At 43.4% G+C, this 144,179-nt stretch overlaps 8 protein-coding genes across 10 annotated transcripts in view; 3 read left to right on the forward strand and 5 right to left on the reverse strand.

Moving 5' to 3' along the window:
* Positions 1-9,480: 9,480 nt before the first annotated feature.
* On the forward strand, positions 9,481-11,794 carry LOC131266459 (uncharacterized). Its single transcript, XM_058268999.1, has 4 exons — positions 9,481-10,776; positions 10,867-11,065; positions 11,206-11,633; positions 11,696-11,794. Exons 1-4 carry the CDS (start codon positions 9,481-9,483, stop codon positions 11,792-11,794), a joined length of 2,022 nt encoding a protein of 673 aa, XP_058124982.1.
* An 815-nt stretch (positions 11,795-12,609) lies between these two features.
* LOC131272393 (putative tRNA pseudouridine synthase Pus10) lies at positions 12,610-14,251 on the reverse strand. The gene is made up of 2 exons (XM_058274112.1): positions 14,085-14,251; positions 12,610-14,020 (listed from the first exon to the last, which is right to left on the reverse strand). Exons 1-2 carry the CDS (start codon positions 14,205-14,207, stop codon positions 12,644-12,646), a joined length of 1,500 nt encoding a protein of 499 aa, XP_058130095.1. The 5' UTR covers positions 14,208-14,251; the 3' UTR covers positions 12,610-12,643.
* Positions 14,252-15,149: 898 nt separating this feature from the next.
* Positions 15,150-17,597, forward strand: LOC131270702 (mRNA export factor Gle1). Its single transcript, XM_058272460.1, has 3 exons — positions 15,150-15,259; positions 15,330-16,754; positions 16,892-17,597. Exons 1-3 carry the CDS (start codon positions 15,242-15,244, stop codon positions 17,516-17,518), a joined length of 2,070 nt encoding a protein of 689 aa, XP_058128443.1. The 5' UTR covers positions 15,150-15,241; the 3' UTR covers positions 17,519-17,597.
* A 112-nt stretch (positions 17,598-17,709) lies between these two features.
* LOC131270690 (ATP-binding cassette sub-family F member 3) lies at positions 17,710-20,535 on the reverse strand. Its single transcript, XM_058272454.1, has 4 exons — positions 18,945-20,535; positions 18,699-18,873; positions 18,223-18,624; positions 17,710-18,131 (listed from the first exon to the last, which is right to left on the reverse strand). Exons 1-4 carry the CDS (start codon positions 20,378-20,380, stop codon positions 17,976-17,978), a joined length of 2,169 nt encoding a protein of 722 aa, XP_058128437.1. The 5' UTR covers positions 20,381-20,535; the 3' UTR covers positions 17,710-17,975.
* Positions 20,536-22,468: 1,933 nt separating this feature from the next.
* LOC131258545 (protein phosphatase 1 regulatory subunit 12B-like) lies at positions 22,469-112,096 on the forward strand. 3 transcript variants are annotated; one of them, XM_058259881.1, is made up of 10 exons: positions 22,469-22,530; positions 71,157-72,080; positions 84,923-85,091; positions 91,535-91,981; positions 92,054-92,179; positions 92,263-92,338; positions 92,424-92,544; positions 94,081-94,177; positions 106,257-107,106; positions 109,707-112,096. In XM_058259881.1, the coding sequence occupies exons 2-10, from the start codon at positions 72,001-72,003 to the stop codon at positions 110,174-110,176; spliced, it is 2,436 nt and encodes an 811-aa protein (XP_058115864.1). In that variant the 5' UTR covers positions 22,469-22,530; positions 71,157-72,000; the 3' UTR covers positions 110,177-112,096. The 3 variants fall into 3 exon arrangements, with proteins under 3 accessions (XP_058115864.1, XP_058115866.1, XP_058115865.1); XM_058259883.1 differs by having other exon boundaries at positions 109,722-112,096; XM_058259882.1 differs by having other exon boundaries at positions 22,492-22,732.
* On the reverse strand, positions 32,755-33,564 carry LOC131258547 (RING finger protein nenya). Its single transcript, XM_058259885.1, has one exon. The coding sequence runs from the start codon at positions 33,429-33,431 to the stop codon at positions 32,865-32,867; it is 567 nt and encodes a 188-aa protein (XP_058115868.1). The 5' UTR covers positions 33,432-33,564; the 3' UTR covers positions 32,755-32,864.
* A 948-nt stretch (positions 112,097-113,044) lies between the features above and the next one.
* On the reverse strand, positions 113,045-131,920 carry LOC131258548 (zinc finger protein Eos-like). Its single transcript, XM_058259886.1, has 2 exons — positions 131,591-131,920; positions 113,045-116,021 (listed from the first exon to the last, which is right to left on the reverse strand). The coding sequence occupies exons 1-2, from the start codon at positions 131,744-131,746 to the stop codon at positions 113,982-113,984; spliced, it is 2,196 nt and encodes a 731-aa protein (XP_058115869.1). The 5' UTR covers positions 131,747-131,920; the 3' UTR covers positions 113,045-113,981.
* A 9,706-nt stretch (positions 131,921-141,626) lies between these two features.
* LOC131258546 (Na(+)/H(+) exchange regulatory cofactor NHE-RF2) overlaps positions 141,627-144,179 on the reverse strand; it is an 18,599-nt gene continuing 16,046 nt past the window's right edge. Inside the window, exon 3 of the mRNA XM_058259884.1 lies at positions 141,627-143,123. Within this exon, the coding sequence (XP_058115867.1) occupies positions 141,838-142,779 (942 nt within the window). The 5' untranslated portion in view covers positions 142,780-143,123 and the 3' untranslated portion in view covers positions 141,627-141,837. The remainder of the gene's footprint in view (positions 143,124-144,179) is intronic.

Genomic DNA, 144,179 nt, shown 5'->3' on the forward strand with positions numbered 1-144,179 from the left:
AACCGGACACATCGCGTTCGCATGGGTTAAAGTACCATCGTCACGTGAAAGTTTTCCGCAAATAGCCAAGCAGAACTGGCAAGCTGGGCAAATAGTAGCAAAGGAGGAAGACTTTAGACAAGCAAGACTACGGACTCCCTATTCGGAGAATGACATCTGACGTAACGACCGCAACATCACATCGAAGACCGAAGGTGTGCATCAAGGTAAAACACAAAAGGTGATCGGAGATTTGAATAGAAAACGACCTCTGCTTTCAGAGGATCCTTTTATTGTACGGGCAATTACGGCACCCGAACAACGCTAGAAACAACAGTCGAGCCTAGCCTCTACTACAGAATGGAGAGGGAAAAAGGAAAACGCCTTTTTTCCGTAGCGATGTCTGAATGGTTTTGTAGCTTTTGTAGCGCGTTCGGATGTTGTGTTTTGTCAGCAAAAATTAGGCATGTAATAAGGTATGGTGATCGCTATAAATCATTTAAACATCATTGGTAGCACGCCTATTATGATCTAATGATTAACTTTCAAAATCAGCTTATGTTTTACAATTTAGGGATGATATCAAATGCACATTTCAACATAGTTTCGAGAATACAATTAAAGAAACAAATTTAAGAATCACAATTAACATGGAAACTTATAAATCGAAAGCTTCGAAACTGGTTACTAGACACTCTCCTTAGTCCTACTATTCCCCTGAACATGCTCAGTGATTGTTGTAGCTAATTAAATAATTTATTGAGTGCAATATAAGTTTCACACCATCCAACAATACATTGAACCAGATCCATTACCCTTGCAAAACGTGGCATCAACACCCCTTACTCGGATGGCTAAACGGTGTGAAATCCTTTAACGATCTCAAGATAAACATAGCCCACACATAGGCCCGGCGCCATGACAACCGGGAGTTCTGGTTTATTAGTCTTTGCCGCCGAGAATTACAAATCCGTCTCCCTTTATCTTTCCACTGTTTATCGCACTATCTTGGTATCGGCTTTTCCGACTCCCACGGAGCGTGTCGAACATTAACTCCACAAGTGCCGAAGGAAAATTCGTGGATCGTTCTAGCTTGGGTGAGGGCACTTCTGGGCACGATCCGAGAGTTCCAGTACCAGCCTGCAGGACTAACTCACCAACCACTCCCGTCACTATTCCAACACAATAGCAGATTACCGACCAGCGACACCAAATATTAACCCGATCGTTTGTCCCCGACCCCCGCTCACAACGTTGCTCCTGGTTCTATCAGAATGTCAGGGGCCTGCGCACGAAGAGCTCCGATTTTCGACTGGCGATGTCGGAGTGTGACTTCGATATCGTGCTCCTCACTGAAACCTGGCTTGACCCCTCATTGCCCTCCAGCCTATTCTTCGATCTTGATCGTTACGCGGTGTACCGATGTGATCGTAATAACGTAAACTCAACACGCACACGAGGTGGAGGAGTGCTGATCGCGTGCTCTCATCGGCTTCCCTCGCACGAGCTTCGGTCTAATTACCCCTCTCTGGAAGCTGTCTGGATCGACGTGTATATCAGCGGACAACACATCGTTATCGGGACCGTCTACATCCCGCCCTACCTCAACAATGATCGCAGGACGCTTAGCAACCTATCGGAGTGTATTGGCGCTGTTTCGAGTAGACCATCCCGAGACGTACCGCTCATCATCATCGGTGATTTTAACCAGCCGCTCGTTTCCTGGACACCCGCCTACACCAACCTCCCGTTGATCGACAATTCACCGGTACTGTACTTCACTCCGTGCGCCGCCTCACCTGCCGCTCCCAGCCTCATCGATCTTCTGCACTTGCACGATCTTCACCAGCTGAGTGGGATTCGCAACGTGAATGATCGCCAACTGGACCTTGTGCTGGCGAACTCTGCTGCCATCGCCGCCTGCCGCGTTTTTCCAGCCGTCGAACCTCTTCTGCCCGTTGACCCGCACCACCCGCCGTTTGATTTAGCAGTTAATTTTACTAACACCTCGCAACCTAGTGTTTCTAGTCGACCCAGGAGTATTACTCCCAGGCTCCTTAATTTTGCAAAAACTAACTTTCACAAGTTGAACGATATCCTCTCCCGCGTCGATTGGTCTTTTGTTTTTTCCTGTACGACGATCGACGCAGGGGTGCAGGGTTTCAATGCCGTACTTGTTCAGGCAATTTCGTCTTGCACTCCTTTCCTTAAACCCCGTCCTTCCCCTCCCTGGTCTGACCACACTCTGCGCTCTCTGGGCTCGGACAAGCGCCACTATCTACGTATTTATCAGCTACACCGCTCGCCGTATTCCAAGCGCTTGTTTAAATACGCTTCCTCGGCGCACCGTGGCTATAATCGTGCTCGGTATAAGGGCTATATAATTCATCTCCAATCCCGTTTCCGTTCCAATCCGCGTTCCTTTTGGCGTTTTGTCAACTCTCGCCGAAACTCGAACTCACTCCCGTCTCGCATGTTCCGCGATGACATATCTGCGGACGATCCTGTTGGTATCGCGTCCCTTTTCTCGGACCACTTTAAGGAGGTGTTCGCCACACCGGTCACTGACCAGGCTGACTTGGCGCCGGGCTTATCAACCACCCATAGCAGCGCTCTATATGTCACATCGTTCCCGGTGGGAGTTGATCGGGTTGAAAGAGCCATCCGTAGACTCAAGATGTCATATTCGCCGGGCCCGGATGGTATCCCGGCCTGTGTTCTCAAACATTGCCACTCGATTTTGGCGCCCGTTCTTAGCTCTCTTTTTGAGTGCTCGATATCCAGCGGGGTTTTCCCCCATGCCTGGAAAACTTCTTGGATTTGCCCCATCCACAAAAAAGGGGACAAATCTTCAGTAAAAAATTACCGCGGTGTCTCTCTGCTCTGCGCCTGTAGCAAGGTTTTCGAATCTGTGATTAATCCGTCGTTACTGTTTTATGTACGCTCTGCTTTAAGCGAACAACAACACGGTTTCACTCCTGGTAGATCCACCACGACTAACCTCGTTGATTTTGTTTCTACTGTCAATGCCAACCTCGACAAGGGCTGCCAAGTGGACGCGGTCTTCACTGACTTTAAGGCTGCTTTTGACAGAGTATGCCACAGTCTACTTCTGGCTAAGCTCCTCAAACTGGGCTTCTCCGTGATGATCACGGCTTGGTTCTCCTCTTTTCTTTCTCCTCGCTCCTGTCGGGTTAAAGTGAAACATTGCTTTTCCGATCCTTTTTCTTGTCCTTCCGGTGTCCCGCAGGGGAGTGTTCTTAGCCCCCTCCTCTTCCTCATTTATGTTAATGATATCAGTTTTGTACTCCCTCAATCGTCTTACCTCCTGTTCGCTGATGATCTTAAAATCTTCCTTCCCATTCACAATCCCTCTGATTGCTTACTGTTACAATCCCTCCTGAACCTCCTCGTGGATTGGTGCTCTGCTAATTTTCTTACCCTTTGCCTCCCCAAGTGTTCCACTATCTCCTTTACACGCTCCCGTAATCCTATCCAATTTTCCTACTCTCTCGCAGGCACACCTGTAGCTCGCGTTGATACCATTTGTGACCTTGGAGTGATCCTCGACTCAGGTCTTCTTTTTAAGAATCACCTCGAGTCAATCATAGCCAAGGCCTATAGAACCCTCGGTCTTCTTCGCAAATACGCAGCCGATTTCTCAGACCCCATGTGTTTGAAGGCCCTATATTTTAGCCTGGTCCGCTCCATCCTAGAGTATGGCAGTGTGGTCTGGTGTCCCTCCGGTTCAGGCTGGATAGCGAGGCTTGAGGGTGTCCAGCGTTCCTTTACTAGGTTTGCTCTGTACCGCTGTCTTGACCACTCGGCCCCTAGAGCAGACTACCAGACTCGGTGTCAGCTTCTGGGTATTGAGACCCTCGAGTCCAGGCGCAATAACGCGCAGACCTTGTTCGTTGCGGGTTTATTGTTAGGCGAGATTGACTGCGCCTCCTTACTGTCCCAGATTCACATCTACGCCCCTTCCCGCATCCTCCGTCCCCGCCCTCTTCTTGCTGTGCCTACTCGTCGTACGCGTCATGGCCAGGAGGACCCACTTGTGGCCTCCATCCGTCGCTTCAATGAGCGTTTTGAGTGGTTTGACTTTTCCTCCCTTTCATCTCTCAGATCCCATTTGCGTTCCTCCCCGTCCTAACCACTCTCTCCCCTTCATTTTCCCTTCTCTTCCTTGATACCTCTATTTTTAAGATGTTAGTTAGTAAGATAAACCATTGTTAAACCTTCATGGTGGACAATCTTAATTGAATAAATAACAAATAACAAATAACAAAATGTATGCGACCAAATATTTCCCCCTAAGGATGTCGGCTTTCCCAAACAAACATGTAAGGTTCTCCCTACACGCTGGAATACAATCTAACGAACCCGTGTTCGAGAAAAGCTAAGCTCCGAGTTGTAATCCTATGAAAATTGTTTTCCGCCACGCTTTTCCGTGCACACTTTCACCCACTTTTACTTCCGCATAAAATATACATTCTTTCCGGGGCACTGATCTGGTTTCTTCGCTGACAGTTGATGGGTCAATCTGTTGTTATTGCACATCATCATCGTTGTCTTTCCGGAGTGACGTGCTAAATGTGCTTTTAATGCATGTTTTACTCTCGTTCGGGGACATTAAAGTGACGCTATAAAAAAGGTAAAGATAGGTTATCTTTTCACAATTCGGAGGTAGTTTTTATTAGATAGTGGTAATAAAGTGTCTAGGGGTTTGTCCACCTTGACGTGTTTGGGGTTGGAAAACTGAGATTAAAATAATTCTAGTATTACCCTCGTTTGTCACCATATTCCATCTCCCATGTGTTATCGAAAATCAAATCAAGTTTGAGCCTCGTACAATCACTCACCACGTGGTTGACGTTTGAAATCTGATGTTTAAGTCCCAATCCCTCCATCGGCGGGGGAAGCACAAACCCTTTACCGAGAGAATCGGCATTCTTCGGAGTTATTTCTGGGTGGTGACTTTCGGTTTTATGGCTTCACTACCACCGGAGTGGCCACCATCACTGCCAGCGACTCCGTGTTCCGGTTCCGGCTGGCGGATGATTGTTGACGCTGGCAGGACCTCGGCCCGCGGAGACATAATGAAGATTAATTGCGTTCAAAATTAAACCGCCTGCTCTAGCACCCTCGAAGGTTGGCGGGGGAAAGTGGTTGGAAGGACGCTTACCGGAAGCCGCGAAAAAAGGATCCTCCCGGGGGGTGTTGCCAATGGGAAAGCCCGGTCCCCGGTTGTTTTAGGGGTTGAAAGTTGAAAGTGGCGATGGTGAAAGTGAAGCAAATGAAGTTGTTGTTACGCTTTCCCTCCGACCGGCGGGGCGTGCTCGTTATAGCGGGAAATAATACAGTAAAGCCTTACAACGATCCTACCATTTTCCAGCACCTCCTTTTGTCTCTTTCCATTTTTATGGGCAATTTTAAAAAAGAAATGCGTCCCATCGTTTCCGGTGGGCCATTTATCGGCAGGGTTAGCCGTGATTTAGCACCGCCGAGCACAATTCAATTGGATTAGCCTTTTTTGATTGATTTTACAGTGTCACGATGGTTGGTTACTCTCCATCTCTTTTGTCGATCGCGAGCACCCTAGGTGTTTAAGTTATCAAAGAAATTCTGGTCACGATTCATCATCCTTTATTTGCTGCTACCCTTTGGCGTAGTGCTTTCGAAACTGTCCCATTCTTTGCTGGGTGATGAACTGAATGTTGAATGATGAGAATTGTCTTCCACATTGGATCATTTTACAATCAATTAATTTGTATTCTAACAGCGGGTTTATATAATAGACGTAAAATACAATCCAACATTCCGTATTTTCGTAAATATTATATCATTCTCTTCTTGAAAAATACTTTTATCATCCTTAGCCTTGCTTGTTGTACAATCAATCTTTACGCTTTTGCAACTCATGTTTGTTAAACTAGAATTGATAAAATAAAATATAATTTTTCAGTTTGACTGCATCCAGTTCTATATCTACTTGTCATCTAATTAAGCATCTTTAAATTAAATTCGTAAAGATGAGACTCTGTGTGAATAGGTTTCTACTGAAATGATCGATGATATGGAAAATAAAAGTAAATTATTTTGTATTATGTAATTTAAATAAATAATCATTTTTTTGACTTCGATTGACTTCCACAAATGCGGACCTCCTACTAAACCAAAATCAGCTTGCAAAACATCGTTGCTGTAGTTATTCGATTTGTTTTAAAATACTTCTACAACATTCGTGTAGAATACACTGCGTCCCAAAATGATAGCCTCACCTAGTTTTTTCTGTGCAGGGCAAATACCGAGCATACAATTTTTTTCAAAAAATACACAAATATTTGTAAGTATACAATGACTACTTTGGATAAATATTGTTGAAGAAAACGAATGAACAATCCCTTTCGTACCAAAAAACTAAAATCAGTGGTGTCCCAAAATGATAGCCTCACTTAGGATTTTGATCGAATTATCAACAAAAATAGCATAAATGGATTAAAAAGTCATGATTTAGTTATCAGTTGGTTCTCCATTACTATTTATTGCTTGGAAAATGCTTGATGGTATGCTCTCCGATAATTTTTCTAACGTATTTACTGATAAGGAACGCCAAGCAGTTCGGATAGCAAGTTTAAGCTCCTATATGGTCTCGTAATGTCTCCCATCTTTATAAATCTCTTGAACTAGCCTTCCACAAACATTTTTTATTGGATTAAGGTCTGGGGAAACGGATGGCTAAGATATTGTTTTGATACCCGACCTTGCAAGGTGAGTTCTTGTTGTCTTGCGTGCGTGCCCGGCAGCATTTTCTTGCTTAAAAATGAGCTGTTGGGTGTTGTGATTTTCCAGATAAGGCTTCAAATGATTTGCCAGGATGTCGATAAACATATCGCTGTTCATACGTGTTGGTACAAGAGCCAATTCACTTCTACTAAGACCGCAGAACGCAGCCCAAATCATGACTGAATCACCTTTAAAATTGCGACGATAGAAAAATCGTACTATCGTCTCAAATCTCGCCAGTAATGGATGTAACTATCCGATCCATCAATACTTAACTTTTTTTCATCATTATAATCCACCTAACATAAATTAATAATTTAAAATCTGAACAAGACTGCAAACGGACAACTTACGTTTCTCCACTCATTCTTGCATGTCATATGTTCTGTAGCAAACTCCAATCTAGCGACTTTTTGGTGAAGTTTGAGGGCAGAAACTTACTTCATGGACTCTCTTACAATATCAGAACATGAATTCAAAGCTCGCAACACAGTATTTTTGTGCACATTCAACCAGAAATCGTTTTTTGTCCTACGGCAACCTTTGGTTGCATTGAAAGCAACTTAAAAAATCCTCCGATTATCACGCGAGGAAAGATTTTGAAGACGACCAGGAGACTTCTGAAGCCCATATCAACTGGAATTGTTTACATAATCGTTAATGACGTTTGTGAAACTATTTATTAGCACACCAATCTCATGATTTGACTTGCCATTAAAGCGATAAGCATCAATTTGACTTTTTTTCTCGTTCCTAGAGTTGTTTTCTGCTTCCAATGTTCAAATTAATTTACAAATTAAAGTAAGAGAACTTAAAAATTACTTTTGGCAACTGATAACGTGGCTAGGAACTGGGTTGCTTTGTTAATTTGAATGATTTTTGAAGTGAGGCTATCATTATGGGACACTCCATTTTTTAAATTTTTTACTAAAATGTTATAATTAATTTTTTTTTTCTGATAAATTAGAAGTGAAACACATTTCGGTAAAAGAGTAAATGAGGCCCCGGGCTAGATTCTCCTCTTCCTACTGGTTCACATTTAGCGCCTGAAGCTATGCAAAGCGCCACACATGCATTCGTTTCGAATTTTTGAACGCTAACGGTTCGCTTTAAAGACCATAACGGTTTAAACTAATCACGCAGTGGGGGTTGAATGCGGGTTAATATACTTTTTCATGTTAAGTTACTAGTAAGTAAACTATACCAGTCATGATGGACAGCATGAAACAATGAGTTTAGCCGAAGAAATGATTTGGAAACGGCGGCGCGCCCGCAGCGAGCGAAGCGAGCGGACTGCGCTAGGTCTACCGAAAAAGAGAGTTTGTTATAGTTTTGAGAAATAAGGGGGGCCCGTGGGCCCCCCTCATACCGCACCCTTAGGTTGATTGCGTAGCCGAAATTAACGGTACACACTACGGTTCAAATACTCGTAGGTTGAGTTTAACGAATTAATGTATCGCCAATTGCATACATTCAGTTTAAACGTCCACAAGAGGTGTAGCCACGATCGAAAACATGGCGGCCGGGGCCTCATTTACTCTTTTACCCACATTTCTTTTAGATTAAGAAATATGCTTCGGTCGTTTATTTTACCTTGCGATCATTTAAAATAGCGGTAAAAGAGTAAATGAGGCCCCGGGCTAGATTCTCCTCTTCCTACTGGTTCACATTAAGCGCCTGAAGCTATGCAAAGCGCGACGCATGCATACTTTTCAAATATTTGATCGCTAACGGTTCGCTTAAAAGAACATAACGGTTTAAACTAATCACGTAGTGGAGGTTGAATGCGGGTTAATATACTTTTACATGTTAAGTTACTATAAGTTACTAGTAACTAAACTATACCACACATGATGGACAGCATGAAACAATGAGTTTAGACGAAGAAATGATTTGGAAACGGCGGCGCGCCCGCAGCGAGCGAAGCGAGCGGACTGCGCTAGGTCTACTGAAAAAGAGAGTTTGTTATAGTTTTGAGAAATAAGGGGGGCCCGTGGGCCCCCCTCATACCGCACCCTTAGGTTGATTGTGTAGCCGAAATTAACGGTACACACTACGATTCAAATACTCGTAGGTTGAATTTAACGAACTAATGTATCACCAATTGCATACATTCAGTTTAAACGTCCACAAGAGGTGTAGCCACGATCGAAAACATGGCGGCCGGGGCCTCATTTACTCTTTTACCAAAATAGCATATGAATGAAAAAACAAGGTGAGGCTATCATTTTGGGACGCAGTGTATCTCCGCTAAAATGAACATTTCCCAATACTCCAGTCCGGCTATTGAATCCAGCTTCCTGGGCCTTCGCAAGATAATCTTGTGATGTAGACTGCTTGGGGTTTTAAGGACCAGCCAATAAGGCCATATACTAGAATTACATTTTAACGTACCAAACATTTTTCCACAACAAAAGAAAGTTAATTCAGAGGAGTGTAACGAACTTTGTTGTCGTAAACTCGGGAACTCCGGAGAGAACGATACTGTTTGACAACAATCAACAAAATCCTCTGCCAACGGACACATGTTGGTTCCTTGGTCAATAGCAACCGTTGCTGGTAGCCAATGGCGACCGGAGGGTGAAGTGACGATGTGTAAACAATATTGGGAGCAAACACAAGTTAGCGTTCGACCGTCATAGGAGGTGGTTGAGTTTTAATGGTCGCTTGTAGTGCGTCGATTCCGTTTTCAGATTTTGATCCAGCCCAAAGGAGATGAACATCACCACTAAGACGGGCCTGATCGCGTCCCCGCGGAAGCGCATTGTGCGCCCGCGGAAGGAGTTCGATCCGGCCATCCTGGCACCGTGCGCCATCACGCGCCAGGTGCCGCTAGCGCTGCGCCCCTTCGGCGGGCTGTACAATCCCTACTCGAAGGGCTGCTCGGTGCTGTGCAACCATCCGGCGGCGCAGGAGGTGAAGAACGTCGTCCGGCTGGCAAAGGACGCGTGGATCACGGAGGCGAAGGTGGCCAATCTGCACGGGCACGCGGCCGGTGGGCTGACGACGACGGCGGCGATGGCGACGGCGGGGGCCGGTGCGGAGCGCAAGGGCGCGGCGATGGCGGTCGACGCGGACGGGAAGGTGCTGCTGGCCGGCGACGGCGAACTGCCGGATCACGTCCCGGAGGAGTTCTTTCGGCGCTACACGGACACGGATTCGCGACCGCTGACGCCGACGCCGACGGTGGCCAGCGGGCGAACGCGTGCCAGTGTCGGCGGGTCGCATCTGACGCGCCGGTGCGTCACGCCCGAGCCGCAGACGGCCAACGGCCAGGAGCGCAAGCAGCTGATACTGGACCTGCGCCGCAGCCACAGCCAGGAGACGCTCTACTGGAACGCGTCTTCCGAGCTGAGCCCGAGCCAGCTGCAGGACGGTGGCGGCTGGGGTGGTCTCGGGCATCGCGCTGGTGCTGGCGGTGGAGGTGGAGGTGGAGGTGGAGCTGGTGGTGGTGGTGTTAGCGGTGCTGGTGACACTGGTGGCAGTGGTGCTGGTGGCGCTGGTCCCGCTGCCCAGTCGGCCGTCGCGGACGATACCGGAAGAGCCGCGGCCGCTGCTGGAGGCGCAGGCGGAGACGAGATGAAGCTGCGAGGCGAGTCCGATACCGAGTACGGTGGCCGCCCGCCCGGGCAACCGATGACGTGTATCAACGCGATGGACGATGGGGAAGAGGACCCACCGAGGCGGCGCGGCAAGCGGCGCAAGAAGTCCAAGCAGCTCACGCAAACGATCAGCTTCGTGCCGAACCAGGACCCGGAAACGCAGATCGCCAAGATCGACCCGGACTCGCCGAACTACTCCGCCCGGCCGTCGCTCGTGCCGACCGGGAAAAGCTTGCTCAGCCACGCGCAGGACCTTACGCCCCCGGCCGGCTTCGGTGTGCTGCCGGGGGACCAGGGAGCTGGGGATGGACAGCCGGCGGAAGAGGACTGCTTTTTGGACGAAGAGTCCCTTGGGTTGCTTCGCCGCGGGCTCAACATAGACATCGTGGAAGTGATTTTCGAGCGCTACGTAAGTGTACACTTCTACTTAGTTTGTTATTTTGTGTTGTCAAAAGTTAAGTAAACTTACCTTCACTGGGGTACTTGGTTTATTCCACAGAAAGGACGTGCCATACGGGAAGCCTTCCGGACGGCGACGATGGATAAGCTCAACTTCCAAACCGAAGCCGTGCGGACTCTGCAACGATCGATGAAGGAGATGAGCGACGTCGACTACGAGAAGTGGATCGACCTGCCGCGGAAGTACTCGCGCTCGTCGGCCCGATTCGAGCTGCCTATCGATACCCGCAAACTAACTCGTATCGTATCCCAATTGTGGAGCATTCTTTAATTGCTTTCTTAGCCCCTCGTATTGCAAACTAAAATGAAAAGGCCGTATTTCGACAAACAATGTAAATCATAGCGTGCTAAGATTCCAGTTTATTCTCTGTCTTTGTAGGTATGACGCCTATCGAGTACTTGCACGATTACGTCGTGTTGAGCGGTGATCGGAAACAGCTTTATCATCGAATCTTTGTGCGCAACCTGCCCCGGGAAGAACCGAAATCGTCCGGCGGTACGCTGGAGAGCATCGACAGTGACTCGCTGCCAGAGACGGAAACGGGCCCCATCGAAGTGGACAGCATGCGGAACCTGCTCGCAGATGTAACCCGGTACATCCCGATGGAGTACTTCGATCGGGCGCTGCACGAGGCTCTCGGGTTCCACGGCACGCCTGAGCGAATCGCCGCCATCCGGGAACTGCTCGAGCTGAACTACGACCCATTCCACGAGCTGCAGATTGACTTCAGGACGTGGTGCGGCATAGTGGCGTTTGCGGAGCGGTACATCAACACACTCGACCGGGAACAGGATCCGTGTGATGAGGTACATTCAAAAGACACCGATAGCACTGGAATACTATCTACGCTTTTCCTTTGCCTTTCCAGCTGGAAATGGTTGACTTCGAGTCGCTGGAGCGGCGTGTCCGCTGGGCGCACCCTAGCGAGAGCCTCTGCCAAGTGTTACACATTATCAAATACCAATAAGGGGCTGCCGTTTTGTTCGGGGTTTCTCGCTTTACTTAACCTTCCCCGTAGGAGATTAGGAATTCCCCGACTGCATTTGCTGACCTCTGGTGGTGGCTGGTGTTTGCACAATGGATTAAGCAGCGGAACAAGTGGGTGCACGTGCCCAGCAGCGAAAGGATTAGCTTACCTCTCCTGCGGGCGTTAGGGGTTTTTCCGTCCCGACCGTGTTACCGCGATGAAGTTTGCCTGGCGGCGTTGCCCGCCGGCTCGTGGGTGAACGAATCGGATCAATGTGTGGTCGTTCAATAGTCCTCTAATTAGGCACGATAAGGTGTCATTCGGTTTCAATCCGGAAAGGGTATTTGTGCAGATGGAGAAGTCAAACACTGTGTTGTGTGAAAGGAGCGTGCCTGGAATATGATTAAGCGCAGGCTTCGTAGTTTACAAAAAAACTAGTCGTGGTATCATGTACTGTAAATGAAATAATGTAAATTTTCAAAAAAATACCGTAACCTCTTATCATAGTATAAAATCTCATCAGATTCAATATAGATGCAGTAAACCAAGAATTATTGTTATTCAATCTACTTTTTCATTTTTTTTTTTAATTTATTATGAAAACTTTTTGAAAAAGTTTTTTTATGTTTTTAATTTTTTTTTTAATTTTTTCGTTTACAAAACTTTAATTCCGTAGCCGTAGTTAAGTGATTATAAGTCTAATGTACAGCCTATAAAACTTCCCAGCTGGTTCTTATTCCTTGGACATCCTACAATATTTTCGGATCTCGGATTATCTCTTTTTTTTTTTTAATTATTTCTTAGGGAGAGAAGAATTCATTGTTGGTCACATTTAATTTATTTCTTACTTCAATTCTTGTCTCTATTGAGCGACTTTGGCCAATCGAGGTCAATAGCCATCACATCGAGCGCTTGGATATCGATCGCAGAGCCAATGATGCTACGAAAGCTCGGTGTCGTCCTCCCAAAGTCGCCGTGCACCAATTCCTTGATGTACGTACCGGCCTGAGACTCTATATCGACAATCATTGCATGAGGATTGTCACGGCATGGTTGAGCTCGCACTTTGTACACCGTGCGCGGTCGGGCCAGCAATGGACGCCGATGCAGTACCCGCAATGGTGTCACTTGTTGCACCACCAGCGGTTCGTCGATACACAGTTGGCTAATGGTGTCCGGCGTTACGGGTTCCTCCGTAACGCACAGGGCGCGATAGAACTTGCGTTTGTCCGCTTCTCCGCCCCGGATGTGCACTAGCTCTTCCCGCTTTACCAGCTGAAGATCTCTAATGACGACGGTTTTTGAGCTGTTTACGCTCTGCTCCATCTCGATTGCAACCTGCTCCGGCAACCGGTCACACATGGCACCGGGGATTTCCAGCACAAAGGGACGCCCTCTTCCTAGGCACCGTACGTCTACATCCTCTCGTCCGCTGGAGGAAAAAATCATTCGGTCGTCGGGCACTCCAAAGTGTGGTGCTATGGCCGCCACAATAGTCTCCTGTACGCTTTCTTCCATCAACCGTTTCCCGTCGATGATCCACGGCGTTTGGCTGAGTTTGCGAGACAGCTTGTTGTAACGCCCAGCGACGAAAAGTGTCGGCCCGGTGAATGTGATCTCTTCACGCACCAAACATTTATCGTCGCCGTCTGCAGGTGGAAAGGAGTAATGTTTGCGAAACTTTTCTCCATTGATCGCGCTCGGTGTAAAGTGTTTTTCAAATGCATTTCTGGTGATAAAATCCTTCCGAGTGTGCTTGTGTTCTACACGCTCTACAAACACACCCGGACTGACATCTTCGAGCTTGAGAAGTTCCGTTTGTTCGTTAACGTAGCTAAAGGGTATGTTGATCATAACACCATCGACGGAAAACGATTGCCCCAGGGCCTGCTCGAGCCGGTGAATGATGATTATCTTCACCGCATCCTTCACGGGAAAGTCCGGTGGGGTTTCGGGACGAAATGTTTCGGGGAAGCGGTCAATCAGATCAAACCACAGTGCCAGTTGCCGTAGGTGTAGCACGATCGGCAAAGAGATGGATGTGAGAAATCCTGCCTCACACTTGTACTGCTGGAAAGTTGCACTTTGCTTTACATCGCTGACTAGCGCGTCGAGCTGGGACTCATCGAAAAGCCCCAAGCATGCAATACACACGTTCTCTTTCACCTTTTTCAACTTTGGTTGGTCGTCCGTTTCATCCGTGTCCTGGACCGTTTCAAACCCACGCTGAAAGAAACATCCGAAATAAGATTGGTAAGGGCCGTTTCCAACAGTGTTGCAATTGGCTTACCTTCACGAGGGCCGAATTGGGGTCTATAAATTCCTCCTTGGCGCCTTTGTAAAACCGCAAACAACAAACCCGACAGCAGCCGGTCGATCGAAGATATTCGTAAACTTGCTTATTTTGCCCCATTATTTTTTCTGGTTTACGGAGAAACTGCAGTTTGTTTTGTTTGTTGATTGTACCGGTGTTTATCTGTCATTTTGAAGCACCATGTGTTGCCAAGGAAAATGGGAAGAAGGTGAGTGCATTTTGCTACTTTGTTGTAAAGATCCAAAAGAAGGTAAATATTATGAACATTATTTTTTATGGTAAAAGAGTAAATGAGGCCCCGGCCGCCATGTTTTCGATCGTGGCTACACCTCTTGTGGACGTTTAAACTGAATGTATGCAATTGGTGATACATTAATTCGTTAAATTCAACCTACGAGTATTTGAACCTTAGTGTGTACCGTTAACTTCGGCTACGCAATCAATCTAGGGGTGCGGTATGAGGGGGGCCCACGGGCCCCCCTTATTTCTCAAAACTATAACAAACTCTCTTTTTCGGTAGACCTAGCGCAGTCCGCTCGCTTCGCTCGCTGCGGGCGCGCCGCCGTTTCCAAATCATTTCTTCGGCTAAACTCATTGTTTCATGCTGTCCATCATGTGTGGTATAGTTTAGTTACTAGTAACTTACAGTAACTTAACATGTAAAAGTATATTAACCCGCATTCACCCTCCACTGCGTGATTAGTTTAAATCGTTATGTTCTTTTAAGCGAACCGTTAGCGATCAAATATTTGAAAAGTATGCATGCGTCGCGCTTTGCATAGCTTCAGGCGCTTAATGTGAACCAGTAGGAAGAGGAGAATCTAGCCCGGGGCCTCATTTACTCTTTTACCTTTTTTATAATGCTTATAAAAATGTGGCGATTTTATTTATTATTCTCAGATGATCATTATTGAATATGAATAAAACTAATTCTAAGAAATTGTACAAAAAAGCATTCCCAAAAACAGCGGAACCTGCAATTTGAAAGTCTTTGATTACAATGACAATTGCCATCAAAATAAAAACGTAAACAAACGCGCAGTTACTTCCGATTCTTGAACAGCTCTACAACTTACAAATTAATTATTGTGTAAAATCATATAAACCGAAGATAATTCCGACCTAAAAATAAGATGGATTCCAAAAAGGAAGTAGGTGTAAAGTGTGAATGCATTCAAAAGAGGATTTATATTTACTATCTAACTATACAAACATTTTTAGTTCAACATCGAGGATTTGCTGACGGGTTTCGAGACGATGAAAATATCTGCTTTACGAAATGCTGCCAAACTTTCTCCTCTCATCAAAGAATGTACCTTGGGACCGAGTTGTGTAGATTTGTCTCAGAAAAGACCCGCCCAAGTGGCAGACGCCGAGGCGACTAAAGAAAATGATGTGAATGGTTCCAACGAAAGCACGCCACCACGCAACGGTAGGTCGGTCAAGGAGGTGGAGAAGAAAAGTCCCACCAGTTCACCCTTCGCCGGGTGCATACAATCCGAATCGACTAGTTGTGCCGCTGTTACGACCAAACTGCACCAGGAAGATCTCGAACGGCAACGCCAGGCCTGCGTGCAGAAAGTGCTCGCTGAACGTCAAAGCAAAATTCAGCTCGCCGATAAGCAACGCGAGGCACAGCTCCGTCAAAGTCTCCAGGAGGCTAAACTTGCCGTCGCACGACGGATGCAAGAGTCCGAACAGCGGATACTCAATGCCGTCCGGGAGCAGGAGCAAATAGCGCAGGAAGCGGGCACACGACGGCTAGCGGAAATAGAACAGGAAAACCGACGCCAGAGTGACATTCAAGCGCAGCTGAAGCGACGCCAAGAAGATTTGAAGCGTAAGGCCCAGTTAATCGATGCAATACGCCAACACAATGCACAGTTCCGGTCCGGGACGGAAACGTTCACCAAAGCGCTCACCGCCATCGGGGTACAGCATGCGTCAAAGTTTAATAACCAGAAGAAATCCATACGCTCTCTGCAGAAAGACTTCGAACAATTGTTGCAGACGATTAACGCCAATCATGAGGTGACGCAAGCGGAAATCGATCAGGCCGGAGAATACTGCAAGCAGCTCGATCAGGTGAACGTGGAAGTATCTGAAATAATTCTCCAAATTGAAGCCAGTCAAAAGCAGCAGCAAGAACAGCTGCAGCAACAGCAGCTCGAGCAACAGCAAGAGCAACAGCAAAAGCAGGAACAAGCAGCACAAGAAGCCGCCACGCAACGTGATGCGGCCTCCAAAGTACCCGATAGTACCGATGGTGTCGTGTCTGCACCGGTCTCGCTACCTTCAACGTTACCGGCAGCGGACGATAGTGAACCGATCTTTTGGCCGGTCTCTCCGGAGTGCCTTCAGTTCTACAACGAAATAAAAAGTTTCTACGAACAGCACCAGGCGGCCGTGAAGCAGCTGATGGACGATCCGTCCATGAAAACCTACCGTTTCAACTGCCAGAAAGCGATCAACGTGCCGGTGAACGCCATATCGGCCGTCAGTCGCGAGCACCTGATCGATAAGTATGAGCGGCTGGCGGCACTGCTTAGCGGTCAGAACGTGAAGGTTGGTGATGCAACGGTTTCGATCAACGGGCATCCACTCGGTCGAACGTACTGCACGATGCTGATGGCGAAAAAGTTTGTGGTAAGGATGAAAAGGCTTTCAATTACAATTTTGTAAGGAGAAAAAGATCTCCAATCTGTTGTTTGGATTCAATTCTTGAACAGGATGGACTTTTGTTTAAAATGGTTTTGATCAATGTTTTTAACGTTTCTTTACAGGGTCAAGGAGATCAGAGTATTTCCAGTAATGCAGCCGCAGCATTCCCGATCGCCACCGTTATCGTCGGCCTGTGGCAACAATTTCCGGACTTTGGGCGTTTCTTCCTCGCCTACCTGCACCGCGAGTGCCCGTACCTCGTCCCGTACTATCTTCCCCAGCATGAGGGCCAAAGTCAGGAGGATTATTTAAAATCACTCGGCTATCGGTTTGCGGAAGGGGGCCAACTAGAAAAACAGGACCAATACCTTAAGCGGATGGCTGGATTAGCTCGGTTGTACGCGGCCGTAATCGTCACCATACCACGCATAGACCCAAGCAAGCCGCATCCACATGGTCTTGAGAACGGCTGGCGGTGGCTGACGAACATGCTTAACCGATATCCCAAGGCGGACATCTGTGCTACGCTGATCGTGGAGTTTTTGCAGACGACCGGAGCCTTCCTGAGCATGACCTATCGCTCACAGTTTACGAAGCTGATCCAACTGCTGCAAGGCGACTACCTTAGCGCATTGAGCCGCATCGATCAGGGCGGACCGAAGGCACGGCTGGAGGGACTGATTGCGCAAGTGGTACGCGATGGTAAATTCGACACACCGGAAGGAATGTCGAGCTTGCAATTTATGTGAAAAATCGCCACGTTACAACTGTGGCCGATTTCTTTCGGTTTGTTTTTCCTTCCCAAATTTTTTTGTGAACTCAAAGTAATTCTTTGGACGCAGTATTTGTTATTACAAACTTTTTTATACTTTCTTTTTGATCTAGTATGCTTTTCATTTTCATTACATCCTTTCTCAGCACTGAATATGAATACCGCGCGTTTCATTTTACACTTTTGGAAAAGTAGGCCGAGAAATCCGATCCTTAGGGAAAGTTTTTTTTTTTTTTTTGGATTCACGAACATCACGGCATACACCAGAATGAGGCATGTGAACCTTTGCTACGCAAATTTTCACTCCCATTCACTCGGTGATGGGGGTTTGAATAGCTTTTTTTTTAACTGTATTGAACCGAGGATCGTTAGTGGAAAGCGTGTCGCGATTCCATTTTTTCGCTATCGTATCTTGGTGCTACAGGGAAGCATCTCTAGCCGGCAATGGCTTCCAGTTCACGCTCGACAATCTTCCTGTACTCGTCGAAGCCACCCTCGATGCTCTTTACGGTGCCACCACCGCAAACCCACAGTTCCTTGCAGATCATACGTATAAGTCGCTCGTCGTGGGAAACAAGAATAACACCACCCTGAATAGAAAAACAAATGTGCGGATTTAACAGTGTAAACTATGTAAAGCTTAGAAACAACCAATTCGAATAAAACAAAGCCGCCACTTACGCTGTATTTGTTGATTGCCTTGCCGAGGGCTTCGATTGTTTCGATGTCGAGATGGTTCGTCGGTTCGTCGAGCACGAGGAAATTCGGTCGGCCCATGCACATCTTCGCTAGAGCGACACGCGATTTCTGCCCACCGGAAAGGCTGGCAACGACCTGGAGCGCCAGATCACCCGACACCCCGAAGCTACCGAGCACCCGCCGGTACTCCTCGATCGGTTTGCCCGGGTACGCGTTCTGCAGCAGCTCCACGCAGTTCACGCTCATGTCCAGCTGGTCGACGTGGTGCTGCGAGAAGTAACCGAGTCGAAGGCCACGGTGTAGCTGCACCAGCCCACCGGTCGGCTCCAGCAGATTGACAACGATCTTTAACAGTGTCGTCTTACCGGCACCGTTTTCACCAACCTGAAACGGGAAGAAAAAAAAAACGATACAATCTCAAATCTTCGCGACATTTGGGAGGAAACGTTTGAACTTACAATACATATCCTCGAGTCCAGGTTGGCGCTAAGATTGACACTCGTGAATATCACCTTGTCTGGGCCGTATTTGAATTGCACTTCGTTCAACGTCAGCACCGGAGGATTGAGTGGTTCCACCTCGGGGAATTTGAGCGTCACTTCGATTTCCTTTTCGACTGGTTTCAGTTCCGGTCTGCGGAAAAGCAAACGGGATTAATATCGTTTGGCAGGTATGAAAAGAAAGCAATCAAACGAGTAACTTACAGTTTTTCCAGCATTTTAATCTTCGACTGTACGCTCGCGGCACGGTTTGCGTTGTACCGGAATCGGTCGATGAACTCCTGCACGTGGTTCCGGTGCGCCAGTTGTGCCTCGTATTCACGACGCTGCGCCTTGTGCCGCTCGGTGCGCGTCTTATCGAACTGCTCGTAGTTGCCCTTGAACGTTTCGATGCGCAGCGAGTGCAGGTACAGAATGTCCGTCGGGACCGTGTCGAGGAAGTTACGGTCGTGCGATACGACCAGTAGCGTCGTGGGCCAGTTCTGCAGGTAGTTTTCCAGCCAGATGATGGCCTTGATGTCCAACATGTTCGTCGGTTCGTCGAGCAGCAGTAGGTCGGGTTTGGAGAATAGGGCGCGGGCCAGTGCGAGACGCATCCTCCAGCCACCGGAGAAGGTTCGGGTGGCGCGTGCCTGCATCTCCTTGGTAAACCCGAGACCGTTCAGAATGATCGATGCACGGGCCGGTGCTTTGTCTGCCTCGATCACCTGCAGATGATTGTACACTTCGGACAGCTCGTTGCTGAGATTTGGATCGGTCGAGCCGGCCGCAATCAGTTGATTCAGCTCACGCTCGCGCTCGAGCAGTCCCGTCCGAACCGTGTCGACCTCGAGCACACTATCGATCGCGAGCGTATCATCGCCGACCACCTCCTGCTCGACGTGCAGAATCGAAATGTGGCTCGGAATTTGCAACTGCTTGCCGGAAATCATTTTCAGCAACGTTGTCTTGCCCAGCCCATTGCGTCCGACGAACCCGTACCTCCGACCGGTCGCCAGCAGTAGATCGGCATTCTGTAGAAGCGTTTTGTCACCGAAAGACACGTCGAAATTCTCGATTCGCACATCCATCGACCGGTTCGTGCCTTTCGATTCCATCTTGTTGTCCTTTTTGCTGATGACCTGCGAGGCCGTGGCGGACTGCAGCACTGGAGCGGTGGCTGCTGTGGCGGCTGCGGCTGCTTTTACCTCCTGTCGCTTTTCCAGCTTTTGCGCCCGTTTTGCTTCCGCTTTCTCCAACTTTCTGCTGTCCACCTTCAGACTGTCGTCGCGTTGGATCACCCAGATGCTCTGTATGTCGTCATCGGCCGTTTCCTGCGTCGCTGCCATCTGGCCAAGATTGATCGGCGCGGCAAGGATCTTCTTTTGGCCTCCCCCACCATCACCATCGCCATCCTCACCGGCGGATCCGTTGGTGGGCTTGAGCAGGCGTAGAAACTTGTTGCAGATCTCCCGTACGTCGTCCTCCGATTTGTCTTGGGAAACCTCGTGCAGAATGGCTCCGACGGCTTCGTAAACCTCTTCGCCATTCTCGAACTCGTCTGCACTGCTCTGCAAAACGGTCTCCACGTACGACAGCAACTCGCCATCGATGGAGGGGAACTCGCGTTTCAGCACGGCGGTACACGCAGCAGCAGACATTCTTTCGTGTCTCGTTTGGGATTAGGTGAGGAGGACAACTTTACCTGCAACTTCAATCCTCGTCTGCAACGGCGACGGGTAGGACGGGATTTTTAATCCACAAACTTCCACCGAATGTTGCTTTTGCGAATACTTTCGCCGTCGTGTTTTTTAATGCCGTCACGAGTAATTTATTTTGACATTGCGAATGTGACAGCTGTCAGTTGTTGCCCCAGGAGATAGTACCTAGTTACTATGTGCAAGTAACGATATGTAAAACGTAGTTACTTCGTACGAAAACTAGAAAACATAGATAGATCTTTTGTTACACAAAGATGTGTACCTTGAAAATACCATTCATTGGAGGGGTCACGTGTACAAATCGAATTAGCGATCATTAAGTTATTAACACATGAATATTTCAGCTGAAACCAACCAAGGTTTATGTACCTAGATCCCATTCAAATATTAATTTCAAAAACGGAATAATTTTTGTTGTATCAAGTTGTGTGTATTCATAGACCTTTCATTTGAGGTGTCTGTTGCTGAAATTGATCTAGGCACTAAAAAGTTATTAGCAAATTGGCTGTTTCAGTCATTATTTCAAGCTGTGACCAAGTGTTTGAAGCTAGTTGGCGCGCTGCAGCTTTATTCTAGTGGTGGGTAAACCGAATCCCCAAATCCTAATCCAAGAAACAGTCGAAACAGTCCAAGCAGTGGATAGTGTTCCAAACTGAAGACTTTATGTGCAATGTGTACCACCGTATTTGGGGGAAAGGATAGTTGTTGGGACTGACGTCCATCGGTATCACACTCGTAATGCCGATGAGCTAAGACTTCCTGGCTAACTGTCCGGAAACCCCCAAAATACATTGTTTTTTAAAGGAGTACAGTTGGTCCCCGCAGTACGCGAATGTTTGGGACCGAACGCAATAGCGTATATCGAATTTTCGCGTATTGCGAATTTCCTCTGCCATATCGTTTATACCTCATATTGAAGAGTTGATACTGAGAGGGAACCGCTTATTTAACATATCTTTTATCCAAATCACTAATAAGTGATCCATTTCTTACATTGCATAATTATATCTCTGTTAAAAGATGTTCTGGAGAGTAATGCCCCAATGCCCCCTCTCGTTTGATGATTTATATTCAATATCGCAAGATACTTTCGTCCCTCTCAAACCTATGTAGGGGTAAGCGGTGGGACTCATCATCATCATCATCACCATCATCATCATCATCATCATGTAAACAAATCAATGTCGGTCTGGAAATTGTTTATCCTAATCTGAATCCCCAGAATCCGGTAAAAATGTTCTGGTCCTGATGAAATGGGTTTGGTTGGGTAGAAAAACTCGGATAATGGACATTCTACTGTATTTATTTGTAAAAAATAGGTTCCAGGAATTTTTCTAGAGCCGAACTTGCAAATCGCGCAAAAAACTTAATCTATGTCCATTGGACATTTTACCCAGCGTTCGATTTGAGTAAACTTAAATCAATTACATTGTCTCTAGATCGACTAGTTATGTGACTGATTCGACTCAAATCATTGTGAGTCGATTCAAACAGTATAGGATCAAGTCAGAATCGAATCAAATCGAGTCCCAAACCAATCAAATCTGATTCGAATCTTAATCGAATCAAATCTTTAGAATCTGTCACTCGGGGTCCACACTACAGCGCGACGTCGCCTGACAGGAGCTGAACTCCATATAAAAAAAAATCTAGCGCGATTCGCGCGAATCGCGCTAGATTTTTTTTTGCATGGAGTTCAGCGCCTGTCAGGCGACGTCGCGTTACGCGACGGTGCAGTCTGGAAAGCGTGTCAAATGGGATCCAAATCTTTACCCCGCGTCCACACGGCATAGTAGCGTAGGGATTTTGACACTCCGTCGTAGTGTAAATGTTGGTCGAGAGGCCTTAGCCACGGCCATAAAAAATAGTTGACACTACGACGGAGTGTCAAAATCGCTACGCTACGATGCCGTGTGTACGCGGCCTTAGAATCTGTCAGATGGGATTCGAATCATTGGAATCCGTGTAGGGATCGAATCTTCGAATCTTCCGAATCCCGATTCTGCCAACACTAGCCAGTTGGCTTCGGCGATCCGTCGTGCGCAGGTGAAGCGCGTTTGGGTGATCTTGTATTCCCGTTTATTTTCTGTGTACGAAAAGTTTGGTTCGCGCAACTTAAAAATAAACCACCCACGATCGTTGGCAAGTTCTAAACGGACAGTTTGTTTAACTTTCCCCATGTGTAGTATGCAATTGAAATAGATCTTTCGATGGCCTGGTTAGCATAATAAAGCATATGTTGTACACCCGCGGAGTGCAAGTGCAGAGATCCAGATGCAGAAAATCGAGCGTGTGAGTGAAACAGAAACTCCCCACCAACGTCGCGATTGGACAAGATCATGCTACTTTAGCATGAAAGATACGAAAGATCGCACCTAAATGAAAGTATGCGACGACCGGTGTGGTGAGAGGATCTACAGGAATGTGCCGATGATGCTGACGGTGATGAGCAAATGGATAGAGCAGTGTGTGCTTTCTTGCCGCGTACTTATCTTCTTGGCCTTTTGTTTCTTTCGTCGATCCACGGTTGTTGTTTACTGATAAATGTGGCTCGGGAAACCACCAGCTAACCACCATTCAGCGATCAATCAAATAACGGGGGGGAAATGTATGTAATACGTGCGATTCGGTGAACCTGATGGACCTTCACACTTCGTAACCAATAAAACCCCACTCGAAGATAAGATAAGTGTTGTTTCTGGTACAACAGCAAACGGTTCATCATATGCTTTGGATATTGTTGAAGGTAATCATCAAGAGAAGAAAATTGACAATTTTGTAACAATTTTTTTTCCACGCCTTTCCCAAGTGAGCCAGACGAGTGAGGTGATCTTTTGCGCTCGGTGAGCCAAGATGATGGCGAGCATAGGTCAGGCGGTGTTAATTTTTCCCATTTTCGCTCCGTCACAAACCTGCTGGTTTCAAGTACAAAACAACAAAAAAACACAAATCCCCGTCGTTCTCCGGCATTTAGTCCGGTTTTCGTTACCTTTCGCCGTGCGTTTGGCCCCCGCGGGTTGTTTATTGTTGGACGAATCCACCGTGCGGCTTTATGCTTCGTGTTTTCGAAATGCAATTGTTTGCCTGTTGTTTTCGCCAAAACCCAAACACTCGGCAGGGTCCCGGTTTATGTGTTTGTGCGGGTCGAGGTTGTTTATCTCTGCAACCGTGTTGTTGCATTTACTTATGCACCGGAGAAATGTTACGGTTTGTGGAGGGAAAAATATTATAACTGTTTATTCTGTTCTCGGCAGTTTATTTTCACAATTTCTGTTGCCCTTCGCTATTGATCGTTAGAATGTGCATGTGTATGTGTGTGTGTGTGGTTTCACGACTAAAGTGGACATTCCCCATACGTTAATCTTCCCTCAAGTGCCCTGATTCCGTGACGCTGTACGTGAAAGGTGTGAAATTTCTAAGGTGCTTTTCTTCATTTACCCGCCGCGATCACATGTTTCCGGTCAAGTGTATTGAGTAAAATCTTCATAAAGGAAAGAAATCACAGCAAACCGTTTGTGTGTTGCAAACGAAAAGAAAAAAAAATGTGTCAAAATTAGGCTACACGATCGACGCGAACCATTCAGTTAAACTCATTTTTCCTCACGCACACCGCAATGTGTAATTAAATTATCGAGCCAGATTGATGATATCCAGCGGCAACCAGCTCGAAGGGGTTGGTCGCCTTTCCAGCGCTTGGGAAAAGTAAAACAGTTCGTCAAAACCCCCCCGATTTACCGTTAGGGCAGAGCAGCGAAACCACTTTCTTGAGGCGACTTCACATTTGTTTTCGGCGACTTGCGTTTGTGGGTTTGGCGCTGCAAAGTGGAGGAAAATTTATGGTGCCCCTTTTCCCGACGATGACGGAAACTGATCGACAGCATAAGGTAAGGAAACAAAATGGTATTGAATTACTGGGGAATTTTTACGATCATCTTCTGATATTTATTTGTAAATAGATTGAAGAATCTGTAAACATGTCAGGGTTTTATGTTGCAAACAACTGAAAGGATGATGTCTCGAAGATAAAACAAAGGAATTTACAGCTTGTTAAACTATGCCCTCTTTATTCGTAGATCGATTGTGCCGGCTTTGCACTAATCCATCCGCAGGCAACATTATTCTTCCTTCTTCCGATCCGTTCCCATTTCCCCCCAACGCAAGCATGAAATAATTGATTCGCCGGACGCGGGTGGGAATCCACAACGGGATCGTTGAAAAGTTCACCCGAAAACACGCAGATGATCGGGGGATGGACTGTTAATGAATTGTAAAACAAAAATTAAGACACTTTGTTCTTCGCGCTTTCCGTCGTGGCGGGGTGTGTTTTTCGTAACGGATTTTGTGCCGAGCGTTTGTCGTGAGACACCCGGGCCGAGTTGTAGAGCAATAAATGTGCCTCCCCTTCCGGTTCCAGGGTTTCGGGGGTGGAAACGTTTTTGATGTTCTCTCCAGAAAGTAACGCCTCCCTCTCGTTAGAGGTAGGAAAACAAGTTGATCTTCCAGCTGCGACGACAATCGTCGTTGCCGTCATGTTGATGATGATGTTTGACGGTGATATTTAACAGCGAAATTGGGCTAAACAACCCAAAGCAGCCTTTTGTTTCGTTCCTCTGCCGCCTCCCGGATTTTGGTTGGCCTAATTACAGATTTCATTGTGGGTCACGGGAGTCTCGCTGCTTTTAAGAAACAGAATAAAAGAAAATTGGCGGCTTTTTCCTCGAAAAAAGAAACAGTTGTTTGAGGCCATCATTTTTATCTCTCCCTGCCGCGCTGTAATTGTCTACTCACAATGAATCGTGGATCAATTGTAGGTGATAGATAAGATTAACTTGAAAAGAAAAAACTAGCAGCCTCAATATGGCCATCGGAAATAGGATCGTAGCTTCGATAAGAGGATTCTATTTATTTTACACCCAAGTCAATTGTGTAGTTTTTATCGATTGATAACGACCCGGTGGCCTTTAAGAATTGATAAAGGTACTGAAATAAGTTCCGAACAGAGTTTTATGGATAGAAAAAAGTTCGATTTTTTCTCGAAAATGACTATCAATGAAGTTAAATATAATGATGCTCCAGTTCTACAAACTAATCAACTTGTCGTTAGGGCCTCTTTTTTATTCTAACATTCTATCCCACTCTTGCCGAGCACGGTTAGAAAGTATTTAACAAAAAAATACCGGCAATTTTCATTTCCTCCCGAAATTGGTTCACGCGGAAGGTAACACACTCCACGTGCCCGGAGGCCTTCCGGTTGCGCACTTTGCACAACGCCGCATTACGGCCTACGCTTCGCTGGAAGGGATAAACAGCGTTGTGGGGCATCGAATATGATGGAGCCCTAATAAGATGTAGATTCATCAAATTTGTTCCAGTTTGTGCGGCCATTTAACCGTGTGGCCTACAAACATGGCCGACAGCCAAGCCAAAGCAGAATCGAAAAGCCCCCTTACTTTCATAAGCCATTTGCGCATCGATCCATGTGCCTGGTAGGTCTCGAAGGGTTTGTGGGTGAGCTTGTGGGGTTTTTTTATTGATGGCTATTTTTGAAATTTTATTTTCCACCTTGCACAGAGAACTACAGAGAGTGCGTTCAGGGTTCTTCATTCGGCAACCCCGGGCCTTGCAGTAGTTACGGCTGGATTGCGTACACGTGACGAACCGTGCGTGCCTTCACACCCCGGCAGGTTGCATCGGCAACGGTGTGCAAGAAGAGAATGTTCGCTGCGCCGGGGGTGCAGAAGCAGCGGAAGGACGGTTTCATGCTTCGCAGAGCATCATGCATCGTGGCGCATCCTAACGCAAGGGTTTCTAGCGAAGGGGGTAGAATAGGTGAACCACGGTGGGCCCTCGTGGGTAACAAAAACCTTTCCACTTCACCCGGTGCAACCGGTCATTCTCGGGTAGAGAGTGCATTTGGGGGGAAGGAAGTGAAACGTGAACAGAGGGTTTTGGTTGGATGCGTATTTCGAGAAAAAAACAATCTCGAAAAAATCCGTTTCAAGCGACGATGACCCTCCAGACACAACTTTAAACTACAGACTGTTAAAGACTGCATCTCAAAAAGATCACTCAACAATCTTCTCGATCTATTATTTGTATTGGAGAATCCACTCAACCCCTAAGTGCCAACCCAGCTAAACATGGATTCAAAATAATCTGGTTGCATGATTTTTTAATCATTTAGTTATACATAGACTTAGACTGTAACAAACTAATTTATAAATTACTAACACAAACCTTATTTTATACTAACCTTTTCTTATTACAGTCGTTGCCACTCATCTTTACCTCTAACCCACCAATGATTAAAACAGCACATAAACTTCAGGCTCTAACACTTTCAATTTCATCAGTTTTCGTCTCGTGTTCATCTGGTTTTGTCATCTGAATTTAATTTTGTCTGTTTTGTTTTTTGTTTAATCCAAAAATTAGGCTGTGTAGAATTAATGTAAACATAAAGATTAAAGTTTGTACTAAGAATGATTTTTTGGAGCTGCCTAAGGAAATAAGGCAAAATTATTAGCAAATTAAAATTTTGGCACTGACCAAAATTTAAAAAATATACGGTAGCGATAAAGAACAAACAAAACAGGTGATGTTTAGCAGCTATTAAAATAGGTTTATATCTCCGAATTCAACGCTTCTGTACAGATTTCGAATTTCGCAAACAAAAATGTGCTCGGGAAATTGGTAAAAAATCAAAAAGTTAGTTTGAAAGCATAAATCAAATTATGTTTACTGTTGTTACAGTGTGAGTATCTAGGAAAACGACAATTAATTACCCTCAATTTTCATGTTTTCGACAAAAGTAAAAAGCTGATAAATGTGGGAAAAACTCAATGGGCGTTAGAGATAGAAGCTGATGAGTTGTTGCCAAACTTGGTTCCTTAGAGACAACACCACCTGCTTTCGAGACAAACTTTATTGGCAACGATTGTACTATTGGGTGTGACTTTTCATATTGCTACTTTAAGGGTTTCGTTAAAAAAGCACATCGACCAAAACTCCCTTCATTCGCCGATTTGTATGACCAGTGTGCTGATTCTGGCTGCATTTGTTGCAGACACCAGATAACCGAAAACACGCTGGAAAGGAAGAAAAGGAGGAGGAGGTTCAAGTACCTTTGGCGGCGATTGGTAATGGTACAAGTAAAAACGAAAAAAAACATTAACCAAATGGAAAGGAGTTCGAGAAACTTTGCACTGTTAACTAGGCAAACGGGCAAGAAATAGCGAGTTTTGCTTCATGAAGGAAAAAAGAAAGCAGTCGCCCTTAATGTCCGATGGTATAAATTCCCCACAGGCAGCCTCCTCTCCGCTCGTCTTTGCTTCTCGCCGGTTTACCCCCCTTTATAGCGTTCCGAAGGGAAAGGAAAGCAAAACTAGTGCCTGTGGGAAAAAAGGAATGTCGGCCCCGGGAATGTAGTGTAAAATATTTGATGTTGTAATGATTTTTATATTTTGTTCCTTGATTGAGACTTCGCAAGAGTTTACACAAAGACCATTTTGTCTATTTCTTAAAACCTGACAAATTATGTAACTCTTATCCTTTGGCAAGGGCCAGTATTCTAAATAATCAGTTTTTGAATTGCCGTATAGAGACTCTTAGATATTTCGTACGATCAAGCAAATTAAAAAAAATATTTCAACATGGACGTGAATAATGTGTAATGTAAGATTTCCACTCTAGAAACCTACACACCGTTTTAATGTTGATTGAACAGTTAAAAAATAAGCGAACAGAGTTTAAACAAAAGAAACCCGCCCAATGATTCAGGAAAAACTACTTACAAACCCTTGGATGTTAAACAATTCAGCAAAAGAAAACCACAGATCGACCACCCAATAAACCTGTTGATGACGTTTCCGTACATTGTGTGTGCCAACGGTCAAACACCGGCAAAAAGGGGTGCGGATACCGGTCGAACAACACCACCAGACACAGACGGATCCGTTGTTGCATACGTGTTAGCCGTACAACGATCCGCGGGGTTCGCGAAAAGGCTCTCCCATTGTTGGGTTGTTGTCTAAAGAGTAACATGTTTGATGCAAAGTAGAAAATGGAAAAGGTGAAGCATAATAGACACAGTACACATACACTCACATCACATCTAACACCAAACATAAAACTAGACTGACCGGACCGACATGTTCATAATCGCCTCGAAAGGGCATGGAGGGTGAGAGAAACCCCGAGGAAAAATAGTTCGTATGAGGACGTGTGGACGCAAATGGAGTAAAATTCGCGTGCGCAAAGGCCGTCGTTGTGTCTGTTCGACACGATCATGTCAGGCTAAACTCCAACGAAACACGTTTTTGAACCCCCACCCAATGCGTCTTCAGCTAATTCCTTCCCCCATTTTTCAGCGGGGAATTTTGCTTGCCCAATGTCCAAACAAATTCCCGGCAGGTCGCCGCATCATCGTCATCATGATCATCATCTTTAGCGTCGCCTCCGCGCTATCATCCCCGGTATCATCTCTTTCCTTCCCCTTTTGCGCGAGTTTTATGACCTTGTGTGTATATGTCGTGCCGCTTGACGATCTCCTCTCACGAGGGGTGGATTTTCCTCCCTCGTCGTCGTCGAAAACGTCGGGCGACCCCCAGCACTTGGTCCGGCCAAGCGTAACGGAACTGGCCGGGCCGGGCGTTGGCAAAATTCAACCAACCCTCGCCGGTGGGGGTCCCTTCCTCGGGTGGTGAGTTGGTAGCTCTGGCGGCGCGAAACACCAAGCTTTCTCGCATTTTGCAATCCGCACCACCTGAGAGAAGAAGAACCGGTCCGGTTTATCATTTTTACCGGTGTGTGGATGGTTCTTGTTTTTCTTGGCGCGCGACTTTTCTTCCCCGCACGAGCTCGAGAGATTCGATCGTGTCCCAGTTTTGCTCTCTTTTTTTTCTAGAGGGATGCTTCTTTATATTAGACGACACACATACAGTACGTGTTCATTTTCATCAAGAGCACATTTTTATCAACAAGTTGATTTGATTTTGATAAATTATAAATAAGCCAAAGTTGCACAGAAAAAGGAAAACAACGAATTAAAATAAACACATATCAAAAGGTAAATAGAGAATGCCTGAGTTATGACAACAAGTCAGACGAAAGGATATGAAACATACCAATTGCAGAAAATAAAACTAACGAACAACATACCCTGTACATGTCCAGTTATCTACTGAAAATAGAAAAGACGATTCAATGAGCATGTTTTGTTCATTTTATTTTCTATCTTTTTGTGAATTGTATAGCTTCTTTGATACGACTCCCTGTAGCTTTGAAACAAACACTTAGAGAGTTTTAACTTTTTAATGTTGCTGTTTTGTTGTTACTGTCATATGTTGTTATACTATGAAATGGAATGTTTTGTGTGATTTTTTGGTGTTATTTGCAAATGTGCCGTAGAAATGTCGTAGGTCCATAGTATCAGTGTTTTTCTGTTTGTTTTTCAACTATTTCATCGCGTCCTTCTTTTTTGCTGTTAATTTCTTATTCCAATAACAGTAAAGTAGTTGTTTCATCGCTCCTTCAGCGTTAGTTTTTTTTAAATATTGCTATCGTTTAATAAACGCTCCTTAAGTGCGTTTTCTTTTGCCATTAAAGAGTTACTCATTATGGTTTATTAGCTTGAACGAAAAATAAAAACTGTTTATGATAGTAATCTCTTTTACCATTTTTATTGATTTACTAAAACATGACCGCATAAATTTTTTTCCTCGTTTTTCGAATGGGATTAAATTATTTATACTTTTTGCTGCCTATAAGTTGTGCAGTGCGTTTTCGGCGTAGGAACAAACACGCACATCCATACACGCCTCCGCTGGCCGGTTTGTTTCCATTTGTTTTGCGTTTACCCAGCTAGCCATTAGTCGATCATTACAACGCGAATTCAATTTGAAACACCACCGAAATTCAATTAGAAAAGCATCGTTTTTCATCGGAAAATTTCAATCCGCATGCTCTCGCTGATGGTCGATCGGTCGAGTGCGGGGAGGGCGTGTTAATGTTTCCCTCCCCTCGCCTCCAGCAGCTTCCATAATTCATTCCATTCATTAGTTCGTTCCGTTGCACGCCAAGACCAAGACCGCTCGGCGTGCGGTTCCCATCGGGTTCTTCGGCGTTTTTCCTCGCGCCACTTGGTCGGTCGGTTGGCCTGCTCTTTGGCCATTGCTCGGTCCCTCGAGGTGGTTCGATAGCGAATACCGCGTAGCCACAAATCATTCGTGATTTGTTAAGATTCTTAAGATTCGTGCCGTTACGGTGTATGGTGCGTACACCCCTTTGCCAACCGAGTATCGAGTTGAGATTTGTTTTTGTTTCATTAAATTCCACCGGTTCTTTCTTCTGTTCGGGCGTTTACTGGCCGCAAAGTAAACGAGACGATGATGGTTCGTTTTTACAAGTTTGCAAACTATGTTTCCATCGGTATGTTTTTTGTTTTTTAAAAGCAAAATAATTAGAAGCAAACTATGCTTCGGGCAAGGGGAAATTAATGGATGGAGAGGTTTCATTATTTTTAATCCCACCATTTCCCAGGCGAAGGGAAGGTATGCTAAAATCTATCGCACCGGAGGAGTGCACGAGATATACCGTTCGTCGCCTGTCAATGATGCACATTTTATTAGCCTACGGTGAAAGAAAGTGAGAGGATTTGATGATGAAAGGCGCTTGGGGTGTGATGCGCTTAGAAAGTAAAGTTAGTCTTCGTTACTTTCTTTTGACCGTAATCGGCGCCACATTAATGCACATCGCCGGATGCTCACCGTTTTGATTCATAATGCCAACGGCGCTAATGGGACTTTGTCTAATTAATGGAACAAATATTCGAAGGCAGATAACTGTTGCGCTGCTGTCGAAGAAAATCATACAAATGGGTATCCAGATATGTAGAGATCCCCCTTTTGTTCATTTCCAAGAGGGTTGCAGCATAATTTCAGATAAACAGGCGGTTATGCTTGATCTTCCCCACTTGACTGACGCTCTGCTGTCCGAAGTGTATTATATCGAAAATCAGACGTGCGAACAAAATGTAATGTGTAAAATAAACCATGAAATCAATACTCAATCTTAACGAGTTTTATGTTCATTCTCAACGATTTGCCCCGTTCTGCTTTCCTATTAACACTTGTACTACGAAACGCCAGCTTGGGAAGTAATGGCATTAGAATGGGTTCTCTTGAGGCCGATCGGATCACGTCGATCTTTTCTCCACGGTTTTGCGCAAACGATACCCTCGAGTGGGGTCTGCGATTTTTCAGCTTCACACCAAAACCACGTACGTCGAAGGCATTTCTACACGGGATTGGCGGTTCAACCGAACGGTTCTGTGCTTTGTGTGTGCAAACCTACTCGAATTTGGTGGCGCTCAAGTGGATCACCACACCATGCGGCCATCATCGCCATCACCATTGCCCATTTGGGGGGGCCATTTTCATCTCAACACTCTTCACATGATCGTTCTCCAGCGGCTATGAAGACGGTTTTGTTAAGTTGAACTTGTACTCCGTTGAACCGGTGCTCGTTATCTCCACGCCCCATCTTAAATGCTTCCTAATGATCAAACGCAAGTAGTTCACCTGGTGGACGCTGCCCCGCCTGCACCGCAAATGTCTGCCAAATTAGGCTATACTCATCGGGTTCGGGTGTGGAAAAGCCTTAACTCGCACGTTCCACTCTTTTTTATCTTCCTTCTCTAACGGATTTTTGACTGCTCCTTTATTTCCCGGCCCCGCGGCTTTTCTTGTCGCGGTCAGGTCAGGTGGAATTCGTTGTTCATTGCCCTCAAACAACAACAACAGCAAAAAAAAAAAACGAAGAAAACACTCACCGCGAGCAGTGCAAAACAAATTAAAACGGTGTTTGCTTTCTTCGTTTAATCGTTCGAGTGCGAGCTTTAACATTCCGTTGTTTTTTGTTGTTGTTTGGTTCACTGTTTTGGGAAGCTGACTTTACGGATTACTTTACGGCCATTACGCAACTTTACCGTTGCGGTCGGTGGAAGTTCATTTCCAGGGCTAAAAGATGCGTCGGAAGCGGTGCATTATGGCATCATGTAGTTCGCTTTTGTCTGCTACCGACATTTTCTAGGCTTCCGTGTCGATTTTTCAACTGCTTCTTTTAATTGTTAAAATAGCTGTGCTAGAAACTAAAATATTCAAGCTGCGGTACCGTACATATTTATCTCCCTTTACCTTGTTTGCTTGCTTGCAGAAATACATATCGAATGTGACTGCTGTTGTAAATAGTAGGCTCTGGACAATAATGATGATAATAATCCCTGTTTGTTTGTTGTTAAGTTATAACAATATACTGGTAGCTACACACATTTATTTGTTAACACATGTTTTTTTTAATTTTCCTACAAATAATTTTAAATATAAACGATATATTACGTTGGTGATGACGTCTAACATAGAATCATCCTTTACAACACCGCTCTCGGTTGACGTATGTCCCCTTTGCGAGCTTTCGGCTGGGTTTCTATACCGGTTGAGAAAAAATCTTCCCTCATAAACTGATCCATTTCGATGCCGATGTTGTTGTCATTTTGCTTCAGTTCGGAACAATCAACCACGCCGGCGGCTCGCTTCTGCTCCAACTGCTTGATCAGCCCCTGCTCGTCCTTGATGCCCTTCTTGTACGCCTCGTACATTTGCTTCATCTTGCCAATTTTGCTTTTGAGCGTATCATACTCCTGAAAAATGCCCTGGTTTGCCTCGATGAACTTATCCATTTTGCTGCTCTGAAATTGGTAGATTTTTTCCGCTTTCGTCAGCTGATCCGTCTGGTTAATCAGGTACTCCTTTATTGTCGGTGCCAGATCCCGGTTGACCAGCGTCGTTCGGCATTGCTTGCGGCAAACAGGGCACTGGCCCGACGGTTTGGTGCACGTTTCGCAGAAGATGTGACAGCACGATGTGATGTGAAATGCGGCCGCCGCCGTATCTCCGGAGGCCCGTTGCTGGTAGCACAGTTCACAAAATACTAACATTGTAAACTAAAATGGTGCACAATTGACGGGCCGTTTGACAGATGAACAGTTCCGATTGTCGTTCGTAGCTACTATGCTGCTTTGATTGGTTGATCATCATAGCGAGGATTTTGCACTGCGTTGTGTCTTTGGCAACGGTTACTATGTTACTAAGGTTGCTGTCAATATAACAGCAATATGTTTTTTTTTTTTTGCAGACAGGTATTCAACCTATTGTTCTCCTGTGGAACTCAGGTTAATTTTTTTATTGTTCCAGGATGGGAATTATTGAAATTGGGAAAGACATAAAATTTAATCGTTATTACTTTATTATTCTTAACAAAAGACACGTTCTCGTCCGATAAACAACCGGTCATCCACTTAGTTATTTTTCTCTCTTTGCTAAGCTTCAGTGCTCTCGTTCGGCCACTCGATGGGAACTGCACACCTGTCACCGAGAGACGTGCTGATAAAACGTCAGATATTTTTAACATTAGTTACGCGGCTCCATTCTCCATATGTTTTTGTTTCCAAACCATTTTTCTAGTTACTCGATTTTTTCATTTATTTACACGTATACAATGTTTAAGTTAACTGCTCTTTCTTTGTTTTGTTGTAATAAATCTAAAGTACGACAGCGAGCCCGAATAACAAAGCAGCCGCCCAAGTTTTGAATTGTAAATATTTGACGAGATACTCAAACATGCATCTTTTAGCTCGCTATCCCTGGCACGACGACGTGCGTGTGTGCATCTGGTGTGGAATCTGTTGGGCATTTCTCCTCCGTGAGCTGCGTGAGAAATCAGCCAACCCGGCGAGACGTGCGGCGAGACAGATTTGTTCAAGAAGATGCGCGTCTCCGCGCCCGTCTCTGAAAGGACGGTGGCGTTGGGAGGTATAGCAAAAAGAAAGCGTTACCATGTCGAGCCGACAACACGGACGGTACACGTTCTCACGATGACGGCAGCACACGAATGGCGGTCGCGTGCTTACCATCGCTGGGTGCAGCAAGCACAAGCGCCACGTACGCCAGCGCCACACTTGTCTTACTCTGCTACGCACACGCACATTCGAAAGAAAGACTTCATTGATGAAGTTGCCGTCTTCCCTTCCCCGTCGTGGGGTGACCTGAAAGACACATCTTACAAGAAGGGAAAGAAGACACCCAAGTGTACGTAAGAAGAGCGGAGAGGGGCGGAAGAAAATTGGCCAGCTGTGTTTTATTGTTCAGGCGGTTCGATTTTGTTTTGATTCCTCCGGCGCCTCGAGAAACCTGAGCTTCCGATAAGCGAAAGAAAGAGAAAAGTTATCGCTAGGGAAAGAGAGGGAAATGATGTACTGAAAATGCCGAGAGCGAGAGATTCAAGAAGTAATAGAAGAGAGAGGAGGAGAGACAGAGAGAACGATTTCCTTTCGCTCTCAGAGTGAAAAGGGGAGCAAACCCCACAAACAAAAACCACGATATCAGCTGTAGTCTGAGAAGCCTCATAGAATTCGCAAAATGTGGAGTTAGGAAGATCTTATCAGAACGTTTCCGAACGCTGTTCTCGTGGCACGAACAACCCGCCAGGCGATTTCAAGCAAATCGTCTTAAAAAACGATACAGAAAAGGAGGACGTTTTTAGGACGATATTTCGAGCTGTCTAGCGGGAACTAAAATTTAAAAAAAAATGCGACCTCTGTTGGTCACTCCTTTCATTTCGCAACTTTTACAACTACTATAAGTTTCTATGCTGCTATAATTGGTATGAATGCATTAGTTTTAGATATAATGTATTGTACAAAGATTAAATTGGTACTCAAACCATTAAATTATAAAATAAGACACATCTGTTTTTCCGAACTATATTATTATGTATTAGAGGTTAATTTGATGGTTGATAAAATCTACTGGCAGTCAAAGGTTTTTGTTACATGAAATGCTTTCCAACAATTAATCGTTCGAACGATTGGTTTTGTTTTTTTTTTAATTTTAGATACAGGCTGGCCCCGGTGTTCGTCACCAAACGGTACTTTGACAGCGACGAAAACCGGGGCTAGCGGACTAAATTTCTTACGTTTATACTTGACTTGACTTGACTAACACAAAACAAACGTTACTTATGTACATTCTTCTCGTCTGAATTTTCAGTGGTTGTTATGAAGGTGTTCTTCAAACTATAACAAAGTTTGTGTGTTTTATCACCAAATCAATGGCCATCAATCGTTTTATACTACGTTTTACTTTCTTGGTTTCCATGCCGCGTAGGTTTACAATAATACATTCAGTGCTTCAATTGGAAGATATTTTTGCTTGAGCAAAGCAGTCTGAAGCAGAAAACCTGCATCACTCGTTTATGAGTCCATGTTCGGATCTTCTGTCATACAAAATGCATTGAATCGTATGAGTTAAGAACAAAGCACGCTACTATAAACCAGCTTCGAACGATTTGTCAAACGACGAAAACCGGGGTCGACGAAAACCGGGGCCAGCCTGTATTGTAACTTATTACAAAACTTTTGATGCATTTATATGCTCATATTTATCATTTTTCGATATAATTTATATTCCTTGGGGCTGCCACTTGGGTTTCTATTGCTCTGATTTATGAACGAACACGGAACGCCGAACTCACTGCATCTCCCCCTTTTCCCTACGGCAATTTTCCTTCTCCCTTCTCTCTCCGCAGAGCGTGCGTGGAGAGAATGGCGATAGGAGTATTGCCAAGCGAAAAAAAACCATAAAACCAAAAGTGAGAGCGATTTGAGCATTGGCTGCTCCACCATCCTCCCTCCCTTCCGGAATCGGTGCGTGCCTAGGGGCAAACAACCGTGCTCCCGAACCGCCACCGGCATGGGGGTTAGCCATTTGGTTGGCGATGTTGTTTAGTAGGCGAGAGTACGCTGCTGCTTAGTAGTGAATGAGAATCCAACGCGTTCGCATGCACGTGGCACTCGGTGCGGTTCTCGTGGCCGACTCTGTCCGGTGTGTGGCGTAACAACACGCCGTCGATTGTTCTTTTCCGTCTCGGAGCATCGTCACTGTGTTCGCAATACGTAGTTCGGTGGTTTTCTGCTGGCAGCTGGCAATTGTGTATGTTGTTTCGTGAACTTCCAATACAATTTGGGATGCTGCACCGTTGTTTTGGAAACCATTGTTCGCAGGTTGTTTTGCAAGTGAAGTGATGCTTTGTTGATGTGTTGTTATGTTAATGTGTTTTTTCAGAGCGTCAACAGCATAGCTTTGATAAAGCACATTATTCATCGATGGTTTTGTGTAAACATGTGCATTGCGTTGGTTTTTTGTTATTATTGGAATTTATCAGTGCCAACTAAGCATTTTGGATTTCATTGGTATCGTTGTTTCGTTATTAGTCACTTTGGTGGAGTGATAAGGAGGAAGGTTGAAGTCATACCGGTTTATTCATTGAAAATACTCACTTCTCCTAAGTTGTAAGAATAAGTTTTGCTGCTGTTGACGCCTCGAAACGCACGAAGAAAAGAGGGAAAAGTATTCCAGTGCAACCACGACTGTTAAGTGTTCAACAACCGTTGACAGCTTGAGGGTGCAAAAATAATACGAACACGTATTTTTGCTAGCGAAAGATCACGTCATAAATTCGTGCCTGTATCCGCGTTCGAATGTGTACGGTAACACACCGCTTTTGACCCTCGTCGGTGCCTTCGGATGCATCGTGGCGTCGAGTGAGTGAGGTGGGATTTGCTAAATCGGTGACCATAAATTCGTGTGAAACGATACGCGGATGCTGTTGATCACTCGTAGAGGTTGTTTTTTCGCTTGGCCAAGTGGGATTTTGTTATTCCCGGTTTTTTTTTACTTGTCGTGTTTTGTGCTCACCAACGATCGGCGAAACGCGACGGTTGACCTTGACGATGCAGCGGTTTTGGATGGATGCAGGTCGGGCTGCTGGTGTGTTGGTGGAAATGATGGAACCGGACGTGCGGTCATGGGATGGAACAAATTGTTCGGTTTGATGCAACGTGTTTTGCTTCACTCCACGATCAACGATTTGTTTGATTTTGTCACCAAGGTAAGCGAACCGTGCTGATTCAGGTGTGCTCCACAGGTTGGACATGATTAAAGGCGAGATAGCTTGATTTTTATGGCTTTGCAATTTATTTCAAATCAATTTTTATTGCGCCTTGAGTAAAGACGGTACGTTTGTACAATAACCAAGCAACTCTTCTCGGGTGGGTTCTCATTTTACGTACAACATTTTTCGTTATGAAAATCCTGCAACTTCATTAAACAACGGAATGTATGTGAAGAATACCAAACACACAACTGTTTATGAAATACGTAAAAAGATTAGTAAACAAATTGGTGCGAAGAGCTATAAAGGTAAATAAAACATAATGAAAATGTCGATAGAGGAGAATGCCCGCAAGCAGAAAAATGGCCAAAGTTGGTGATAATTAAGTAAATTTATATTAATGCCCAAAAAAGATCAGTTAAACATTTTGTGTGAAGAGAAATAAAGTTATAACTAATTATATTTTAAACAAATGAGCTCGACCAGTTTTTTGTCGAACACGTTCGTATGTGTTTATCTTTAACTTTTTTTTCATTTATTTGACACAAATCGGTGCAAACCAAATTATTGCCAGCTATTGGCAAATTATTGCTGATAACAATAACAAATAACACATATTAAAACTGACCATCATTTTTTCAATAAAATCCTAACATTTTTTGGAAAATATATTTTATTCTTCGATTCTAGACCAAAAACTATAAAAAAAAATGTAAAAAACCAGTGTGACAATATTAGGGAATAACTAAACTTTTTCTACAAACACAAACAAACAAATACAAACAAATAAAATAAAAAAAAACTTCTTGAAATAAATACAAAAAAAATTATCATAGCCAGATGCAAAAGTACGATTTTAAGGTAGAAACTAAACAAAACATAAACGAATGACAAATGCGTTAGCCATGTTCATGGTTTCACCCCCAGCTCTAGCACCGGGAAAAACAAACCCGGAAAAAAGGCAACTGTGTGAAAATAAATAAGTTTCTAAGCACACTCCTGGGTGCTTATGATTGAAACATTTTCCGCCCGATTTCGGGCGTTTTTCCGCGCGATTCGTTATCGTTATCCCGCGCCGGGGGGTTACGCAAAACTTTCTCCCCTTTTTTCAATATCCGCATCCAAAAGCCGACCTAAACGACGAGCCGGGGCTGGGGTTTTTTTTTCCTTCATCCATTGCGTCGTGCGGTGCAGAGCAATTGCTTCTCATACAAACGTAGATGGGGAAAAAGAAGCGACACGCTTTTTCCATTCCATAATGCGCGCGCGAGGGAGTTCCTGCGGTGTGTTACATATATATATTTCCAACCATGTAACGGCCTTTGTCCAGTCCAGTGGGGGAGCAGTAATAAAGCGATCGCTCTCGGCGGCGTCGAACGCGGCCGAGGAAAGCTGTGCCAACCCTTTACAATCCCCAGCTTCTTCTGGTTCACGGGCACTCCAAACGTAGCGGTAGTACTGGGTTGAAATCAGGAAAACTGGTTGGTTGATGTTTTACCACCCTCGTAGCGTTTCGTTCGTTGGTAACATTTTCCCGACATCGGAGCGTTTCCCCCCTGGTCGTTGTTTTCCGGCGCGAAGAAGACATCGTGGGAAACATACTATTTTTCTTCCACACTCGAAACATGCATTTTAGAAACCAAAAGTCAAAGCCTTATTGCGCAAAAAAAATCGTGTACTTAGTAAGTTTTCTATACGGTCAAAATTGTAAAAATCTTGTTAAAGGTCGTTGGGGTATTTTGAAAAGTTTAATTGAATATAATCGGCTTTAAATTATGCCAATTGATTTCGATTACACCGGAGGTTTTGAGACGTTTGTATTTCCAACAAATCTCGGTCACGGACGTTTAATCAATTCATTCGTAAAAGGTTCTCGTTGAACGAACGACATCCTTATTTATGATGCTTCGGGCCGTAATGATTCCAGTATGTTTTTTACTAGAACTGTTTCCAACGGTGCCTGGTCTGATAATGGCTGAGAAGAATACAGATGTTTCGTTCGTGACTAAACAGTATCGTTTCATCCCATCCCTCATCGTTATAATTTGAAGTGGCATGTTTTTCTATAAGGTGTTACAATTCAACGAACGACGTGCTTCTGTCTTCATCACGATAAGTAAAGACGACGCCAGACATGTGTGAAGTTTCCAAGGTGCCAGAAGAGTCGTCGGCCAAGCCTGAGCTCCTGGCTCTAGAACTAAGTCTTATCACATTTTGCTACCGTATCAAGTGTCTACTTGGTCTACAAGCGCTCCGATGAATCTGTCTCCTCAGAATTTCTCCTTCGGCATCGTTTCACCGAAAAGGATAATTTGGTGTGCGTTTTCCCAGATTGATATATCAAAAGTCTTCCAGCAAGACAAGTTCATTAATCGGAGTTTCCGGAACAACGGTATCCGTGTGTCGGCTGCGCAAAAGGGATCCACATTGAGGCGTGTTACCACTGATCTTCCCGAGCTCGACAGGTTGACATGTCGGGTAGTACTCGACGATGGAACCTATCATCTGTTGCCGATTGCATCGTTATCCGGCACGGTTTTCATTCATCGGGGTAGTTTGCTGAGTTGCTCCTGGGGAAAAGGGCTCGACGGTAGGTTTCCCGGGGAAAAGACTCCCCCCTCAACCCAACGCCGACACTCGGGGGGCTCGTTATACCCTGGATGTCGGGTTAGCTCTACCCATCGACACGGACGGATCTGATATCGTGTCACTTTCACCGTCGCGATATCCTTCCGATAACGTCTTGCTGAGAAGAGACGTCTGTGCTTTGGAGAGGTTTCATTTCGATGGGGAAGTCGGTGCAAATCTTGTCATCAAATCGATACGCTAGAAATGAAATGGGGTTTCCGAATTCGATATCGACCTCTCGTTACTCCCGTAAGCATCGTGTCAAACCGTTTGTAACCTTGCCATTGAATCGAGGTGTTTCATTGCCAGTTGAATAGTTTAAAGGGAGTAAATTGGTTTCTCCTTTACGTGCATTCCGTTGACAGGTTCTTTAAGTGAATCCATCGATGTCTGAATTGGTAATAAAATGTATGTTCCTGATTCTGAATTTGATGTAATGGTTTCAATTGCCGGAAGTATTTCAGTACATAAAATTGGATCTCAAGAGTTTTGATCTACTTCATGGAGATACAAGTTAGTGTCTAAAATACTAGCGTCACTCATGAATTTCCGTCTAGAAGTGAACCATTCCGGGGTGTGTCTTAAAAAAAGACCGATGATACTTGGTATGTATGTAACCTTGCATTACAGTCGAGTTGTCAAATTTATTGACATTTTTGTATCCTCGTGCACATTCCTGGGACTCCCACTCCACTTGAGCAACACCCACCCTCCTCTCGGATCTGGTTTCCTTCCACAAAGACCGGAATGTTGGCAGTCATCTTCGGGCCATGATTATTGCCACTCAGCAAACATATGGTGCACGGATGTTTTATTTTGTACCCTTCAAAAACCAAATTCACCATGAACCCCACATTCCTAACCTTTTCCCCATTCCCCACTTCCCGCATACACTCGTCATCGATTTCCGATTCCGTCCGCAAAGCCGCGGATTTTCGGTGCTGAACGAGAATCTCGGTTGCGCTCCAATTAAATCCGACCTCGGGGGTCGTTGGCGTGTAGACTAGTGCCTTGTTTGTTTTTTGTTTTCTCCTGCGCGTTAGACTCGCGAAGGTTTGCCAAAACGAGCGAAACTAATTGCCCTTGTCTCGTGCCGTGGGTGCTAAAAACACGGCCAGACATGTTGGTCGAAATAGTTTGTTTTATGTTGGTTCCGAGTTTATTTTTCACGACACGGACAACGACTCGAGCCGTTTGACAGTCCGATACATGAAGCAACTTGCGCTTTGTGGGAAGTATGTATGTATGGAAATGCCCAACTAGATTAAACTTTGTTGCCCTGTCCCTTCCGAAAGGCATTTGCAAAATCATCGATTGTTAAATGGTTTTCATCGTTTATGTCTTTCAAAACGATTGCAGTAAAGTAGGTGTCAAGTGGAAGTAATTGGCTCATTAAACATTACCCTAATCATGGCGGTGGATTGGTTGGAAAAGAAAATCACAAACATGACAAACGGCAGCCAATAAAATTGAATTCAATCGGGTGCCAATTTGAGCTTATTTATTTCACCAATTAACTCAAATCCGTCCCCGGCTTGTTACCCCGTTCGTTGGGAGGTTCAATTTTTGGGTTTGCGATTGGAATGGCCTCTTTTTTTTATTTAAGTGTCCGCGACCAATCCTTTCGCAGTTAGCGGGTCACTTGGCAAGTGGAATCAAAGTCAAACGTTGGCGTGCAAACGTACAAATATTCTTTCGTTTGTTGACTAATTTTCATGTACCCCATTTCTAGTTATAAAAAATTGCTCGCTAATGGAATGTTATTCTTTTTACACTCCTAACTGTAATGGAAAAGTATGTACATTATCTGAAAAAAATATTTTCAAAATATTTCTGGTATGAGTATGTAAGTGGTATGATATAATTCTCTCCAGAGTCCCCACTGCGCATTTGACTGTTCATTTGTCCAACAGCTTCTGATAACACTACACCGGCCCGCCAGGATGTACCGCCTGCATGCTAAATGTTGAGCCGATGTTGTTTGCTTAACCGCATTAGCGTCGTGTGAAAATTAGTCGATAGGAGTGAGTTACGGCCGTCGATAGGCGTCACAATGGGCTAGCAAAAATTGCACACGACACGGTTAACTGATAGAAAGGTTTTGGAGTACAATTTCATCAGCACTGATGTTGATTTGCTGACCACCGAGCAGGTCAGCATCGTTGGCCGCGTGACACACAATTATCGGGTAGTGGTTATTTGTCGTCTGATTGATTGAGTCTTTTCTTTCTCCATGTATAAAACCACATGTTTTTGCATGCTCTGTTACAGTGATGTCAAACTCAGTTAGACTCGCGGGTCGCATTTCCTCCCAAAATCGGTTTGCGAGCCAAAACACGTAGCATTGGTTTAATTCAAGAAAATAGGTTCATATCAGTATGCTTTTAAGTTAACAGTGAATCAAGATTTACACTTAAAATTTATGAATCATATCTAACTTTTCATTAGTTGTATGTTGTTTTCTTGAGATAAGCACTATCATCACATGAGCAATTTCCAATTAAACAAGCACCAAACCAAAAAACACAAGGGTGTTAAATTGCAAAACTTGTTTAAATATACTTGATATGATTTCGGTACAATTTGGAAAATAATTGCATGTCAATGCTCTTACGACGGAGTTCTTCGTGTTCACAATTTCCAATGAATGAATATGCTTTCTAAAACAAACATTAAGGAGAAGTTCACATAAGCTGGATGAAGTGCACTCTATAGAAAAACACATTATTAACATGAACTTTGATTTAAAATCACTTTCACGCCACTTCTTTATAAGTGCGGTCTTTATTCTCCGTTACAAGTAGTAAAAACACTTTCCTCTGCGCGCTAAAATACATTAATTAATAAGAGATGTCTTTTCTCTTCTATTATATCTCTGCTCTATTATATCTGTTCAGTGCTGTGTCAACCCCAATAAGTCCATCGGTAGGCTTTTTAATTAAACGAAAGCAGTCAAGTATTGAATATTAAATAGAAAGTAAACCTCCAAATACAATTTTCAATGCGGCTCAATTTAGTTGTAAGTAAAGAACAAAAAAATACGAGAAACTGAACTGAAAATGCGATCAGTAAGAGTTTACAAATGATCCAGAAAAGATAAGAAAAAAATGAAAAAAGTGATTAGTGCATACAAAAGGATTCCAAAAGAATAAAATATCAACATAACATTAGTAAACAACAAAATATCAGTTTAATAACATTATAGACAAATATTGTATTTTTTTGTTTGTTTACATGCTGGACTGACATTGCAAATGTAGAAATCAATTTTTAAATGCAAAACATAGGCTTCAATTGAACTCATATATTTTCATCGATCCAGTTTCCAACTCCCACGAAGCTGTAAGTTATCCGACAGAGTTTTTGAACTCTTAGATTTTTACAGAGCATGGCACCTATAGAATGCTCAATAAAAATGTGTAAGGAAAAACTAATTATTTTCAACGGCTGTATGTTGTTTAAAAAATGTTTAATCGAGCTAGCTATTTAAATATAACACTTACTTAACCTCAGGATCCCCCCTTAGTCCCGTCAAATATAAACGGTAGTTAGTATTCGGATTAATTTAGATCTCATACCTTTTTTTCCGTCTCAACGTCGTGTCAATCCATTGTCCATCGCCCCGGTGCCGGGATTGGGATTGGGAAAAGTGATCGCCATCCCAAAATAAAACGAAACCCTGCGCCATCCTCCGATTCCGTCCGGCTTTCTGGCGTGTGCCAATCACGGTTAAATAAAGATTCCTCTCTGTCGCAGACGGTTTAAAGACACGGATGTGTGGCTTGGTGCGGTGGTATGCTGTACTCCCAGTGGGACAACGTGGCCACGCGTGTATTGGGGTTAGTCGGTCGATCTCGGTCCGAGCGAAATGAATATCAAACAATCGGCAAACAGCAAGTCCACAGCGCAAAGTGGTGCGGAGATAAATCATGCCCATCTTACTCCAAACACGACCAAGAGAGGATGCTCGGATAAATAGCCCACGAAAAAGGGGGAGGGAGGAAAATTTAAAGTGTCGGAGTAAATGGTCGCCATGGCCGGGGAAGTGTTTAGTCTTAAAACGTTTATCTAAAGATGTGTTGCATTCGACGCGCGCGCGCGCGCGTACTGCCTCAGAATGGACAAAGTTTGTATTTCCATGGTGGTATGTTTATGTTAGCGCTTTGTTGTAAATGCTTCTGCCTTCGGTGAACCCGACCGGTATCCAGTGTTGTGTTCAGGCGACGGTAGACGACCCATCTCCCACCCCAAAAGCACTATCTGTTTGTTTATTTAGTTATGCAAGCACTTCTGTTTGTTCAGTCGGCGTTGTAACCTTGATTCTTCTCTACTGTGTGGGAAAAGCCGGCTTTTTTGTCCATTTTGGTGGAGAATATCGATTGTCCAATTTCTTTTTCGTTGCATATTATATTCGATGGAAATTTTCAATGAAAAATAAACGTACCACTAATTATTTTGTAGATTAAAACAGAAAATTCTTGAACCTTGCTTGAAAATTCCAAATCTTTAGCTCAGGAATATCTTTTACTGTTGCATCGAACAAAGTTTTTGCATTTACCTAGTTCTGTTTTTCACAAAGTTTGTTACTTACAAAAAAAAACTTTATTATTCCTTTCGTTTGCTTGTTTCTCATCCGCTTGATTATCCGTTATACTTCGTTAGATCTATTGGTTAGAAGAAAAAAACAGCTTGATGACAGATTTTTGTTTAACTGGCCGAAACGTGATGACAAATTTTCGTGTCGCTCACGAGCGTGACGAATTTGTCTGCCTATGGGTAAGTTTTAACATTTTTCAAAAATAAAACATCGTCCACAAATCACGAGGGTGATAGTAACGCACACTCATCTTCGCTGACTCGCGTGACACACGGTGCGTGATGAGTTGACTGCTGATTTTAAGATGAATGAGTGTTCAACAAGTTATGAAAAGTTTGCTCCCGCATGATGGAAGATGATTGTGTGTGCGTGTTAGAAAGTGTATCATGTAGCAAAGTAGAGAATTTAAAAAATACCATCAACGTGACCCTGACATATGACACCGAAACCGAAAAAGACGACGTGTGAAGCGTGAAGGGACGCAATAGTAGGAAAAAAACAACAAACCAAACAAATGGTACACCATACAAATGATGTCCGTTGCAATCGTGTTTCCGTTTCGCGTGCGTTTCGCCATCAGTAGTGGGGAGTAGATTTTGCGATTTTTTGTACCATCGCTCCAGCCACGGGATGGCCTTTTCCACCTGACCGAGCACGGCCCGGGCTGGGATTGGTTTTCTCGTTTTCCACCGGTTCCGAATGACGCCGGAAACCGACCGACATCGACACCGAGTGCGTGTGTTGCCCCGTGATGCTCCTGCGAAACAGTGTGGCGCCTCGTGAACTTCTTGGAGCACCTGCTTTTTTACCTTCTAGCGTATGTTATGCTTTAAGCTCAGCTGTGCTTGGCAAACCCGAGGGTGCCTTACTTGTGTAAAGTGCCTGGCTGTGTGTAGAATAAGTCCTGCTTCCGGAATATGCTACATGATGTAACATGATATTTGGTGCCTGCACGTGTTCTCTTCCTTTCCAGCACGCTTTGGTGAAATCTGGAAGCCATGAAATATTTTCTATAGGATATTATATCCACTTCAGTTGCTTTTTCGTTTGCTGAAGTTTTTGCTCATTCCTAACTTCCTCTGTTCTATCTATCTTACCTGTCGTAAAACTATCGTTTCTTTTTCTAACGCAATATTCCAACCAATTCTCTATTTGAAGCATATTATTTGTAATTTCAACAGATGGTTCACCTAACTGCAATATTAATTTTTCACAAGATTTCTACAGTTGGATTATTTTGAACTTATTATTTGGCAATTTATTTAGAGGGGATCGCTTGAAATTCTTTTAATCCAAATTTTATTCATGTGATTGTAACTGAAAGAGAGTGTTATAAATCAAACAATTCTTACATAAGCATGATGGAAAAAATTAATACACCCTAATTTTATCGTAATTTAAGTCAATAAAATTGGATGTTTTGAATCACGTTCGTAATGTTCCACCTAGGATAAGTGATCCCAAAGTGGTGCTAGAACCAATAGTCTTTGCAGTGGAATGCAATATTTGCCTTGGAACACGGCCATGTTTGCTATGGTTATGGCAATCCGTGCTGAAGTCATAACTGCGGCAGGTAATGTCGTAATAGCTGACTCTTTTCCGCAAACGTGGTTTTAGAAATCCGATTCGATTAATGAATGAGTAAGAAATGATCTATGATCATCCACGGAGAGTTCAAAAGATAAACCATCGCACTCTGCAATATAAAGAGTTCCAAAATTCATGACCAAGAGAATGCATTGGTCTATGAGTAATTTTGATGTTACGTTTAAAGTATGCTTCAAAAATAAAGTGTATTAACAATGTATTAAGTCTTTTCCAATTTTCTACTTTACCACCATTATCAGTACCACTGTTAATATTATAGAAACAACCGGCTAAGAAGACATAAACGCTTTTTTCGTTCAGAAAAATAATTGCGATTCAATCATAATTGGTATAAGTATGTAAAATATTGTGTTCCTGACACTTATTGTTAGTTACATGACTAAATGCGCCACTGATGGTACCATTATCCTATATAAATTTGATGCTATAATTATACATTTAAAATAAACTGATCCTGTACACTAGGGTTCAGCACCACGTTTCTTGAAAAGGGCGGAAGAATAAGAGCCAGAAACCGCAGGCCAGATACCTCAAACGATGTATAAATGTTTTGAAAGCGATACTAAACCGTTTTTAAATAGACTATCAATAATCTAATCCGGAAAGTAACATAAAATATGATGAAATTTTTTAAAGTTTAACATACCATTCATTTTGATATTAATTTTCATTGAATTTTGTATTTTGTTTTGAAAATAACTATTCATTCGTTATACTTTCAATCAGTTTTTGTTATTATTATTGAAATTAATCAGCACTGAAATTATTTTAGCGTAGCAAAATATTATTACCATAGTTTGGTCACTTCGTTAAATAGTTTTAACTTACCTTTTTGAAAAAAGAATTGGAAAAAAATGTGATATCATGAAAAAATCCTATAATAATTCAAATGTTTCTGTGTTTTGTATGTTGATCAAAAATTGTCTTACGGGCCAGGGTTTGCCGAACCCTGGTGTAGACGTTCCAAAATCCCACACAGTATGGTTAGTTGAAACAAATACGGGATTAAAGAGTAGGTTCAAGAATCCTTCTGGCTTCTTCTGGGTTTTGGGCGACTCGTTTGCGTATACTCGACTGGTGGCGTGTGCAAACTCTGTTCGACAGCGTGTGCGTGGGGTCAACTCCCTGCTGGTCCGGTGCACTATCTCGTATGCAACGCACGATCACCGGAAGGGGGAAGAAGGTGATATGGAGCGGAGAATTAGTGTCTCCGACGAAGACGGGACGATGGGGGGACGATTAAGACGACGGAGTATGCGGTACGAAGGTGGAGGCTATTGCAAAAACGGTAACAGAGTCCCTGCCATGTTCCTGCATGTCATCATCCCCTTCCAGAGCACCCCGAAAAGCGAAAGTGAAACGGAAATGGCACACGATCACCTTCCTCACCGCATGTCGCCCCTTGCAGCACCCCCTCCAGCGTTCGTCTCGAGAGTTCAATGAATCATTGGCGACGGGTTTTATGTTTTGTGCGAGCGCAAACCGGAATTTAAGGTTTCCAGTTGCGTAAGTGAAACCGGACCGGCAGCAGGCGGGAGTGTGTACTTACTTCCCATTTTGCTTTTCACTTGGTCGATTTCGGCAGGCGGCAGGCGGCGGGCAACTGGGTGGGCGGCGTTGGCGCTTGTGACGCCCCGGCATGTTTACGTTTCTGATGGTTGTTTAAGCTTTTTTTCTTCGTTCACTTTCTACGAACCACCGGCGTTAAGAAATCTATTACCGGTTCGGAGCGTGGGAGCAGCAGCCCTAGCGAAGGCAAAAACCGACCGGCGTGGCCGACCTGTTTGATCTTAATCCGGTGCGGATCCGCGTTGCTGTTTCAGTTCGTCTGATTCCAGTCTCTTTCTCGCCTACTTCGCCACTTTGACTTTTGTGAGATAGTCGGGGTTTGCTCTGCAACGTTCTACGTAACTGGAATAGGCGTTAAAGTTAATCTGATTTGAGTATTTCCGTCTCCGAGCCCTCTGCTCACCGGCCTTCCCACTGAGTTTTATGAAAGTAATGCATTTTTTCCACATGCATAGCAACCGCTTTACTACATGACTCTTACTTTCGGTGCGATTACGTGTAGTGCAACGTGTGTTTGGGATTGGACACATAAGTATTACTCACTGTGGGTTGATATGTCGATATGGTTTTTTGTTTTATCTTTTCACAGTTATTTCTTCACATTCCGGTATAGTTTCTTATTTTGCAATCTGGCAACAAACGATTTGTTATGCTCTTGTTGGTTGTTTTCTTTTCCGTTTCTATTTTATTTATGCCTTAAAGATACCTCACTTAAACAGCAAGAATAATAAAGATGGAGAATGTTGACAGGACGGACATGCTTAGAGTATGAAAAATAATCCATGTCAATATAAGCAATTTTCTTCAATCAGTATGACTTGCAACAAAATGTTGCTCCGAAAAGAATCCAGCATCATCTTAAGATGGCAAATTGACCCAACATCTTGTTAGTCTCGTCTTCCGGAAAAGGTTCGCACGGAATTTCTTTCGGGTTTCGTTCCTTTCACGTATTTCTTTTTTGTCGTATCATTTTTTTTTATCTCACAATCAAGCACAGCACACCAAGATCCTTTTTAGCATGCTTTTATATATAAAGGGTATATAAATAAAAAAAGAGTAACCAGTCAGACACAAACGAAAAACGTTTCCTTTGCTTAAAGGATGGTGTCGAAATAGAATAATTCTGTTGATACTAAGGGCTTATGCTAATGTTTGTTTTCCCTTTTTCATTCCTTTTTTCCAACAGGTACGACGGCGTAGAACTGAATCCCTGATGCTGAGTGGACGACTCACATACGCTTATCCTTTAAAACCGAGCACACAACGAGGTGATTAAATCCTTATTTTTATGGATCTGGAAAGAGGAGATTGTTCGTGGTTGCGGTAGAGATATGAGGGCAAACATGAAATATAACTCACGTTGCCGCAATTATGTCTAACGTTATCTTTATCGATTCACGCATTTCATTCCTTCACTATAAGCACTTAGCAGTACGTAAAAAAAAACGAAAAAAGACTTCCTGATTTATTATTTGTTCGGGTTCTAGCCTGTTGCTTCCAATTTGTGAGCTTGATACAATGCTTCACCCATTGTGATTTGGGTAGCAGGTCAACCTTTTTATGAAATATTATGCTAAGGTAAAAGGTTCACAATTAGATAAGTTATAACGCAGCTGGTTTAGGATCAACAGAGACTTGATTAAGCAGAAACTAATTTTTTAATTTGATTCAACGTGTTCTTCAATTACGATCTCAGGTTAAATTTGTCATTTCATTTCGAACATCGTCTTTTCGCTAGAACATTTGCAAGAAGAACTCATGGCAATGTATCAAGAGAACTTGTATTTTATTATCGATAAAGTTATCCTTGGCTTCTTGAGACTGCACCCGTTTCCAATTTTATCTAACCCATCTTGTCTTCCAGTTTATAGTCAAACTGTGAACCCCTTCCAATGGAAGAATTTGCATACTTATTTAGCAATGTGTGTCGTTGTAGCAAACTATTTAAAACAACTTTGAGACAAACATTTCCCATTTACATTAAATTGCAAGTGAATGACAAAGTTTATCATGTATGGTCTCGGTTTGCCCCAGGAACAGAAAAAGTTATCAAGGTTAAATGGGAATGTGGGAACGCAGAACCGATTGCACCGCACTACGATATGAAGTAATTAAAATTTTAAACCCAACTGAGCTGCAATTCAAGATATCGCTAAAAATAATTTTCAAACAATTCTATCGATCAAAGTTCCCACCCCCTTCATATACGTACGTTCAACATACGTTCTGTTGCACTTTTATCGGGTCTAGATAATTGACGGAATTGGTGGAACAAGATCAACACACGCCTTGTCCAATCGCGCGTGACCATCATTGATCACGTCGAACGGTCACAGCAATGTCAAGTGATTTGATGGTGTCACATTTCGCCGGATTGCTTTCGCTGCGCCAGCACGCTCTGCTCCCTCTGTTGCACCCGAATTTGTGTCCCTTGCCTTTTTGAAGTGTGTTCTCCCTTATCGCGCCGATACCATCGGATACTGCTGTTTGCTGAGAATATATCATCAGCTTCTTGATGAGGTTGGATGAAATTGACCACCCGGTCTCTGTGCCAGCGAACCGCAGCACGCGGATGCAGCGGCGGAAGATTATTAATAAATAAATGAATGAAGCGCCCAACCGGAGATGGAACGAATTGCGTCAATCGTGCCGATGGTGGATCACGTCAATAAAATCTTATCTGGGCTGGTAATGGAGGAAAAAGATGCAGCTTTGACGAAGGAGAAGGAGCATCATTATGTTGAAAATGTCATTCGGGAATCTGCGGTTGAAGCTTGAATCAATATTGAAATATGGCTTTGTGAGGAAATGCAAACGCTCAAGATTGGACTGAGCCTACAGAACAATAAGCAAATGCTATCATATTAATTAGATAGTTCGAAGCTATATGGATGGAATAAATAATGGATGGAGTGGTGGGTATTTTCCAAAAATCAAACCATTCCTTCTCGAATTCACCCAGATTTAATTCAATAATGGGTATACGCCTCCTTCTGGGTGAACCTTTTGCATTTCCACAAACCGAGTCGTAAGAGTCTCAAACAAACACACCAACATAGCCCTACAACACCCACCCACCTATATGAAGGCGTAACGGTCGTAGCCAACATAGCCTTCATGCAAGAAGTCGTGTTAAATGCTATCTTATCGCCCAAAGGGTACTGCTCCTTCAGTTCCTTTACCCCTTACAGCCGTGTTCCGTTTCAGCAAAGTCGGCCTATCGGTTATAGCGTGGTTGCATAGTAGTAACACGATACAAATTCCTTTTGCATGGTATCACCCGAGTTAGGGATCTTCGCACCTGTGTGTTCGCACCACCTGCTTGAGCTGATCACCGTACCTCGGTAAGATGGGGGGACTATGTTCGAGCGTGTTACAAGTCTTCCGAAACCGGAAGGCATGGGGGCTATCAGGAGTTATCATCAGAAGTCCAAAAGGACTAAGGAACTGCAATATCCTTAGGTTCCCCGGAATGACCAACCCTGCGCGGCACATGTGTTGTAGTCTGGAAGCTGGAAATACTTTGGGCAGCAATAATTTGTTGAAATTATTTCTCCCACTTCATTAACTACTTTTTTCACACCTTGCTCATTAACAGCTGGTTTTCCCAAATACCCCAACCAACACCACACCCCTAATCAAGAGTCTGTGGTGAAACTTTGCCAACAGTTGGTGTTTCGAGAGCCTCCCGGATTATCAGCAAGCGGGCGAGTACGCAATATAAAACACAAACAACGACAACACGGCGGCTCGTACGGGCGGGTAATAAGTCTTATCGACACCCGTTGTTGTTGGGCCTCTGATGTCTGGTTACGCTAAAACTTGCCTCCCACCCTTAGGCTAGCGGCCGTTCCAAATGGAATGGGATATACCGACGCTGTACTCAGTGAAGTGTAGCAGCAGCACCTGGTGGCACAATTGAAGGTTTTGATATTAATACCGTAGCCCCAGCGTCAATGGAGGTTGGGTTTTTTTGTTTAATGAAGCCAATCAAGCTAACATCAGAATCGTATGAAGTCTTATGAGGTCGATCCTTAATGGGCTTATGCACTGCGTCAATGGAACTATAGACTCACACGCATTGCAGTGGCGTAACGCGGACAGGTATTAGACTAGTACTTTGGGTCCTTTAGGACATTTAAATAGGTTAGGCGTATAAGTTCTTTCCAGACAATCAAACTTTTTGAAGGCGGAACCTAATTGCAAACCTTCTTCTCCATAATCCAAGGGACTTAACAATTAAGCAACGCCAGAATACTGCCTCGAGTTGGAGGGTAATTAAATTGGACTTAATTTTACACGTTCCAGTTCCACGCTTCCTTTCGCGGGAGCTATTTGCTTTCGGTTGTGTAAAAAACTAAATTGCAAAGCTTGTGGTTAGAGTAACAACAACATCCCGGTATACTGGAGGCGTGACTTAGCGGTATAAGGCTCCACTTCTCTTCGCCGGCTGTTCAATATCGTAGCGTCTGGTACTTGGCCAAACTTCGGTATCACGGAATATACGGAGGTATCAGAAGTAAGGGGGCGAACCTTGAACAACGGTACAACAAACCAACACACCGTCGAACAATACCGTGCCGATGCCCTGGGTCTGTGGGCCTGTGTTCGTGGTGTTACAATTTTATCAGCACGATGTTATCGGCCACCGATTTCTGGAGGCGCTGGGGAGCGGGACACAGCGCTCTAGCGGGATGCAACGGGACTACCAGACGGAAACATCGTGTTCCGTAGCCGTGTTGCGGTTGGCTTGGGTTTAGTTTTGTCTTGTCTATTTCCTGCCTGTAGCGTTCTTCCATAGGAGAGGTGTACCTGCCGGCTATGATCGAGAGCGGGTAGAGATAAGACCACACCGTGCCAATGAACATTGCGGTGTTCCCGGTTCCTTGCGTGACCGTCAAGGAGGGAAGCGTAACATAACTTGTTCTTTTTGATGTGCTCTAACGAGTATCTATGTTTCTGGTGCCAGACCCAACGCTCGCACTACCTCTGGAAAAATTATCAATGAAAAAGCTACTCTCCATATTGGGTCTCCCTTTTGCACACCTCATTTTTCCGCTCTACTTTGCTCCCGCTTTTTCAGTGGATGAAATTTTCATTTGATTGGAATGTAAATGAATGCATCTTGGGCCCGACATTACCAACACCAACCGAGCCGAGTGGCAAAACAGAAGGCGGACCCTTCATACCTGCAGCTTGATGGGCAAATTTCAACCAACTCGGTCCCCTCCCGCCCCGGCAATGTCGGTCACCGAACCGTGACTTCCACCTCCAGCAAGGTCACCATTCACCATAGTGGTAAATGCAATCGCTCAGCTCCACTTGCTGGATTAAACAGATGGTAGATTGAATTGCATCGGGTCGGTTGCGCCACGATCTGCGAGCTCGAACCGTCGTGAATTATAGAGTGGTTCATTCATCAAAATTTGGACGTCTTGCATCTTGTTGTATCGCACGGTCGATTGGTTCTGTTTGGGAGTAATTAGAAACCAATCGATTGTTGACGGTGTTCTACGAAAAGGGTAATCGTTTGCGAGGGAGTCAGGGGTGGATTTGAGTCCTAATTTGAGATCTTTGAAGGTTTGTGCATCAAGTTTGGTTATTTCCTGCCAGCACTGGTGGCTTTTCTCGTCTTATTCGAATCTGACATTTCAGATTTCACGAACGAGGGTTAACACATCTGTAACGTCTTCCGAAATTGATTGATTGGAATAATTGTACCTCGAAGGTAATTTCATTTCGTCGAACAAACTCAAGTACCAAATTTTGTGCCATGAATCGAAAAGTTAATTATTTTTATCTTAATAATTCGTCAACTTCACTACTTGCCTTTTGCACAAATTATCAAAATTCTAGTTTATTTTTGGTTTACCGGAAATGGCCAATATCCAATTTTCAATTGATTAATTCATTTAACATTTCACAATGTTTCGAAGTGAAGTACAAATCGTAATAAGCCCCACAATCTTCTTATATTCTTAATCTGGCCCAATTGAAAATAAACAAGAAAACTTTTGCATATCAAAACGAAAAAAAAACCGAACCTTAAATTCTCTACGGGTAGAAAGTTTAAACCACATCAAGTCCTTTTTTTGTGTCCTTCAAAGAAAAGTTTATTCGTGCTGGTGAGCTTGTTTGTGGAAAATCGATGCCCTTTTTTCGGACGCAAATCCCTGCATAGCGGGTGAAGAAAGTTTAAGATTTAGGGGATGTCTGGGCAACTCAACGATGTGTACACGTTTTACGAGATGCCATTAAGGAGCCATTCGAAACTTTCGCTTCTCTTTTCAATGTTCGCTCAATTTCGGAGTCCAAACAAATGATATTAGTTTTTATTTTCAATATTGTACCAAAAAATGGTCAAATAAATTCTAACAATCTGTTTGGAATCTGTAACAAGAAAGCTATAAATTAATGGCTTTTCTATTACAAAAATATCTACGTTTAAAACGTAATGTTAATCTTTTGCTTTTTTTTTTCCAAGTCTTTATTTTACCCTCCTTCATCTGGGTATGTTCCAGTTTTCCCAGAGTTATGGCCTCTTACCGCCAGCTGACGCTTTTCAAACATGCCATAATCGATTTTCACGCGGCGTAAAAGCATCGAAACGCTTCTGCACGTGGGCGCCAAATACGTGCGTAAGTGCTTTGCGTACGTTACGTGCATCGCATTACACGAACGGCGGGTTCGAAGGAAGATAAATGGAACCGGCTGAGAACGGAGTAGAGACAAAACCATCAAATCACCATAGAAAAACAAAATACCACTTGTGTGTGAGGAAAGTTTCACCGCGTTTTTTTGCCTGTTTTGCCGGCTATTTGGTACATTTTTCGCTCCCTCCCGCCCGATTTCCATACGACGAAACGAAAGCATCGTAAATCGGGGGAGGCACGGCACGCGGTATATTTATAGAATTGAAAATTAGCAATCAATTCAGCAAACGGGTTTTGCTCCTCCATCTCCATTTCATGTGGTGCGGTTTTTGCGTTCACAACTCCGTCAGGCGTGTATCATAAATCTCGACGCAATCGCATACCTGAGGGAGCATAACGGTAATGAGGCGAGCATCTCACGAATTCGATTTCGTCGATCAAAATCATATCGCACCGCGGCGCATCGATGCACATCGACCCGGTCCAGCACACTACTGGTGGTGCTGGTGAAAATTCGCAACCACACATACCGGCACCCTCACATACGTGTCATGTTTGCTTCCATCTAATGAATTGGGAATAACGTAAGCCGCTCGCGGTCGATCGAAGACCGTTTGCTCCGACGCGTTCAATTAATGAGCTCTTAAATGCACCGACACGTTCACGTTTTCCACATTGCCGGGAATGTTAAATGTGATCGATCCCCGATCGAACCTGGACGGGTGGTATGACGATATGCTTGAAGTGGCGTATTACTTTCCAATCAGCAATCGTAACGAATGGCGAACGGTTTTAATTGAACGCGCGTTTTCAAGGTAAAGTGTCGTAAAGCGAGTGGAGCAAACATTAATTCGCGTTTGCTTTTCCACCTTTTCATGTGTGTTGTGCGATGGTTGGTCATATTATCTGCTCGTCTGATTGTTTGTTTGTTTTGATAAACAAGTTTGCTTGATTGAATGATTATCAACCGCTTGTTTTACAGTAGTTTGGTTTAGCTCTCTATTTGTTTGAACTAAGATGTTACAAATTACCGATTTAATATTCAACTAAAATGAAAGAAAATCGAGGAAAGTTACAAAAATGTACGCAAAGTAATTGCTGCCTTCCAAGATATTATTTTTGTATTTTCAAATAAATCATGAGCATTCAAAATTTCAATACTCGCGAAGGTAGTCAATTTGCACGATTTTTTCACGCAAACAAGACGGTAAGAGTATTTAAATGAAAGCTTTATGACTGGCTTTGAGAAAAGCTCGGGATGGTGCTTCGACCATTTATCTAATGTGGCTTTCACTTGAAAATACCGTCATCAAATTCCACCTGAAGATAAAGTAGAAGATTTACCACTTATTTCAATACATGATCGGCGTAATTTTGGGTGCAGGTTCTCGTTTATCAACGTCAAAGAAACGATCAAAGTTATGTCACATAAAATACCGTGGAAAAAATACAGACGGTAAAACGCTACCACTACGTACTGCGGCAGGCTTAGCAATGGAGTGCTGATACTTTGTAAGTTCAAGTATGGGATTTTCTTTGCCATGGAAGTGGCAAAGGGCATTGGATAATGGATTCTGCAGCTGGATGGCTTCAGTGATATTTTCAATGTGGAGAAAAATAAAGTATATTGCCAGTGTGATGGAAATGGGATATTTACGTATTTTTGGTAAAACATGTGGGTAATATACTTTAAATAAAACTATCAAATATAGATCTTAATGAGTAAAGAATAGTTTTTTGCATATTCGTTGTTACTTGTGGTAAATTTTCAAGCACTGCACAATGTATTTAAAATGTAATGCTGCTATAAGGTTGGCTCTTTGCAAAGATGCAGTGAAATACGCATAGAAATATTTTAGACTATTTTTTAAGCAGAAGTGTTAAGTTTTTTCATTACAGAGACACATTGCATTCATCTTCTAGCAGCTTAACAACCGAAAAGCCTATACTAGTAGGCATAAGAGAACCGTCGAGGCCTTCGTATTACAATTGCCTTACAAATACTGTGTCAGTCAAGATACAATGTACACGATATGAGCTCATCAATCCACATTGTCATTCTGGCCAGACCCGCTGGTAGCAAGCTGGCAAATGCTCGTGTGATGTCTGCTACCCATCACGAAGGTTATCCATCCGACTAGCGCAACATTTGTCGTCTGCCCTTGGAAAACCTATTTGAACGAAAATAAAGTACAATATTTTGAGATGAATGGAAAAAAGCAAAACAAACCATCCTCCCTTCGAATCACGGCCAATTTGTCGAGTGTACGTAAATAACAAAGTAAGAAATTGTTGCAACGAGCAGTAGTAACGAAGGAGAGCACTTTTCGTACCATTCGGTTCGTTGGCGTCGAAGACAGCATAAATATTATCAACGAAGAATAAATCTCCCTCCTCCGTGGTGGGGGCTTTGGGATGTCCTTGCATCAACTGTGTCCGGTGCGTACTCCTAAATCTCAAGGATTTAGGGAAAACAAATCATAATTTAGCGTAACAAGAATGAACACGAAGAAAGCGAAGCGCAGAGTTAAAACAAATAGATTGGATTAAACTAACCGAGCAGTCTGGGAAGCAACGAGCAAATGGCTGATATTGGAAGATTTTGCGCCTTCAGTGTCGTTTAGATGGTTTTAATCCCTGCGGCACGATGAAATTTATTGCGCATTGCTTAAGATTGAGAAATTTCAGTGGGTTTACGAAATATAAGGCATCAAAGGATTTTTATCCATGAATGCTTTCTCCTACGATGGGGTATTGATTTAATAAAAACCATAAATATTTCAAGCCAAATGTTTCTGTTCCAACGAAACGATTGTCAGAAAAATTGCCTTCGTTAGCAAGAACTTTAGTAATATCTGTGTTATTGCTAATCCATCAATGTGGTTTTATTGCTCTCTTGTGTTTATTTCCTTTGATGCAAAATATAAAACATGGTTTTGTGTGTTTTATTGCTCCTGTTATGGTTGGTTAGGAAACAAAATAAGATCTCAATCTAAGCGCAAACCCACTTGTAGACTTTTATTAAATTTCCTTCACTGGATATTTCAGTTCCGCTTCATCAATGCAATGGTGTTCTTTCATCTATCAAGATGATAAAAAATACTTCTCGCGTACGCTTACACCATAAACGATACATAGCAATATTTTTCTCTGGTCAATGATCTATTTTTGGTCCTTCACTTTTCTTTCTTCTGAATACGGTGGAATGTATCTTTTCCAGCATACGTCAACATAAATTGGAATGATTTCTACAGTATTTGCATAAATCGATTCGCGATTGGGAACAGCTTGCACAGCCGAAAAAGTTGGCAGATCCGGGAAAACGAGGCAAAGTGTGCAAAAAAACATACAAAAGAAAGTGTAGAGTTGCTTCGCTCAGCGGAAATGTCCCAGCCAACTCCCAGGGATTGTGTGTAAGTGATCCATTTTTGCCCGAATCTGTGGAGCCTGCAAAAAGGTGGTAGAATGAATATCAGATAAATCATTGATTACCACATGCAGGGCAATGGAATAGAAATATTTTTTCCGTGCACTAAAATAGAATGGAAATCTAGTTCCGTATGTTGGAGATAGCTTTAGGGTATGATGGAAAATGTGTTCTATTAGGCTTTGAATTTGTGTCCTCGTGAAAGCGGAAATTGCATCTTAAGTTTGAGCAAACAACTTTATTTCTAAACGAGGGTGTGTCATTCTTTTGTATCATTATACCGTCTTATTTGACGACGTTAAATGCGTGCACAAAATTGTAATTGACCCCATTCCGCCGTCTTTTTGTCCCCTTTTTGCAACACTATTTATGGCGAATACAAATCAAGGTCGGTAATATCTTTTATGTTCATCAGTTAGTCTACAGATAACGTCGGGCGAGTGTCTGATTGTTGTTTTCCTTCTTTTTTTGCAAATAGAGAGCGAATGTTTAAAATTCTCCGACTTTTTATCTCGATGTCGAAAGAATACTGTCTGACGCTTTGATGTTGAGGGATTGTTTTCCATTCCCGAAAAAAAACAATATAACGTTTTTTTTTCTTTTATTGCTATTTTTAACGTGTTTCGTTTCCGTTGCGATAACACACCGATAGGTAAGGTATTGTTCCGCAAATTGTAGTAGATATTATGTTTGAACCATATGTTTAAAAAGAAAACACAGTTTTCATAGATAGAAATTTATGATATTAGTTATGTTTGTTAGAAAAAATATTGAAACCTCCATTTAAAATTCACTCAACGGAAGGTGTACAGCGTATTGCATAAATCACGGCTGAAGGATTCGAATTGGACCGTTTATCGTCATGTGTTGTTTTAAAGTTTTTAGAGCTTTCGCATCGGCGTTAAATGTGGATTTTAGTCAAATTCAATTGCTAGTGTTAAAGAATACCCAAAAACACGATCCCGGAGAAATAACTCCTTAAGACAGAAATGGTGAAAACCAGTTTTTCTTAACAGTCCAGTCAGTTCACATTGAAGAGGGTAAACAAACCATTCACAAACTGAAATCGTCGTGATCGGGAAATGGGGAAAATCAACCGTAGCTTGTACGTCATGGGTTTATAATGGGAAATTATTGAATCATAGGATTTAATCCGCTCATTTTCCATCCCTTTTCCAACCTGTCTGAGCACAACCCATTCAAAACCCGATATTGACGTCTTCCAGTTTTCCTTAGTTGTCATCTTTACTTGTATTTTACTCTATTCAGCTTTGCCCACGGTGCTGTTTGGTTTTTGATTTTTATTTGAAATTTGTTATGATTTTCCTTCTTTGTCGCTCCTGATAGTTGTCTAAAAGTTTCCGCAGTTCCAAACGCCCCAAAGGGAAGGCAGCTAACTCCGACCGAAGAGAACCGCTAAACATCGTTCCCCTTCGTATCGTTTTGAACGTTGCCATCCACCGGGCACGATTTCGCACGAATAAATTGTTTGTTTTCATGCTCGCTATGCTATGTTGATGCTATGCTCTTTCGCTTCGCTTATTTTCCGGCCAGCTCCTCCCATCCGGACCGGAGAAAATCGACCCCCAAACGGCCGTAATGGTCGCCTATCGTTGTCAGCTCGTCACAGGGAGCGCACGGCGTCAGCAGCTTCGGCGACAGCATCACCATCACCGGTGAACCGTCGGCGGAAAAGTTCAATTTTCCGCACACCGAATGTGCGCCAGCGACAGACAGCGCGCGACCAACCTTGTCTCTTCGGCCGCTGTGAACGTCGTTTGTAATCGTTAGAAAAGACAACATTATGTTGTAAGTTGAGCGTGGCGCAGCAATGGTTCCGGTGGCTTTAAAAAAGGTCGGAGGAATAATACAGATGGCCACGCGTAGGCGGTCCGTGGCCGAAACGGAAAATGGCATAGGGCAAAGAGTTTTTCCTTCCGCTTGCCGAAATATACACTCCGAAGCGAAATTGTTAAAGGTTTCTGGGGCCCGAACGATAGAAACCAAAAAGAAAAAAAAACTCCAGAAGGTTGCCAAAGGGCAAACCCGATAACGGTGCTAAAGATGGTTTCGGATCAATTGTAACGACAGATAAGTCTATCGTTTATTTTATGGTGAAATTATAGCAATACTACTTAATGGGATCCCTTACACGTTATGGGGAATGCGAATGGAAAAAGGACCTTTATTGTTTCCACAAAAGCAATACTAAAAAAACTGTAGACGGTAAAATAAACGGGATAATTTTTGGCAATAAGCGTTTAGAACTTTAAAGTTTGATTATCCGTTTGTATTTTTTTAAATTTAGTTCCCCTTGAATAATTCTCGCTTTATTCAATAATACGACTCCCGTATCTCACACTCTGAGGGTACTTATGTATGTATCATTTTGTATCTATATCGCCAATGTTCATCGCGCATAATCGAACCGGATTCAAGCGTCCTCGCAATTTTATGACCATAACCATCGCCATCAATATTGGTTGGAATCCATCAGCTTGCGGTACATTTTTTTTTTTCGTTAATCGCAATGTCCCCGAAAACCATCCAGGATCGATACTGCGGACGGAACGCATCGTTTAGCGTTATCACGTATGAATATTTATTAATTTATGGACATCCATCGTGTTGCCAGCGCGCTTAATGGAGCTCTCCAGACGCCATCGACCGTTTCGGTTTTCGCATAATACCACCTATTGGGCCGGTTTGGGTTTATGGGCGTCGCGATAATGCTGATAATGCTTGTGGGTGATGGTTTCCTACGCGTTGTGGCACCCAGCCAAAATGCCATAAGGGACATCACCACCGTTGGTGTGGGCTACGGAATTGAAAAAAAGCCGGCTGTGTTCTTAAAATCAGTCAAATATAATTTGCAGCATGGGTGGAAAGTGGATATTTGGAAAAGGCGAGTTTTATTTTTAATAAGGCGACACCTAACTTTTATTCAAAGACCTGTCCTATTTTTGAAATCTTCTCTGAATCACGCTTTGCTAAATTAAATTTCATTCGAACATAATAATCTGCACTTCTGCCCTAAGATATTAACATTTCTTACAGCCTACCCGGAACCGGTGAGAGATGAAATTTAATTTCGTTTCATGCACCATGCACCAATAAAAGCGGTGCAGTGTTGACAACCGACGTTTGCTCGTTCGTGTTTGTAGATGTAAATTATGCTGGAAAATGGGAAGGCGGAATCTCAACAGCAATCGCTAGATTCCATGTGGTTGGTTGGTTACGAAACACGATTTCATTTTCCATCCCCAGAAGCACACTTCAAACCCGGGAACGAACAAACGAACGATCGTAGGACTTCAGGGTATCCAATCTTATCCTCCGCCACTCTCGTTTTCTCTCTCACTCTCACTCTATCTCTCTCTCTCAGTGCGGATATATGGAGGTTTCCCCGTGTGGTGTTTGTGTTGCTCTTGAAGCGAAAAAGCGAAAACTCCACCATCATCTCGCCCATCCCGACACGGCTGCTCGAATGCACCGTCGTAAAACACGCTTTGATAAACTGTGACTAAATGAGGAAGGATCTTCCTGCGGTAGCCAAAACCCGGTCTAGAGCTTCTGCCAAGCCATGGGAACACACCACAGCACCCTGATCTGACTCGATTTAGCTTACGGCCGGGTTGCACAGGGCTGGGTTTGCTATTGTGTAATTATTACCCTGTCTAGAAAGCTTGATGGCTGCACGTGTGCTTGTAGTGGGACGACCGTGACAGTGAGGGTGCGATATAGCAGTGGCTGTCGTCCCCACAAGCATATACCATATGTGTGCCATTGTCGGTGGCACAACTTCACCCATCCGGCTTCGAGCGAAAGTTTTCCAAGGGCAAAAGAGAATAGAATAAAATCAATTTTAACAACTTTAAAAACCCACCACCATCCAATGCAGCATCGGAAGGTTGTCAGAGCTGAGTGCTGGCATAAATTTCCATACTGCACTCAATGCTTCCATTTTGTTCCGAAACGGTCCGACACATGCAGTTGAAGCCGTAGCTTGTGTGGGAGATAATATTTTTGTATGCATTTATTGCTTGCATTCTCTATATTGTTGCAGTAAATATTGTTTGTACGTTTCTGGTGAATTTACGTTTGAATTTTAAAGACGTTTATTGTTTTATTTTGTATATTAGAGTTCCCCGAAATTGTTGAAATAAACAGATTACAGTTTGATTGAGTTTAAAATTCAACATCCTACAAATCTTCTTATTTATTAAGATGACCGAAAAGAAGTTTCTCCATTAGTTTTCCGCGCAAAAGCACTAAATTTAGAAATCCAATCGAAAAAGACTCGGATAAACTTACCCTTTTAATACTGTCAGCAAGAATGTGATACTCCTCTCGGTTAGTGACGGTAGAGCAAAATGTTCCATAGGAAAACAAAACCATTCTGCAGAATGTCACCAGTGTTGCACACACTATATTCCAACCTGCATCTTTTGGGAAGTGCAAGCGATGCCCCAGCAGTCGAAAAGGGTTTTGGATATCCTTTAATCAACCCACTACTTCTTCTTTGTTTTGAACCACATTGCCACATATAAGTTGTTTCTTGTTTGTATTGCTTTCTACTTTACCAACTTTGTGGTGTGTGCTAGATAGGGACATGGATTCTGATGCATAGATATACTTATTTAGAATGGTTTTTGTGGCAAAGATTTCAAAACAAAAACAGGAAATACTGTACTGAAACGTGTACTAACATTTATTTCAACTCCTGTCATGGGAGACGCATCATCTTTGCTTCGAAGCAGAAGCTGAACGGTAAAAATACAATATGGAACTCTTCTGAAAGTTTTCCTGCAAGGAACAACACCGTCGTCGTGTTCCTTCCGGGCATCGGCAGCTTCGGGTTATTGGTTAGTTCGGTTTTTATTTCTGGTTTTTTGGTTCCAGTTTCTTTACGGCACGGGACGGAAATTGAACGCTGGAAAGTGTACATATTTAACGAGGATAAAATTGGAGGAAGGAAGGAAGAGAACTTTTCCGGCAGCTTCCGGTGGATACTCGTTCGTTCCCGGAGGTGATTCTCGTCGGTTCGTTACTTTTTGTTAGTTCATCAAGCAAACGGCGATGGAAGATGTTTACTCGGCCAAAAACATCAACACCAGTAGAAGTGTTTTTCTTTCTTTCTTGTCATTTGTTTATTTTTCATTTTAATCAATTTCATGCTATGAAAATCTTTTACGCTATTTTTTCGTATCCTGCTGTCCAATTTACAATTATTTTTAAACCTCTGTTCACATTTAAGGTGATAGTAAACACCTCTAAACATTAACTAACAATTTCCTAAACATAAAGAATGACATCACAATATATTTACCCAACGTTCCACCGCCACATGGCGTATCGTTGAAACGTAAAGAACGGTTGTTGGAAAATGTTGCTTCACGTCGCAGAAGAAAATATTTTCAATCTTGACTCTTTACCTTGAACTTCCTGTTGCTTATTTGCGCTGGCGTTACTTTTTCGCCCGGCTACAGTTCCCATTAATTTCCTGTTGATGGGTTGCTCGGAGTGAAATGGCGACCATCTTGCAGTCTGCCGTTTGGTGTTATGCTTCAGATTGTGTTCATATTTTCCGTTTAGAATCACACAGATGTTTTGTGGTGACTTTAAAACTGCATGCTCATGCCACGAATTCAAACATCTGGCTGACTGAACGGTATATGTATGTAGGTTGTTTCGTAACTAAGTAAGTTAGATTTATTCACAGCCTCAAAGTCTGAGTTTAAAATCCAGAAATATGTTTATCTCGTCTTTCAAGAAAAAGTTTCCTTCGGTATGGTAACTTTTTAAAGAATAAATTCAATAATACCTCCGAGATGATCCGAATTAAACATAACACATTACTTACCACCAAGCGCTTAGTGGCCGCTAAAAGCTCAACGTAGTTGTTGATTAATTATTCATGTGAGATCTCTGTTCACCCTCACCGGATCAAATAGCACAGCATAGTTGCTGCTTCCCACGCCCTAGTGTTTGCCTTACTGGTTTTCTACTAATTGGATGTGCAATGTAAGGATTTGCGAAGCCAACTCTCGTTTTTTTTCCTTCGTGTGCTCTCGTATCCTGAATCCGATTATTCACCAGCCAGCGTTCATCCAGAGATGTGTGCTGTATTTGCTTCTGCTTTCTGCGAGCTCTTGCGCAACGAAATGTTCATTAAAACTTTGCGCCCCGGCTGTCTTACGAGGTTAGGGAAGGTCGGATTGGATTAAGCCGTGGGAGGACTTCTCGTATTTTTGGAGTGCACCATCGGTCGTCATTAGTTTTGTAACCTAAGCTTCGGAAGGATTGATAGCTGGTGATTGTACCAATTCAGTTTAAATTTGCTTAAACATATAGTTTTTCCTTATATTGATAACAATTTTCATCTGATAGAGGTGATTTTTAATGTAAATAGCAGCATAATTATAATATCAGTTTATTCTCATGATCTATTTTCCTCTTTGTAACTAATTTATTTTGCTTAGTTTGTTCTGTTTCATCTGATAGAGGTGATTTCTTATGCAAATAACAGCATTATTATTCTATAAATTTATTGTCACGCACTAATTTATTTTTTTTAGTTTGTTCTGTTTTTTTTTTAATTTTAGTGTGCATAATCAAACATTAATCCTTACATGACTAAAACATGTTACACATGCAAGCGGGGAGTCAAGGGCAAGTCCATAATTTCAAACTCATTTTCATCGTGTAGACACAACCTCTGCTAAGTCGCTCAACCAGCAACCTTGCTTATCTTCCGTTTACCGAACGTTTTTATTGTTTACTTCCGGTGCAATTGCTCCCGGCAGCAAGGAAAAACATGATTCTGTTCCTTTCCCGGTGCTTTTTCTACCTGCTTTTCGTGCTTTTCACAATTTGAAAAACAGCATGCGATAGGAAGTTCAGCGAGAGGAAGTTCAACAGTAATCATGGCCTCATTTTCAGTTCAAAATTTCCTTTTTCCCGTGGTGAAGATTCTAGGTAAAGTGGCAAAAGGACCGAGAAGGATGACTGTGGAAAGCTATTCAAGCCGCTAACTCAATGCCCTTGCGAGGAGGTAGGCTGAACTGCAGTTTATCGCGTGTGTTGCGTCCATTAACCTAGTTCGCTGCGATGCAACCGTGGGACACCAGGAGTTCCTTGGGCCTGCCAGACCCGAGCCTTAGAATGAACCGAGCCGCACCTGGGTCGCTGCCGTCGGGGTGGTCGCTTCGGTGGGCATAGTGTAGATTAGCACCACGATTATGGAAACACTTGTGTGTCCATTGGTGTGTTGCGTGTCGTTTATGGTTCAGGGGAGGGATCCCGGCAGGAGCAAAGAAAGGCTCCAGCACTTCGACCGTTTGAAGCAGGGAAACGAAACGAAGTTCATTGCATCATTGCAACACACATAACCACTTTCCTGTCCCCATCGGAGCATTTTGTTTACACCTGTTTTCCTACCGCTGATAGCTTGCCTCCTTTCTCCCGTGCCCTGGCTGGCCCCGAATGGGGGGGATGTGCTCGTGCGCTTAACCTCGTTTTGAAGCTGAAACATTTCTGGAACGGATAGCGCCTCGATGGACGCGACCCGAAGCAGGATAAAAATAACTCCCTATTTGAAGGGCTTTTTATTTTTAGGTCATGGCAATCGACTCCCGTTCTGGCACGTCGGGATAGTGTGGGCATGACCCGGTAGCGATAGAGCGTTGGCAATTTATTGCCTATTCTATCGTTACCTAGATTCTCGGAGTCGAAAAACGATTCAAGCTGATCCATGAGCTTTTGGTAGTTTTTTGTTGGGCAGGAACGTACATGTGAGGAATCCGATTGATGTTGGGAATATGATTGAATTAAACAGAAATGCCGTGTTTTATAAAAGAGCTTCATTTCGCGAAACTCTTTTTGGTTCTAATTTTATTTTACACATTTTTAAACACGGTTCTGTATTTTATTTATAAATCAATTACTTTAATAAAAAGTAGACACAACATACTAATTTGTCTATAAATAAATGGTGCAAGGATGTTTTATTACACCAATGTCGCTGATTTGTAAACTACTGAATCTCGGTTCGGAAAACAATCACCAAAGTGTTTGATTAGCTAATAGGATCATCGCGAAAAGCTTTTCCGATAATTATAAAAAAAAACACTTTACTCGTTAGTGAGAGTTATCTTTTCCCTCTTCATGTTTCTTTCAGAAGACATAAGAAAAGCTCCTGCTCTATTTGACAAGGAAGTTATACGCCCTTTATACTTGAATGTGTTCAGAAATCTGTTTCCTTCCTACTTCTCTCGCTTACATCTTTCATAAAGTTACGTGAAAAATGTTGGTCTAGTCCTCTTTTGTTTCAGTGGCTATTGAAATTAAAATAAATGTATTTTATTTACTATTTATTTGTGTTAAAATGAACTTAATCTACTATTTTTAATTTGATAAAGTGATCGTAATCCTTTTTTTCTCAGTTCGCGGAGAAAATATTCCTTTCTTTTTTCGATTTTCATAAATCATCATTTTGTCGACTCTTTCTCGTTTGAACGGGTACTCGGAATCACCTTACTGATTTGTGTTCGAGCGGATTACCGGTTTTCTGCTCGTCGCATCATTTCACAAAAGTGGTGTAGTATATTACGCATAAATCTGTCCCGATGTAATCTCTGAAGGGAAATAACTCACACCGTAATTATAGCACCGGGTTATAGCAGTCGGCCATGTCTAACGAGGGCGCGTGAGATCTCGAAGAGGAGCAGGGATGCATGTTTCCCATCCTGCGAATAGGCCTATTAATACTTTTGTTTACCAGCCGGGGATAAGTTTGGCGATGGTCCAATGCAAAGTTTGCCCATCTGAAGGACGAGCAAAAACCTCTTTTGTTGTTGAAGCGTTCCATACTAGTTTTTGACGGTTAAAGTGAAGGCAACTGGCATCCACCAGAGCAGATTTGATACCCTGGCAGGGATGGAAAACATTGTTCTAATCTCCATTTGATCCATTCCAGCTGATTTTGGCAAGTTTCCTCCACGGTGCCAAATCGATGACCGGTTAATTTCGCTATCCGATTGTACGCAAAGACCAGACCAGTCAAATGCCCGGAAACGATTGCAATTAACAAATCGCGCTTCTGGCAATGGAAGGCTAAAATAATAGCCGTACCCTTATAACTGGTGTGTATATTTGAAGAGGATGGGGGCAAAGAAGCGACGGAGTGTGCGTAGGAGGAACCGCAGAACCAATCGAATGGCAGAGGTTCTCGAAAGTCGGCGTGTCAGACGCCAGCAATTAATCTCTAGTGTTTGCCCCTTCCCGGCAGCAATCGCCCCGAAGGCATCTGGTGCACGGAACCGACCAAGGGGCTTAGGGGAGATAAGTGTGCTTGACGTGGAAAATGTATTAACGGTCGTTCGCAGCGATCAAGAAGCTTCGTAGTTGATGGGCCGCTTCAAGCCGGTTGGGAAAGTTTGGATTTGTCATGATGACATGATAGAATTGGAAATTGTGCTAATCTAGCTGTTTTCGATTCTACTAACGAGTGCTTAAGTGCCGGGCAAAAGTGTTAATCATGTACTTTATTATTCTGACCCCGTTAGCCCGTGAGGAAAAACATCGTTTGGCTGATGGCGTGAGAGTGAAACAACTCTTCGCCTCTTTTTAAAAAAATGGTTTTTAAAAAGTTATAAATTTTCGAATATAATTTTATGAAAATAATGATGTTTTTTAATTTAAATAGTAATAATAGATCAAATCTAGAATCATAAATGTATTTGGAAACGAAACGTTATTCGATGGAGGCGCCTAGTCCTTCGTAATACCCAGCTGGCTGCGTACTTTATAGCAATCTGCTCGTTAAAGCTGTCTGCCCTATCGCACACGGTTATCGTGTCGGCTAGCAGTAGGGTGAATTTAATTCCATTTAAACCCCTTCTAACGCATTTTCGCAGCTTAAGGTGTTAGTAAGTAATCAAATTATAAATTTACCTCCCATGTTCCGCTGCAAACTTTTACACGACGGTGCCGTTTGCGGGCGCGCATCAATAAATCTCGCTTAGTTGGCCATTATAAACAGTACTAATTAAAATCTGTTTCCTTCTGTTTCTATTGCTTCGCGCTACCGTACGTTCTGCTGAACACGCATTTTAAATGTTTCGCCAACGCGACAGACACGTCAGCTGGTATTTTTATATTTTTTTATGTTTGATAGACGCTCGTAAACGGGTGGACCTTAATAATTGCAAATATTATTATCATTCAAAGTGGCTGTGTCTGGGTAACATCATATTTTTTTGATTTAAACAAATTTCACCAATTTTTCATGTCATTTTTACCGAGAAAAATCTAATTCAAGGCGACTACATTTTACCTGGAATATTTACGCGAACAAAATGGACGGTTTCATTCATCAATGTCGCACTTTAAGTGATTGAACACGCTCGTCACGTTCCTGTGTAAATCAGTGCGCTTCCGATTTACCTCATTCGCGGTGTAATATTCGCTACGCATAATTTCTCCTCCGTGCGGCTCCAGCGGGCTTCCGTCCCTTTTTCACTTCTCTGCTTGTGTTTCCTTTCCTAACGACAAAGAACGTTCTTGGATGGAGCGCTTCATTTTGCGTATGTTTTTCTACTTTTTGCTTCCCACACAAAACATCGAAATATTAGGAACCCGTTTTAAGAGGTTCCCCTGAATCGAATGATTAATATTCCGAAGGAGTACGGCAAGCTTTTTCTGGTCGAGTATGCTCGTGAATGTACCGCGTGATTATTTTTTTTCTAATCATGAAAGCAATCGGAAACAACTCAATTATGTGACAACGCACAAGTAATAGAAAAGAAGGTGATCGTGATCTGTGCTCTTGGGGCGTACTGCGTTAGAGATGAAGATGTATGCACTTGTAATTATTATTATGAAAACAAGTGATAAAACAATCTTCATGCTGCTGTTCTACCCTTGCACTATTCGGTGTGTGTTTTTTCTAACCGTTTCTTGTTTATATGTCCACTAAATGATATTGGCAATTTTTTTAGCAAGAAGTCGGTTAATAAATGTTATAATGCTGTTATGCAATACGTAAAATGATATATTTTCTTTAACTGGATCCAAATGAAAGAGGTGTAAAATGGTGTTGAATAAATCGTATCCACTTTCCACCCTTCCTTTTCCAAATGGCAGGACATGTAGAGTAAACACGGGAAGAGTTTTCCATTAATCTTCCACTTTTCCAACCTTCATGCTGCGGGTACAGTGTCCCAGCGGCGACGTCGCACTGTTTACTCTCACCGACCGGTTTAGAGGAACCGTGTCCTTAATCTTGTTGCAATCGTTGAACCATACACTCTTTTTCCTTGTAATATAAATAAAAAAAAAGGTAATTCACACCGTAGAGTGCCATAAACCGGTACGATAAGCAACAAACTACCCGCCATGTTTCGGTTTGTCTGGGGCAGCCAGTGGCGGCTATCTCGTAAATAACTCTTTGCGCGCGAAAGCATCGCCAGTCGAGATGTAATTGGGTTGTGCAAATAGTTTTATTACCACCCGGGGGGAGAGATGGGATTAATAAATTTTTCTGCAACCTTTCTCGATGTGCGCACGTGTCTCTCCGGTCGATGTTTACTTGAGTTGGTAGGAATTTACGCTGCTGGAAACGAAAATGGAACCGATTTACTGCCTGCCCGAAGTATTTGAAATAAAATTATTTGCCTTTTTTCTTTTTTTATTTATTTGCTAAAACTCCCGAAAGTAATCGAAAGATTTTGAGAAAAGTTTTTCTCACTTTTATTTAAGTTCACTCGGGTATTATGAAAGTCAAAACTTTTCACTGATGAGTTAATCGTTCTCACGGCTGGAAACTCGTTTCTTAGTTCGGCCTTAAGTACTATATAGTTTATTTTCACTACTTTATTGGTCTCACTTTATCTTCATCACATGTTTATTAAACGGTTCGTGACCTATTAATAATAAACTGTAACGGGATCAGCAGCCTCTTTATAGTTAAGCACCTATACAGTTATTTTCGACATAAATTCGATTGAGTTACCATTGTTTCGTTTTACTAGTTGATTCGTTGTTGATCCAATCACTACACTGCCGTGTCGGCACCCTCACGAGCTCACTTTTGCGTCTAATCTGTTCCATCCACACCAACCGGATTGGACTGACCATCTTTCCCCCATCACATTTCAACTGCTTGATGAAGATGCTTGAAATGAACACACCATTTCTCTCCGGCGGCAGGGTTTCCTTTTCCATCGCACTGGCGAAGGAAGAAAGCTTGTCGAATTAGCCGTCTATAGAAGTAGCCGAAATCAGCGCCTAAGTGACGTTTTAAGTGCGTTAAAAAGCCGCCAATTCGAACGGAGGCGGAATTAGGTCTGTGGAAAATGCTCAAGTGCCCACCGTGCAGAGTGGCGATGAGCAACCGGTGGGTGCTACAGCAACCCGCCACACCCTCCCAACGAATATATTCCTTCCATTTTCCCTCCGCTCCGACACTTTCCGCGGAAAATCGTTAATGCGTGCGTTGAAAGCGTACCCTTGCATTTGGTGGTGGATGGGCGTTGGGCGATGATTGATCCCTCCTATTACTGGACAACGCTGTTGCCAACGTTTACTGCCAATTTCGGTTGCAAATAATTTAACGAACCTCTCGGCGTAATCTTTCCTCCCAGCGAAGGGAAGAGATCGGTTCGGATTTATGGCGTAGAAGGAGAAATCGGCCAATGGCACGATCTTGCAATTGTTTTTAAGTATAAGTTATAATAAATCAAACAAATAAAATAAAAAGACCAACGTAGGACAAAATCAAAAGTAAATAAACAAATAAAAATTCTTTTGTTACAATTAACAAAAAACAACAGGCTCCGAAGTATTAATCCATCAAAGCATCAGGAAGAAATCATGGGGAAATTTACATAACATAAATGAATAACATATCTATAAAATACGATAAGTTACTTCTTATTGTAAGCAGAAAAATGAAAAATTCATTTGAACATTCTTTAATCCAATTGGATTTAGGTATTTCCTATTACTTGATCAACCTATTTAGACCTTAACGATTTCTAAAAATGTATAATAATTTCCTTTTTGTTTTTTTTTTCTTTGCAGATACGAAAACTCTTCCAACATATTTGTGTTTTATAAAACCAGTTATAAACAGTTTTAAATAATCCGTGCAGTGATAAAGTTTATTTTAATTAGGTTCAAAGTAGATTCGTTAAGAACAGAAGTTAATTTTCCATCTTTCAATTTTAGCTCAAAATTATTACATCCAGTGTGTGTCTATGAGTATTTCAGTGTTCCGGTGAAAAAAGAAGCAAGATGCCGTGCCCGGTGAATGTGCGATCAAGTTCAAGATCACAGATCGCGGTTTAAACTGTTTCGCGTGTGTCTTCGCCCCGGACGCGCTTCGTATCGTATATCGCGGGCGTTACGGTGCTATCGAAAAATGGTACAATAATTATCACATTACTACCCGCCGAATACAACAAACCCCCTCTTCCCCTCCCCCGGTGACGGTGGCGTCGCACAGTATGTGTGTGTTGGTGCCGTGTTTACAGCATCCCGGTCGACGGGGATGAGTGGAAGATTTAGTGAGCGAAGAGTAAACAGCTGTTGTAGGTAGTGCAAGGAGGAAGAAAGAAACCTCCATCAAGTGGATGGTCATCGCTGGGTGATAACGGCATCGCGCCTTGAGAGCTTGATTCGTTCGTGATCACACTCACGCACACTAGTGCACGTGAAAAGAAAAGGCAGCCGAAGGAAAATATTGTCGGATCGGCAAACCGGAAGGAAGGAAGTGGCGTGAAGAAGCGTGTGAATAACTTCCTCCGAATGTGCTGGTAGGCTTGCACCGTAGGCACACGGCCGCGTGTATGTGTGTATGCCCGGCGCCGACCGGTAAACCACAGCCGCTACAAACGCGCCCCGCTTGGAGGCAGGAGCAGCAACGAAGACGACGAACACAACGACGAAGACGACGACGGCGGCGGCAGCGAATATTATCGTTACCGCAATCGCGGCTCCCGGCAGCCGCCTTCCGCCGACCGCCAGCGCCCCCGGTGGCGGGGGCCGCAAGCTGAGCTTCAACATCGGCAAAATGGAGCACGCCGATTTAGTCTCCGAGATGGCTCAGGTCGAGCATCTCTCCACGCAGGACCGGCTGCATCTCGCGCGCATGTAAGTAGCTTTCCGCCGCACGGCGTGTGAATCTATTTACTTACGTTTCTTTTTTTTTTTTTGTTAACCGTTTCGCTGCCCATTTTCTGTTAGTTGTTGGTTTATTTATTTGTGAACATCTTTATCTATTCTGTTTTTCTTTTTTTTTAATTTCATCAGTTGCGTTTTGACCGTATCTCTAAGTGGTCATTAAGATGTGGTCGCTCATGAAGGTGTTTCGTGTGTCAAGTTTTTATTTTTGTTATTTTGTGTATTTCTCCCTTTTTTCATTCGTTTCTCTTCTGTTTGGTTTAGTTATTCATTTTTTAAAAATAATTTTCTTTCCATCTCTCTTCTACTCGATGCGGTGCTTTTCGTTAGTTTTCGTTGTTATACGGTTCGTGGTGGTGTGCTTAAATCTTGCATTTAAGGGCAGTTAGCATGTCCGATGTGTGTGCGCCATTGGGCCTCTTTTTACCTCCTTAGCCTATATTTCCCTTATCCATATACATGATATATTCTCTCTTTTTGTGCCTTCTTCCACTCTTACCTTCACGTTTGTTTTCGGTTCTCTTCAGTACTGTTCCGTTAAGGGTGGGCTCGTACTCCTCCCTAAAATATATACCGCGGTGTCTCGGTTTTATTTTCACTTCACATCTTTCACCTCCGTCCCTCCGCTGGCAGGCACATATCTACTGCAACTGGAAACTTTCTTCCGTAATCGGACCGACGGTTGCGCCTGCTCATCCATTTCATTCATTTATGCGCGTGTGTATGTTTGTTGGCCGTTTTCTATTTTCACCGCGAACTCCGGTGCGGTGCGGTGTGGTGTTTCGGTTGCGGTTATCGCGATGATGGCCACCTAACCGGCCGGGCTGAGCTTTTCTCTTTCTCTTCAGTGCCTTTTATTTTATTTTCACCTCGGCTTTTTTTCACCACGCAGAGAGTGGATGGTTTTGTTTTTCCTATTTTAAAGCATTATTTTCTCGTGTTTTCATAGTTCATAGTTTCAGTGCGTCTGGAGGTGTGTATTTGTTTTTTTTTTAATTCCCCACAACTCCCCCTGCCTTGCACATAAAAAATGTTAGTGTGAGCGCTTTGAAAAATAAAATCCCGACCGAAGTGGGTACACCGCCTTGGCCACCACCACCCGCTACCGCCCCCGTGTACCTTCACGCAACGACCTTCGGAAGCCGGTCGACCGGCTGATAACCAACCGCCGCCGTCTCGCCAACCACCGGCTCCGGTCAGCCCCGCAAGTGAGCGCCCTGTGTGAAAATTGACTCATTACGGAAAAAAGTCGCTCCCTTTCGCGGGCCCGCGGTGCTAAGCCGCCGCTGCCACCGCATCCGGTTCAGTGCAGTACGATCCGGGTCCGGTTTCGGTAGGCTCGAGCCACGATTTGTGCGTTTTTCCTCTCGGTGCAGTGCGGGATCTGTTCGCTCCGGCAGTGTGCGAGAGTGCGTTGCATTATTTCGGTGGTGCAGTTACGAATCGCTTGTTACGTTCTTCGACTCCAACCAAAAAAAAAAAAAAAAAACGAACCATCTCTCCCCAATGTGGTCGCCCTCGTGGTGCATTGGCGTTGAAGGTGCTTCACTTTTGTGCGATAGTGTTACCGCGTTTGTCCTGTTTCTGAGGACGGAAGTGGAAGGTCCTTTCCATACCGTGGAAAGCTCAATCAATCGGAAATGAGAATCAAACCAAACAACCCGTGAAAACTCTTTGTAACTCGGCCGAGTTGTACTTCGAGTTTGGAAGAGAAAAAAAAATTTAACCGTGTGTGAGGTTTGCAAAAACCAACAACAAGTGGCGTTACAGTGTCGTTGCAAGAGTTTTCGTCGGTAAAATTAAATTTGCAACAGATCCAGGAAACATCCCACATCCCACACCAATGCAATACCGAGTGCCGGAGGTTTCGAGCGGTGGTGGTGGAAGTGTAGGCGTTGGTGGTAGTGTCACCGGTGTCGGTGGTGGCGGCGGTGTAACTCGTGGCCGATCCAAACATCAGCGTGGAAAAACATGCCAGCGATACAAGTACAACAAATGTTTTTTTTCAACTCTCCTCTTTTAGTAATTAAATTTCACTTATTGTGACATTATGGCACCCTTCTTTTTTTTTTGCTATAACCCTATCCTGGGCATCGTACAAAAATGCCACCCGTTAAGATTGCTCATATGGCGAGGGTCAGATGGGCCGGTATTTAATTTATTCCCACACTTTTCACCGAGCATCCTGGGGATGTATAATTATGCAAATTTTTCCCAGCGCTCATTATCATCCTGCGGCGTCTAATGTGGGGGTTGGGGGTGTCCGCCTTCCGGGGCAGATGTCGGCGTTCGTGTGTGTGCTGTCGTGTACGGTTGAAGTGAAGACATTTCAAGCTACATTTAATGAATGATGCCTGAAGTTATTTCTTTTCCTCGGGGGCTCTCCGTTGTGCACCAGCTTTTATAAGCAAAAGCGGCTTTACAGCAGTCTTTAGGCAAATACAAAAAGGAAGGAACAGAACCATGAATGGAAATACCGGGTCTGTAAATGACAACATGAGTGTAATCATAATTTTCTTTGCAAATTTTCACATTCACTAGCAACGCAGTTTTTCTTTCTTTCGGTGTCGGTCGTTCATGAAATTTAAATTAACGCACAAAATGCACAAAACGAGCCAAGCTTATGGCGTGCCAATTCTTATGAAACTGTGCCTTTGAAAATTTTTCATTGAAAATTATTCAGTATTTCACTTTCTCATTCGTGCTTGAAGGGAAATACCGTGGATCTTGTGTTTGTAAACAATGACAGATAATTAAATTTCCTGAAACGCAACTCGGTGTCGTGGAAACTGTAAGCAATATTTTTATGTCCTCATTTTTGGTTACCAACTCCTAGAAGGTATTTTGCACCACTCAATTATGGTTTTAATTTAATTTTTCAACTGCTATGGAAAAGTACCAACCGCTGTAGGTGCTTTAAAATTTAAAAAAAAGTTTTGTTTTCCATCAAATAATGTGTCCAGTTCTAAAGTTATAAAAAGCCATTAGCTTGTTAGCACAATAAATACTGGATGAGGCTACTGAAGTAACATTTTCACACCTCCATGATAGCTGATAATAGCATGATCGAAAATAGATTCTGGCAATAAGTACCGAAAAAAAAGAGCCAAAACAGAAAAAGAGCCAAACAAACATTCACATTGAACGAGCCTGATTGGCTTTGATTTATTCCTCTAAATTGCAATTCTCAATAAATCATCATAATTCGGTTAGCGACAACCGGCCGGTGCCGGGATACTTCTATTTTCTGACATTGATTGGCGTTTACAAATTTATATCGTTTTTTAAATTGGACACTGTACAATTGAAGAATTTTGCTCTGTGCCAGGAATGTCCGCTGCCTTGGTTTCCCTCATAGCACTGATGGTGTCTCTTCAACGCAACGAATCTCTGTTACTTCCTGATGAACTCAAACAAACATCACATTATGTGGGTCTCAGAAGGCCTCGGGCAGAAGGAGAAAAAATCGATCACAATATTTTCACGCCTCTCTTCGTTGAACTGATCCCATCTCGCTGTGCACTGTGTGCAAACCCAATTAGCATTCGTCTGATAGAAGCTACAGCAAAGCAACATCCCTTGCGAACGATGTTGAGCTGCCAGGTTCATCCATATTTTAACCCATACACCATGACATGGTGAAACCCTTTTGCGATCGCATTGCCACGTGCTCGTCCCGCAAGAGTTGGATCGGTAGAAAATAGACGTTGGCAGCCACAACATAGATTCTTGCGCTGCTGTCCCGTCACTGGGAGGTCCGTTTTATTATTTATGTAGTCTTATTATGCTGTTAACCTTAACCCATCCTTCTAGGAACTAGCATTATTAAATCGGCTGAAACCGTCCAAAAACAAAGCCGATAAAACCAGGTCTGACCCCTGGACTCCATCAATTTGCACAACCGTTTAAACCTTCCGCGGCAACATGAGCTTCAAATATTTTTTTTTAAACCAATATTTAAAGCTTTTCCGTCGCAAAAAAAAAAATAATCGCTGTACCGTTATGCTTTCATCAACTTTTAACCGAAATTTTCGCTGCCTCGTCGAAAACGCCTTACAGAACTCGTGAATAAATAATGACGCGTGTACACACTTTGACTGATTGTCTCGTCTGCGCATCGCGTATGACTAATTAATTATTTATACATTCCGTTGCCATCTTGAGTATCAAGAAGAAAACTCATGTCGGCTAACAAAAGATTCATAAACGGTTTCACCAAAAGAACAGCAAGGAAAGCAGTCGAGGTGTTTGGTGTTGTGGCGTTCTTGCTAAAGAAAAGGGTTAGAAAGATGGTAATAATTTAAAGGAATAATTTTGAAAAAATGCTATCAAATTCTGATACCCAAGAAAGAGAGCTTCCACGCGAAAAGGCAACTCCAAACAATTCACACGCCCGTAAAATCTTCGTTATTACGCAATTTACATGACGAAGGTGTAAATACTTCACACAGGTGTTGATATCTCTGCTTCTTCCATGTTCGTTGCTACTGCCTGTACGTTACAGGTGGTACGGTCTATTTCTTGGCTCTAAAAACACATAAAAATCCGCTAAACTACCCATGACCACCTGCAATCAACAATCACCAGAACATGGACTTGTGCTTTTGTGTCCGACCCGAAGTTTACGATGTGTTGGGGTTTGGCACCGTACACCTTATCGGTCTGTAACACACAGCTTTTCCACCTGAAATTGTGTGTGCTCAGCAAAATTCCCTTGTTCCTTGTGGTTGGGAGTGGAGTAGCCGAACGGGGGAGCTTTGAAATGCAGCTCTTTTGGCATTCCTATCCTGCAAGGCCCTCGTCGATGTCCTTGTCCCGAGAAACCATCCAGCTTAAGTTCAAAACCTTTCTCTCGGGCCACAGAAGTATGCGATGTTCCCCCTGGGGGCAAAGAAATGGTTTCCTCCGGTCTCTGTGGTTGTGTTTAGTTCACCAGACAACGGAGATAGCAAGCGAAGGAATGTGTTTCTAGTTCCTCAGTGCCGCTGCACCGTGCTTTCCCCTCCGTTCTTTCCGCTGTAACGTCCTCCGGGCTTAGAAGCTCAACAGTATCACGAGATGCTCATAATATACCGGCAAGGTGCACTCTCAAACACTTCTGCCGTTTGAGCACTTTGTGAAATAGAACCTTTTCTACCGGCAAGGGAGAGGTTTAAAAAATGAAAAGTACTCCACCATATGACAGCACTTTTGCCTCGTCAGGAACAACTATGTTACAAGTAGCTAGTGTAGGCGATCATTTTGATTCTGTCCTATTAGTTTTGTATTTGCCCGTCAATGAAGGAAGTCCTTAGGCATAATCCCATATATAATAGGTATAGGCATTTTTGTCTTCTAATGCAAATATTCGGATACATTGAGTGCATTTTTCATTTTAATTTATTTTTGCAATTTTGACAACATTATACAACATTACAACTCATGTGACTGTTTATTTTTTTTTTGGTTTCTAATATACTTTTTATTGTAGTTATGAGCAATTTTTGCAACTACTATAGCGTAGCAAGATCAGAGTTTCTGGTCACCCACTATATGGGACATTTTCAATCAAAGCGTTAACTTTAGGTGTTTTTAAATGTTTTGACATATTTAGTTTTGTTAGCGAGAATAGCGATGTAAATAAAACATACTGTTATTATAATAGCAATTATAGAACCCTTGGTGAAGTTTCATGCAATTGATAGGAGTTTACGACTTTTTCTTTTCGATGCCGATCTTATAAGCACGATGCTGGAAGTTTGCTGTTAACGGTTTTGCCCTAGTCCAAAAATCATATGAACACATTTTCTTCGTGACTGAACTGCTTAAGGAAGGTTGTTTGGGATCATTGAAACGGTAAAAAACGGTTTGCCCTTGCTAAAGATACAACTCTTCAGAAGGCTGCGAGCAAACAAGACCCGGAGGAGATAACCACGTTTATTTTTTGTATCCGTTGCTGGATCCGAGCGCTTCTCATGAGCGTAATTAAATGTAAACAACCGATACCGGTTTGGGTGGAGTGGAGTTAAGTGCATGTTTTTTTTCTTGCAGTGGCCCCTTGGTGGTGCATATGTTTACTCCACACACACACAAGGAAGATTCATCCGGATATGATGGTCTGTCGGAGATGTAGACAACCGACCCATACGCTAGCATTTTGCACGATTGGATTGCTTCATTCAGTTTTCTTGCATCCCTATTCACTTTTTTGTTCATTTCAGCGTTGTTCAAAAAGAAGCTGCTCGTCAAAATCATCATCTCCCCAGGGTAGTTAAAAAGAAAATGTAGTGTGTTTGTACGACTGCACTCTTGTCTGCAAGATGACGCAATAAGAATGTTAAATATCATTATCTTCTTTTTGCGCACTCCATCTCCCAGCTGACGATAAAAGATGATAGTCAGCATTGGTGGTGGGGTTCCGTCGGAAACTCTTAATCAACGCAGAAAGCATCTCTCACAATGGGCGAAATCAGCTCACGCGTTTGCCGACAGCTGGCTAACAAGAATTTTATTGGCATTCGTTTCGAGAAGAAAGTACCAAGGGAGATAAAACATGCAGAACATCATCAACATCCATAAACCCGGACAGCTTTACAGTGCTCTTCGTTAGAAGTGCAGTTTTCAGTTTCGTGGCCCTTAGCTCGGGGCTATAGGAAAAGTAATTTATTCGAAAGACAATCTGGGATCGTCTGTGAAGTCTAGTCAGAAGCGATGCACCCGGGTGAAGGGCGCTGAAAGGCATCTGAAAATTGATGTTATGTTGCACTAAACATGTCATCAGAAAAGCTATCAAAACTAAGTTTTTTACTCTTTATCAAATGACCTGCGAAAGCATTTCGTATGGACTTTGCAGCTCAGTTTTGTAGGTCTTCAATGAGACTTTGTTTTCGCTGAAACTGTAGTTGGAAAAGCTTTCACCTAATTTCTACACTCCGTAGGTCAATATGTTTTGGCTTCGTTACGCTTGTAAAACATCCATAACATCATTTCGATTGCAAAAAGTATTCGACTGTCTCACGTGCCGAAAGTATTTGCTTCATTTTGACTTCACTCGTGCTCGATTCTGACTAGCCTTTCGTTATCCTTTCGCTCACACCTAATTGGTTTAGACCCAAACAAATTTAATCAAAAACTTATGTCTCCTAATTCAATTGGCAATTTGTAAAGCTGCCAGATTTAAGCCCATTTTGTTTATCCTGTACCCTTATCTCAGAGGTTGGCAAACTGCTTCCAAATTTCATCAAAAAGAATGTTTGTTTTTAGAATTTTGAATCCACATTTCAAATGCGTCTGGTTTAGTTTATGCAAATAAGGTGAATCGTGGTAGGGAAATTATCATTACAGAAATTAGAGATTTGTCATCTTTCAAATGAGAATTGAAGAAGTCTTTTCTTTTAGTAAACGTTTACTATTACTGATGGTTGCTTTTCATATTTTCATATGATATTTATGTGAGTTGGGCGAAAAAGTAATCGAGTAGACATGGAAATAGAAATGGTAGGATATAAAAGGAGCAACGAGCAGTAGTAGAGCAGAGTTTTAGTCAGAGTTTGGAAGGAAAAGGTAATAAAGAATATAGAAGCTACACCTTTAAACCTTACATTTATTTTTGCTCAGCTGTTTTCCATAGTGTTTTAAAGTTGTCTATTTTTTTAAATTTTTTTACTTTTAACTGGAGCTATTGATAGAAGCAACAACAATCTGTATTAAAAAAAGCCAAGGTCTTGGGGAAACGTATTTTTCTATTAATGCACTCACACGAACTCCCCCAAAAATGTCTCGTTATCCTCGCGCCATCGTGCTTGACCATCTTGAAAAAAAACCAGGCGCCCCCGTTACGCTCCGATTCGTTTCATTTCGTTTCCGTTCCGTTTCATTTCGTGCAAATAGGAAAACTTCATGCAATCGTGTGCGCCATCGGGCCGACGTCAACCAAGTCGTTTGAAATGGCGACGTTTGGTGGTTTGTTGTTTTCGCTCGTGTTCGTTCATTTGTTTGTTTGTTTGGTTGCTTATTTGTTTTAAGCTTGTTCCTACCGGCCAACTACCATACGTCCACGTCTGTTGCTGTCTGCTTGTACCACAACGTCATCTCGTTTAACCTTCAACAGTTTCTCGATTCAAAGTTTTGGGAAAACCCATTTTCTACGCAATTGCCCGATGCGGTACGTGTCAATGTGCTTGGACACTATTGCAAACAGTATCCTAAAGGATGCGATGCAAATATTGATTATCCGCAGAAAATACTCTCTCCTTCTCCTTATTTCTCTCGGTAGCATGTTAGCACTGATTCGAACTTGCACCATTCAATGCATGTTTGCAGCTGGTGTGTTTGGTTAAACGTCAATTTTCCGAACGTGAAAACGCTTCCAAACGTTCACCGAACGCGTATGCGTGCAGGTTAGTGTAGGTGTATTTGGACGTGCATTTGTGTATGTTTCTGCACCCAACCCAGCGACTAAAGTTTATGATTGCAATTAGTGTTGCTTGGGTGCATCGGCAAATTTCGCTACGTTTGTAAAATGCCGCTCCGAATGCACGTCCCCATGGGGCGAAAATAGCATTCACAAATTTGACGAAATGCAAGAGTGAAACGGCAACACTGCAAAGGCCTGGGGGGCATCGATTGTTATTTCAAAACTCATTGTTCTGCCCCGTCTATGCATGGGTTGCAAAACTCGCCGACTCGTTCGAACCGTCGGATGTAAGGTTGGCTAAGCTGGATTTCGGAAAGGGGATGCAAATGTTGCATTAACATTCCTGTTGGAAGAGGAAACGAGACGAACGGTAGCGAGGCGGAGGGTAACCAGTGGACCGTTCGGCCACGAGGTGCTTAATTTATTCACTAAATTGATTATTAAATGTGCCAAATAGCAATGACGAAATGGGAAATTGCAAATCGTTCTCAAAGCAGGGATTAAAATTAACAAAATCCAATTTCGAAACGTTATCTAGGTAGAAACGTTCAATATTGAGGCTGAGTTTGCGCATCCAATAGAATTAAATACTTAGACCGAAGTGCTTAAAATGCAAATTGTATTTTACAAAATATCCAAAAGCTTTAAGATGTATCATTTTTATCTTTTGCTCTTACTTCCTTGTCATTAATGCATTATTTTTAATCTTTAAAGAATCACCGTTTAATCTTTAAAGAATTTAGAATATCCGCATACCTTTCAAGGCAAATTTAATAAATTGATTTTTAAATGTGCCAAAAATGTGTAAATAGGAATAGCAAAATGCGAAATTGTAAATCATTCTCGAAGTAGAAATTAAACGGAGAAAATCCAATTTCGAAACGTTATCTAGGTAAAAACGTTCAATATTGAGGCTGAGTTTACGCAACTAATAGTATTAAACATTTAGTCCGAAGTGCCTTAAAATGCACTTGTGCTTTAAGATATCCAACATAAAAAATGTTCATCTTTCGCTCTTACTTCCTTGTGCTTAATTTTATGTTTTACACATCACCGTTTAATCTTTAAAGAATTTAAAATATCCGCAAACCTTTCAAGGTAAATTTAAAGGTTATGGTTCTAATTAAAGTAGTCGCTGCAATTTGCTCCGAGCGAGTAGTATGTCACCATTATCATCATCATCATCATCTCGACTCGTGCGACCAAAAACTTCATTGAAATTCAATCAGCCCCCAGCGGAATGTCCACCTCGTGCACCGCGTTTCCGCGCTCGTTCACCGATGAATACAATCAGTCGATCGATAAAGTGACACACGGGCGTCCCTGCACTCTGGCCGGGTAAACGCTCTTGATGCACTTCGGTGCGAGATCGAACACTGGAACCTTGCCGCGTCCGTCCTCCCTTCTGGCGCGAGGAATGTCGCGGAAAATCCATCACCCAACAACGGCGTACAATAGGGCGCTGCACTTGCTCGTCGTCGATGAAACGTGTTAAATGAGGGATTCAGCCCGTCCATTAATACCTACCACTGGTTGGTGGTGTTGGTTGTGGTTGTGGTTGAGATTTGCGCCAGACTGGTTGACCACGCGGGGGGTGCACATGAGGCATGGTATAGGAATCAGAACGATGGTTTTGGCATTTCATAGATTTTCCATCACTCCCGGCATGTGGATGCATTCTTCCATCCATCCTAGAGATTCCGGTTGTGTTTTCCTGTCGTGTGAGCGAAGTGTGGAAAAATGAATATTCACGCAAATGGCTCGTTCATGGAGCACATCAATCCGACGGGCTGCATTTGATATGCAATCAATCATTCAATTGCATCGACGACAATGTTCGATGGGGCTGATGATGGCATAATGAAGCGAACTAGAAACTGGGAAGTGTAACATTTATCACCTTTTACCCCAGTTGTTCTCGTACACAACTGTGGTAAATTATGGAAGGTGTTGTTTTTGCCAATATTCTACGCCTCATTCAATTACACGAAATCAGTTTGTTAATTTAAAATCCGACTGAATGGTCACTCTTTTGTTTTGAAAAGCTAGAAAGAAAAATTCATGAACTAAACTTTTCCTTGATTATTTAACGCATTGACTACAAAAGCAAAATATCTTAATTTCTTCTCATTCTAAACTATTTTAGTAACTTCGTTGTTATTTGTGTTGTTTTCTTATTTCGTTATATTTTACTTTAATCCTTACATTTACTTTCAAATATGTTACCATCTACGGGCTTCCTCTTGGCACCCGATCGAAGTTTAATCCTGAATTTTAAAAACTCATAATCCTCCAATAACATCGAATCAATTATTCACACCAACTTTGCGGCCGTGTGCAGGTTTCTCCGACCGACCATTTTCCCACGGTATTTTTCATCGTGTCCTCTACTTGCTGTCTGCTTCTCACGCAATATTACACGGAAAGGGTCGCAAGGGTGTTTTCCATGCCCTATCATCCAATCGCATTGACATGCCAACCACCTCGATTCGATTGCATTTGTCGCCGCATTTTGCGGTTCTGCATAATTTAACGATTGTTCGATACATTACGTTGGTCCTCTTTGGTCACTTTGACATCGTTTGCGCGAAATTGTAGAACGTTTAAAGATGGATTTATAATCGATCGATTTTCTAGTGCTCGTAGTCTGCATACTCCTTGTATTTTTCTAACTTCCTTCTTGTTTGCTTTTTTTTGCAAGTAAATTATTTATTTTTTAAATTATAATCAGTTTATTTATTTATTTCATTTTAAGTGCTCGTAGTCGGCATACTCCTTGTATTTTTCTAACTTCCTTCTTGTTTGCTTTTTTTGCTAATAAATTATTTATTTTTAAATTATAATCAGTTCAAATCACTGTTTCCATACCATAGTAATAAAAAAAGCATACTTTTCTTTAGGTTTAAATGCTTAACAAATAATTTAGTCTACTTTATTGACCACTTTACCAGTTTCTCTTTCGTGTGTTGGCTACACGCATGCTTCCAAATACCGCACGCATTTTGCTGCCAACGAAATTCAAGTAAATTGTTCCGTTTTTTTCACACGAAAGTAATTTTTTGCACCGACCGATGATATTTCTGGTCAAACTCTCTCGTTTCACCGAACTAATTGAGCGCAGGAAAATTTAATGAATCACTGACAGCGCCATAATTTCATTTCATCATCACCTTTTTTTTATGTGGAAACATGTTTGCACGTGCCCGCATGAGTACGTGGAGAACGCAATGGGTACGATTAAATTAATAGCTGCAGTCATGTTTGCCGCGACACTAATAATTCACGCGTTTGGTGTTTACCTCATGATCACCTGAAATTACATTTGTTTTATTTTACTGTCATTAGGTAGACTCATTTTGTTTCATTTAAATAAAATAAATGTTATTTCTCCGGCCTGTTTTCATCGCTACTTTTCTTTATCATTTTTATTGAAAATTAGTTTTGCTTTTATGTTTAAAACAACTTTACAATGGAAAAAAGGGTTTCTTGTAAAAGGAAACTATTTTTGACCTTTCTGCGTCACAAACCAGGTCGCAAGCAACCCGTGTTCAGCTTTCTTCACTTCACTGCAAGCCATTCAATGCCATTCATGCCAACGGTGCAGAAGGAAGCAATGGCCACCCATTTCCAAATTCATTAATAAGAAACTACCTTTTCGAGGGCGGCTGCCGACACTATCGCGTGTTGGTTTTTCTTTTCTCCTTTTTCTCGCGATACTTTTCTGACCGAGACCAAAACGTGCCTCTCGCTGGCCATTGGTGTCGTATTGGTTTTTTGACCGCGCGCTACCGAAACCTTGGCCTCGTGCCAACGGAAAATGAGAGGTTATTTCGTTGAGTCCGTGTTGCTTCATTCGAATCGTCCGTAGTGCGGCTCACTTTGTCGATAGCCTCGAACTCCGATTATCTGTCCGTCAGAGTATGCCTGGAAAATGGGGGTTTTCCGTGCAACCGTCGGGCAAAACCGTGAGGGCAACGTTTGCATGACGTCGACCATCAAAATGACCGTTGGCCCACTGCCAAGGCTTCAAACGGTCAACGGTTGGTGTGTTTTGGTTGAGGTTGAACGTGCGATTAACCCCCAGGGTTTGTCCGTCAACTTTGAACGGCCCAAGCATTTTCTTCCTTACGTTTCGAGTGCTTCCTTTGTTTTGAGGACCGTTTTTCGCTTCGCAGGAAGTTCAGGTACGCGTGAAAGAATGTGTACTGCATCGGCCATGACTCACTAGCACGATGATTACCCCAAAAAAGGGTAATGATTAGAATCACTTTATTTTTAGCCCAAGCAATAGAAAACTTCCTCCTAGAAATATCCGCCATTTTTAGCCCCAAGCAAAGGTGGCAGTTACTTTAAAATTACCTACCGTCAGTTCATCAAAAGCTAAAAGAGTGTCCTTTCCCCGTTCCGTTACTTTCAGGCGCCGAGCACAGCAGCTGAAGATAGCCAAACAGAAGGAGAAAGAATGGCTGAAGGCACAGCGAAGCCGGGACCGGATGGGGACGCAAACGTCCTCCTACAAGCGACACATCACGTTCGAGGATAGCGTCGTCCTGCTGGAGGCCGCAGCGCGGAACGACATCGCGGAGGTATCGTATGGATCAGCGCATTTTTGGGGATAAAAAAAGGAATTGATGCACGATATGTGAAGGGGCGGGCTTAAAGTTCAAAATTTTCACAGACAAAGTTTTCGTGGATGGAATGCTGGAGCGATTACCCTCCCCCAAACTTTTCCAATTTGTGATTCATCTGCCTTACATTTTTCATGTTATTTTTCACATTATGTGGTGCTTGGAGCATCATTCCGGAGATGGTTTTTCATATTATTGCGGTATTTGAAAAGATGATAATTTATCGATCCGATAGCTTAAATTCCTATTACATCTCCTTGATGCTCTTCAACACTAAACATGCGAACCTTAAAGTGTCTAGGAAAATGCCATTAGTATGCTTTAAAGTTGGCGGTCATCCTTGCCACAGTTTTTGATTTCACGAGAGGCGTCAGTTTGGAAAGAAAAGTTTTCTGTGGTTCCGTGGATTGTTGAAACTTCAACTAAAGGAATTTCGCTAGGGAAAAAGATCATCGAAATAGTTTTCCGCAATTACCATCACTAAAGATGAGGGAATTTATCTAAAGGAATTTCTATGGGAGAAGATCAGCGAAATAGTTTTCAACAATCATCATCTCCAAAGATAAGGAAATTTATCTAGTGGAATTTTGCTATGGATTTTTTTTTATCTAAAGGAATTTCCCATGGAAAAAGATCATTGAAATAGTTTTCAACAATGATCGAATTTAGGGCGCTTCAAATATAAATTGGATTTTTTGTAAGATATTTGACTGCTGGAAATCTTTTAACTTAAACAATATCAATCCATGAGTTGAAAGCCTATAATTTTTTAAATTTATTTCACATTAGAATATTTGGTCTGAAATCATGCCCGAATTCTTTTTAGCGGTCTTTTTGACCGCTTTTTTGCAAATGTTATAACTTCATTTTTTTGTTATTTATCAAATCCGTATACGGTTACAAGTTTACTTGTTGACTTGATCTTTAGACGTTTGGATGTTTTTGGCCTTTTTATGCACCTCTTAATCTTTCCGGTAGCTCGATTAAAGTAAAAAAGCTGTGTATTATAAAGCAGATAGATTATGCCACCTTAAAAAACAATTTCATATTTCTGTATTAACATAAAATATTCATCCCTTCTCTATATATTATAATCGAAAGTTGCGTTGCGATCCCAATTTTCTCTTTTTGGATTCTGGTGTAAATATCTCTTAATACAAGATATTGGACCTATTCAGCCAATAATTTCTTTTAGCAAAAAAGCGAAGGAACGTATTCAAAAAATGTATGTGTCAATTTAGATAACTCAACAATGGATTAATACATGCCCGTTAAAGAAATGGCATAAATTTTAGATTGAGTATAAATTCAAATTGAAGTCAGCGAAAGATAACGACAAATCGTTTAGTTTTTTTCAGGGGATCAATCGCCAGTCCCCCCATAGCACAGTTTTTCGATCTACTGCTGTGCTTGTCAACTTCCAACCGTCGCCGTTCAGAGGCACTGTGTCCTTCCCAGTTCCGGCTACGGGCCATTCGGTGCACCGGAAATCGTTTCCCAGCCGTGGCACGTGATTTCCGCTGCAAGAAAGGCAGTAGAGCAGTCCGATGGAAATCGGAAGGACCTGCTGACCCCGAGAATTAGGTCACTGAATCACTTATTTCGCCCGCGTATATGTGTATGTGTTCGAACTAGTAGTTCCACACTTTTCGCTCCCGGTGCACTTCCGGTTGCTATTAGTCAGTGCAGTCAGCCCTGCTTTTCTGTGTGCGCGATTTTAAAGTTATGTCACAAGGGAGGGACACGTTGCAGAGTGCCTTTGCACATACGTGCCACCCGCGGTTGACAGTTGACCTAAACGGTGCCAAACCATAGGCAGAAGTGCAGCGAGTGAAACGTTTTCTAGGCTAGAAGGTGCACTAGAACCGCAGAATGATCTATCATTGGCGCACGAGACCCGCTTGGGCCCGCGGGACCTTCGTAGCATTCGTCACCATTGTCGGCGCCATGGTACGGCATTGTGGAAAATTGTCATTTCCTGGTCCTTGCCGAAAGGAGGGTTTGTTCCCCTTTTCCTGGAGGTGGACACCTTCCGGCCCAAAGCCTCCCCAACTCCGGCATGTGAGGCCGCGAAGTGGCGTTTGCTCGTGTCCGCTAGGTCCGCCGCCTCTAATGTGATGTAATCCAGTTGCATACCTTTCAGGCGCCCCAAACACAAGACGATGATATGGAGTACATTTTTCAAACTACCCGGCGACGATATGGCGTGTTTAGCGGCCCCCGGGCTGAGGATAATTAATGACAATCAGGGTACAATTGTTGTCACTTTACCTGGCCTGTGGCCACCCTTGCCCCTCCTGCTCCTCGCCGCCCCAACGGGGGAATTTATTATCATGAAAATGCTTCCCGCCGGAACGACAAACACTCTACCCCGAGGTTCGGTGGACTAGCGTGGGAAGCAGCATTGATTCAAAAATTATTTAAATGCCGACCGGGGCGAGTCCTTGAAGGCACGCGATGCGCAACGGAACGGAGGACAGTGTAACTGGCACATCTTGACCGATGGGGTCTCATTTAAATACCATTCTCAATGGTAATCCTCCAACAGACGCATTGTTTTGGTTCAGTTCGCCTGCTTACAGTGTGAATATTGCAAGACCAAATGGTGCCACTTCTCTTTCCGTGTGTTGTTTTACTTGCTAATGGTCTCTTGCTAATGGTTTTCTTTGTTTTTGCAGCCAGTGTGTTACACATTTCCTGGACCACGTTCCGCAAACTGCAATTCCTGTGCTAATTCCTTGCGGTGCGGATATCTCTGGTTGGTTTTGTGGGCAGTTCTGTTTTTACAACCAACCACCCAACCTTATATCACGCGTTTGGAGTATGTTTTGTTTACAGCAAACAAACACTGTGCGGGATTTACTACAAGAGATACTCGCTGGTCCACTCGGCCCTTCTCGGAAACGAGAGTTGTTGGTTTCGAATTTTATCACTCACAAACGTCGTCGTGATCATCATCATCTTTCTCACTTCGTGATGACATTTACTTGGTGTGTAACGATCTCTAAATATTGTCGGACGCTCGGTACTCGAGGTATCGCCAAGTAATGGCCGTTTGTAGGGTTTGTGGTTTTTTGAGCTAGTAAAATAATCCGTTAATGGATGGCTTAGCCTGGGGTGATTGCAAAGTGCTATGACTCACTGTATACTATCTAAAAAATGTAGGATTTTAAATGAAACAATCTCTACCCTCTTTGATTGTGCTTAAGAGTTTTTGGACATTTGAAATTCTCCCTTAATTGTACCGTCTCTCAATATTTCAATACATATAATCAATGCCATGTCCCTAAACCCTGCTTATTACAATTGATATGTCCTGCCATGATGCACTCCAGTAAAACACCTGGTCATCGGTAAATTTTCCAACCAACAGCACACACACACATACCAAATCCTATTTTATTATTTTCACACTTACGAGAAGGTCCCTGCCTATGATTAGGGTAGCAAGAAGAAGGCGCAAATACCAATTCACTCGATATTTATTCTTGCCCCTGACGGTTCGAGTCTTAACATCTGTCAGGCGAGAGTGGAATCTATTTTCCGGACACTTTTCCAATTTCCCACACTCCCACACTGGACAAGCCACAACAACTGCTTACTTTCTCGTACTCAGCCAACTCGAGAGGCTAAAACAAACGTACTGACCTATTCCAACTCGCCTTTCGACCGTGTGGTGCTGACAAGCTGTAACTCTAACTTTGTTGATGTCCTCCCTTCTCCCATCCTTCCCGCCAGCGGAGGGTTCATTCTTTAGCAACAGTTTATATTATTGGAATGTGACAGTTTCCATTACGACGCTTACAGCTGGTCCTGAACGAGTTTCCATAAGCGTTACTCTCGAAACGAATGTCCCATGGACGTTTGTCGTCAAAGTATAATAAAAAAAAAGGTTTGGGTTTTATTTTGCGTGGAAGTTAATTTATAAAGACATACATTTTCCTTTAAATATAGACTTATATTTAAAGTAAGGAGCTACATAATTTAAATGATTGAATTAACTTGCAAAACACGTAAAAAGTTGGAAGCTAAAGTAATTGTGAATCGAAGAGAAATGTCTCGCTCCGAATAAAATAAATGTAATCATGCCGTGTCACCCGGTCTCAACCGTTGTTTACTTATCGAAACAAATACAATTACAGAAAATCAAACTGTACACAACGCCCTTCGTCAACGCCATTAGGCATCATTTTCTCCTAAGTAATTCTGCTACTTCGCAACGCCTACTCATTGCAGCCGAGAAACGAAAGCGGAATACTAAACCACTTCATCCTTTGCTCTCCTTCGCATCTACCGGAAGATGCTGGAGTCTATTCACAAATGGAGACGTTGATGGAATCAATTCTATCACGAGTCGAGTTTCCGGCTTCATCCAACGTTGCGCCTTAGCTCGACGATGTTGTATGGGATGGACGTTAGGATGGAGGCAATCCGAGTTAGACAATCCTACCCCGATCGATAGGGATGTGTTCGATGGAAATCAATAAACCCCCCCGATATACAAAACACTTCCAAACCACTTCGGCAACCACACTGTACGTTCTTCGCCGCAGGGAAGTAAATCACAGGATTCAATCGTAGTCATAAAAAATCACCCTTGTGCAAGATGATCCACACAGCACTAACTTTTCCATATGCCTTCCCGCAGTGGGACTTCCGAGGACCTTCGCTTTGTGTTTGTTCCCATAGTCCCCAACCCTTGCGCGAGTATGGAACCTATGTCTAGCCTTTTTTTCTTGCTCTTCCACGATAGAAAATAAATTACTTTTGCTCCGCTTCATCAACTCCCGCTGGGATCAATTCAGCTCCGGGGTTTGGGGCAGTTGACACGCTCACCAGACAAACGAGCTGTGGACCTCTGTCAGGCTTCAGGTCAGCGCCGAGTCGATGTAGGTGCAGGTCAGGGATAGCACTTTGCAATTTTCCGGATGCCCTCCCGCGTTCAATGCCAGTCGAGAGTTCGACTCGTTCGTCCCGAGTCCTCCGGTCCGAACGATACCGTACTTAATCAGATAAGCTGAGGATGAGCGGGCGACGGCTATTAATTATCGCATTCGATGCGAATCTATCCCTGTTAACCAGCCCTAGGGGCCGGGGGACGTGCTGCTATAACGAGGTCAATGTAAACTATTTTGTATGTGGGCGCCTGAAGTTTATGTCCTTATTGCCCTTCTTTAGTCGACGATCATTATTCACGTTCCAATGGTCGAGTCCTTTATCTACCACGATAGATTAACCTACCTCATTAATAACTAAGTCAAACCTTACCATATCAGATTAGTTTCGTGAAACTCTTTAAAGCTTTAGCAAATATTTGCTAAACTACTGAAAACTTCGCGAATCCTTTACACCACTGGAAACGAAAACCCCCGTCGTTCGGTTGCGTGTAAATAATAAATTTCAATTTAGCGCAATTGACTCAGCGATAACTTGTTTCCCAACGGATGTCCTGCTGCTGAGTACCCCGTCCAGCGGTTCCCAGGACGGTGCGACACAAAACTTTTGCCACCACAAGTACACCCGGCGGATGGATAAACTTTACCCCGCCGGATCTACGGCGGATGAAGCTTTCATCATCTTCCCCGCCTCGGTCAAGAATAGAACTTCCGGTGCTGTCACCATCTTCTGGCTACCGGGGTCACTAAGTTGGTCCGAAGTCCTTCCCGAGGGTTACAACTGGGGATGTCTTGCGCAGAAATTGCTAGCAAACACCAGAGATGGCGACAAATAAACACACCATCTGGAACATCCCCGGCTCCGATGGGAGTTTCATCGCCATCCGGTAGCGTTTAGTTGCAATGTGTGATATAGTATATTACACCAGGGAAGACTTCTTTTGTTTGTCTTTCGCTCTTTTTTGTTTCGGTTTCCTTTCTGCGTGTACATCTTTCCACTTTTTTCTTGTGACTGTTTCGCGCTTTTCAAACTAAGCCAACATCGACATGTCCACACCGTTTGCCAATGGAATCATCCAACAACATGACCTTAGTGGAAATCCCGGAGCGACGACGTGCCCTTGGTCACTGAGTGCAGTGGCCAGGACTTAAGCTCCATCCAAGAGTGCCATTATGGTCTATGAACTAACGACTTGCAGTAAATGCCAACAAAGTATAATGGTGATGATGATGGTGATGATGATGATGCTGATGCTGTAACGCTGGAGCTAGGGCTACCACCCGCACTAGCCTAAGGGTACCATTGAAACTTGAGCACTCGCTGAGTGGTCATTATCGACGGTGGGAAATGATACTTGCATCCGGTTCCGTTCGGTACTCGGTGCTTGATTGCTTCCTATGTGCCGTAAGCGAGCAGGATTGTGTTGTATGACGCAGTTTGTTCGTGTTTCACTCGTTCGATTCTAACTATTAGCATTTTTTTTCTCTATTCGCGAATTTTCCCAGGTGGCCAAGCTGCTGCAGAAGGGCGTCACACCGGATGCGACAAATATGGACGGACTGACGGCACTGCACCAGTGCTGCATCGATGACAACGCGGAGATGCTGAACCTGCTGCTCGACTACGGTGCGAACGTGAACGCGCAGGACAGCGAACGATGGACGCCGCTACATGCGGCCGCCACCTGCGGACACCTGAATCTGGTCAAGATACTGATAGCGCGCGGTGCGAACCTGCTGGCGGTCAACGCGGACGGTAACATGCCGTACGATATCTGCGACGACGAGGAAGCGCTCGACTACATCGAGGCGGAAATGTCAAAGCGGGGCGTCACGCAGGAACTGATCGATGAGACGCGGGCCGCCACCGAAACGCAGATGCTGCACGACCTCCAGGACATTGCCTTGCAGGGGGGCGATCTGGAGATACCCGACCCGCAAGGTGCAACGCCGGTAAGCTTGGACGACGGAAACGCGGACGATATGAACCAAGCGTTTACTAACGATGGATTGGGTATTTCACAGCTCCACATAGCGTCCGCCAACGGGTACACGAGGGTCGTCGAGTTCCTACTGGAGCATCACACAGCGACCGACGCGGTCGATAACGATCTCTGGACACCGGTTCATGCCGCTGCTTGCTGGGGTCACGTAAGTTGACACACGATTGCTAGAAAACTGTAATCCCTGCCATGGCAATCCGTTAACGTAATCCATGCCGTTTCGTTTTCCAGCTGGAAGTGCTAGAGATGCTTGCCCAAAGCGGAGCCGATCTGAATGCCAAAAATAAGAACGACGAAACGCCTTCCGGTAAGCTGAAAAACCGACGCCGTACACTGTGCGGGTTCACAAAAAACAGAATCGCTAACGACTGGTCTTTTTTGACTGCTTTTAGATATTTGCGAAGATCCTGAAATACGAGAACGAATAGAACAACTCAAGACCGAACAGGAGAGCAAACGATTAGCCGAAGCGCAACGGAAACGAGTACGGCGGTCACAGAGCAACAACACGAGGTCAGTATAATGGGGCAAAGTCGGAGAAACACGAGGCAATCCTACAAAACCCACTTTTTTGTTTCAATACTTAATCTGTCGATCATAGCAGTCTGCTCATTAGTTACGCTGATTGTTATAAGGAAAAAAACAGTGCGAAGTTTGATAAAGTATTTCCTACATTTTAAGGAATAGTTTGCGATTTTTTTGATAAAATATGTTTCTAGTTAAATTTGCAATTGAAGCTTTATATTGGCGATGTACTTCTTCTTCTTCTTCTTCTTGGCGTAACGACCTCTTGGTCATGCCTGCCCGTTAAGGGCTTACGAGACTTGTTTCCCTGTTGTAGTACGTGGATAGTCAGTCCTCTCGTACAGGGGAGGGTCCAGTCTCGGTTGGGATTCGAACCCACGCCGTCGAAGTGGTGAGCCCCGACGCTCATGGGGCGATTTTCTAATCGGCGCTACCGCTCGGCTGTCGCGGACCCCCCGGCGATGTACTATAAACTTCCAATCTGAAAGAGTTTTCACACCGCAACTCACTTGATTGCTTGGATCCGATTAGCTATCAAATTTGTTCGCACCAACTTTCTCGTCGGTAAAGAACACCCCGGCTGCACAAAGTTGCATCGATTTCTGTCACGTAGCACCTCGAACTAACCGCAAACTCGCCTCGAAGACAGCAAGAGTTCGAGGCGTTTTGGGTGACCGTGCGAATGAATATGAGTTACTTTGATGAACTTCCCCATCCCCGATCCTAAAATGTCATCCATCCCTTCGGAAACGAACACAACACCAATCGTAAATTTACAACACCAGTTTATTTCTTAACTAACATTTTACAAACTTTACAATTATTTTCACTTTATTCATCTGAAAATAGAAAAACACACGAGATGTATAATTCTGCTTGGTGATTTTTCACGTTCTTCTACTTACCCGATGCGGTACGGCTTGAAGTTGGTTGTAGGTTTTTGAAGTACTTTTCACGGCTGATATGGCCTCCACTTACCGTTTTAACATTCTTCCCACTAAATACACATGTTATAATCACCTCTAATCTAGATTTTCTTCGTTGAAACTGGTTTAATTTGCTTAATTTTGCAAAGGCTGCCTGCACTTCCACTTACAACGAATGAAAACAACAAACAGCAGAGCCAGCTGAGATTTCAAATTATATGGCGAGGACTCTATGTTGTTGCACGATGAGCAAGTTTGTGGACATGCGGGGTAACATACATAGTGGAAACATGGGGGGACGGGCGGAATATGAGTGAACTGAGTGATTTTGTTCAACCGGGACTGCTTTCTCAACCGAGTGAAACTACTTCAATAGTGCCCTCGAGAATTTTGAGGGGTTTCAATGGAACAAGTTAGCATACCATGTCGGCAGCAAGTCGAGCAGTCGATGTCAAATAGTGCGAAACGCCAGGTAATCGTTGTGGCACCAATGGTAACCCGTTTTGCTTAATTGAAAAACATTTCCCGTGTCCCAGCATACCAACTCACCGTTCCCATCCCACGACTCACTAATGGTACTGTTCTCCTTTTCCCACAGGGCACAATCGGTGCGACGAACATCACTACGAGATAAAGGACTCACGACCAAAAAGGATGCCGTAGAAGAGGCCCGCTTTCGACTACAGGCTCAGGAGGTAAGTTTGCGTTTCGCACGGCAACCGTTTTTGCCAAGGATAAACCTGTGGAAAGCAGAGCAACTTTCTAAACGATCAACAAACTATGAAACTTTACCCGTGCTCAATGGTTTTGAGAATTATTTCTCGTAACTCCATCCTACACCAAATTGCTACCACAATCCCGACGAAGCCTATGAAAGATCACAATCCGCACAGATCTCATTCCACTTCAGCGGAAGAAAAGTAGATTCATTAAGTTTTAATTTCTCACCATGGAAGAAGCAGACTGCTTCCTATTTATTGCGGTGCAATTTGTTGACGCTCGGTGGAGGAAACGTAATTTTCTGGGGAAGTTTAAAAGTTTACAAAGCTCACCCAAGTTACAAAGTCGCGACTGCTAATTTAATTCCCCCCCGGGTGTGCAGTGGATCCGATGGGAGGATTTTGGTCCGTCAGAAGGTTGAATAGGGACGGGCTTGTTGTAAAATAACAATAAGCCGCTCAGGATGCGGCGACACCAGCGTTCGAGAGAAGGCACTTAAATCGCCGCAAGGCAAGCTGGATTCAAAAGATGATACCTCTATCGGGAACAGGGTGCTTAATGCTTCTGTTTCGGCGAACCAGTCGTAAAACCTTCGGAACTCGCTACTCACCGGTAAAGTTTTATGTTTCTTTAAGTTACATTTAATGGGGCTACGTGTTTCGGTGTATTTTTTCCTTTTTTGAGAGAGTTTGAATGTCCTTGAGGTGGCTTGAAATGATATTCTGCGAGTGAACATGTTTACTGAAATTTGGTGATTCATTATTGACATTCAGTTGTGTTGAGAACGATGTGAGATTTGGCGCAAAAGCATACATTTTAAATATTATTTTAATCATTACAGATAAAATGGAAGACATAGCGTCTTTACCTTGTTTTATTTGGTTTATCGGTCAATCATGTTTTCATTAAAATGAATGGTAGCACCATTTTTTTCTTTTCAACAATGTTAAACCAACGTTTTACTTTCCACGTCGTTGTATTGTGCCCACGTGAGGAAAACATGTGAAGTTGCACATGTTAATGTTCTTTCACAAAGCATCCAAAACTGAGTGTTTTTCCCTTACATGATTGTTTCGCCTATTTGACCCTCATCCAATTAATCGAATCATGTCTCATCATTCGAAGCTCGACTCGCTATTCTTTTTGTTTTTGGCAACAGTGCTAACAATGTGATGTGATAAAGGGCTATGAAATGGAAACAAAATGGAGCTTTTCAGTGTATCATTTTTTAAACGTACAGAATTTTCCTATACGCCAGACTGGAAATTCAATTTACTGCTCCGTACCTCCAGGGTATTGTGTCGTACTCAATTAAAATTGGTAGGCATTCGGGTGTGCCCGATAAAAGCAAAACACATTTCGAAGCCCCGTGTGACGGAATCGATTGTTGATGATAAATGCATTCGAGTGCAAAAAAATACCCTGGACAAAAAGGGTTCATTGGATGCATCCCGAGGCTCTCGAGCTCGAGCGCACAGTCAGAGAGAATGCAAGCTTAAAAAGAGCATTGAATATTTATGGCAGATTAGTACGCTGAAAACCAGCTGGTCGCTGACTGAATATTGAACCTTTTTTATCGAAAACCTAGGATTTAATTCAGGAAGTCCTGACTTCAGGCTGGAAGTCATCGAACAAGTGATGCGAGGGACAATGAATGAACGGACTTCTCCATGTACCCACTCCGTGCAAACGTTGATGGCTCTATTGGTTGGTGGAAACTTTTGGAAAGCACACTTCAACATCATACCGATATGGGGGAAACACCTTCCACACGGTGCGAAGCCTTTTTCCCGGCGAGTGGCCGACTTTTTTCCGTCTAACTTTTTGACGTCCGGTTCAGGACAGTATCACCGCCCATCAGCTATTTTTGTCCATTCCTGTTTCTCTTGCCGACAAATGGTGGTGTTTTCCCCCCCTTCTTTTCAATTTGCATCACATTCAACTTATCTCGTCCCTTGTCTCCTATGGGCAGCTGGGGGCCATTCTAATCCTGTTTGCATTTGCTTCGCACGAAACTGTCATCGCCCGTTTTAAAAGTTTTGACGAGCGCAAGAGGTGGGTTTTTTTTAAATCAATTTTGTTTCCTATTGAATTATGGAACTCTCATCTCTTCGCATTGTTCAAGATTACAAAATTGGCAATCAAAAGTTTTGAATGGAAAGTAAACCAAATTCACTTGGTTATTAGGTAGTAAAAGAAAAATATCCATTTACTTCATGCTGTATAGAACTTCTGTATAAGTTTAAATGTTTCTAATATGTTTCAAATGCTACACATTTTATTTAAACTTGCAATAAATGCCCTTTTAAAAATATTATTTTATGTATTTTGAAGTAATTCTAGTTGCTAAAAGCCATTGGAAGGTGACGTTTTCTTTGTCTTGAAACCATTCTAATCGAAAACATGATAGTAATTGTTTGGTACACCAAAACCGTAGAGCCCTTCCATTTTCCGATTACAACGTTCTTCCTCCTTTCGAAAACTCTGACTAAGTTGAACTAATATTACCTTCTATAAATGTTGACAGATGGTTGTTAGATGGTACTGTTAAATGTATGCTGTGTATTGTTAAATGTATACACCTGAACTGATTTACCTGGTACCCTAGATGGTCGTTCAATTACCTGTCAATATGTCCACATTTGGCTACCGATTGCAACCAGCAGCCAGTGTCGTAAAATATCAGTACGTTCGAGCAAGTGAAAAAATCGATCACTCACACGAGTGCTAACGCTCGATTAACATTTACAAGCACCGAGAAGGATGGTTCCGGGCATGGGGCGCAAGGTATCCGTTCCAGCTCAACAAACTTGCGCCATGTGATGAACTTTGATGCGGAACCAATGCGGAACATTGACCACGCTTGAACGCATCCGCCGCGTTTGTTTGACGGTGACGTTTTTCTGGCAGTTGATCGGAACGATCGGTCGACTCGTCCATTCATCGATTTTCGGAACGGTGTATCATTATTTCATGTAGCATAAACGAGCAAACAAAAAAGTGACACCTGTTTCTAGTGGTGAGGTTTAAACTCTGTTGTAAGATAACGTCAAAACAGCATATGATAAGAAGTAAATTTGAATGGCCGTGAAACAAATGGAAGCAGGTTTAATCGCAGAAAAAAAAAAAAAAACGTAAACCTAACGAACCCAACGGCTTTGAGATGGGCAGCAACTACTTTCTCAAGTATGTTGCGAAGGTTTCTTTTTCCCTTTTTTAAATTCATCGAACTCTCTTTTCACGCATTGGTGTACATTGTTGCACGCATTTATGCTGCACCGGGCAGCATCGAACCCGCTTCGATTCGTCTGTCCAGGCGTACTTTTACGTAACGCTCGGTTCAATGGTCACTTGACAATGTTCATTGTGCCGTTGGTGGTTATGCTCTTTCGCTAATCGATGAAGATTAATTTGGTTCGAATTTTTGACATGTCGAAGTCTGGCTTGGTTTTACAAGCTTCAATGGTACAGCTTTACCTTAGTGCCGTTTATGTATAGCTTTTACATTCGCGTTTTACTTTTTAAGCTAGTTGGTTTCAAATAAAAGAAAAATGCTAGTTTAGTGAAAAAGGTGCTAATTTATTCTGCCCCAGCTTGATTTGGCAATAGGTTGAGCAATTTAGAATTATCTTTCGATTTCGCATCCAAAGAGAAAACAGTAGCAACCTCTACGGTGGAAGGCAGTTACAGTACAGAACTTTACGCCATGCGCCGTTGAAAAGAACTTTCACTCCTCACCTTCACCAGCGTGCAAGAACCTCTGTACAATTTACGAATTACAGCATTGCAGAGGCGAGTTTGTTGTCCATTGTATCCAATTTAAATTCCACCGCGTGCACACGCATACCCGTGGTCGCTTCCGGTGCGCGAAATGAGCGGCCAATGTTCCGGTGGATGTGCTTAAGGTGCTATCCGCTCATTAAATCCGCTTTTCACCTTCGAATTCGTGACGGGAAGGAAATTGCCAAGCTTTATGCAATCGACAAGTACACGCCGGTGGCCTTTGCGATTCAATAAATACACTAAATGTTAACATCCTTGCGGTAAGGTGTGAACATCGATTGAAAACAAATGAAATGATTATAAAAATGTGAACCTTGGGCTGACGTGTGGAACATCATATGTGTAGAGTAATAAAGGAGTCATTAACAACATTATCATGTCACCTTAAGACACGGAACAGATAAATGGAAGGAAAACATATTAAAAAAAAATCACACACGTTTCAAGAACGTATGAACACGAATACAGTTGTAAGAACTAAATGGAACACACTAAATCAATGCTTCATCAAAAGCATTTCCCTTGAAAGCGCACATTTATTTTGACCCAAGTATAGCAGACACGCACCTGGCCAATTTATTCAGCCACGAAAAAAAGAAAATACAACCACACAACCATTTTTAAAAAGGGTAACAACATTTGAAAACATGATGAAGCGTTCGTTGAAGCTCATGCATTTTTCGTGGGTTTTTAACTTTAAAACCAAGCCTCTTCTAATCGTGGTGATAGAAATGGTGCCCTATCGGAATGATGATGGCCCTAACCGGGCACCGTGTCGGTGACACAGACGCGCGCGCCCGCTCGAACACACACCCACACCAAGACATACATGCAATGTTGGTGTGCTTTTAAATGAAAACGCCATGAAAACTGGTGGACGCCCACGGAACGGAACGACGTCGCGTTCGGACGGGTGTCGATCCGCAAAACCAAAACATTTTCCACCGCTCGCCCTTCAAAGGGGGGGTGTGGTGAGGAGGGGGAATGCATACGGAACACACATCCAGTCGGCCCCTGGAGGTGCGCCGGAACGGACAGCGCGCTCAGTTCGCATTCAACGGTCGGACGGTTCGAGTACGGCACGCGTGCGCACGTGGTGCTTTAGACCAGCTTCGCGCCAACTGATCCTTTTTTGCTGTGTGTGTTTTTTTTTCCTCCGAAGAGTGGCACAAGTGGCAAAAGGTGGAAAACGAAACCGTTCGTGGGGGAAGCGCACCGATGAAGGTGCGGGAGTGGTTTTCACTAAAGTGCAATTTCGTTGGAGGGCGACCCCGGGTGAGGGCCATCGGCTGTGGTCCGTGGGCAGGAAAACGCAACCGTGCTAACGGAGGTGGCGTGTGCCGGAGTGCGTGTTTGTTTTGTGCGGGAAAATGCAGTGGAAAACAGGATTTAAATCACCAGTTGTGCAGTTGCGGGCGCATATCTCCCAGCAGTAGCAGCGAATCCTCGAGGTGGAACAGCTAATATTGCGCGTTGGTCCACTTACCGCCCGGGCGTCGGTTGAACACCGACGGTCTGGTGTTCCAAAAAGTGTTCCTCGGCCACCGCACTCACTTTCTTTTTCGAATGCGCAGCAGCGGTAGTGATAACTGTTTTAAATCAACCAAGTGAATTCACATTATGAGCCGGAGTATGAATTAGGCGCCAACATTCGCCGCGAGTTTTCGTTTGTCCACAATTTCCCCCAGCTGATTTTGATTTGATTTTCCATTTCAAAGCTGCGAGAGCTTACACTCACCCGATAGCCGATGGTGATCAAATTTGTTTGATTTGATTGCAATCGTTTTTCTTCTCGGACTTTCGGACGAAAAATACTTTCGGTGAATTATGATTGTCACTAACCAACCTCTAGACGGCGTCGAGATGAACGGAAAACGAATGGAAATTTAATTACTTCAATAGCGATTCATCAAAGTCGAGTTGTTTGGCGCAATGAACGGAATATTCAACATCCCGGTGGAATGCGTCCATCGATCATGTTCAATCAAAAATAAACCTTGAAATGGTGGTAAACTGAAACAACATGGCAGATAACGCTTTCCAAACTTTGTTACAATGTGGCAGATAAAATATTTATGTATTTTAACGAACTCTTAATTCACGGACCTGGAGTCGTTGAACATAGCCACAATTTCAGAAATAACACAAATTCCAACCGAATAGAGGAACTCGTTGGTGAAGGTCCCCAGCATTGTATCTTGCATTCTTTGTCGACCAAACGGATCTTAATTAAAGCTCGTTTTGGACTATCACAAACCAGGCAACATCCTCACCAATATACAGACTCGTAAAGTGTGCCTTTGAACCTTTGTTTTTCAACTCTCCGGCATTCCCTTTACGGACCCAACATCCATCCGTCACCGAAGGGGACGCCATAAAGTTGGATGTGCTTTGGCTTGATGTACGGCTCGTGGCTTGTGTGAAGTCGTCCCCCCGGCGACCAATGAAGAACCAAAACCACTGCCACTTGCTGTACGCTTGGTTCAGTTCGCAACGAAAAAATTTGAATGTATGCCAAGCATTCTTTCGGGAGTATGCAACAAAATAAGATTGGTGTTGTAAAAAAGTACAAACTCGTTTTAGAGTGGCTTGTGATGTGTTAAAGCGAAACATCCTACTCCTCCCAATGTGACCTATGACCTAAACATATTGTTGATTCCATACACAGTCCTTTTTAATATTACATTGTATTCAGATAAAAGCGTTTGCAGTTTCATAGTTTTTTTTTTACATTCAACTGTTTATTTTTACTTATTCTGCACATCAACTGTTGCTGAGTAAGAACAAAGGACCAAACAAAATATTACTAATGAATTCAATGTTTTAAACCTTCACGACCGAATTTATATGTTTTTTGTCAGTTAAATCCTAAGTCTTAAGTATTAATTTAAATTCCTTATCGAATCTTTCCTTGTGATTTAGAATCACTAATAAATCACAAACGGGGATTTACATTTGCCTCTAGCTACTAATATACTTTTACTAACTCATTCAAGGCTTTAGGGTTAAAATCCCTGTTCAGAATTTAAATTTGTATGGTAACTTTTATATCATTCCGCCTGTTTTAAACAGTAAATTTTGTTTAAAAAAGTCCTTAAAATATTAGAATCATCATGATGATTAAAGTTTGCATTAAAAAAAATAGACAAATTTTCATCGGCGATAAGAAAAAAGTTAACCAAGCTAATTGAATGAAGTAAATTTTATTATAAAGTTACATCTTTTTAGTACTTTCAAAAAATATTCCGACGGCCGGTAAGCCGACCTTACGGTAAGGCACTGCACACTATACACTTCTCCATACGCCGGAACAGCAATTTTGTGCAAATCTTTCCCGCTGGTTTTTAGCCACGATATGGCGTTCTATGGGAGTTAAGGGACCCCAAAACATTTGAAATATACTATAACAAGCTTCAAATGCTACATAAAGTACCAGGATTTTTTACCACTTGATGACGTCTGGGGTTTAAATGATATTTAGTCACGTGGTCCGCGATAAAACTGGATATTTCACCAAATAATCAAACGTAGTTGGTTTAACGTTTTTAATTCAATTTAAATGATACAGTTGTCAAACTTGTTATGAATTTAAAAGAATTGCTACTTTTTATTTTACTTTCAACAGAAAGTTGCTGGTGTTTTTCGGTTTTTCATGAAAAGTCGTTAAAATTTGTCTATTTTTTTATGCAAATGTTATTAGCTTTGATTAAAATCTTAAAAGAGAGTCATATTCCTATCGCTAAATCTATTTAAGATATTCCGATTTTCCGTTTATTACTAAAATAACTTTCAAATTTAAAAATGCCTAAAATCATACCTAAAATACCTAAGGAAGTGTAAAAAAGAGTGGAAAAAATCAACAATATGCTTTCAAAAGTTCTAGTAGTAGAAACAATGATATCTAATACCGATTGCCAACAGGGGAGGACAGTGTCCTGTGCTGCGAGATGCACAAACCATTTCACAATTTCCCAAGCACACCGACCCCGCACTTAGGGTGGGTATGTGGAAATCAATCACATTCGATTGACCACTCCCTCGACCCGGTCGGTTGGAGTCTCGAACGATCGGAAAATGCTAACCCTTTTCCAGCGTTGCCGGTTGTTGCCGCTTGCAAACTTCACCGACTATAACGCACGCACCGCATCTACGCATCAACGCATTCGCATTCCAACGCCCCCCAAAAGGGCTCGGGCTTATTTTCTGAGTCCATACCGACGGACGGACGGCGGTTCCTCTTTTACCACTTTTTGGCATTTTTGCCTAAGGCTGTGCCACGTCAATTATCAAATTAAAGTTGCGCACAGCTTTGCGCGTGGTAGGACACCAACCAACTGCTTCCGCCATTTACACCCCCCCCAGCCGAAATCATTTACAACGTCCCCCCTCTCGGTTGTAACTGTTCGCGCGAATCACCAATTACAATTACTCCGTACGAAATATGCAGGGCCCCTCTGGCAGGGAGGTCTTTGAACAAAGCATGAAGAAAAAAAGAGGAAAATAGCAATAGCGAGATTCTTCACCAAACGGGAAAACCATAATACCCACCACCTTGTGATGGCCACGCACGGTTGGCGCGCAAACCGAGGTTTCACTTTCAGCTAGCTTGGTTTCCGTTTGTGTTGTTGTTCCATCGGAACGCCTTCCCCTCCCAACACTCCGGTCACTATTCTTCATCGAGTGTTACCACTGTATACTAACTATTTTCCGCCTTCACACGTCCACCGGATAAGGTGCCGATTTTTGACGGACACATTATGTGTGTGATAAGTTCATAAGGAAAAAACCAACCAAGCCTGAGCTACGTTTTCAGCGACCCGTTGGTGGTTTTTATTTTGATTAGGTTTTATTACTTGGGCTTTAAACAATTTGTGCAAATCGTGCAGGCCCCAAGCCAAACCTTTTTTGTTTACTTTTGTTTTATTTATAAACACGCGTTGTCATTACGTGTTGGTTGGCTCAAGTCGTGGCGTTGCTTACGTAATTTGTATTTTTGTTTGAAGTGGTAAACAAGTTGATAAAATGACAAACAATAAAATGATTCGTTTATAATCAACAGTTTTTTTTAAGATGCCCATAATCGGACAATTGTTGTGTGATCATTGTTTCGTACTTTTTGTCTTTGGAAATGAATTTCTTGTTGAGGTTTATCATTTGCCTTTACGACCTTGCGGAGGACGTCGAATTTTGGGTGTTTACGTTCCTCGCACTTGCGTTGCTGCATATTCAACGAATTTTCCTTTCGAACGGTTGAAGGTCGAACCAACGTTGGTACACACCGAAAGCTTACCGGCTTCGACTTCCGGACAGCGTAACCGCCTTCAACCGTGAACCCTTAACCGCGCCTTTCCTGCTTCCGTCCGACCGGTCCGAGGGTGGCGGAAGGAACTGAATAACACCAAAAAGCGTCTTCCTCTGCTTGGCTGTGATGATGCTTCATGCCTATCTGCGCCGCTCGGCCGAGGACACCGAAGCCCATTGGAAGGACATGACCGCAGTTTAGTTGCATTCGCCTTCGTATATTCGACCCACGAAGTGCGCCTTTTGTGAGCTTATGGGTGGGTTTGGGTTTTGGGTTTTTGTTTTTCCATAACTCAATTCTGGTCTTTTTATGCAGGCGAAGCGAGACGGTCAAACCAAGCACGGTCATAAATCATGGCGTAAATTCGCCACTGCATTTCTAAAGCATTTGAGTTCTTATTTCTTTTAAATTGGCTCTGAACGGACGTCCCCGTTCAAGGTTAGTTTTGTGCTGTAAAAAAGTGCAATAAAGTCCATCGCGGGCATTGAAAGTGCATTGGATTTCACTTCTTTCCACTTGAAAATTCACGTTAAATTTAAATTTAACACCCTATAACTTCTAGTAAGCTCTCTAAAAAGATGACAAGATAGAGACTGAGGAAGAGACTTTGAAAAGCAAAGCGCTTGATGCGCTTGAAAAATAATGCTAAATAATGTAACCGGCATCATCCGGAGGAGAGCCGATGAAAAGTTTTATCAAAATTTAATTATCTCTTCAATTGAGATCCAAACACGACCGTGAGAATCCGACGATGGACCTTCCAAGGAAGAGCGAAAGCAGGACACGAAAAATTCTTTTCATCTTTTTGCTCCTTTATTTATTCTCAATAATTGTTTCATTGTTTTTTTCTCTTCGATTTACCGTTGATGTAGTATTACTTTTTTTTCTATTTTCCAAGAAGTTTGTCAACATCTTGCATTGTTCCGGGGCTCACTTCTGTTTGCCTTCGGCATCCATCCTTGTCCCAGGGCGTGTTAATTCTTGCTCGAAAAATAATCCGAAGATTATTCCTCACCCAGTAAGCATTATGCAGTAAGCGAAAATAAACATGCAAAACAAACGCCAAGTTTTCCGTCCTCCCGTGCCCCGTTTGCGCGAAAGTTTGCCCAAGGAAAACTTTGCCTTAGCCCATGGTGGAAGTTCCAATATTTGATTACAGCAGCGAGAGAACGCTGACGGTTATCACTCGAAGAAAATTGTGTCCCAGCAATGTTTTTTCCCCCCTATTCTCTTTAGTCGGTTAGATTTTCCAAATTTGCGTAAAGTGTTTAGCGTTTCTTCAAGTCAGTGATTCGGTGGAATTTATACATATTCAAACTGTGCGCGCTCACAAAAGCACATCAAGGGAACGCTTAAAAGTGCCGCGAAGGAAACCTTTCCTTCAAAATTAAATCGAAAATGAGACGCGTATTTTATCTTGAGCGGGACAAGAAGCGAGACTCCACACTGGACGACACCATCATCGGTCTTCGGTATCGGGTAGGTATCGCGACCGGCCGGCTCCGAGCGGCGCACGTACTCAAACAGGACAAAGGCAACGGCAATGATTATGATGCTCCTTAAATTAATTAATTACGAAAGGAATGACCCGCCGACACCGAGCGGCGCGTTCCTTTTGCTGTGCAGATTTGATGAATGAATTATAAACGAACCGTTCCGTTCCGGCAGAGACCATTCGCCGAACGTTCTCGTCGCACCGTTCAGGCGGAAACAATAGATAAAGGCCATCGAGCGTGTGGAGAGAGAAAAAAATGCCATGCCCGAATAGGTTTCTTCATTTGTTTTTGAACTACATTTTATAGCGATGGAGGCGAAACTTGACTGAACATCCCTCGAAGACGGTTAGATGGATGTGCAATTGTCTGGAATGAAAAATAGTTCCGTAAACAGCTTGATGATTTTCATTCAGTAAAAGATTGTCGGCAACTATAAACTTTAAGTGAGATATATTATTCTCTATAGGCTTAGAAGTACCATTTTTATCAAATACAATAGCAAATTAAATGACTAAAGCTTTGGAATTTTCAATCAAATCCGACCTTTTCAATAATTTTCCCACGTTTAAATTTATTTATAACGGAGTCTAATCATCACATATTTTACATTTTTGTACAAGAAAACGGAATATGTTTCACTTAATGATTGATTCACTTTCATTTGCTATTATTCATTAAAAATACCACCGTATGTTCACGTGAATAATACGCCCCCCAATAATTGTTGACTCGTTTTGATAAAAAGATGTTTTGTACTAACAGTTCTTCTTTTTGTGTTCACATTCGGATTCGGAGAATTTTCTTAATTCATTTTATTTGAACGAAGATATGTAATATTCCTAATATTGCTTAGTTCATGCTGTTGTTGCAGTGATGTATTTTATAAAAACAGTCGTATTTAGTTATCGTAGGATTTAAAAATTTCATTTTTTACATAGATTTTCAAATTACACCGTCCTGTGTTTATAGTTCCGTACATAATTTTATTTAAAAAATTAGATCTACAGTTTTAAGAGTACTTCAAATAAGTTACAAGCCATTGTCATGCAGAAATTTGTACACAAAATTACAGCAGAAAGATTTCCAATGTGTAACAGCAATTTTCGAAACGCAAACTACGATAATTTGTGTAAATCGATACAGCAAACGTCAATAAAAATGTCGGAAACTAATAACTAACGATAAGCAAACTATGATCATCGATATTATGTGTGCAATTCAATGCACAAACTGTGACAATTTTTGAAATCTAAAACTCAATACACAATTTTTATGGTTTTATCATTGCTAAGAAAATGTGTTTGCATCACAACAATATAATTGATCAAATTTTCTATATTTTATCTTTAAGCAATGAATCAATTTGGGATGAAATACATTCATGAAGGATGATGAAGACGAAGGAAATATCATTGCCATAAAAACCCATTTTTCATCCTCCTCCTTCGTTTGTTTCTTTCGTTCTTCCTTCAGGGCTACACAACCCCGGACGGAGTGGCGGCGGCGGCGGCCAGCGCGACGACGGTCGCGGCCGCGGCGACGGCAGCAAACGGTGACAATAACAATCAGCCATCGTCCGTCTCGTCCGTCTCATCCTCCGTGCGCACTAACGCGTCCTCCCCGCATGCCACCACCTCCTCATCCACCATCAACACCATCTCCTCCAGCACAAGCACGCCCAACAACAACACCAACAGCAGCAGCACCACCACCACCACCACCACCACCACCATCATCAGCAGCAATGGCAGCAATAATAACAATAACAATCACACCAGTAACCATCACCCGCATCATCACCCGCACCACCACCATCCGAACGGCACGGCAACCCATCTGAACAGTGTAAATAACAACAGCCTCCCGAACGGGGCTGGACCGAATGCGCACGTGAACGGAACCGGTGGTGGCGGCGGCAACATGAGCGTGCGCCACATGAACAGCATCAACAACAACCAAAGCAGCGGCGACAAGAACGGCCACCAGCGCGACGACTCGCCCACGCTCAACCAGTACGATCGGCGCTCGCCGGACGGCAAGGACAACGACGAGACGTACCTGATCGAGTCGAAGGGGGTGGGCGTCGGGGGCGGCGGTCTAGTCAGCAAGGGTGGCGGCCACCACCATCTGCACCATCACGGTGCGCTCAACAACATTCCGGCGAACAGCCACAACAGCCCCTCGGGCGCCCTGAGTGCCGCCGCGGTGACGGCCAGCTCGGGGCAGGGCGGCACCGCCACCACCACCACCACCGCCGCCGAGGTCTACTCCACCTCCAACAGCGAGAACGGCAAGATCAACGTCCAGGTGACGGTCCTAGTCGGTAAGTAGTTCGGCGTCACTTCCACACAACTACGCACGATCACGACACGACAGGGGAAGGAAGCGAGTGTCCCTTCTCTACCTGTCCACCGGAGCACATCCGCTTACACCACTGCTTCCTCGTGCCATCCACCCACTGCCCCAGCCTTATGATTGCTACTGCTTTCGCACCCCTTTTTCTTTCCATTTTCCATTCCCATGCAGCACGTGCCAGGTGGCTCTGTGTTTAAAACAGCCGCTTTAAGCCTTCTCTTCATCACACCAAATTCATACGATTATTCATTGCTTGAACCGTGAACCCACCGTGTCGTTCGTGTTCCACCGACGACGGAACCGAAACCAATCACAAAGCGGAGAATGTGAAATTGGAAAAACATGCGCTCGGTTCATCAGAAAAGCTTCGTCAAATATTCCTCCCCCGAGAATAGGTACGAAGGGAACGAAGAAAAGGAAACCACAAACTGATAAGTTGCGCGCCCCAAAAGCCCCTCGCGAAGGAGGTGCGAATAATGTGGGGCACAAAAAAAGAACGACGGGAGTTTGAGGTTAGGAATACGACCACAGAGCAAAGGTCACCGGGTTTTTTTCTTGTTTAGGTTGTTTAAATACATGGAAGGGATTGAACAAGGAGGCTCTTTAAAAACCTGGCATAAAATTGTGCTGCGTCCGCAACCGAAAAAAAGAAGAGTTTTCGGGACGAATTTTCGACCAAATACCAGGCGCCTCCATTGAACCGTGGCGCGGCGGAACTGAAACCTTTCCTTCTTTTATGTCTGCCTCGAAGATGCCTCTCGGTGGACGAATTGGTTTATGGTCGATTTAAACTGCCTATGGTGTTTGCTCAACCCACAAACCCCAATTTGATTGCCTTCTTACAAGGCGATAGGGTAACGAGTAAAAAAGCGAAAGTGCTCCAAACAAAGGAACCCTTTTCTTGGAACTGAGCGAAAAAAAACCCGCGAAAAGCCTTCATCATCTCAACTGATTGGACGCAATTTTTCGTGTTCAATATGTTTTGGAATATGTTACGAATCGAAAGGGTTCGTAATTGCATTTTCTTTTTTTTTTTTTTTTTTGTTATGCAAGAACGTCTGGGGGTAATACACCGTAAAATAATAGATCTTCATTCTTATGCTATTTCGCGGACTACGATCGTTAAATCGACCATGTCCTTTTTGTTGGTTCATATTAGCTCACTTTTTTTTAGAGCAACAACCGACAAGGTTTTTTTCTCTATATTTTCCTTCCACAACAATACAGTCTTCATCCATATAAGTTAACAATAATTTTACTGGGAAAAATGCTTTCCAAAGCCAAACAATTTACTTTTCATTATATTATAATAAATTTTCAAGCAGCATTCAAATATACTTTTTCAAATGATGTATTATTTTTGTCTATTGAAAGTAAAAATAAAATTATAGGGGGCTAAGCGTAGGTGCACCAAATTTACGCGAATTTTTTAATTGATCTGATTGGGGGATACCTGGCTGGTTCTCAGAAATCAGTGATTTTTAAAATTTGAAAGAGACGACCCCAATAATATCCTTTTTCATAGTTTTTGATACATCAAACCTTTACAAAAGTATTAATTTTGCACACTGGTTTAGGAAAACAGGATGTTTATTTTGTTCCATTGTTCTATTTCAGTTTCAATTAATGTTAGATATTTGAGATAAAGTCGTTACTTACATTTCGCAACGAATGTTCCATTAAACGGTTAGGATTTATTCAAATTAAATTCTCCCATTTCAGTTACCGCAACTGTGCTAAAGTGTTTTAAAAACATTTACCCTAATTACTTCGTTTTTTTGACATTGTTTGAGAAAAAAAGTAATCTTTAATTTTCACCCTTCAATCGGGCGCGTAATTGAGTTTGGAAAAAGTTTCACCGATTCTGTCCCACAATCCCTCCCCATCCGGTCGTTCCATGGGCGTGTGGTTTATTTGCGCTCCCTTTTCATTAATTCGTAGGTTAAACCACTCTGCAAACCCGGATGCTCCTACTTCCCCGATGGCGAGGTGAGCGGGTGTCGTTTAATTAAAAGAAAGGGATCGTTGCATGCATAAATTGATGCACGGGTTTCTGTGGTTTCGCTCATTTGCTGATTCTTCTCGATGGCGGTGACCAATGCGCCACTCGAACCCTTCCGGGAAGGGCTTGTTGTGTGTGCCGAGGTTGATTTTAAACTTTAAATTGTGGTTTCGTTTTTTATTCTCCATTCGGCCAAACTTTTAGGTGGCATTGTAATGTTTTTGTTTTTGTTTAAAAAGCGGAAGGAGACGTCATAGTGGTGCACGGAGCAGCTCATATTCAGCTCGATCGCATCAACCATCCAACATGTCCACGATCTGTCACTATTCAGTTGACGTTTTAATTATCCTAACTGTCCTTTTCTTTCTTTTTTCTTCCACTCCACCTCTTTCTATCTTAAAAAAATATTTTGCTTTCGTTTAACCTCCAACTCTTTTGTTTAACTTGCAAAAACAAAACTCTTGTCAACACTGTTATAATTTTCTAAATTAAACCACTCGAACACACACTCACATGCACGCGGAAAAAAACACACCCAATTCGATGCAAAAACCAATAAATCCAAGATCCCTCCGTCGCAGGAACGTTGGCCGACCTGAAGAAGCACCGCTCGCAGAACCGATCCAGTGTCAGCCCGGAAAATGGTTCGCTCCTGAGCGGCACCGCTCCGAGTCTTTCCGGCAGCATCGGCAACGGGGGCGGATCGGCGTCCCCGAACGGTGGTGGTGGATCTGGGACGCCGCTGGAGCTCTCGCTCGTATCGAACGATCTGCACCACCACCATCACCATCTGCATCATCCGCACGCGTCGCCCCACCTCAACAACCACCGGACGCAACACCAGCAGCAGCAGCAGTCACACTACGCCGATGGCAGTGTAATCGGAACCGGAAACGGCTCGTTGCACGGCTCGGTGGCGGCGATCGGCGAGAGCGAAGGCGGCACACCCGGCGGCACGCTGTCCAAGTTCAGCGGAAACACCAGTGACGTCGTAAGCGACAGCACCCGCTCCCGGCGGTGCTGTGTGCTGATGTAAAAACCAGCGACCGCTAACCCCGACAGAACATCTCGGTCGTCCCTTTTTCGAACCCCTCAACAACACAACTCAACAACCGCAACCGGAGGATTCAGCTCCATCAAAGTCTCCATGTGTAACCATTAGCAACGACAGACATGAACAGAGCAAAGCAGAGATCAGAGCACCGGTCACATATATTATTATTAAGCTGTTGAGCTATTTACAGCCAGAAGTACAGAAGACGTTCAATGTCTTATCACCGAAATCAAAAACATGTAAAAAGGCGTCTAAAAAGTGTAATGTTGAATTTCACGAATCCCAACGGGTCGTCGAATTTTAAAATCAACCGTTAGTTACTACTTTGACGCCCAGAGGGCGCTTTAGCGATAAATACGCGTACCCGGTTCGATTACCTCTGCCGAACAAACTCCGATGAAATAGACAATGTCAAATTTCCCGGTTCGTTCCCGGTTCGCGCAGCCAGTGCTGTCAGCTGAAAAACCACCATTTGAACTGACAGCCCTTCAAAATTTCTGTTTCTTGTTACTGTCTGTTGCTAAAAAGGAAACGACTTAAACGAAACGGTACTTAAATCAAAGTATATTAACTTGACCATACATTGGACGCATAAATTATATCAATTAAAACCAGATCATTTGAAGCAAATGTTGACACATTTAAAATTAACAAAAAAATTTGAGAAAAACCCGAAGCAATACTTTCGATAGTAGGATGATGTAATTACTAATAATTGCCCCGGACGAACGCAAGTGTCTAAGTGGCACCAAAAGGCGTCGAGAGGCAGTGGATCCAAAATGAATTGAAACCAAAAAAGCATAAAAAACAAAAAAGCAAACTAACACGAGGACGTAAAATCGAAAAGGGATCGGGAAGTGTACACCATAGGGTGTGAAAAATCAAAACATGAAATGGTAAACTAAAGAACTGAACAGAAGCACATAGCTAGGGGTGTAAACATGGGATGGGAGTGGTAAGACAGAGTGAGAGGAACTTACTTTTAAAAGAAAGAATAGCTGCCGTAAATAAGAGTGAACATGATGTGATGTGGATTTACAACCCAGCGTTAGTATCCCCCCTCCCCCCGCCCAATCCCATTAGTTTTCCTTTGCGCCCGGGAAACATCCGTTCTCCCTTGGTGCTTGAAACAATTAAAAGGTTGTAAATACGACTGTAATGTACGATGAGATGTAGCTGCCGAGTATCATTTCGTTCTGCACCCGTTGTGCGCGGGAAGGACAAGCCTAGTGACCAATGTACTTAAGACACACCGGCAAACGGCAATAAGCACGCATGCGGATGATGCTTCTGTTCTCCGTCAACACATCTCCGAAAAACGCGAGCAATACCCTCCTCACCTACCGGTATATATAATAGCTGTAGTAGTCACGAACGAATCGAACAAGTATTTTTGTCACTTCCCTCACTCACCCTCGTACTAGCTCTAGATTGCACGCCGCGCCTAAACCCGGGACTAGAAAGTCGTTTATCATGTATCGTTATCATTATTATTATTATTTTGCGTCCCATATTCCGTTTGTTTTGCGTTATTTTTTTTTGTTTTGTTTTGTTTTCAAGAAAAAAGAAGAAAGTTCGTTCTTAATCACCATTAGCATCATCATCAACACCATTATCACCCCCTCATCACCCAAAGCATCCAGTTCCGATAGGGCAGTGAAATGTGTTTCATCTACTAAACTGCTGGTAGTAGAAATAAAATGAAACGAGAAGAGTGGTGGTAGAAGAAAGCACGTAAATGAACAGAGATTCCTTCCTTCCAGAAAACACACATATAATATAATATATAAATATATGAGATACACATATATAGATAGAACAGAGACCGAGAAGGAGCAGTGGTAATAAAGAAAAGCAATTGTGAAAAACCCGACCGGAGAGAATATATTCTATGTTAAAAACGATGAACTATTTACTACGCTGTGTCCGGTGCTTTGTGCATATCCGAAACGACATTGCAGGTACAGCTTTCTATTGCAAGATGGATTCTCTTAAGGCAGGGTTGCAGGAATAACATGAAACTATATTTGTTAAATGATCTTAACACGTTGACTGCCAACGTCCTCTAGTGGCTTTCGCGTACTTCAAAGTAAATTTATTAATTCTTTCTATCTCTTCCTTTTTTTTCGTACTATTTGTTTTTTTTTATTCAAGAAGAAAGACTAGGCGTTAATGCTGTCGAAATAAAATCAATTATGTTTGATGTACAATTTTGAAATAACTTTCACAAATCTGTTGTTCTGTTTTGTCCTTTCTTCTTTGTTCTTTGTATTTTGTTGTCCTGTTTTTTTTTTTTTTATCAACAAAGAGATGTTTGCGACAATCTCTTTAGAAATTAACAGTATTTTCAACTTTTTATCAATAGTATTGTGATTGTTTAACCAACATATAACAAAACGTATATCAGCAATGCACGCACCAAGCGATCCAAAATGCGACTAGAGTAACCATAACATGTTGCACGGGAGGCAACTGTCCAAGCCAATTGAACAACTTAGACCGTGCAAAAAAGCTACAATTGAAAACTACGCTCGTTTCGAACGGAAAGGGTGAATACGCAGCAATGGTAACAAAACGAGCAAGAGCAAGATAAAATTTGGCGAAATTCAATTATCATTGTGCGCTACATTGATCGGCATTGACAACCAGACGAAAATGGGCAAATGCACTCGCAAACGCTCCTAAGGCGAATTCGGTGGCCTGACGGGTAAATCGGTCGAAATGTCCATGGCAGCCAACGTGTTGAAGAGCTAAACATGTATTTTTACTCCCGTCGTTTGGCTGACCGAAGGAAGTTGGCAGGATCAAATCCCACACGAAGGAAAACAAACAAAACACCGTTTTTTTGCTTTTAACTGCATTTCCACAGCTGTATTTCATTAGTTTCTTTATTTATCATAGATAGCAGACAAGTATTTTCGGGATAAAATTACAAAAAAAAAAGTCTCGTGAAACAGATCACTTTCACTCATGGCCTTTCGTTAAAAGATGATTTGTGAACGATGTTTTTAATCTCTGTAACAGTCTCATTTTTCTACCACACAGCGATTTAATGCTACCTGGAATTAAATTAACGGGAAGAGTACGTTCATCAACTGGGACATATGTTTTCACTAGCATAAATATACATATTTTTAAATGAAGGATGCACGACATTCGAGGCGAATATGAGTTAACGATGGCTTTCTCTCGCCACGGTTTGTCCAAATCCCCTTTTTTTAACAGTGAAAATGGCGAAAAAACTGACGCTCTAGCGACTCGTCGATGTGTTCTTATTTACATTTTGTATGGGATCATGACAATCAGCAACACAGAGTACTAAGCAAAGATTTGCCCCTTGACGTAGTTTTCTGTTAGTTGTTTCTAATACCTCCTGACCCTTCTAGGAACATTTCATCTCCGGTTGGTTGAGAGTTATGAACAAATATCCGTTTTCCGCAGATCCATTCGTTCGAGTTGTGCCTTGTTTGAGTATTTGTTTTTCGTAGTGGAAGATATTGTTTTTGTACATGTGGGGTAAAATAATCGTTTTTAATGCTAAAAACAAGCCTTTACTCCCTCCTACCATACGCCCTAATACACTAACGTATTCTATCTGTTATGTACACGACGACGACCACCCCGCGTAAACCTATTGCTCACAGTGTATTTCCGTTTCTATATGGCATATCTTGGCGGCGAATGGGCATATTCCCTCCTTCGCTTAAGCACTGTTTTGATCATCTTTTCCCTCCCCACCGTCATCTCCACCACCACCGTCATCGCCCTCATCACCATCATCCGTGCGTCACCAAGCGGCTCGCTTATTCGCCACGGCGATCGGACGTGCCATGGACGGTGGCATCGTCGCGGGCGGTTTGCCTCCCACTCCTCCTCCCGCTTCCCCATTCAGCAACCGGCAGGTTTGTTTCTCCACGTGCAGCGTATAGTTCTGCCGATAGCGGAACCCTTTCTGGCACCAGCGGCACCGGAACGGCATCGGTGCATCGCGCTGGTGCGTTTTCTGATGCTCCCGCAGCAGATCCTCCCGGGGGAACGTTTGCTGGCAGAAATGACACCGATGGAGGGTGATGACCGCTGGGGGTGATGATCCGGCCTGAGTCTCGGACGCCGCCACCGGTGAGGGTGGAGGTGTGCACGTGGATGACCCCGACGCCCCGGTCGCTGGCGGCGGCGGCGGCGGCGCTGGGGAATGTTTTGGGCGTGCGACAATGAACTGGAACGGTTTCGGTTTGGTTTCGTGCGGAGATTGCGTTCGGGAAGCAGCGAGTGCGGCACTTTCCATCGAGGCCCGGTAGCGTTGCTTCATCGAGAGTGGCCCGGGTGGGATGGTACCGGGGGCGGGGATTCGTTTCGGTTTCACCGGCACTTCCGCCGGTGGTGGTGGTGGTGGTGCTTGGGTAAGCGCCGGTTTCACATCCTGTATGACAACATCATCATCATCATCATCATCGTCTTCCTTCTCGATCGGTTGGGTTTTGATGGCACCCATCTCTACGATCGCCAGTGACACAGGATCAGGCTGCAGTTGTTCACTCGATGCACCCTCCTTGAGACTACCTTCCTCCTCGTCAAAACCATCGTCCAGTTCGTCGCTTTGCCGGCTCACGTCCTGCTGCTGCTGCTGCTGCTGCAGTTTACGCTTCTCCTCCTCCCGATTGTCCTCGTCGTCATCATCGGAAAGCTGAATAATGTCCGTCGGCTCGATGTTGGTACGGGTGCGCGATTGCCTTTGCAGAAGCTGCTGCTGGACCTGCAGTTCGATCGCACTCGGTACCACGGCCACTTCGACCCGCTGGTGCGTCTTCATGTGTACCGCCAAATGTGCCGGCATCTTGAAGCTTCGAGGACAAATCTGACACTGGTACGGACCGGTGATTGGTGGATCATTCACACTCCTACGCTTCTTTTTCACCTGGACACCATCGGCGGAGTGGTGCACGACATGCTGTAGAGGACGCTGCTGCTGTAGCACTTGCTGTTGTGCGGATGCGAAGGAATCCGGCATCCCCGGTAACGGTGGTGGCTTCCAAAAGGCGGCACCACCCGCACGGTCGATATGGCCAAAGTCGTAGCACTCGGGCGGTGGACTCTCGCCCTCGAACACCTCGTCCGCGTGGTTCACCTTGATGTGGCGCCGCAGGTTCGAGCGGGCCTTGAACAGTTTCCGGCAGATCTTGCACTTGTACGGTCGTGTTCCGGCCACCAGCACCATGAGGCTGTTTACGCGCGCACAGTACTCCTTCGACCAGGTCGCCTGCTCCAGCAACCCACTGGCGTCCTCGGGTAGGACGGCAGCAGAAGGTGTCTCTCCTCCGTTCGGGCGCTCCGAGGATAAAATCGGCTCGTACGTTTGCTGATGATCGTTGCGTTTCGGAGGCGCAACCGATTCACCGGTATCCGGAACGACACCATCGTCTAGCAGCTCCACGATCACCTTCTGGCCGGTCGCTTGCCCCTTTCCATCGTCCACCGACCACTCGCTTAATAAGATGCTTCTTCTTCGCTTCGCCAAGCTGGACGACCGCGGGCCGTCGTTGGGACTCGGGACGCTCGGTGGTGCTGGCGAAGGTCGTGACGCACTCTCGTTCGTCGGTGGGCGATGTTGTTGCGCGTAGGTGATCCCGTTGTTGAGGGCGGTGGTGGTATGTGATGCAGTCGGAGGCGGCTGTACCATTGCTTGAACGTCGGTGCAGTAGATGTGTGCGAGCGCTACCCGGAGATACTCGTCCGACCCGAGGCACTGCTCTCGAAAGGCGTACCAATCCTCCAGCCGCACACTGCACAACTCGCATATCGTCGATGGAATGCCTTCTTTCTGCTCCAGCTGGAAGAAGAAGGGAGAAATAGAAGTATTACTAAAATACACCATCGAGAAAAGTAATTTCGATTGTTGTTTAATGTTAACCTAGTTTTTATATCAACATTAGAATTCAAATTGCGTCTATTAGTATCACGAAAACAATTGAAGATGTTTTCAAAACAAAATAATGCTATTCTTAAAATTCAAAGCAACTGAGAGATCTGTATTGGGGTAAGAGATGGAGGACCCATCATCATCGTCATAGTCATCTATGAAAAAAGTTTCAAATTTTTCTGTTGAATGAGAATGAACTTAATGAGGCCCGAATGTTTTTAGTCGTCATTTGATCGCTCTTTTTCAACACATTAAACTTCGTCAGTTTTGAAGATTCTTTGAATCCATAAACGGCTACTTTTAAGTAAACTTTTTTTACAGATTGCTTTGATCGACAAAAAAGTTCTCGAACGGGAACCGAACGGAAACTCGAAGATGAGGCATAATGCGAATGTGACCTTTTAGTTGGAAATTCTCTAACGATCGAGTTTCATAATAGGCCCTATTAGTTCAAAATTAATTTATAGTAACGTGCTTTGTTCTTTACTCGTACGATGTAATGCAGTTTGTATGACAGAAGATCCGAACATGAACTAATAAACGACTTGGTGCCGCTTCCGACTACTTTGCTCAAAAACGTCTTTGAAATGAAGCACTGAATGTATTATTGCAACCCTACACGGCATGGAAACCAAGGAAGTAACACGAAGTATAAAACGATTGATGGTTATTAATTTGATGGAAAAACACATAAGCTTTATTTCAGTTTGAAGAACACCATCATATTTACCGCTGAGAATTTAGATAAGATGAATGTGCATATGTAGTCTTACGTCTTTAGTACGTATTATAAACTTAGGAGAAATGGAGATTTGACATAAACTATTGACCGCTAGCCCCGGTTTTCGTCGTTGTTATATCGCGTTTACGGAAGTTACAGCATTTCTAAAAGAGCGGTCAAAATGACCGCTGAAAACCATTCGGACAAGATTCCAAGGCAATGTATTCTAGAGCTAAGCAAGCAAAGCGTCTCGACAGAGTACGGATTTGAGAGTTGCATAGACGGTTCTCTTTCCATACTCCAAACACATTCAACCCAAACGGTCGGGTATATGTAGCTCCGTGCATCCAAGCTTGGGTAAACGGGTCTTGGGTATCAACCTTTCGCGAAAGGCAGCCACGTAGCGTTGACGAAGGTAGAAAGGAGGCTAAACAACAAGCCAAACAGGTAAATGTACTGGCTTGCTGGTATACCTGCGAGCGGGTCTCTATTCACATTCCGACCACATTAACATCGACGACGTGGAATGAATATAAGACTAGCAGAGACAGAGAGCAGAACAGAGAAACCGTGGTAGGGGCCTAAACTGAGATATCCCTCATGGATTTGTCAAGGCATCACTCGGCCTCGCTTGTACCGTCACCTGCACGTTACTACTGTAGGATGAAGGTGCCAACTCCGACCGCTTAACCAAATGTATCCCTTAAGCGATGCATGCTTATGGTTTTCAGCAGAAAAAACAACACAAATATCGATAGCAAAGAGCTGACCTCAAATCACAGGCCGGAAAGAAAATCGACAACTGTCTAAGCCACTCGCTAAGTTAAACCAATAAGCGATTCGATCATATCCAGTTCCGATTCATCCTCAAAAGATAAATACTGCAACGTAGGCAAACAAACTGATCGAACTCGGAAACACGTCGCGACACGCGTCGAGATTCTGCCATTCGAGCTAAACAAAACACGACACCCTCCGTCTCAAGGCGGATATTATAAAAAAACAACGAACGATGCGCGCGCGAGAACGGCAAGCAGGGTGACGTCGATAAGCGAAACATATTTTCAAAATAACCCAGAGATAAATAATACTTGAGTTGAGGAAGTCAGGTGGAGTGCAGAAAAGTCTACACGAAAGGTTCATGGAATCAGGTCAGTTTCTGCACTCATAGAATTCAAGTGACTCATTTTATCAAGGTTTAATTTGGATTCAATAGATATACGGACACATCTATTACACAATTCGAAAGAGAAGAATACTCCAAAGTCTATCAGTGGCTCTCCCTTCCTACCTCCTATGCAATTCTTTCACTAGGTGCGAAGCGGTAAAACTGGGTAAGAGGAAAGAGGGAACCCAACCCCTGTGGTGGATGGGCATAAGGAGACTAAATGGTCAGGGGGACTGGTAGACAGATCCAACCAGCGTCTGTTTTCCATGTTAGAAGCGACTCGAACAGTCGCATGTTCTGTATGTAATGCTAGCATTTTCCCCTGGCATCCTCCCTTTGAGATGATAAGCAGATACGAAATCTATTGGACAACCGAAGAGATTTGAGACGTATAAAGAAGCCGTATAAAAAAGACATCATGAAAATGAAACGTACATATAAACCCTACAGAGAAAATACGAGAACAAATTGTACCTGAAAAAACAACATAAAAGAGAAATCTATTCGAGAAATACAGAGACCCGTTAAATAAATACTTCATGTTTAAATTAATTAATTACGTAAGAGATAAGTGATCAAAATGACTATCACATTTGACGTAAAACGTGCTAGCATTTTGTTTATGGGGTGTGAAATGTAGGTTTCTAGAATTACAGATAACAATACGGCGGTTTAAAAACCAGTAAAGTAAACCAGGTCAACCTACATTAAAAATAAATAAAATCAAATAAAAATCAGAATAACGTAATTTGTTTGTTACTTGTTCGAGGCATGATATCAACTGCCAACTGACAAGCGGCTTTTCAGCACTTTATAAATTTTCAAAATGAACTAATCGCAACAAGCGGTGCGAAAATGCTATGCTTTGGAATGGAGTATGAAAACCAAATCATACAAACTCACTCAAACACAAATCTGTAAACGAAAAAAAAACTTATGTGCCAGTTTAACCTAAGAAAATTTAAGGTTCTTAACAATGTTTCTACCTCGTCCCTCGTCGAATATATTGGAAAAAAAATCTGCCACCATAATGCGATGTCATCAAAATAGACCTAGTTAGTGTTACTCCGGTAGGAACCACATTGTTCCAGAACGGAAAAGACCAAAGACCAATAAGACACCACCAAGAAAAGAAGAATCCAATTGCTTGTAGAATACGACGCTAGGCATAATTTTCATGGGTGCAAAATTGAAGCTCATGATAGAAACCAAACGATTAAAGCAGTATAAAACAAACCGGAATCATCTAGGCCAAGTCAGTTCAGGCGATAGACCGACCGAACAGTGTTGTACACCACAAGTCGGCTCTTATGTATTTCCACAACGAACAGACAACATTCAGGTTAATATGTGTTACGATATTTCTAGTGTACCTTTGCGTCAGGATTATAAGTATTATAAAAAAGTTAAAAAGCTAAGCCGGCCATTAAACGTCCTCAAAAACCTTTCTTTGAAATATCGGTACTATAACAGAACGAGCTGCACGCAGTAGACATAAAGAGCATACTAGACACACCGAACGCTCGTGGTTGGGCTTATATATTTATACCGGCTCCGTTATCAACTGGCCGTCCGGTATTGCGGTGAGGCTGGGCTGTGGAATCATCGAATTGGTCGCAAAAATCAACTTGGACAAAAGAAGCAGCATAGCGAAAACATGTGGAGCCCTGCCTGCTTATGCTTATCAATTTGCCTCGCTGCTGTACGGTTCGGGTTTGTGCGGTTGCGAAGTTTTGTTTTTGGTTTTACTTTGATTTCTCGCGTGTATGGTAGAACGAATTTGACGGGTCGGATGTCTTTAATCACATCGAGCTTTTCAGTTGTTTTTTTATGTGAAGTCTACCGCTGATAAAGATTTGTAATACAGACGCATTTCATTAATTTACAAACATTGTCATTGATTTACAAAATATTTCGCATTTCGATACCCTTCGAGCTTGATAATGAGTGATATAGTCTCCGTTCCATAGCCAAACTTTCAATCAGTACTTGTTGTTTGCAAGGTCTAATGCACATTCACAAACGGGATCATTATTCTAGCGAATGCGCATTGTTTTTGTAGTGCACTGAATCTTGAGTTTTATTTGGACCATTGGTAATGCTTTAGCCACGCGTCCAAGACTAAAGTCTGATACGTCAACAGTACAACAATATTCTAATCTACAAACCGACATTCTTCTGAAGCAAGAAAGAATGTAGCAAGCAAAATACTCTGTTCTCTTTTTTGTTTTTTGTTTTAAACCATAAGGCGATCGTGAATACAGCTGCCAATCGCGTTCGGGAGATTGAAAAAAAAAACAACAGATAAAGCGACTTTGTCGGCCGTTCGCAAAATTGATGTGAAATGAATCGGACAAACTGGAAATGGTGAGTTCTTGTGCAACTCGCTGTTTTCCAAATTCTGTAACTAAGTACTTCAACGATATACTCGTACTAGACTTATCTTTTTCACTACGTGGATAGTGAATAGTGAGTCTTCTTGTTCAGGTTAAAATCTAGTCTTGGTTAGGGATCGTAACCTTTGTGGTAAAACGCTTGCAAAGTTTGTAGTTCGTTCACATTCATATAAAACGGGAAAAAGTGTTAAAAAACATCTTAACAAAGAAAAATCATTTATAAATGTAACAAACTAACCGATATTATTTACTCCCGGTTTTCTTCCAATCCGATCCGAAATACACCGATGCCAATCGGTGTAGGCTACGGGATGTGCTACAGTTCAGTACTTCCCAGAACTTTAGCAGCGCGTCCATATCGATCAATAGACAACACATCCTACACCTTTTAACCTCCGCACATACCATTTACCTTTAATGAGAGATGGATATCACGGGATCGACCATCCATCGTCCTACACAAGCGGTGGCGGTGGCACTTGCGCAGTACAGGATCACCAGTCGATGGGAGAGCTTCGCAACGAAAACGGATACACGGCGAACGCTCTTCGCGGCAGGACTCTTTCGTGTCGGAATTTTATTGATGCTACGAATCGTGATCAAGATATGAATACTTTATCAAGGATCTAACAAAGTCTAAAGCTTGGGAGGAACGCTTAGAGGAAAGTAGTATCCACGAGCGTTTGGGGAGACATATTCACACTCACAAAAATATTTAGCAACGAAATAAAAAATGTTTTCCAAAATTAAACTGCTGGCGTCTATACAAAATTTCTAAACAATAAAATAACCTAATTTATGTCTATATCCAACAAGGAGTACAAATATTTTCTCGAGATGCATTTTTTACGCTTTAGAAAAAGGAATTCGTGCGAAAATATACAAATGCCAGATTCCCCGAATTCTATAAAGGATGCTTGCTTCAAGAAATCCTCTCCCACTAATCGATAGAGCTAATGCCTGTCGTCACAGGGGCATCCATCAAAGTAGCCATACAAACATAACACAGAGGTCAGGTGGACCGGACCCTATCGTATATTCATCCACGCCCAAAGAGCTGAAATCGTTCCCTGATGCTGCTGTTGCCTAAGCTTCCTCCCCCCACCCGCGCTGGATGGATGACCTTCCAGGACGAGCCTACTGCAGAGAAGATCTCCATCCGGTCGGCTGCGGCAGGCACTAGCCAAACGCTGGCAGCCACCCTCGGAGGAGCATGTGGTGTTCGGATTTTGTAGAAATTTCCCAACCGATACCGACCACCGAGAGAAAAAGCATATTCCGGGGCTGTGCGAGATGATGATGCGCATGCTCCGCAAATCTTTCCTGCCAGCCTGCTACGTGTGCACGAACGAACTTGATGTGCCTCACCATCCGGCGAGGGTTTTGTGCGACGTGCCACGACGGTGAAAGACACGGCGCGAGAACCAGTGGTTGAGTGGAGCAGTCGCACAGATTTACGAGCAGATGAGAAGCAAGCGTATTCAAGAGGCTTCGTCATTGTAGCTCTTTGTTGCTGCTGCTCTTGCTGTTGCTGGTGGTATTATAGGGGTTGCTAAGAGTCGAGTGACTGGCTGAAACGAAATACCTATAACCGGGTTGCTTGGTTATGGTTTACGTCAGGATGGCGATGTCACCAACTGCGATATGCAGCTGCGGAGTTCCTGATTCACGCAGTGTGCGACTCGTAAGAGTAAATGATGGTGAGGTCAGAATAAATGGGGGATTACTCATTTAATAACTTAAAAATAAAGCTTATGAAACTAAGTAAAACATTTAAATATTGTAAGACGTTACCGGAAAGGAGAATCAATAACAACATTCTACTTGATCTCCTAAAAGTTGAATTATTTTTATCAAATTAAATAGGATTAGTAAAGGCGGATCGTAATGATCATGTTTAACTCTAGAAAATACTTTACGCTTCTTTGACATGGTCAATGTCAAAGTGTTTACAACACCATGTTTTAGAAATTCTTTGAATGTTTTTTTTTCGAAAAACCGATTTTTCGTTTGCGGCGCAAAAATGACTGACAAAAAATACCTTACCCTCCGGAGAAGAAGTAAAACTTCGGTCACACAATTCGAATTCCCTTTCCCTCGACAGGCATATGTCCATAGCATCACGAACAGCGTACCCCCCGGTACAAGGACACGAAGTTTAACAGGTCCCGACGACGCCTCTTTAGGGGGTTTGTCCTCGGGCTCGTTTAACAGATCGTTCCAAGCAGAAACTCCCAGAGACCGGACAATATCATCACCGGGAGTCTGTGTGAACCGACACACATTTTCCCATCTGTGTGTGTGTGCGTGCGTGTGTATGTCCGAGTGGGCATGCTTTGAAGCTCGGTGCCACTGCAAATTCTTTGTTCGCTCGAGAGCATCGAGCTACACAGCGTCGAGAGAAGATGCTATAGCCCGACGCTGCCTGTCAACGTGAAGCGTCGAAAACTCACCGTCACCTGCGGCGGAGAGCCGGCGGTGGAGGACGGTTGCGGTTAAATCGTCCAACGGAAAGGCACAGCACCGGAGCTTCTTCCGAAAGTGGTATCCGACCCCTTTCCACCCTGACGGTCACTCTCGTGCCTCAAGTGGACGAACAACATTTTCTGATCCCTATCGTCGTTCGTTGAGTCGCACAGACCGGTCGGATGGCCCGAGAGATCGCAGAACATTCGTGGACCATCTCTTTCCGGCGGGATAGTGGGATGAAAATTGTAGGAGAAAATCGATACCGAAAGAACGCAACAAGATTTCGTATTTTGTCCCACCCAAAAACCCCAACAGATGTGAGGGTATCTTTTCTTATGAAATGGTTCTTTATGTAGTGGACTGGAGATTGGAGGCAATGGTTTTCGTTTGATCTCTTTTTTTTTCTTTCAATTATCAACCCAAAACTTCCTTTCAACCAAGCACACACAAATTTCTACTAGTAGCAGCATGAAATAATCCTTAATTCACAAAAAAAGTGACTATTTAAGAATTGGTGCGTTTGTTCACTAAAGCAGGACTATGGGAGTTTATTATTTAAAAAAGGAAAATATCTTACAAAAACAAAATAAATAAATCAAAATTTTGGATAATATAAGAAAAGTATTAAAACCATGTTTTGTCAAAGTATATAACAACAAATTTCAAAATTATATGCTAGCAAGTATATTGTTTTTGAAAAATATTTCATCTAAAATGAAAACTGATAAGTGTATAAACAATTGAATTCATGATCTCCTGTGCTAAATTTTCAAGTTACATCATAAAACCTGCGCTACCTTTGCAAACTCCAGGGCCTCTTGGTACTATGTACGGTTCCACAGTAACGAATGCGCAAACGCTCCAGCAGCTATCGATTAAACTTGATCGTTGAACAGCACTCGCCCGGGGCTATAGTCTCGCAAGCATATACGAGACCCCGAGCGAACACGTCAAGACCAACGGACGAGCACTACCACCGTATAAAAATAGAAGCAGTACAGAGCAGCCGCAGTCCTAAAGACCACTCTTCACGTGTGCCTTGCCCTAACACATTTTGTGCCACTAGCCTAGCGGGGTTTACCAACCCTGCGTGTCTGTTCCATCTCTACCGGAAGCGGGTAGAGTACGGTCCAGGGTGTCTGCTCTAGGACCGTTTCTCGTGCAGAAGAAAACTCAACCTTGTGCTGTGGTGCAAAATACGATGGAACTTTTGGCACAGTTGGCACTTTATCGATTATTTTTGTACGAGCGTACATGATGATGATGATGGTGCTGGGTTTCGCCGCACCGAACAATGCGGCTGCCGGAGAGCAAATTGGGATGGGAGCGGAAAGTGGAGCGTGGGTTTTGGAAACAAATCCCGCACAGCATCAGAGTTGTTGCTTCGGGAATGGGACGGAAGCTCGCATTTATTCCACAGAAGTCTCAGGAACGTTTCGCTTCGTCAAACCGCTTTTGAAGGACAGCACGTCCAAAGTTACCCAGAGTTCAGCGAATTCCGCACAATGGTCTAAGCGTATTCGTATGTAGAATGTGGGCAAATAATCTAGAATAATATTAGATAATGTTTAAGGTTGAAATAGTTACATAATACAACCTATAACCAGGTACTGCTTCTCACGGGACTAAGAGTCAGATCCACAGATACTAGATAGGGGTTATGCTACATAGCTCCTGATGTTAAATATACAATTTCAGTCAAACCATTAAACGGAACAGTCCTATATACTTCACGTATAAACTGTGAACCAACTGTGCGGTGTATATACTAAAAATTGCTGACATGACACAAATGCCACACAAGGGAGATCATGACGCCGCTTCACCGAAACCTCAGACCATGTATAGCGCACAGCGTGCTACAGACACGGCATGAGCAACCGTCCATACGATCCAACATCGATAAGGAGATGAAAACATGCGCTGGGGTGTGCGGAGAAACAACCGCACCCAACTCGACCGAACGGACGAACGAACAAACGAACGAGCGGCTCCGTGAGTTGGAAATCCGTCCAACCGTTTCTGAATTTCGACCGCACCGGGGACGCAGAGCGTACCAACTGTAGACATATGCCACGTTGCCGTTATTTTCTCCATCGCAGCATGGGACGCTGAGACGTAGTAAACCTTGACAAGTGCCTATGTAGAAGGCCATTGTACCCGCGCTCTCTGCACAGTCCGTTTAGTGCGTCGCTGCACGATGCTGGTATCGAAGGTGGCGGCGCTATCGTCTGCCATGACGAGAAGGGACTCGGGCACGTTCGATCCGGTTAGCTGAAGCAAGCTGCTTCATGTCGTCGCGGACCGTCGACGTTAAGGGCCCTTCTCTCCTCAAGGGATTCGAGTGAGGAACCACCGACCCACCAGCGGATGATGCGAACTTTTCGAACGGACGTCATAGCAACGGAGCACACGATTATCTTCTCGTTGGTCCGCTGCGGGTGCGCGAGAGAGAACGAGCGACAGAAAGGATAGGTACTAAGAGGGAACACTTCTACGGTTGCTACGAACGAATTTTCTCGTTTTGTGATTGAGCTCAGCTCATGGTTTGCTCAGATGCAGTGAAGGCAATTCGGAATATTTCCCGCACCTGTCCACCTGTGGCCGGTGCCGGGGGTGGGTAGGTGAAGTTGCAGAATTTTCTCGCCTCCTCGTGGATCGCGGAACAAAACGGGTGAATAGCATTGCCTGATCTGAAACGTGGATAGCAGCGTGGACGTTGATCCTCCACTTTTGCAACTACCACGCGTGGGTCGGTGGTGCGGCATGAATCCTTCCCTCCAGCCGTACACCCATTCTTCGCCCATCAATTGCAAACCGACGGCAGAGCGTCGCGTATCGCCGCCGTCATGTCATGTGTCCGGTGCAGGAGGCGATGGATTCGCTCGGCGAGCAACACTCGGCACGGAAGGAAGAAAACGTGTTCAGTTTTCAGTCGCCGGAGAATAGCATGGCGACTGGCTGCGTTATGTGCCCCGTTGCCCGAACGCGCACACAGGGATCGGAAGGCTAGTATTGCAAGAGACCCCTATATCGAGACCAGCCCGCAGCAGTGCACGGCCGTGTGCTGCGGATGAGCCTCGCACGTCCGATACAAACGCCTACCCGGATGAAGTAGGTCACCGCCAGGCACGAGAGGTAAGCGGTTTGCGGGTATAAACAAAGCTGCATCCCAAACACGGCATTTGCTGCCTGGAGAGCTCGAGTCCCAAGACCCGAGCATATCGTGCCGTGGGCTCGAGAAGAGCACACTCCGCAGGGCCATCATCATCGCGGTATCCATCGAACAGAAACCGGTCCAAAATCTTCGCGTCACACGAAAGAGCGAAACGAGAGAAGCAAACCGCAAGCAAGCAAGCTAGGCAGCTGATGCCTCCTTGAAGCAAGTGCGAACAACGGAGCACAGAGAAGCACGGAAAGGGAATAACCTTCTTCGTGCTGCGTCTCGTTTCGCCAGGATCCTTAGCAAAGCCGGCGATAACATAACCGCACAGGCGTCGTGACGTTTGCCTTCTCGTTCACTCTTTCGCCCTTTTTTGTGTAATCGTTTCATTGTCTGCCTGCTTTCGATGGAAAAATTCTACCTGCAGATGTTGGTTGGCCAGTGCTCGAAAAATATTCTCGGAGCATAAGGACAACCGAATGCTTTTGTACCTCCTGAGAGCAAACAATCTTCTCCACATGTTTACGCGGGTTTTTTTTTCGAAGGTTTGATGCCGTAGTATCGCACAGCCGAATTTTCGTAAGAACATTCTTCGAGGCATAGCATATCCTTTCTATTTTGTGTTCGAACAAAATGTATCGCAATTCTCTATAAGTCCTTTACCGTTACCCATGAATGAGACTCGACCCCAATATGATTACAGTGCCATTCAAAACTACTACAAATATAGCATTATTTGGCAAAGTCTCCTGATCTAATAAAAATAAAAATAAGTATACTTAAAGTAAAAAAAGATCACAGTGTCGAGTTCCATGTTTAGGTTTTGTAGCAGAATGGAATAATCTGCTAACCGAACTCAAGCTACAAAGAAAGAATTAATCGATTCTAAGAAACACACAACAATGTTAGGGAAGTCAACAAACTGGAGATTTCAGAACAGAACGTGTCAGAACACGTTCAACAATAATATGTTGCAGCAACTAAAGCAAATTATGGATTGATGAATTCACGCACAATCCAATACGAAACAACATTGTACGCATGAGACAGAATAGCCGAAAACAGCGCGAGCACGAATCAACATTGTTGATAAGCGTAGCGTTCTGTAAGATGATGTAAACAATCTTCAATTGATCACACGATGAGAACAATGAGATCCGAACACGTATCTTAGAATCAGAAGAAGGCTTAATACAACAATGAAACAAATGTCGAAATAACTAAGTTCAAATTAAAACATAGTAGCGCAGATCAAGTGTTAGGCAACATGTAAAATAAACATACGGCCACGCGGTTACAACAAATAACCATAACACAATAGCTTGACCAAAACTAACAACAGTTTACACAAAATATAATAACTAGGTCACAAAAGAAGTATAAATAAACTGACCAGACCGAACACGATATTCAGTAAGTTAGTCACCATTTAAAAGTTGACCGGTCATCATCAAATCGGCTGGAAACAAAATTTAGTTAGAGATCAGTGGTTTTTTAGCAAGTTATCACAGTTTTCGTTTTGTTTTTTTTCTTTATGTCACAGAATGGACAAACATATCTACAAAGCATACCAAATAAACAGTAATCTGAACAGTATACAATATATATCTCAACAATTTCTATACCTGTTATTCAGAGTTCTGTAAATATAGATTTTTCTAGTGTACTTCTATTCCTCTTGTTTGGCGCTACTGCCGTCTTCGCTTATGTCTGCGCTAAGGTTAACAAAACACGACTTTTTCCCTAGATGGACGATTCTCTATATCTAAGAAGAACCCAGTTATATTTGGGATTCCAGCCCACGCTCCTGGGAATGCATCGATCTAGAACTCGACACTAGACTACATTGTTTTGGTCCATGTCTGGATGCTCGGAAAGAGACAATTTGACAGCTCATTGCATCAAAACGCTGCAACTATTTTTTCTTGATTTTTTACATCTCTACGTCTGTTTAGTACCTTTATTGGTTTTCTTTAGGAGGGATTGGATTTTTCTGATATTCTGTACATCCTTACCACTCCAATAGCGCGACCAAAAAGTGAAGTGATCGAGTCTTAAAATTTTGTGAATGAGATTTTATTAATCTTTGATTGAAGATTCAAGACTTTAACCGTCTTTATGATTGACCTAAGTTTAACACTCTGATATCCACAAAATTCGTAGTGACACAACGCTTTACGACCGGCGCGCTTGCACCAGTTCTTCCGCATCTGGCCGCCCTGTTTATGCTCTTTCTTTTTTTCTTTATTTAAATATACGTACCATGGTTCAATGTAATACTGTATCCGTAAAGAGCATTTTGACAAATTGTCGAAAGAAAAATAAAAGAAGTTTTTTACAGTCCAGTTACTTTTGTTTACTTTTGTACTATTGCGGTTGTGGTGATTGCGTCGATTTTAAGTAAAATTTTGAGTAATTTTACAGCAAAAGTGGTCTGTATGCAGAGTGCGGAGTGCGCACACGAAGGCAGATGTACGAGGATGCTGCTCACTTCCTCGGTTATCTGGACGTCGGCGATCGGGAGTACTACGTCCGGAAGGTGCTGTCTCGGTTTCTTAGGCTTCTCAAGATTACCAAAGATCCCTGAGGATTACCAAAAATTGCATATCGCTATTGGCCAGGCGTTTGCGTATACGTTGCAGTGTCTTCCTGAGTGCAAAACGGTCGATGGAACATTAGGCAATGAGCTAGTGAAGCAGATGAATGAAACACATGTCTATCTGAAGCAGGTCTGTATTATCTGGTTGCCGCAGACAAGTGCAGAAAGTTGGCGGGTGAAGAGAAAGGCCTTCTCAACAAGGTACCGACTGAGTAAGGCATGATCTACCAGAAAAGGGAAAGTTATCGTCAATGCTCATCGTTTTCACTTTGTTTGTTTGCAATATTTGACAGTTGAGTAAAATCAATACGGTGGACATGAAATCTCCTATTGAACAACCGTATTCATTAACACTTTGACGGCCGCACAATTCACGGAGTCGCAACGCTTTACGACCGGCGCGTTTGTACTAGTCCCTCCGTATCTGGGCGCCCTGTTTGATCAATCTTTTTCAATCTTTATTAGAATTTACGTACGAACAGCAACGCGCATTGCGAAATTTATTTCCTTTCCATTTGATATTTGTTTACATCCAGTGGTCTGTGGTGCGTGTCAGGAGACAGCGTTGACAGCACACCAAAATGATGTGATCGGATCCAAACTGAAACGGAGCTATTACATCTATAGATGTACCTGGCCGTCAGAGTGTTAACCGTGATATGCTCTTACAGCAAAGCGCCCTGTTCTTCTTCTTATTAGTCTGCGAGGATTTACACCAGTACGGCTGTTGATTCCTGGGCCTTTGCCAGGTAACCTGGTGATGTAGACCTCTAAGGGTTAAGGACCAGCAACTAAGTCCATATGTTCCAGCAAAGCGCCCTGTGAAGTTTGTCTACTTTCAATTTGATGTTTATTTACAGCCAGTAGGATGTGGTGCGTGTCAGGTGACAGCTTTGACACCACACCAAAATAATGTGATCGGATGAAAACCACAGTTCCAGTTCGGCAGTGCATCAGAGCGGATTGTTAGCAGTGCACGAGTTTCCTGAAATAGTTAGCGGACGCCAAGCTGGAGCTCAGGTCAGACAAATCCTAGCTGAGTTAATCAAGCGGACCACGAGTTTTTGTGTCCTGACGAACGGAAGGAATTATCCCTACCGTGGTCGGCGGGTAGACATATGGCTATTATAGCCGGTCCTAAAGGACGAGCCCCTTCATAGGAGTTCGGACAGAGTCGGTACGCTTCTGATTACGAGTAAGGGAACAAATTGTTCGACTTAGCGCAGGAGGATATACCCCGACTCGCATACCGAAAGAAGAAGAAGGATGAAAACCAATACGGTTTTTGGACCACGTAGGGGTTCTCCGGACGGCAAGGTGGTAATGAATCTCGAGATAAGGGGATCTGTGAAGAATCATGAAAATCTCAAACAATGCTTCTAATCCTTATATTAAAATCAATAATTTAAGGTGATAAAACCATTCATGGGGCTATATTTTCTTGGGTCAAATTAGCGCTTCTAACCTTCAGTCCGCGACAGCCGAGCAGTTACGCCGATTACAAAATAGGCCCATGAGCGGGAGGAGCTCATCTCCTCCACGGCGTAGGTTCGAATCCCAACCGAGACCGGAAAACCTCCCCTGTACACATGGGCTGATTATTCACATAGGGGGAAAATTCAAGTATAACTCAAGCACCTCTAATGCGTGGTTGAAGAGCGACACTAGCGCGAACATAGGGTTGAAAACGCCTACGTCACTTTTTGAACACTTTGCTTTCCAGATACGCCATATCGGTGTGTGATAACCGCTTCGAATGAGAGCCAATTACACTACATTGGAGCAACGACAGCTCTACAATTTGTTTTGGTTCCTACGCGTTCTTATTGCTGCGATCATATTTTTATTATTTTGTATGTTCTATTGGTACATTATCTAAGTATAATAAGTTGCTTTTGCTTGCTAGTGCAGCATTAGAGGTACAGACGCAGCGTTGGCGCGTGTACACGCCACGTCAGAGGTCTTGGGTTCGAATCTTCAATCTGGCATCACTCGAAATGGCGAAACCATTACGACTGCCTTATAATATACCGTAGATCGGGCCTTTGAGGCCTAGTCCCTCTAGGGTAAGTTGTGCCGAGTAAAAAACTTAGTGGCAGATTTAAAAGGGCTGTTAAGTATCAGGTCCAAAACTTGTCCCACGAGGGTCACATTTTGTACCAATCGTGTTAATGGCTATGACAGTATTGATCACTGTTTTTATCTATAAAACTGTCAATTACAGTATGTATACTAAAAAACAAGTATTTTTCTAATAAATTTTTTTGCTCTTAGTACTCAATAGCATGTTTAGCAAACATGAACTACTTTCCACTAAACTGACTACGAAACCTCAACCCAATTTTTTTTTCGTTAGCGTCTAGCGTACGTGCGAGTTCGACTAGCGTTGGTTCCGACCAGCGTTGGTATTCGTACGTGAGACTCACGTCAAGAACTGTAGTAGTAGTATGTATGGTTTATAGAGGTTTTGAGCCGGGTGGCTTCTTTCACCTCTAAAACCAGATACTTATACGTCAAGAACTCATATCCTACAATAAGCTGCGCTATATATAGGGGCATGAGCTACAGGATCTTGTAGACCCTCTGCGATTTGTTCAATATCCCGAGAGAGAGAGCAAAGGAGACCACATGCTGAAACGATGTCGGCGTTTGCCTTTGTCTTTGCTTGCTACTTGGAATTGGGCACAAGGAAGCAGGAACAGCGAAAGAGGCGCACTACCACTACTCTTGCGGCACCGAGTCACTTTTAAGGCACTGCAGCAACAGCTTTGGAAGAAGTGTTGAAATATGAAGCGACGTGCTTGTTTCAGCAATTCAACGTATCAGTTTATTTCATACATGGCATTTCACATACTTGGTTTGATCATACAGCATAGGACCAGGTTAAGTGTCACTGTTTTTCTTCATGTTGTCGTTAGTATCGTTCACTTCATTGCACACTATCCAGCCTTCCAGTTACTTACCTTCAGAGAAGTGCACTGATATATCCGATAGACCATCGATGTCGGACTGTTGGGGTTGCCGCCACGCACCGGGAAGATCGGTAGCATGTGCCCAGCTTCGGAGGCATCGGTCAGGCAAAGCCGACAGACATTCTCCAGATGTCTTACATTAGCCATTCTGTGCCACAATCCGTGAGTCCTTTTCTCTACAGTTTTCCCAACCAACAATGCAACCGCATTCACGCACTAAACTTGACCAACGCTCAGCACAGCAAGTTAAAAAACAACTCTGTTTCGATCCTAACTTCTACGATATGCATCGAAAGCAACGGTAAATTTCAAGCGATCGTACGTCCGCCACGGTCGAACGCTAAACCAATACTACTGGAAATTCCTCGAGTTAACAACATTTTTTATAAAATACAAACGCAAAAACAAATCACAAGCTGTCAAAATCAAACGGTGGGCAGGTTAATAAGACAATGCTGTGCGTCTGATGGATGTATACACCTTGTAAATGCTAGAAAGATCGAAGTCGAAATATTACCATGTTGTTGCTCCAATGTAAGGTCCATAATTTTAAAGACTCTGTTTAGTCAATTATATGTTTATCTAGTGTAACAGGTATCATTCTTCAGCGCAAAATAATGTTTAATTTATTTTTCAATGTTTATCACAACTTTTTTAGTACAACTTTTCTCATTTTGAGATGTCACAATTGGAATGTCAGTTATGTCACAAATGACACACGACCGCCATTGTGATTGTTTTCATACAGCTATTTATTTCCTCAAAAACTAGAAGCGGTTTAAAAATCTTCACTGGCACAAAATTGTTGGTCTGAAAAAGACCTTTCATTTGAGGGGTCCGTCGTGACTATTGGTTGAAAGAATCAAAAGTTATTAACAAAGATTGGTAATCGAGATTTGTGCACCTTGCTCCTTTAGACTTCTATCTCTTTTCCACACGACGTATTTGTAAACAAAACACCACACCGTTTGTGGACGAGGAGAAAGGTAGAGCATGGGAAGGCAAAACAACGCCTTTCATCCCACACGAGACCGAACACGCGAGTGCGATTGTGCAAAAATAGCGCACGAAAATGTGTCTCAAAATTGTGCGCGTCCTCACCATTCTTGTCAGCAACCCCGCGACTCCTACCAGCAGAAGAATGTCAAACCTTCGACGAAAGATCGACGCAGGCGAAGGTTCATGAACTGGTGGAAAGTAGCGAAACAGTGGCAGGAACTTATGTTTAGCGAGCGCAAGCAACAAACTCGCTGATCATGTGAGTCACGTTTGTTTCACACCGCGCCATGCACAAGTGGTCGAGGACGGAGGCGTTAGAACAATCCCGGGATCAAACGATGGGTAAATACACCTCGGCTACTGGTTCACACCTGACCACCGGCTAATTCTTCGAAGCCAGTTCGTAAGCAACGGTTCGTGTTGGGGCAGTTCACTTTGATCCGTCGTCGCATTCGGAAGGATGTACTCCGGACCGTGTCTCGATTGGCACCTCGACGCAGCTGACGACGATGTTTGTGTACTACCACTGATCGCGGCCAACGATAGTAGCGTTATCGCCAAGGAGGTCACCTTTGAGAGTGAATATTTGCCGCCCGCACTGGAGCTACCATTGGCGGACTTTACTCTACTCGAGCAGGACGAGCGTTTCCGGTCTCCGGTGGTTGAAACGGAAGTACATCCAACTCCAAACCCTCCGTCGCAACCTCGATTGCATAACAAATCGGAAGTAAAACTTCTGGAGGGGCAGGATAAAGCACGGAACGCCCTTTTTTCATGCGAAATTTGCACTTTTCGTTTCAAATGTAAAACTCAGCTGGTTCGCCATCAGATACTCAACCACGAAAAAGATGTGGTCGATTTAAAATGTTTCACTCGGCTACGTAACCGATGCCGGCTGTGCCGCGAACAGTTTGCAACAGTCAAGCAATTAGCAACACACTTAACGGCACAACACCCACGATGCGCCGTATGTGACCTTTGCCTGACGACATTTCACGACCGGGCGACCCTTGAGTGGCATCGAAAGCATCACCTTTACTCGGTGGGAAATTCCGTCAACCAGCCAGCCAACGGTTATGTTTGTGATGTTTGTGAAAAACGCTGTACCAGCTCTAGTCATCTGCACCTACATCGGAAAGTTCACCTTGAGAAGAAACCGTACTCCTGTGGACACTGTGATCGCACATTTACTTCATCCGGTAACCGACAGAAGCACATCACACGTGTGCATACGCACGAACGCAGATACCACTGCACCAAATGCAGCGAATCGTTCATCTATCCGCGCCAGCTGAAAATTCACCGAGAGATAAAGCACTCTTCCTTCGGCGATGGGGATCGGAATTCCGGAAATTGGGTCACGTGTCCAAGCTGCAACAAATCATTACCCTCTCAGGTTTCGCTTCGGAATCATCAAAACAAGGAGCACTGTAAGGAACAGCGTGCTTTCGTTTGTGGACACTGTGCTAAACGGTTCAAGCAGGCAACCCATCTGCGAAACCACATCCTAACACACACCGGCGTTCGGGCATATGAGTGTGAATTTTGCACCAAACGATTTGCTATGGCTGGCGATCTGCGGGTTCACCGGCGCATCCACACCAAAGAGAAACCGTTTCGGTGCGATCTCTGCCCGGCCGCGTTCATCATGGGGAAACAGTTGAATAAGCATCGTTTGACCACACACCACCGGCAGATCGAAAAATGCTAAGAAAACGGGTTAGGTCTTCAGGATTTGAGAACGTGTTATTGAGCGAGAGAAAAAGTAATAATCAACGACAATAATCATTGCGTACCAGTTCTGCGTAAAGCGGTGGTCGTGGTCAGGTTAAATTTAAGATGTTTTTATAGGTCACGTGCTTTCATGGTAGCACGCTTCAAAGCAAAAATTTGCGGCATTTAGCATGTGTTTAGAATTAGAATGTGTTCAGCAATAAAAACCGGTTTCTGGTGAATCGTCAATTCAATCGTCAATTCAATGTTCTGGTGAATCGTCAATTCAATTCAATGTGAATCGTCAATTCAATGTAAATTCAGATGAAAATGTCTTTTTCAAGTTCATGTTCTTTCAAGGAACAACCGGCGGTTCATTCACTTCTTAACTAACAAAACTAAAAAGTGTTTGCTGTGTTGTAATTACTAAATAGTACTTTGTAACCGCCCTACTAGCTTTCAACAATTTCCTATAGCCGATTTTCACGGCTACAAATGTTGGCAACAGTACAACTTTTATTCATTTTTCACTTCGTCAATTGTCGAAAGCATCTGTAAATATATTACTATTTTTACGTAATCCGTTGCCATGTACAATTTTTGGAGTACATGCAAGGTCTTGACAGTTTAAAACTTTAATTTAATTATGCTCACAAACTTACATGGTTAAGGTTACATCTTTTAAATTACTCACGTCAACAGCCGTTATTAATTTCAAAAATGATGAATCAACTGTGGTAAATGTAGTATGTCAAAAACACAAAGTGACAGCGCGCAAAGTTTCTGTACTAAAACGTGGTACTAAAATTGTCTGGTGCGCGTTTTTGCTATGGTCTTGTGAAAAAAAGTTTAAATAAATTGAAGCATCGAACTATGCAAAAAAGTTAAATGCATACTATAATGGTAATAAAGAGACTCACATGTTAAAAAGATGCTTGAAACTATAAACACAACTAAACAAAAAAAAATCACAAGGCATTATCGTACTCATAAATTCGGGAACTTTTAATTAGAGACCATTCCACACCCAAGTAAAATTGAACCATATCTGGCGCTTGATGATGGCTCGATTCGTCACCTTGATTGAAATGACTTCACATCGTTATCAAAACACCACCTTGATCATAATCAATTACATGTCGTGGATGTCTCGCTTTTTATAGCGTACGACGTACACAATCGACGCGATACCACATCTGGAATTTTATCTAAATTTAAACAACAGCTTGTGTACGCCGTTCTCTAGAAGAGATTAAATTCATGGTTTTTTCAATGTCCAGTTACGTCATGTGTGTCTTTAGATGTTGGAAAAAAAATACTGATTTATGTCTTATTTCACTTTCTTGCCGTGAAATGTAGAATAACTTCACTAACATTTCTCGTGCGTAGGTCATGATTTCCTACCGATCGTAAACCGGCAACAATCAATCAACCTCGGTCCGTTCGGAAGCGCACCCATCAGTTTTTTTTTTCGACATCAACGAATCACCGGTTAAGTGTGAGTCGTGGTATCATTTACAACCTTGCTTCCGGCAAAGGCGAAGATCGAAGCTGTACTCCGTGTGAAAAAAAGATCGGCACCAATTAAATCCTTCTCGCTAGTAATGCGATGCCAAGATTGATTTGTGAAAACAGTTCGAGAAATGGAGAGGGTTTGGTTAAGTCATACCCGACTTTATGTCGACACAAACGCTAACCTTTCTTTGGGGAACTTACTTTTTTGTCTCCTCCATTTTGACATTTACCCAAATTAAATCGACTTCATACTTACTCTTCGATAATTTGCTGCGCCGCATTGCTGGATCATTGGCAATGTCGCTGTCACTGTTGTTTGTTGCTGTTTAGCAAATGGAAGAGAGAAAAGTACGAAACCTTCCTAAAATAATGAGCATAAATCACAGTTGATTTTTCATTACCGACTGTCGGCTGTATTTTTCCACTCGCTTAAAAGTCGCAACCGGGAGGAACCATCTCGATTCCGGCAACGAAACATTGCAGCGCTCTCGTAACATCATTAGTGAGTCTAAAGCGCCAGTGTATTTCGTCAACTGATCAAACCGTCGGATCGACAGGACGGACAATAGAAAGGCTACCCTGCACCCTGAGAAAATGGTACAGTTTGCTTTTACTTCCCATCAGCCTGCGTCCGATAGATGATGTTAATGAACTTGTTAGAAAACGTAATATGTTTTACTAACTAGATATCAGTAGCATTTTTGTGCTCCATACTTCTGAAATAAATTATAACTTAATTTAATAGAAATATGCTCTTAAATAAAGGGCAAATTTGTTTACCAATGTGAACCATCATCAGTATAAAGCATTTTGCAACACTTGCAGCTTATTGCAGTTTCTACTCTGACAACTCCAGCAATCGTCTACGAACGACGGTGTAACACCAACTTTACGCAAAGGTCCACGTGACTCTTTTTCCGCTTGCGCACGTTCGTTGGCGAGTTTTTATGTTTCACTGAGCTGGGTCGCTGCGTTTTAATTTAATGCCACTTTCGGCTGGGAAAAAGAGATATCTTCTCGATAGTTCTACCGCAATGATTCACCGGCGGATCGCAGTCAATTCTCTTCTCCATTTGTATCCAGTTTTCCTCCGATAGTATAATCCACCAGCCACCGGTCGCGTATTAGAAGCCCATTAGCATCTGATGTGGCGACGCACGTGTACAACGAGACCAATCAAACGATCATAACGTGGAAGCCGCGAGCGAAGCAGCAGAAAATAAACGTATGGAAATGAAAATGCCTACGGTCGATTCCCGAATACGCTGTACCAAGCCGAGGAGTATCGTATGTATTTATAGGTTAGGTGTGCCCGGCCGGCCAGCAGCGGTGTCGCATGGCTGTAACTTGATTAAACAATGGGCGAGCGTCAAAAAAAAAATACTAAGTCCGGCCGGCTTAAACCACTTCGACGGCGACCGTAACAAACACGAAACAAAAAAAACCGGTAGAAATCCACCGGAAACGAGCCGTTAGTGGGAACGTGTACTTGATGGGCGCGTGGTTGGGAAACTGATCTACCGAATAATGGGAAATTAGTGGAACGCATACCTCAACGGATGCAACGACGGGTGTTTAGAGGATTTTCTGGCCAACGGAACACATTTTCAAATGGACGACAACTTTACCGGTCTTTGGGCGAACGTAATGACGCCGAGACGAAGGTGCTTTACCGATTCCATTGTTCGGTAACGGGAATTGTTTCTCCCGAGTTCTTTGTTACATTTTTTTTTCTTTTTCCATTATTTCCCGTATCGACTTAATTTGCATACGTAAATGAGCTTCTATAAAATATAATTTTAAATTTGTACTTGAATTGTTACAATTTTTAATATTTCCTTTTTTCAATTCAATATGTTCCATCAAGATTGCTCAATTTTTAGTCACCAATAAGTAAAAACCAAACAATATTGTACAGTTTAGCCATCTATTGACTCGAGTTTTCATCTCAATGGTAACGTCCCAGGGGGAATGTTATTTTCCGTCCAAGCCAATTGTCAATTCTATTTTTCCTGCCTGGAAACAGCATGTGCAAACCTACCTGGCTTCCCTCCGGTACATTCAAGGTCGCAGTGACAAATGGATGCCCATGTGCAATGCATTTACTGTTTAGTCTTTTTTATTTTGTCATTCGTTTTATGGCGGGAATAAAACGCAACAAATGGCCCGGGGGGGCGGGGAATGCGCTTGTCGTTGCGGCACGACAAAACACGTGCCAATACCGTCCGGGGTGTCCGGAGTGACCGGCCGTTGGTTTGGGAAATTAATTTTTAAACGTTTTTTAAAGCCACAGCTGCCGAGGGAGGAGGAAGTTGATTATCCAAATGATATTCTACTGTTCCGTTGTTCCCTATCAAATAACCGTTTTTTTTTAATGTTGTGACTGCGGCGAATAGTTTTACTCTCCCATTTTGGGATTAAAATGATAATGCGCGATCGTGGCGCGACGTTTCAGTTGCATTGTTTGCAATGATCATCTTCGTCTCGCATGGTCCAGCTTCGATGGACAGCTAGCTTTCGGGCTGACGTAAATATACATCGAAGCGGAGAAGCAGCACCAGCAAAACAATACCACCTGAGACACGCACCTGTCAAAGTGAAATGAATCGGCCCCCTCATCATCCGGTTCGGGCACGGAAACACGTGCGCCCATTGTGCAGTCTGTCAGCGTGATCGCCGTTACGATGAACTTTGCATATTACACACATATCTTTACACCCACACGCGATAAAGGGACTTTTTCTGTATTGAATTATTCACCTTCCCTAGCCTTAACGTGGTACGATTTCACCTGCGGTTGGACGAGAACAAAACAAACCCTGTATTTGATCTCGAAGGACTTCACTGGGCGGCCATTATCCTTTCCTCGTCTTAGGCATTCCTAGCACGCGTGAACTTCCCTCACTTCCGGATCGACTTCTCCACTCTTAGCAAACAAAACCCGGCGTCCATACCATATCACTTTTCATCTTCGATCGCGTCCTCCGAACGTGCCAAATGGATTGGGTAAATAAACTAAAAAGCACGGAAGCACGATGTGCCAAGGATGTGGGACAGCGTGAAGGTGACCTAGCGGTTCCGTTTGAACTTTCAAGGATCTGATACCGTGTGACAAAGGGGGTTGGTTCAACGGAATGGGAATGACCTGATGAGCGCAAGTTTATTCTGGTTCAACAATCAATGATTTACTTTGCAAATCGTTATTCCAAGCAAAATTGCTAGAAAATTACAAAGCTCAAGCATCAACACAAGAAAATTAGTTTTGTTGTGTGCTTTTTCATCCTTGTTGAATCTCTAACGGATATTTGTAAATAACGGAAAGATTTTTGGGAAAAAAATTCAGTTGTTTCAGTTTTGATATTTACGTTTACCTATTTTTGTATCGATTTTCTGAAAAAAATCATTTCTTACTAGTTTTCTGTAGATAGCGCAAATTTTAGTAACCAAATTTATTTTGGAAAAGATATTTTTAGAGTTTATCGTTATCATATTCCTGCTAGCTGCACAATCAATACTAATGCTTTCATCATTTCTTTCAACGTAATTTATGGACAGGTCTTTACCAAATGGCCGAAGTTTTCCAGTTTTGAAACCACTCTTTTTTTTATTTTATAGAACTCTTCCATGCCTTTTTTGTGTTAAGTATAAGTGCACGCCAAAACAGGGTATTTCAAATACAAATGAGAGGACGTGATACAAATGAGAGGATGTTTACTGTAGTACCAAAATCTTAAAACCCTTTTTCCACTCACTGAATATTTATACTTTTATTAAACATTTTGCATTACGTTTCCTATAAAAACTGCATTTGGAACATGTGATTACTTGTGATACTTACCCACTCATTTATGGTTAATTTCTTTCAGATAACTTATCTCTCATTTCCTCATTAACCAACCGTAATCTTTTTTTCTTATATCATAAATATTTTATTCTACTTATTACAGCATTGCTCTCGGTGCAAAGTCCTCCAGTTCAGCACATTCCACGGATCTTATTTTTTTGGATGCAATAAACATGATGTGGATTTTCCACTAAATTTAGACTTTTTTCAGCAATCACCTACCATTCTCACGTTTTGTATAATTTTGTGTAATAAATGTTTTCGGTTTTTTATCAATTTACACCAACGCGTGCCTACGTTAGAACTTTGTGATGTCAGAAATTTGGGATTTGGAGAGTCATACTAGGTCTACATACTAACAACGTATTACTTATTACTTATACGTTTATATTATAATTCTCCTCATCATGCAAAACACAAAAATGCAAACCTTCTCTCTGTCTATCTCATACCCAAAACAAAACAAAAAAGTAAAGATTCTACGGCCGCACGCCCGTACATGATTGGTTACACAAAAACCTTAAATTTTTGAATGACGCACGAGAAAACATGGAAAATTTTGGCACACGCAATGTTTTATCTGTTTCCTTTCCTCTTCTCATCTGTCAACCGTTTGTATTGTTCGTTTGTTTAATATTATTCGTCTAACTGATTTTTTTTTCATGTATTTTCTTAACTTCCGTCTGCCGCTAGTTAACATTCACATTTTCCATGGCGTTCAATAGAAATATTATATCTGTACACGTGGTGAACGAGCGTGGGAAACGCTCAAAATCACCTTGTTCTCAAACCGTTGTGGCATTTTCGTTTGAAGCTTTAGAAGTTGAGGAATAAGTTTTTGGAATAGAAAAGGAAATTTGGTCCTCTGCACCCCGCCAGTGTTATGTAGCTAGATTTTTTCCTTCCTCTCTTCCTCGTGGTATGCATCAATCAAAGCTATCGGCAAGTATCGATCGTGAACATTGCGGCCTGTACGTCCAACAAATCAATTACTTTCCGCCCGTCGCTCGCCATTTTACGAGACCAATTTCTATCGATTTCGCTGCTTTTCAAAATGTATCGATTCGATCGCTCGCAGGTTTGGAGAACTGATAGTTGACTCAACGTGTGTTGCGTTGCCGTTATCAGCGCACGACAAGGCTGATAACGGAGGGTGGAGGAGTATATGCCGAAAAAATAAAGCAAACCGGCCTCTGCAGCGCACCTTCTTCCACGGGATACTGTGGTCGGTATTTGTGATGAAACACCGTGCAAGGTTAATAGTTTTATGGTTCACGGTTCAATAAACCACCCTCTTCTTCAAGTGGTTTTTGCTTGAGGATATAATGACGTCCATCCCTTCCCGTGTAGGTTCAGGGATTTTTGAAATGATTTTCACCGGTTCCCGGGATTTATGAGATGCGTTTGCGCTGACGGAAACAAATTGGCTGCTGATAACAGGTCGAAAGTGAAACTGATAGCGCGTTACTTTGTTACTGCCTTGCGAGCAACAACGCTGACCAAAACACTGTTGGTCCAACACAAAGACCACATTCTTATACTGTTTTCCGCTGCATGTCGCGGGCTCCAGTTTGTCTCCAAAGTGGGATCAAGTGCAACACAATAATGCTCTCTAATCGCAGTAAGCCAATGCCAAAGCGCTTCCGAAGTTATTACTGCGGACGCCACAGTGAACAATACAGGGAGTAAGCAAACAGCCGTAGTTTTCTTACAGCAAACTGTGAATTAACACCCGCTTGGTGCCACAACGTACTGTTGTTGGTCGGTAAAGCATTGCGGAAGTGCCTCTAGGAGAGAAAGGCACTGGTCAACAGGACTCGCCGACTGCCTGGTTGATTAACATCTCTAAGCGCTGAGCCTATACGTCACATTGCAAAGCCGGGTGTAAGTCTGGGGTGCGGAATAGTTCCGGTCGAGCTTCCGGTAAAGAGAAAGGGCAGGGGGAAAAAGGGCAAAACATCGCGGTATGGATAAGGCCTCCGCTGTGGTTGGTCGAGTACACTCTATCTCTAACTAAGGTGGCTTTGCTTAGTACACCCAACATAATGGTGGAGTGTTCGCTACTTTAACAGTTCGTCCTGAAGGAAAGTTAGGTGCGTGGGACAAAAACAAAAGGGTGAAACTAACGAAACTAACTAACCGTTCGGTTTCAAACGCGCCTGGTGGCTCACATTTTCTGTATGATTTCGTACTTTTTACGCAGATCGCACACTTCGCTCTTCGGGTCGTACTTCTTGCGGGCGGCGAGCTGCGCTCGCATTTCGGCCGCGGTCATCGGTAGGTTCAGCTTCTTGCCCTCCGTCGTCTTGCTCGGCTCGGTGGTACCGTTTCCGTTGGTCTGCGACGCTGGCGCCGGTTCCGTCGTTCCGTTCAGTGCCATCTTGCCCGAAACGGCCCCATCGGTGACGGTAAGGACCTTTTTCGTGTCGTCAATGATTTTCTCCATCGTGGCCGGCGGCGTCGTCGATCCGTTGCCATTGCTGCTGTGGTTGTTATTGTTGATGCTGTTGTTGTTGTTGATGGTGGCTGTCGTTCCGTTTCCACTCGTCTTGGGCGATTTGTCCTCCACAGATGCTGCTGCTACCGCTTCTTTCTTATCGTTCTTCTGACCGGTCGTTCCGTTCGCATGATGTCCATTGCTCGTACCGTTGCTGATTGTGTTGTTGTTATTATTTGCAGTTCCGTTTGTGGCTACCGGCGTCGCCGTAGCTGCCGCCGTCGCTGCAGCAGCCGATTTGGCCAGGGCAAGCTTCAGATCGTTTGCATCGGCCCGCGGGTCGATCACCAGCAGGCGCGTCTCGTTCGGCACGGCCTTGATCAGCTCCACCACCTTCTTGTGTGTTTCGGTCGTGATGTTCGTACCGTTCACCTCGATGATGCGGTCACCCTGGCGCAGGCCGGCCGATTCCGCCGGCGATGCGTCGTCCACCTTGCCGATGTACTGGCCCGGGCGTCCCTTTTCGGCGTGCAAATTAAACCCGTACCCATCGAAGTCGGGCCGCTTCACCACGTGGCAGAGACGTGCCTCGTACTTGGGCGTCCCGTTGGCCGCCATCGTGGCCGTTGCTGTCGAACCGTTCGAGGCGGTACTATTACTCTTCGACGACATTCCTATCGGTCCAGGTGTAATTTAGCTGTTCACTGCACACAGTCAGGCCACTTCACCACTAACGCCACACCACAAGAGCCTCCACCAAACAAATACACACACAAACACACACGGCTGCTAGGGCTGCTTCCAACTCGGACGAACCCGGACGGAACACGGGAACGGAATGATTGCGTCACACAACCGCTCGAGCGAATGAGTTGTACACTACTGATCGGAACTGGCGGTCACCCGCCGGCGTGCTATCTTTCCCTCTCCGCGCTTCAGCCACCTCCAGTAGACTTTCGCTGCCACTCTGGGTCGATACTATGCGCTTCTATCAGGCGGCCTGGACGTGTCGTTATCTGTAAGTGAAACCGAGAAGAATTGAAAAAAGAACCGGTCAGTAGCGCCCTTGGAAGTGGTGGTTAGTACGCATAACGCAACCGATACTTTTATATTCTCAACCCGTCCCTGCGGTGAGTAATTCTGCCAATCGGTCGAACCCTAGCACTCGTCTGTGGGGAAGGTCACAGTCCAAAGGTATTTCTTTTGTTTATCTTTTCGCCGGTTTAATTGATTATTTAGGTTTGCAGCGTAGTATACATTAAATCTAGGACAAATTCGCCACCTTTCTTTTCATATTTTAGCATCTTGTGATTTTTTTTACAAATCATTTCTTATTTTAATACTGTATCTTGTAATATTTTTCGTTGCATCTCCTCTTCTAGGTTATGTCATTTTTCACGAGACCTCAAAAAGCGCGTCTTGACTTGAGCGTGCCTATTAGCAACATTGCTTGTGACCTGCCGTAGCCGCAGCTACCTAATTGTTGGGTTACAGTCCGCCTGCCAAGGTTGCCCAAGACAGGCCCAAGACCGGTCGGTGTCCCCTCCAGTCATCGAAAACCTTCAATCCGCCGTAGTTCCCCTACATTGAATCGCAATCACAACCGTCACTTCGATTACACGCATTACGTGCGCGTTACACACGTGCCATAAAAAACATTTATTACAAAAAAAAGTAGGAATTCTTTGCCCACCAACCGGCCGCAACCTCCCGGAGACCCACCAACTCCCCTTTGAACACCACATTGAGGTGCGTGATTAGATTCGCGATGATCGCGATTCGATTTAGAAAGAATTGGGAAGGTTAAAGCCTAGAAGCTGAATGGGTGGAAAAGAAGGATTCAATGGAAAAAAAACCATAACACCAAGACGCCAACTAAAGTCAACTAAAACTGGTTCACTACTTGTTTCGAGCATGGTTCCATCCGCCTGTATTGCAAAAAAAAGCCCATATATCCGTTTAGCAACGACGGTAAGGTTTCTTTGGCCAAGTTTTTTTTTACTAAGGTTGAAATACCCACTGGTGGATGCTGCGCCACGTACCACCGGCTCCTCGTCCTCGCGTGGCCAAAC

This window comes from Anopheles coustani, chromosome 3, assembly GCF_943734705.1.
Source record: "Anopheles coustani chromosome 3, idAnoCousDA_361_x.2, whole genome shotgun sequence".
NCBI classification, from domain to species: Eukaryota; Metazoa; Arthropoda; class Insecta; order Diptera; family Culicidae; genus Anopheles; species Anopheles coustani.

Bases quoted from the DNA above. Each gene is read 5' to 3' on its own strand.
- LOC131258545 (XM_058259881.1), top strand. From the start codon at position 72,001: ATGGAGCACGCCGATTTAGTCTCCGAGATGGCTCAGGTCGAGCATCTC. The intron at 92,545-94,080 runs GTCAGTATAATG...CTTTTCCCACAG, and splicing joins TCACAGAGCAACAACACGAG to GGCACAATCGGTGCGACGAA. The intron at 107,107-109,706 runs GTAAGTAGTTCG...AATAAATCCAAG, and splicing joins CCAGGTGACGGTCCTAGTCG to ATCCCTCCGTCGCAGGAACG.
- LOC131270702 (XM_058272460.1), top strand. The intron at 16,755-16,891 runs GTAAGGATGAAA...GTTTCTTTACAG, and splicing joins TGATGGCGAAAAAGTTTGTG to GGTCAAGGAGATCAGAGTAT.
- LOC131272393 (XM_058274112.1), bottom strand. From the start codon at position 14,207: ATGGGGCAAAATAAGCAAGTTTACGAATATCTTCGATCGACCGGCTGC. The intron at 14,021-14,084 runs GTAAGCCAATTG...TGTTTCTTTCAG, and splicing joins CCAATTCGGCCCTCGTGAAG to CGTGGGTTTGAAACGGTCCA.
- LOC131258547 (XM_058259885.1), bottom strand. From the start codon at position 33,431: ATGTTAGTATTTTGTGAACTGTGCTACCAGCAACGGGCCTCCGGAGAT.
- LOC131258548 (XM_058259886.1), bottom strand. From the start codon at position 131,746: ATGGCTAATGTAAGACATCTGGAGAATGTCTGTCGGCTTTGCCTGACC. The intron at 116,022-131,590 runs GTAAGTAACTGG...TTCTTCTTCCAG, and splicing joins ATCAGTGCACTTCTCTGAAG to CTGGAGCAGAAAGAAGGCAT.
- LOC131270690 (XM_058272454.1), bottom strand. From the start codon at position 20,380: ATGTCTGCTGCTGCGTGTACCGCCGTGCTGAAACGCGAGTTCCCCTCC. The intron at 18,874-18,944 runs GTAAGTTACTCG...GCTTTTCCGCAG, and splicing joins ATTAAAATGCTGGAAAAACT to ACCGGAACTGAAACCAGTCG. The intron at 18,132-18,222 runs GTAAGTGGCGGC...TTTTCTATTCAG, and splicing joins AGGCAATCAACAAATACAGC to GGTGGTGTTATTCTTGTTTC.
- LOC131266459 (XM_058268999.1), top strand. From the start codon at position 9,481: ATGAACATCACCACTAAGACGGGCCTGATCGCGTCCCCGCGGAAGCGC. The intron at 10,777-10,866 runs GTAAGTGTACAC...TTTATTCCACAG, and splicing joins AAGTGATTTTCGAGCGCTAC to AAAGGACGTGCCATACGGGA. The intron at 11,634-11,695 runs GTACATTCAAAA...TTGCCTTTCCAG, and splicing joins AACAGGATCCGTGTGATGAG to CTGGAAATGGTTGACTTCGA.